Source organism: Achroia grisella, unplaced genomic scaffold (genome assembly GCF_030625045.1).
Source record: "Achroia grisella isolate CSIRO2021 unplaced genomic scaffold, CSIRO_AGI_Agris_v1 utg11170, whole genome shotgun sequence".
NCBI classification, from domain to species: domain Eukaryota; kingdom Metazoa; phylum Arthropoda; class Insecta; order Lepidoptera; family Pyralidae; genus Achroia; species Achroia grisella.
Window position 1 is genome coordinate 43,865 of NW_026712583.1, and position 144,179 is coordinate 188,043.

General features: G+C 34.2%; 9 protein-coding genes across 13 annotated transcripts; 7 read left to right on the top strand and 2 right to left on the bottom strand.

Moving 5' to 3' along the window:
* The first annotated feature begins 23,888 nt into the window (after positions 1-23,888).
* Positions 23,889-25,626, top strand: LOC131850136 (uncharacterized). Its single transcript, XM_059200311.1, has one exon. The coding sequence runs from the start codon at positions 23,954-23,956 to the stop codon at positions 25,583-25,585; it is 1,632 nt and encodes a 543-aa protein (XP_059056294.1). The 5' UTR covers positions 23,889-23,953; the 3' UTR covers positions 25,586-25,626.
* Positions 25,627-34,454: 8,828 nt separating this feature from the next.
* On the top strand, positions 34,455-37,628 carry LOC131850179 (uncharacterized). The gene has a single exon (XM_059200355.1). The coding sequence runs from the start codon at positions 34,455-34,457 to the stop codon at positions 37,626-37,628; it is 3,174 nt and encodes a 1,057-aa protein (XP_059056338.1).
* Positions 37,629-37,694: 66 nt separating this feature from the next.
* On the top strand, positions 37,695-39,638 carry LOC131850190 (uncharacterized). Its single transcript, XM_059200366.1, has one exon. It carries the CDS (start codon positions 37,695-37,697, stop codon positions 39,636-39,638), a length of 1,944 nt encoding a protein of 647 aa, XP_059056349.1.
* A 7,793-nt stretch (positions 39,639-47,431) lies between these two features.
* On the top strand, positions 47,432-82,218 carry LOC131850091 (proton-coupled zinc antiporter SLC30A2-like). 5 transcript variants are annotated; one of them, XM_059200266.1, is made up of 11 exons: positions 47,432-47,508; positions 51,075-51,281; positions 73,581-73,747; positions 74,848-74,952; positions 75,463-75,583; positions 76,224-76,403; positions 76,695-76,785; positions 77,539-77,703; positions 78,452-78,583; positions 79,794-79,902; positions 81,673-82,218. In XM_059200266.1, exons 2-11 carry the CDS (start codon positions 51,214-51,216, stop codon positions 81,816-81,818), a joined length of 1,284 nt encoding a protein of 427 aa, XP_059056249.1. In that variant the 5' UTR covers positions 47,432-47,508; positions 51,075-51,213; the 3' UTR covers positions 81,819-82,218. The 5 variants fall into 5 exon arrangements, with proteins under 5 accessions (XP_059056249.1, XP_059056241.1, XP_059056262.1 ...); XM_059200258.1 differs by having other exon boundaries at positions 47,439-47,551; XM_059200279.1 differs by having other exon boundaries at positions 47,440-47,508; positions 51,043-51,281.
* A 2,715-nt stretch (positions 82,219-84,933) lies between these two features.
* Positions 84,934-101,916, bottom strand: LOC131850071 (myrosinase 1-like). The gene is made up of 9 exons (XM_059200226.1): positions 101,824-101,916; positions 94,918-95,021; positions 93,907-94,099; positions 92,621-92,792; positions 91,242-91,449; positions 88,961-89,055; positions 87,226-87,528; positions 85,917-86,158; positions 84,934-85,121 (listed from the first exon to the last, which is right to left on the bottom strand). The coding sequence occupies exons 1-9, from the start codon at positions 101,868-101,870 to the stop codon at positions 84,971-84,973; spliced, it is 1,515 nt and encodes a 504-aa protein (XP_059056209.1). The 5' UTR covers positions 101,871-101,916; the 3' UTR covers positions 84,934-84,970.
* Positions 101,917-106,260: 4,344 nt separating this feature from the next.
* LOC131850082 (protein lethal(2)essential for life-like) lies at positions 106,261-106,990 on the top strand. The gene has a single exon (XM_059200237.1). It carries the CDS (start codon positions 106,303-106,305, stop codon positions 106,918-106,920), a length of 618 nt encoding a protein of 205 aa, XP_059056220.1. The 5' UTR covers positions 106,261-106,302; the 3' UTR covers positions 106,921-106,990.
* Positions 106,991-110,213: 3,223 nt separating this feature from the next.
* LOC131850167 (protein lethal(2)essential for life-like) lies at positions 110,214-110,880 on the top strand. Its single transcript, XM_059200344.1, has one exon. It carries the CDS (start codon positions 110,339-110,341, stop codon positions 110,843-110,845), a length of 507 nt encoding a protein of 168 aa, XP_059056327.1. The 5' UTR covers positions 110,214-110,338; the 3' UTR covers positions 110,846-110,880.
* An 8,616-nt stretch (positions 110,881-119,496) lies between these two features.
* Positions 119,497-120,288, top strand: LOC131850118 (uncharacterized). Its single transcript, XM_059200288.1, has one exon. It carries the CDS (start codon positions 119,531-119,533, stop codon positions 120,248-120,250), a length of 720 nt encoding a protein of 239 aa, XP_059056271.1. The 5' UTR covers positions 119,497-119,530; the 3' UTR covers positions 120,251-120,288.
* A 5,132-nt stretch (positions 120,289-125,420) lies between these two features.
* Positions 125,421-126,160, bottom strand: LOC131850145 (uncharacterized). The gene has a single exon (XM_059200322.1). The coding sequence runs from the start codon at positions 126,093-126,095 to the stop codon at positions 125,436-125,438; it is 660 nt and encodes a 219-aa protein (XP_059056305.1). The 5' UTR covers positions 126,096-126,160; the 3' UTR covers positions 125,421-125,435.
* Between the last annotated feature and the right edge of the window lie 18,019 nt (positions 126,161-144,179).

The following is a 144,179-nucleotide window of genomic DNA, read 5'->3' on the forward strand; positions in this document are numbered from 1 at the left end:
AACCCGAGGTAATCCGGCCCCTGTCTAATCCGGCCCCCCTTGTAATCCGACATTGTCTATTATTTGTTATTGAATATTACTTTGACAATATACTTCAGAGTGCATATACATATATAACATAGAATCTTATCACTGGATCTGTAATTTGTCGGATTACAAGATACTCTTTTGTAAAAAATTCCGGACTATAAGCAGAGGATCCTTAAGCAGCACTCTATAATCCGACAAATACGATGGTCCGACACTATCCTGCAAAACGTTTGTCGGATAACCGGGGGTCCACTGTATATGTATATAATATAAAGAATCATCATTGGATCTATAATTTGTCGGATTACAAGGTACTCTTTTGTAAAAAAATTCGGACTATAAGGGGTCTTAGGCAGTACTCTATAATCCGACAAATTCGATAGTCCGACACTGCCCTGCAAAATGATTGTCGGACTACCGGGGGTCCACTGTATATTAAAAGTTCTTAAATTTTTGTATTTATTTGAATAAATACTTTTTTCTAATTCTATTCCTATGGAGGGCATACGGCAACCAATTCATGAGTAATTATGTTAATTTAATATAATTCACACAAATTATGTTACATCATTTTTTTTTTTCAAAATACAAAAGAACTTTGACTTTAATGAGGATAAACACGTAATTATGTTTGCCTAAGGTTATATTACAGGTAGCTGAGTAACCTATACCCATCTAAGAGGCAAGGTCTAAAGAGGACTGTTGAGGTTACCATCACTTCATATAATGCACTAATGGCCAGACCCGGCTTCGCCCGAGTGACGTGAGAGACTTCTTAATCTTAATCTATACATATAAATAATATTGGAGTGTCTGTTTGTAATACTGAAATAACCGTTTTTTACTACATGCATATAGTATAAACTAAATAAAAGTAGCCTAAATTACTCCTTATTACATCAGCTACCTGCCAAAAATGTCAAAATCGTAAAAAAATAAAAATACGAAAATTGTAAAAAAAATATTTTGGTGTATGTACCGTATACACTAAAATATTTTTGTACAATTTTCGTCCGTCTGTCTATTTGTTCCGGTTAATCTCTGAAATGGATGGACCGATTTTGGCAGGTAGCTGATGTAATAAGGAGGAATTCAGGCTAGTTTTGTTTTAAAAAAATAAAATAAAATTCCACGCGAACGAAGTCGCGTGTACAGCTAGTATAATAATATTATAAACGTGAAAGTTTGTAAGTATAGATATTTGTTACTTTCTCACGCAAAAACTATTGAACGGATTTTGTTAAAACTTTACAGTAATATAGCTTATACATCAGAATAACACACAGGCTATATTTTTTATTGAAATTTAACGCGAGTGAAACCGCAAGTACAGCTAGTTGTATATAATAATTCTCCATGTATTTTTTTTCAATTGAGATACCTATTAACAAAATGTACAGATTATTTCTCACTGAAATAACGTTACAAAGAAACATTGAAATGTTTTTTAATTCGGTTTATATATTAATTAATTTTCAGTATTATCTATTACTATTACTACATTCCTAAAATAATACCTATTAATGAACATTCCTAATAAATATTTAAATTATACTAAAACGCAATAGACTGGATTATTTCTAATAAATAACCCAATTACTATTAGGTTATTGACAGACAGATAGCGGCTTGGTTTTATTCTATTTAGCGAGACATTATTATCATTTATTACTATAGAGAGATTAGAGAATAATTCAATATATAAAAAAATATCTGATGAAAGAACAGGGGCCAAAGGTCCAGACCTCAGTTATATGCGATTCGGCTATGTTATATTACATCATTCGATTATGTTATACGAGTACACTTCCCAGGAATTGGATGATGTAATGTTAATAATAATGAGATCAATCTGTAATGTAACATGAGGACTGCCGAAAATTTCTTTTGTTATCAAACCAGCTACACGCCCTGGCTTCCCAAGGGTGTACATGTATAATACATATAAACCTTTCTCTTGAATCATTTCACCTATTGCTAGAAACTGCATTAAAATCCGTTGCGTAGTTTTTTTTTATTCTACTATGGTGGCAAACAAGCATACGGCTCATCTGATGGTAAACGGATACCGTAGCCTATGGATGGCTGAAACACCAGGGGTGTCACGTGCGCGTTGCCGACCCTTAAGAAACCTTAATATACCCTTCTTGAAAAACCCCATGCTGCAGTCTCGTGAGAAAACCTTGGTAGGTAGTTCATTGCACAATCTTAAAGTTTATAATATCAAAGAGAACCGACAGCGAAATATAACAGTAATCGTCTGTCGTGGTATAGGCATGTAATGCGTAGAAATGAAGATCATATATAAGGAAGTTACATTTGAATGTGGATGGTTATAAGGGCAGAGGAAGACCGAAAAAGAGATGGATGGACTGTGTGAAAGATGATATGGTAAGAAAGGGAGTAAAAAATGAGATCACTGCGAACAGGGAATGGAAAAGATAAACATATTACGCCGACCCCAAATAAATGGGATAAGGAAGAAGTAGATGATGAATATTAATTCTTATGTAAGTTAATCTATAAGGTATTTATAATATGAGCCTAGTGGGGGGAAGTAAGAAAGATTAGTAATGTGGACTGATGATCTTATTGCTAGCAATGTACCATGTCAGGTTGACCACGCGGTCCCCTGGAAACCATCATGATAAATTCCTGGTGCATTTGTCATGATAAACTGTCCTGACCTCGTTTTATCCTCCACTGGTGCCCCGTCAACGTAAACCGTTAGCTCAAGAGGGTGCATTATTCCATCATCATCAATAAAAATATGGGCTTAGTGGAGGGGGGATTGTTAGTGATGGAAAACAGTAGCCCCATTGCTAACAATTTACCATCTCCACGCGGTTTCCCCTGGAAACCATCGTGATAAATTCATGGTGAATTTGTCACGATGGGCTAACTGACCTGACCTCATGCTCATCTTATCCTTCACTGGTGCCCCGCCAGCGTAAACCATTAGCGCAGGCGGGTGCATCATTTTATTATCCATAACAAATGGGCCTGAAATAAATAAATACAATATGTTTGAAGATTAAATACTCCGTGGTACTTGAGATACGGTATGTCCAGTGTTGAAGCACTAAATATTGATTGATAATAAAACTGTTTGCTCACTGTCTGGTAGTTTACAAACAGTTGACAATGTTAAAGATATATCAACCTTTATATAAGTACCTACTAATGCTACTATTATTAAGTGGACATATATATTTCTACTGGATTTTTATAGACGGCCCCGATGGTGTAGCGGTTAAGCACACCGGTTTACTTTAGATGGTCGCGGGTTCGATTCCTCGCACTATGCTAACATTTGTATTCATGAGTATGATTGTGTGTACCAGTCTGTGTATTTTCTATATATATTATGTATGTATTTAAGAAAAAATATATATCTATGTATTTGTATCAGTTGCCTATTACCCATAACACAAGCTTTGCTTACCGTATGACTAGATGGCGCTGTATAAATTAATTAGATTACTTATTTAGTTTTTAAATTTTATTTAAAGAACTAGCTGTAACTAGTGCATCGACCTACGATCGCGTATTACAATACAAAAGTTTTGTACCGTGCGAGGAATCGAACCCGCGATGATCGGAAGTAAAGCGGTGTGCTAAACCACTGGACCACCGAGGCCCTCTCTTTTATTTATACATCAATTAGTACCGACCCCATGTGGGTGACGGTCATCGCTTTCCATTAGGCGGACCGTAAGATTGTTTGCTTTTCTAATTAGATAAAAGTTAAAAAATTGCTAACATTGTGTAAATCTATACATATAAATAAAATTGGAGTGTCTGTTTGTAATATTGAAATAACCGCTTTTTACTACATATGAATATAAATACGATATACGATACACCAAAATTACATTTTTTATAATATTTGTCTGTCTGTCTGTTTGTTCCGACTAATCTCTGAAATGGCTGGACCGATTTTGACGGGACTTTTATTGGCAGGTAGCTGATGTAATTAGGAATAGCTTAGGCTACTTTAATTTTAGAAAATTAAAGTTAAATTCCACACGGACAAAGTCGCGAGTACCACTAGTAGACAAATATAACTGTCTGTCCCTGACACACATTTCATATAGCAGGTTAATGAATTTCTAAATACGTTTTCCTTAATATAATATAATTTTTCCTGTTTTTGATTACGCGCTTCAAATATTTGAATATCATATTCGTTGAAGTTTTCTTATTAAATGTCTATATATAGAGAAATAAGTATGATTCAGTGTTGCCTACGCGACATCGGTCAGTACACGAATTCTTACTAATAATATAGTCTGTCCCGCTTCCACGCCAAAACTACTGAACCTACTTTTCAATGCGAAAAAATAGTCATAAAGGTTTAAAAGGAGAGATGAAGGTTTGTATGGAAGAATTGTCCTGTTTAAAGATAGAAGTTTGAATTTTTAGGCTGTTGATTAAATATAAATAAATGTTACATTAAAAGTTTGTAAAAATTGGTTGTTAGTTACCCTTAAGATAAGATTTTATAATGGAATATATTCATTTTTGAAGCTAGCTAGAATGATAAACTTTGTTTTGGCTTATTAACGTTAGATTATTGTTTTTTTTATTTGGTCGAGGTTACTATGAAAGGTGGACGATGTCGCAGACACAGTTAGTTGTAAGTATTTGTTAGTTGTCTGTTTTTTTATATGTTACCCTGTAGACTTTTATAAAAATAACTTGATATTCCCGCAACTTCGTCCGCGTGGAATTTAACTTTATTTTTCTAAATAACCATAGACTAAAGAACTAAAAATTATTTTGTTCGTCTTAATTTATTCGTTCCATTAGGTACTGATAGGTTCAAACTAATACATTTACATCCTGCATCATCCCTTATTTTATCCCCATGGGGTTGGATTTGTCAATATCCTATTTAAACGAACGTCTTCATCATAGTAGCTACAATCTTTAATTTTAGTTCAAATTTTATCCCCTTAGGGGTGGAATTTATCAAAATCTTAGGGGATATCTACGTAATACTAGCTTTATTCATGAAAAGTCTCAGCCCGATCGGTATAAATAGACAAAGTTTCATACAATCCATGTAATTTTCTAATTTTGTCACGTCCATTCAATGTTGGTGCAATAAAGAGTTGTAAATAAATAAATCACTCACATTCACAATAAAACTTGAAGATAAATTGTATGACGAGGACGAACATATGTTTTATCTCAAAAAAGGCATATGAAGCCGCGGGCAATAGCTAGTATCTATATATAGCCAAATAACTATGATTCAGTATTGCCTACACGACTCCGGTCGGTGCACCCATTGCAAATACTAGCATAAGGTGTACTCGCAAAATTGCACAAAATACCCAATGATCTCATACTAAAATGAATCCTAACACATAATATCACAAAGTTAAAATTTGCATACAATAATACTGGACCCCTGTACATAAATGGACCTGGGTAAATGCAGCAATTTTAAATCATTTGAGTAACAGAATAAGGTGGATATTTGCTTGTCAATGATAACTTTTGTGGCTTCAACGTGATGCTGTAATTGGAATCTTCCCGCCTGGTCCCTGCCTCTCGTATGTCACTCAATATAAACAATACAGAGAAGTATTAGTACTGATATGAGGTAGGTAACAATAGCCATCCGTTCTGCATGACTTCCGTCCTCTGGTCGATCCCCTGTACCTTTCTAATGGGGATCGAAATTACGACAGCCTGAGCCCTTTCTCTCTTGGTGTGGAAAAATCTTCAACAGACCGTTCCCCCGCCAGTGAAGTTATGAGAGAAGAAAAAAAAAATTGAGAAAAAATAACAGAATAACAAATAAACAATAAAAAAACAAACAAAACAAAAAGAAGAGAAAAAACTTTCTTTCTATCGTAAATTGTATCTCAAACTATGGACATATCTTCACAAAAAAGAAACACACACGATATAGTATATTTACTAATAGGCACAGATTAGATAATATTTCATAGTTTTACATTATGTTATCTGTGGCTATACGTAGATTCAAATACCATCCTTCATATGTAGATACTTTATTTACATATGCATTATGGTTAATATCATCTGGCAATTATTTTGTGGACATCCGTGACACTGATTCTCTTAGTATGGTCTCAGCTATTTTATATTGATAAATACACGTTGAAATAATTTAATTAAATAAAAAAATCTCCTCATTACACCACAATTAATAAATCTTATGACAATACGTATAAATAACGTTTTATTATTTTAAATATTGACTCACAAAACGCAACAGATATCAGTTTATTGACAACTCAGATGATAATTGTGTGAGTAACACTGTAGTACAATCATTGATAAGTTTTAATGTTTATGACAGTTGGTGCATGACGGTAGGCGTTTGTGCAATAATTTTTTTAAGTATGACGATGGCATGTTGCATCCGCACGGACATGTAGAATAGGTGGTAAATTTCTTGTAATTAATCTCAGAGGTTTCTTGATCCCTAATGTGGCGACCTAGAATGGGAAACAGAAGCGTAGGCAGACCAACTGCCATATGGTCTGATGATATCAGGAAGACGGCAGGGCGACCTGAACAAGATACGCCACAGATTGAACAAAGTCGAAAACTATGCAAGAGGCATACGTCCAGCAGTGGACTAATGTATGCTGAAAGAGAGGAGAGAAGAGTTTCTAGAAGAAGAACCGATAGCGTAAACTGTTACAGCACTAATAATTTACGCTAGCAGGGCACCAGAAGGAACCAGAAGGAAGGATTGGATGACCTCGATCGAGGGAGCCTCGTGGATCCCTCGATGCGGCTCTTCCTTTGGAAACCATCGAGGTTAATTACAAGAAAATTCACCACGTGTCTTATATATGCGCACTGATATATCATACACCACGCTACAGTTTTTTCTATGATTTGCTAGCAATTTGAGAAAATGACATTGTTATACATGTTATGTGGCTGCTGCTCCTTAATCTCTCAGAACTGCAGTTGACTTTCATTAAGCTTTAAAACACAACCATTTTAGCCATCTTAGAAGTTTTGGACCGGAGAAAATCGATCACCTGGATAAGTTCCTAGCTCTCCTTTTTGTATTGAACGTACAATAGTTTTGGACCGGAAGAAATTGATCACCTCGATCGGTTCTTGGCTCCCCTTTTTGTATTGGATGTACAATAATTTTGGACCGGAAGTAATTGATCACCTCGATCAGTTCCTGGCTCGCCTTTTTATATAGGATGTAAAATTTAAGTAGATTAAAAAATCATAAGTTACATCACTGGCTTATTCACTTCGGGTAGGTACGTCACGTGTAAAATATTAAAAACAACAAATTTATCTTTAACGTCACACACGCTAATCATTATTTGTTTTATTATTTAGGTAATTGACGCATTTCTAATGCCTGCTTTTGAGTTTGCATTAAAAAATAGTAGGTACACGTGACGTGAGATTAACGTAGATACTGCGGTTTTGCTTTTTTTTCTTTACGTAACTGGATACAATAAATTCTCATTTATTTGTCGTATTGTTATACTTTGTGACTACAACTGTAACATTCTTTTATCACATTTGTTGTCACAATGTAAGTAATAGGTAAAATTTCGTGTTTTAATACTAAAATTGGTATCTGATGATTTAATAGGTCACAAAAACTAAGACCGCTTCTTGCCACGGCTTTCATGAATACATCATCATCATTTCTGCCTTTTTCCAATTGATTTTCCTTTCTCATGAAATGCGGCCGGCCTGAGCCGAGGTTCGAACCCCTAACGGTGCCCTCAGACTAAAGTCGTAACCGTCCCATATCAGGCAGGAGATAGCATTCAGACGTTTCGTAAGTCCTTAAGAGCCTGAATGCCAGCTCCTGCCTGACGGATAGGCAGGAGCTGGCATTCAGACGCTCCATAAGTCCTTCTGCGGGGTAGGAGTGCCATCTGCACACGCTGCCCATCGTTAGGTGAAGCTGTTAAGACCAGCTACGGCAACAACATTAGAATAGTTCGAAAAAAAAAATTGAAAAGATGTGAAGTTTAGAAGATATATGTTTTGAAATGATGACGAATGATCACGAAAGCAGAATGTGATTATTCTGGGTAACAATGAGTGTGATTGTATCGATAATCTGTTTATACACATAGCACTTGGTGTTGACACATGTCAATGACTTAATTAGTTTATAATTAGGTCCATTAGGTAATTAGGATTATCGTGCAATGTTCCGTGAACATTGATACTGACCGTACGCGTTGATGTTAGGTGTTTATAGGCGACTGTTTGTTTGTAATAGATGATAATGGAATGCACTCGCCTGAACTAGAAGTTTACGCTGCCGGGGCAAGTGGTCGATGATAAGATTAGCTCCTGAACTTTATGCTAATACTAGCTTTTGCCCGCGGATTCGCTCGCGTTAATTTATTCCCTTAGGGGTGGAATTTATCAAAATCCTTTCTTAAAGGATGCCTACGTCATAGTAGATTTATGCATGCAAGGTCTCAGCCCGATCGGTTTAAAATTGGCAAAGTTTCATACAAACTTTCATCCCTTATTTTATCCCCTTGGGGGTAGAATTAATCAAAATCCTTTCTTAGCGGATGCCTACATCATAACATATACCTGCATGCCAAATTTCAGCCCGATCCGTCCAGTGGTTTGGGTTGTGCGTTGATAGATCACTATATCAGTCACCTTTGAGTTATATATATATTAGCATAGTTCAGGAGTTAAAGTCAGGAGTAAAGTTGGCAATATCGCCAACTATTTCTTCTGACTTTCACTAGGCTTCATAATACAAAATTCACAAAAAAACAATTCAGTTTTCGACCGGGAGGAAATTGATCACCTTGATCTGTTGCTGATTTTTCTTAATGATTTACAAAATAATATTAGGAACATTAAATATGTCAATTCTCACAAAGAGCATTTTTCTAATTGTGTAATTCTAATTTAAACCTATAATTAAGGGCATCACTCGAATTACGGAATTTTATAAAATGACCCGCGCAACTTCGCCTACATCCCACTTATCATTACATATCGCCCAATTTACATAATATCTTTTTAAGTTATAGCCTATGTCTTACTCTGCTGTATAAGCTATGTTACTGTAAAGTTTCATCAAAATCGTTCAGTAGTTTTGCGTGAAAGAGTAACAAACTTCCATCCATACTCACAAACTTTCGCATTTTAATATTAGTAATATAGCAATGGAACAACTCCTATTACTAACTATCACATTCTCCGAGTACATACCATACATCTAATATCTAAATATGATTGCTCCAGTACATATACAGGTATGTTAAAGGTCAATTAATAATATATGTCTATTCAAATATTGACGCGTTGATATCTTTTCCACGTTGCACATATTTATCTATATTTAGTTGAGATGAACCGGCACTGAACCTGCGTGCGTCTGCGTGTGGGTCGCGCCGCCGACGAGACTGCGGTCGTAGAATAGCGGGTATTGCAAATCACGGGCAATCGACTCGGCCGGAACCGAGCTCGTTTCGCACACCGCGAGATAAATGCGCGTGCCCTTTGTTCGTTACGGCACGGTTATTTTTGCTTAGCGACAGACAAAGACGGATATATGTTATTTTAATAGTTTGGTTCATTTATCTACGTCTATACTATGCACAGAGAATTTATAAATCATTAAGGAAGTGGAAATTGAAGTTAATTATAATATTTTACAAATTTATTATTAATTTATTTTCAACACATATACTATTAATATTTGTCAATATATAATAATAACAATCATTTGATATGTCAAATAAAAAGCAAATGGTAAATATTATGGTAAACAATACTGGTAAGCTTACCATAATATTGGTAAGATTATTATTTGAACGCGGAAGTTAGTGAGAGTGTGTTGATCGATGTGTGTTACTCTTTCACGCAAAAACTACTGAATGAATTTTAATGAAACTTTACAATAATATAGCTTATACATCAGAATAACATATAGGCTATAAATTTCTCGCGGGTGAAAATCGCAGACATACATAATTTTGCTCATGATACATTGTAAATGTATGTATGTTAATTCTTTCATTGGCAGCAATAAATTATTCTTATTTTTATTGGTTTGAAATGGTGAATAACATGATATCCTTGGTGCTGTTCATGTATATAGGTGACGGTAACCGCTTACCATCAAGTCAGTTTGTCTACCATTCCAATTATATCAAACTTCACATCCGGTACAACAAATAGTGTGGTAAAACTTTGCACTAAGTGCCAATAAGGACCACTATCACAATAATCGAGACATGTAAAATAATTTCATTACGTCTAATCTGACCATCATTCGTGCATCAGTAATCAATCATTTAATCAAGCATGCATTACTTGTTAACACATAATTTTAGAATATTATCTGACAGGAATTGAATATCATTCATTGTGATCGGTAATATCGTGCCGTGCCGTCCATAATAGGACATGCGCTACAGTTAGTGGCGTACGTGCGCGCGCACACGTCTCTTATAGCGCCGGCTTGTATTGCAGCTGGGAATTACGGCGATGTCTTTAATTCCTTCCCATAATTAGACTTTTTTTAAACTAAACTAAACAACTAGCTGTTAATTTTTTTACGCACGGGTTCATCCATAAATGATAATGAATGTATGATGATAAAAATAAATGAGTAATTCTTCCCTTTCTACTTACACACTTCTATTGTAGCGTCAGCTGCTTTTTGCTTATTTTGTGGCTTCTCTTGCAGCTGGGAAGAATTATAGTGATGTTTTTAATTCCTTCCCATAATTAGGCTTAATATTTACTGAACTAAACAATTAACTTTTAGCACCGTTTACGCACGGGTTCATCGACAAATGTTGATAAATGTATGATAATAAAACAAATACAAAATTTCCCTTTTTCTTTACTCTCTCTCGTCTCTTGTAGAGCCGGCTTGTATTAAATGATCATGTGCACGATACACCTTTTTATTTACAATATTTATGTCTTGACAATAGTTATTGTCTATTATTTGCTACAAAAACATTGTACATTCTCTGTATCATGTAGCGGCGGCTTGTATTGCAGCTGGAAAGAATTAAGGCAATGTTTGTAATTCCTTTCCATAATTAGATTTAGTATTTTTTTAATCTAAAATAAACTAAACATCGATTCAACATCATTTACGAGTGAAGCCATGTTTATACATGTTGTATGAATGATGATAAAAATAAGTACAAAATCTTCTTTTTCTTTAATTCTGAAGAACTAACTCTTTTAAGTCTGAACAACTAACTGTAAATCTGTCAATTCTGTATATTATTTTGACGGTCACGGTGATCTAGTGGTTTAGCAAAACTTTGTGCTTTAGATTGCCGCAGTTTCTAATCGTTGCCAGCAGATCTATTTGAGATGGCGAGTAACGGTTGTTGTTCGTCTCCCTCCCAAGAGCTAGGGGCGGCGGCCGTGGGGACAGCATCCCCGTCGATATCGCTGAGAAGGGGGAGTCGAAAATTCCCCGCTGTGAGGATGCATGCGTGTATCTACGTTCTCCTGAAGAAGTGCACTCTACTCTTCCCATTCTGTCTATTGAGATGGGTCCCCGCCGTCGGAGCTGCAGAAGAAAGCACACCCGTGGCGTCAGCAATAGGCGGTAGAGCTACACCTTGGCGTTTTAACCGGTAGGGGTCTGGCAGGACCCGTTCGTTACCCTTGTAGCAGCACACATGATTAATGGAATACAGCTACGCGCTGTACAAGGCAACTATTATTTATCAGCGAGTTTACCAGCGACATTCGTCATATAAGCGGCAGGGACAACATCGTAGCTGATGCGCTCTCTCGCATCGAAGCTATCTCCTGTCCCTCTCCAATCGACTATAACGCAGTGGCAGACGCGCAAGAAAGAGATGGAGATATACATAGACTGTTACTTCAACCCAATACAAAATTAAAGAAAATATCTTTACCGACTTCAACAAAGAAAATTTACTGCGACGTCTCCGCCACAGCAATTCGACCTTATCTACCACAAGAGCACCGTCTTCAAGCGTTCAATGCTGTTCACGGACTCAGTCATCCTGGTATCAGAACATCACGGAAACTCATGCAGAAGAAATATTTCTGGCCATCCATGAATATCGATGTAAAAAAATGGACTAAAGCTTGTATTGCATGCCAGAAAACCAAGATACAAAGCTACTACGAGCTACTACACCCTCAAACAGGTGGGTCACCATGACGGATGTCCCCACGTAAAAAAATAATAAAAAAACTTGTGTTGTAGTTACTGATAAACAATACAAAAATAGGTAAATAAGTGCTGTCGTTCTGAAATGATAATTTCAGTACATTAGGTAATTGATATACATTTATTATATATTAGCTGTTCAGCACAATACTGTCTGCATCATACTTACTTGACATAAATGTCAAGTAAGTAGATTTCGGCCAATTTATATAATATCTTTTTAAATTATAGCCTATGTGTTATTTTGATATATAAGCTTTATTATTGTGAAGAATCATCAAAATCCGTTCTGTAGTTTTTGCGTGAAAGAGTAACGAACATCCATACTCACAAACTTTCGCGTTTATAATATTAATAGTAATATATATATGTTAAGATTTATATCTTTATATATAAAAATTACGTGTCACGATGTTTGTCCGCGATGGACTCCTAAACTACTGAACCAATTGCAAATTTGATTTGCACATTGTGTGCAATTTGCGTGTGAGTGTGATCCAACTTGACTTACTTAGTTTACATCTCAATTTATAGTCGCAATATTATTTAATTGCAAATTATTTGTCTATTGTTAGGTACTGCAACGTGTGGACGGGTCTGCTAGTATATATATATAAAACAAAAAAAAGTCAGCACGGCTATTTGATGTTACAGATAAACAGTCATTAATAAATAAGTGACTATTTGTTAGAATTCACATCATTATTGTAGAAAAAAATCCGATATTTTAAAAATATATTAAAAGAAGGTAGTTTGTTTTTAGTACTAATGAAGTACTCAATGTAAAGATTATTACGAATATTGTAAATAGCGCCATCTAGTATTTATAGACCAACCTACTACACTGACTTTGGTCTATAAATATGGAGGTCGGTAGTTGAATAATCCTCCTAACGTTTCGTCCTCACATCAAGCGTGTCCGCGACCGAGCCGCCTTTATACTAGGGCGACTCTATCCTTTTATTAACAAGCACAGTAAAATGTCGCTTCGCAACAAGCTGACATTATACAAATCCGTCCCATCATGACCTACGCTAGTCCCGTATTCGCCCACATACCCTACTGTTTAATCAACAGACTACAGGTCATACAGAATAGGTTTCTGCGTCGAGCCACCGGTGCGCCGTGGTTCGTTCGCAGCGTAGATCTCCACCGCGATCTTAATCTGCCCTCCATCAAGCAGTTTATGAAGGAAGCGTCTCGACGCTACTTCGACTCTGCCCAATCCCACCCTAATCCGCTTATAGTCAGTGCGGTCGACTACGCACCGAGGAGTAATATCCGACATACGCGACAACGTCGCCCGAGGCACGTTCTCATTGACCCCGACGACCCCATAACGGCAGGTAACCTCCCCACGGGCCCACCCATTCCACCCCGACCACACTTTTACACACACACACGACACCGTCCTCGCCGGCGAAGACGACGACCTCAAACACACAATATCGCGCATTCAACCGGGCGCCTGCGCGCGCCCGGGCGCTCTACACCGGCGCCCCCGGGCGCCCCTCCGATCGATCCCCCGTCCAATTCAAACGGGATCGAAATTACGACGGCCTGAGCCGAGGTTCGAACCCCTAGTAGTGCCCTCAGACTAAAGTCGTATCCGTCGGGCAGTAGTTGGCCTTCAGCCGCTCCATAAGTCCTTCCGCGGGTTTGGAGTGCCATCTGCACTCGCCCCATAACGTCCGGTGAAGCTGTAAAGGCCAGCTTCGGCCAACAGCATTAGAGTAGTCCGAAAAAAAAAAAAAAATTGAATAATCCTCTTTCGTTGCGTGAGCCGCGGCATTCAGTCGACGAGTGCAGAGCGTGCCGGTTGAGTTTTGGATACTAAAGTGAATTGTTTTAGGAATGTGTTCATCCCGGTGTTGGTTGGGCCTGGGGGAAGCTGCAAGTAGCGAAGGTGAGTGCTAATGCATTCTAAAAGAGCTCTTTAAACCTACACCCGTGTCTCAAGTCACGGGCGCTACTTGGGGTTTCCCTTGCGGTAGCCGGCTTCAAAGCCTCAGTCGTCCATCATAATTAGTGCATCTTACATATTGTACATAATCGTAAGTCAATTAATTTGACAAAGTCAGCCATGGTAATAAATATTTAGTACCTATTAAGAGATATCAGAGCAACTTATTGTTTAATTTGTATTATCACAGATTGTTATCGTTTTCCTGCACTTGTACAGTGCGTGTTTTCTTTTCTTTATCAGTAGTATAAAAAACATACCCCTGGATAATCTATACATATAAATAAAATTGGAGTGCCTGTTTGTAATATTGAAATAACCGTTTTTTACTACAAGCATATGAATATAAATACGGTAGATACACCAAAATAACATTGTTTAGAATTTTTGTCTATCTGTCTGTCGGTCTGTGTGTTCCGGCTAATCTCTGAAAGGGCTGGACCGATTTTGATGAGACTTTTTTTGGCAGGTAGCTGATGTAATAGGGAATAACTGAGATTACTTTTATTTAAAAAAAATATAGTTAAATTAGAAATAAAATCGAATAACTAGTACTCGTGAACATAGATAAACGGTACAACCATACGAGGAATCATACCTGCGACCATCGGAAGTAAAGCGGTGTGAAAAACCGCTGGACCACTAACACTTGGTATACATGTCATCGGTGCAGTTTTTTTTTCTCAATATTTATTGCATTCCATAATATTACAATGAAAGATGTTCATAATTCGTTTTAGATCATTATGGACCCTTTTAGGGCACGTAAACATAACATTATGTATATTATTATATATATATATTTTTTTTAGTAATTTATACTTATATTATTTTGCTTTATATAACTTTTTTTGACACTCCTCATTTATATTAGTGCACCGCCAACAATATTTCTCTGCACCACTCATGATTGCCTGGTTGATAAGGCGGCAAGGTGTTAAGTCCGCCATATGTACACGTTGTTTTTGAGTATTAAAGTTAAATAAATAAATAATTATTATTATTATAACTAACTGTAACATATGTAGGATCTTCCTTTACGATAATAGAGATCGACACAAGATACCTATTAGAAAGATTATTGATAACTCACCCGATATGAAATGTACCGCCTCGACTAAAAAGCAAATGCCAATAAAATTATGTTACTTGCTTTATTATTGTAAGTATACTTAGAATAAGTTGTACGAAAATATATCTTATGGATTATAACTTATGGTTGAAATTCTATTATAATCAACTGTATTTAAAATGCTACTTCAACAAGTTTTTTTTTTCAGACTACTCTAATGCTGTTGGCCGCAGTTGGCCTTTACAGCTTCACCGGACGATAGGGGGCGAGTGCAGATGGCACTACAAACCCGCGGAAGGACTTATGGAGCGGCTGAAGGCCAACTCCCGCCTGACGGATACGACTTTAGTCTGAGGGCACCACTAGGGGTTCGAACCTCTGCTCAGGCCGTCGTAATTTCGATCCCCGTTTGAATTTGACGGGGTATCGATCGGAGGGGACTTCAACAAGTGTGAATATTTTGCAACTATAACACATTATCTGTCTGTAGTTTATCATAGTAATTTAAAATATATATTATACAATCAAATATCGCACGGTTAATATACTAAAAATGTGTTAAAACCAAAATTTTTTTTACATAATTATGCGTTAAATTGAAGACTTTTGAAGTCGACAGTCGACGATTTTATATATATTTTAAATTTAATATAATACTTAAATTAAAAAAATTTTATCACTCTATTCCCTAATATGAATTTTAAAATATTCTAGTATTTTTTAAACATGTACAAGTTCAATTGAACAAAATAAGAGCTGAGTTTTCTGTCAGCTTTTCTTAGCCCAAAAGCACTCCGAACTGACGGGTAATTTCACATATCATAAGAGTCTGTAATAGACCTACATGAATAAGGATATTTTGATTTGATTTGTTTTGAATTCGATTGTATACCAAATGGTATACAATTAAACAATAGTCGACTATCTTGCGTGAGACGAATTATGAAATTGAATGAGGTAAGAGATATCTCTTGGAAAATGTGAATCAAAGTTCAAGTACCTTTTCACCGATAGAGAATTATTGCATGCAATAAATACTTTTATCGATTTACTCATTGATAAAAACTATATGGGTGCAGACAGCGTCTCATCCAAGTATATAGATGTCTACATAACAGATTAGTTATAGGTACCTACACATTAAGACAGACAGATATTATAGAATACCGACACTGACTAGGATGTGCCAAATGCGGCGCAGGTACCCGCAGGGGAGGTGGGGGTATTATTTGATGAGCATCCGAGTTTGATCTGGTGGGCATCGAATCCATACTTGACCCTAGAATGGAGGATGGTTAGGGCCATCCGAAGCTCACTGGAGAGGCATTAGGGTCTGTAGGTGAAAGGTCCCTTCGATGGGAATCAGCCGTCAAGCTAAATATATAGTCAGCAATACACTTGCATGAAATAAAGATTCTTGGAAAGTATTGGTTGCAAGAAGCATTCCTGGAAGTTACAACCTTCAGCCTTGAGGAGTCGACTAAGAAGAATAATATTTTAGAAGTACATAGAATGTCAGGAATCTTTAAAAGTAACTAAAAGTAAATGAAATGCACAAAATAAAGATGCTTGAAGAATATTGGTTGCAAGAAGCATTCCTGGTGGTCACAACCTTCAGCCTTGAGGAGTCGACTATGAAAAAGAATATTTTAGAAGAACATAGAATGTCAGAAATCTTTAAAAGTAACTAAAAGTAAATGAAATGCACAAAATAAAGATGCTTGAAGAGTATTGGTTGCAAGAAGCATTCCTGGTGGTCACAACCTTCAGCCTTGAGGATTCGACTATGAAGAAGAATATTTTAGAAGTACATAGAATGTCAGAAATCATTAAAAGTAATTAAAAGGTAAATGAAATGCACAAAATAAAGATGCTTGTAGAGTATTGGTTGCAAGCATTCCTGGTGGTCACAACCTTCAGCCTTGAGGATTCGACTATGAAGAAGAATATTTTAGAAGTACATAGAATGTCAGAAATCATTAAAAGTAATTAAAAGGTAAATGAAATGCACAAAATAAAGATGCTTGTAGAGTATTGGTTGCAAGCATTCCTGGTGGTCACAACCTTCAGCCTTGAGGATTCGACTATGAAGAAGAATATTTTAGAAGTACATAGAATGTCAGAAATCATTAAAAGTAATTAAAAGGTAAATGAAATGCACAAAATAAAGATGCTTGAAGAATATTGGTTGCGAGAAGCATTCCTGGTGGTCACAAACTTTAGCCTTAAGGAGTCGACTATGAAGAAGAATATTTAGAAGTACATAGAATGTCAGAAATGTTTATAAATAAGTAAAGGTAAATAAAATTAAGAATCATTACATAGTATAAAACATGTCTGCCCGTCTCTATGCTTAAATCTTTAAAATTACGCAACGGATTTTGAAGCGGTTTTCTTAATAGATAGAGTGCTTCAAGAGGAAGGTTTATATGTATATATGAACATCGTGCGAAGCCGGGGTCGGTGGCTAGTATAACATAAAAATAGGTAACGAGTATTACCTATTATGTTGGTTGGCACACATCCACTGTCGTAGTTTGTTGTGAAACGATTGCTATGATAGATTGCAGGTGTAATGAACTTTTATTATTATTATTTTTTTATAATAATGGAATGGTGGTGGTGATATTTCAAATTAACTGGTTTTCACTGAAGACTAGACTTTTAGTTTCGAGTAGAATAGAGTATATATAATATACAATACTTTGTCCGCCTGAAATTTGACATTATTTTTGTAAAATAAAAGTAGCCTAAGTTACTCTTATTACATCAGCTACCTGCCAAAATAAGTCCAGCCATTTCAGAAATTAGCCGGAACAAACCGACAGACAGACAGACAAAAATTGTAAAAATGTTACTTTGGTGTATGTACCGTATTTATATTCATATGCATGTAGTAAAAGCCGGTTATTTTAATATTACAAACAGACACTCCAATGTTATTTATATGTATAGATAACCGCGACACGAGAATATATGAAATTCACGTGTCGCTTTTACGATCAACCTTGGTTCTTTTATATCGATATTAGTATTGAAGTAGGTACCAATATCATTATGAAAAAACACAGAGTTATGTGGTAAAACAATGTTTGCTGGGTATCTAGTAAATAAATAAATAGTAACTGGTAGTAACAGCACAGATAGAGAACATTACATGTAATAAAATTGTATTTAGCGTACCTACCAACAATTCAAGAGTACAGAGATATGCTGTGAATTACAATGTCTGCGGTCACAACTGGTTACAAAGGTTGACCGACGGATTAGAGTTAGTGGTTTTATTATTTTGTACCTCCGATAAAACCCTCCGATAACACTGTCTGCGAACTCCACGAATTTCTGTACCAGATTGCATCATCGGAAACTCATTAATTTTCCACTGATCAGTAGTGCATTTGCACCTGAAACGGTAATAGCGGCGTCAGTGTTGCCAGCTAAATGAAAAAACTCTCTGCCTGGACTGTCTAAAATCAACTCATATTCAACGTTATTTATGAGTGATTTATATTATTAACCGGGTCTTAACACGAATACGTGGTCACGAGTTGACAGCTCGTGCTAGTGCAACGTAGTCGAAACGTCGAGAGAGGTAAATTTTATTTGCCATAAAATTATTCGTGTTAAGATCCGGTTGATAATATAAATAATGTATATTAAACACGAAAGTTTAAAAATAATTGTTATTTATGAGGTTTTTAAAATGAGCTACTTACAATTTTGTTATGTAAATATACTCAAATTAAATAATACATGAAAAATTGTCTTCATAACAATTCAATGATTTAAATTGATTTTTTTTATTAATCATTGGAAGATTTTACTACTAATATTAAAATTGTTAAAAAAACACATGTACACAATAGGTGCTAAAGAAGTCCCCTGTCGAGGCTACTTTGAAGTCGAAGAAACGGCTCACATAATCCTGGAGTATGTAGCAATGGCCACATAACGAACACAAATTCTTGAAACGCTGAGGTAGCTCTGTGAAGCCAGTGAGGAGGCTTCTGTACGGTAGGAGCTTGGCTGTCTACTTTTGTAGTCTGGGCTCTACACGCACAACGGCCCAGATAACAAGCTAAATGTGTAGAATATACAATTTAATTGAATAAATCTTGAAAAAAATTCTCAACAATAATTCAATGATTTTAAATTATTTTTTTATCAAACATTTCAAAATTTTAACAACAATATTGCAATTAATTTTTTATTATTTTAATTTAAGAATAAGTAATTAAATATTTACTTTGTATAGAATAATATAGTTAATTTCCTCAATATAAATGTGTGATTTTTTTTAAAATTTCTAATCAATAATTAATTTGTTATTAGCCCGTAAAAAACATTCTAATTCCCGTAAAAGGAGATTAAATTCCTCGGTTCTAGTAATAAACAACTAAAGTGGCAACACGGACATGTCTTAGAGAGAGATAAGATTACAATCACTAACGGCGCGGCCGTCGCGTGATCCTCAGTTTGTTTTTACCAATTTAATTTCAGGGATAAACTGTTTAATCTTTATTATAATTGTTTGTGAACCAATGAAATATGTTATATGATGTTTATCAGTAGGCACAATAAATGTTGATAATTGAAATGTGAATATTTTCCACTGTATTGACGTAATAAAATTAAACTTGTTTATTATTGGAAAATAGACAAAAGGTAGTAAATAGTACACATTCTTTTCTTATCTCTGGAAAATCTAAATTATAGTTTGTTTACGTGTAGAAAATAGCAAAAACATATTATTATACATTAATCTATTTTTATATCGCCTTTGGAAATATATAATACATATTTTCATAATTTTTGTAGGTTATTTATATATTATTATTTATATTTTTTATGGAGAAATTAAGTCGTGAATAAGACCATGTGATTCGTTTCAAAATGCAATTGAGATAAATATTTTATTAAGCTGTACTCGTGACTTCGTCCGCCTGGAATGTAACAATAAAGTTAATTAGAGAATTTTTCTAAAATAAAAGTAGCCTAAATTACAACTTATTACATCAGCTACCTGTCAATAAAAGTCCCGTCGAAAACTGTCCAGCCATTTTAGAGATTAGCCGGAACAAACAGACAGACAGGCAAAAATTGTAAAAAATGTTATTTTGGTGTATGTATCGTATTTATATTCATATGCATGTAGTAAAAAACTTATTATTTCAATATTACAAACAGACACTCCTATTTCATTTATATATATATATAATACTGAGGATAGAAATATTTTGTTCTTAATACATACCCCTATTACGAAAATTGAGAAATAATATTATTTTTGCTATTAATCTTATTAATATTACAAACGCGAAAGTGTGTGAGTATGTTGGTTGTTTGTTACTCTTTCACGCAAAAACTACTGAACGTATTTTTAGAAAACTTTACAGTAATATAATTTACAAAATTTTATGTGAATACAAACAGCCAAATAGCAAACTTGACGTCTTACCTTAATAATATTATAAACTTGAAAGTTTGTAGGTATGAATGTTTGTTACTCTATCACGCAAAAACTACTGAACGGATTAGATTTAAATCATATATTTTATTAAATAACATATATTTCATAGTATTAACATCGCGCATACTGCCATGATGCGCTCGTCATCCCACTGCGGCTGCGCGCGCCGTGCAATATTCTGCATCTGTGGCGCATTACGTTTGCGCGGGAAAATAAAAGAATACAAAATGGCTTCTTCTGCAGACACACTGATAAACTGTTGTACTCCTGATTCCTAATTGTTTTATACCGTTCTGCATAATTTTATATGTCTGTAACTTACTTTTAGTTGAATATACTACTTTTATACAACAAAACCTGTATATAAATACATACCTACGCTACACCCTACACCTATTTTTTTTTCCCTTTTTTTTGTTTCACAGTTTTTTTTAACGTATATATTTTGATTTATTTTAAATCTTAGACTCCCGCTGCGATTTGATACAGGGGAAGTTTTTAATAGAAGTTTTCACTGTAGGGATATATATTATATTATACATATTTTCATAATTACACATATATTATACATAAAATATTATAAAACGTACGCTAACAATAAAACTTTACAGTAATATCTAAATATATATAACTCAAAGGTGACTGACATAGTGATTTATCAACGCACAGCCCAAACCACTGGACGGATCGGGCTGAAATTTGTAATGCAGGTAGATGTTATGACGTAGGCATCCGCTAAGAAAGAATTTTGATTAATTCTACCCCCAAGGGGATAAAATAAGGGATGAAACTTTGTCAATTTTAAACCGATCGGGCTGAGACTTTGCATGCCCAAAGTTATATGTATACATAAAGTAATATTATGTTCTCTGTGCTATGACGTAGGCATCCCCTAAGAAAGGAGTTTGATAAATTCCACCCTTAAGGGGATAAACTAACGAGAGCGAATCCGCGGGCAAAACCTAGTAGTTTATAAGTCAGAATAACATAAAGACAATAAATTTCATGTGTATATAAATTATTTTGCCTTTAGTGACACAAGTTACACAGGCTTTTATGACTTACAACCGGTTAGCTGAGATTTCGCATGCATAAACTTGCGTATTCTTGAAATAGAACTCTTTAAGAAAATAAAATAAATACAAAATGTAATTAGTCTGAAGTTGTGATAAAGTTATAGTTAATTGTGAAAAATTGTAACTAATTAATGTACAGACAGACACATAAACTATTCACATTCGTAATATTACAATGATGACTAATTAAGCAATATCAAAAGGAACCAACTTTTTTAATAAAAGTATTTTTTTTTCAAAATTCAAAAATCATTTATTCATGTAGGATATGGGACACAGTTACCTAGATACATCAAAATAATAATTGCATTTAATAATATCTAGTAAGACAAATTCAATATTGTCTACTAAGCACTGCTGTATCTAAACTGTGTCACCCCACCTTACATTTTCCTATTGTTATTTATTATATAAGATCATTATTTCTATGTATTGACAATATGCAATTTCTTACCATCTGTAATATACATCCTCTCGACCAACAACATCGTATATTCACCCGCAACATAGGACATTTTAGCCGCTTATGAACGTCAGGTTTTTACATTATAATTTATTTTTCCCTACCGTCCAGTTCGGTATATAGATCCAATTGAGAACTGGCAAGAAACTCAATTGAATTACTTTTTTTATTATACAAACAACTATTTAATAAAATACAAAAACCATGTCAATACTTCTATATCACTTCCAGACGGTAAGCATTCTTTCACACATACATTTGTCTACGCACTCAACGCACCGCTCCGCGGGCTGCGTGGGCGGTGCTGCGCATCGGCAACTGCGGCCAGTGGCGGACACCGGCACTTCTTGTCCGACCGGCATCGACACTTACCGGCTTACAAATAATCCCTCCATTCTAAATTTTATCTGAATCTGTCCGTTGTTCATAACAGTTTTTATATTAAACCTATTAATACAGTCCACTAGTTTCATTGGCTATCCAGGACGTAACACATTACATTTCGACAGCCTCGATGGTCTAGTGGTTTAGCACACCGCTTTACTATCCGATGGTCGTGGGTTCGATTCATTTTGTATTCATGAGTATGATTGTTTGTATCGATCTGGTTATTTTATATGTATAATATGTATGTATTTACGAAAAATAAATATATCTATATATTTATATCAGTTGTCTAGTACTCATAACACAAGCTCTAGCTAGCTTAATTTGAGTCTAGATGGCGCTGTTTGCTTTGTCCTGAAAAAAAATATATAAATGCGAGTGTCGACCGTAAGCACTAACGCAAATTGAAATTAATCTTGCAGATTGCGTTTAGAAATAAAATAAAAAAAAAACAAAAACAGTGACGTCGAGTTCATGTGACGTAATGGAACTGACCTAGGTACGTTTAGAGGCGCGGCCATTATGCTACGTCACCTACTCGCATCTCTAAAAATGACGCTACTCTATGGTGACGCTTACCTGCATACCTACAAGGCTACAACACGTCACGTAACATTGTTGATTTTCTTTTTTATAGTTGCCATATAGCAGGCAAAGGTGTATAGATCATACAGCTAGTTCTTCACATGCATTTTTTTCCTTAATTATATACATGACACGACACATTTTATATCAGATAGTAGCTTCCGTTCGGGGTTTTACGCGTGACCATGATGAAGTGATAAAGTGATATTTATTATATTTGCATACATATAAGTGATCTTATATCTATATATGCACTGTATTGTACCAGATACAGAAAAAATATAACTAAGCAATTTCTTATAAATATAAGTCTTATAAATATTTGTCATTTTTACATCTTCCGCTGTCTGTTCGCTTAGATCTTTTAAACTGCGTAACGGATTTTAATGCATTTTTTAGCAATAGATAGAGTGACCCGTGCGAAGCCGGGGCGGATAGCTAGTTTTAAATAAAGTAAATTCTTTCAATAAAATCTGATTGATAAATAAAAGGAAATAATATTTGACGTCAAATCTCTCGAAGATTACTAGATACACATACATTTTATGATTCGTATTAAACAACAAATTTAAATAAAAACTATTTTATCACATATAAATCAAGTAAAAAGTTTGACAGTACTAACTGACTTTTGCAATTGCTATATAACTAATGTCTCTTTTATAAATCATATTATTATAGAAACCTTTAAATTCCTTATGGTAAGCAAATACGATGGGGTACCATAGACCGAGTAAGAATAACAAAAAGAGTATTAAAGCAGATGTTATTATACTTGGATGCAGCCTCCCAGGAATCGTCACAGCACACAAATTAAAAAGGAAATTCGGTGATACAATGGCAATCGTGGTACTTGACTTAGTTGGACCATCGAGAACACCTTCTAAATGTAATGTCGCCTTTCTAGAAGACTTCGATGATGACACTACAGAATTAGAAGAAGATAATACAGTTAAACAAGTAGCAGATAATGTTGCCCGACATTACATCACTATGTACTCTAAAGACTTCAATATACCACTGCCAGATGCTATATTAATGCCAGAAAATACTAAAACGAAACTGAGCAAGTTATTTCAACACCTAAATGGGAGTACAGTTGAGTGTCTGAGCGATTATCATGATTTCGATTATTTGAATATAATGGAGAGATTTGAACTTAATCAGTATCAAGCGCTTCTAGATCAATCTGTTATAGACGTTTTTCAGACTAATAGATCAGACACTAAAATTAATAGAAAGAGACTATTGTACTATGATAAGACTACTATGGAACGGCACATTTGTGATGCATTATTGTTTTCTACTTCAAGGGAAATTATGCGGACTATTGTCAGGTTGGTTTGTGGTGCACCACCAGATACTATCTCTGTCCTTTTCTACCTTCACCAGTGTTACAGAACCAGCAGTACAAGAAATCATTTAGATGGAGACAACACAAGGTTCCGTGAGAAACTTTTGGGGTATTGCAGGCAAAGATTATCTAGCAAATTACAGAAAAGTATAGCAGATATTACAATGCCAACTAAAAGTATTAAGGAAATTCGCACATACTCCGACGAACAAGTTATTTTAGAAACGATGAAAGGAGACACTAACTACGTTTGCAATCTATTAGCTATGGCATTACGACCTGATCAGCTCCTTAAAATTAAATTTGAAGACCAGTTGCTGACGAAAGAACAGGCTTCTATAACAAGTCAAATGAGTGAAGGTCGAGCTAAAAAGTTTTTGATTCAATATGAGCAGAATATTTGGAGACCTCAAGGTTACAGTGGCGATATTTTAAGTATACAAGGTCCTATAATATGGGCTATGGAAAAGCCAAAACTATCTACAACTGGAAGTACTGATAAATATGCAGCTATTGTTGGTTATTTGATGGTAAGAGATAGTGATGACGATGATGATTCAAAAGATGCTGTGATAGCTCAACTGGTTAAATTATTTGGCGAAGAGGCAGCGAATCCTGTAAACTACAAAGAGACGAATATAGCCGATGTTTTTGTTCCACGTTGTGGTGATTACGTTGCTCTGAGAAAATTCACTAGTGGAGGTCGTACTGGATTTCTAGAATGGGGTGCATTAGATATTTTTGCAGATGGAGATGTGGCAGCTTCTTTAGAAGCGGGTCACACTGCGTATCTACATTTATTAAGTTGTTTGCGACCTCAAGCCCAGACATATGAAGATGTTAGCACCGCGGAGTGGCCTACGTTATTGAGACATGGACCATTTGAAAGGTGGCTGGCTGAAATAAACTGCAAGTCTGGTATACATTTTTTTGTGTACACAGCTGCAATTTGCATCGGTTTACATTTGATACGAGCGTATATGAGAAAATGAAGTAAGAAAACAAGAATATTTTTTATTTATTAAAAGAATTTGTTATATAGTTTTATATTTTTGTTTTCTTTTTATATTTATTCTTATTATTGATTGAGAATCAATTTTGTATTGTTTTAGTTGAATAAAATGTTTATCACTTCTGTATTTAATGTTTATTATTTAAGTAGATATTTTCAATCGATTCAGGTTTCTTATTTCTTAAAGTTATTTTCGTAAACGGAAGACATCTTCTTATATATAAAATTCTCGTGTCACAGTTTTCGTTCCCATACTCCTCCGAAACGGCTTGACCGATTCTCATGAAATTTTGTGAGCGTATTGAATAGGTCTGAGAATCGGCCAATATCTATTTTTTATCCACCTAAATGTTAGGGGTAGTCCATCCCTAATTTTTTTTTTATTTTAAGACAAAACAACGTTTGCCGGAACAGCTAGTTGTAGATAAAAATGGAACACTATTAATGTATAATTTAACATTGAAATAGAGTTCCAGTTTTAACAGAGTCGATCTATAAATATCTAAAATATATATTTTTTTATCTATAAATGCCTTAATATATGCGCGCTATAAAAGGTCAGACTATCATAGGTATATCCATGTTTATTTATATGGAATATTTATTGCATCATTTAACTTATATATTAACCCTAACATAGATTTTTTTGGGCACTAATACATATTACTTTGTAATATATATTTTAGAGTTCTGATGCCATAAAAGTATTCGGCGGATATGAATATTGTTCTCGTGAGTAATGTACTAATATTTTCTTAACTTAAGTTGGTACAAGATTCTGCAATACATAATTTTGATGTATAATGCCTTTCTGTTTTTTTATTTATTTATTTATAATCACAAACAATTGTTACAATCAATTTACTTATTTATATAATGTATTTCTACCTGACTTTTGATTATTGATATTCCAGGAATAGAGTTAGGAGTGACTAATTTAAAAGAACGCCGTTTAAATTTATATTGGCAAATTTACAGATTAGCTACATTTGCTTTTACATAAACGCATATTTTTATAATGTGAGAGAATATAGTATTATTTATTTTACAACTAGTTTAAATTATTATTATAATAATTATATATGTACTGTATATAATAAACAGGAGTAGTAGTTGTATAGATAACTAGATTACTTTGTCTGTGTACAAAAATAATATAGATTTTACTTGATTCACATTTACATAGTATCATATATTACACGAAATAGATATTTGTTATGTGCAAACATTTGTATTCATGAGTATGATTATTGGTATCGGTTTGGATGTATTTTATTTATATTTTACTAGCTGTGCCCAGCGGTTTCACCCTTATGAAATTTATAGCCTATGTATTTATTCTATAGGTATAAGTAGAGTTTCGTAAAAAAACTTTTGAGTAGATTTTGCGTGAAATAGTAACAAACAATCATCCATACTTTCAAACTTTCTTGTTTATAATAATAATAATCTCAGGACAACTTACACAGCGCCATCTAGACCCAAGTTAAGCTAGCTAAAGTTTGTGTTATGGGTACTAGATAACTGATCCAAATACATAGATATATATTTTTCGTAAATACATAAATATTGTACATAGAAAATACCCAGACCGATACAAACAATCATCATATTCATAAATACAAATGTTTGTGCCGTGCGAGGAATCGAACCCGCGACCATCGGAAGTAAGGCGGTGTGCTAAACCACTAGACCATCGAGTGTCAGTTATATCAGTTGTCTAGTACCCATAACACAAGCTCTGCTTACCGTAGGACTAGATGGCACTGTCAATTGTTTAGTGTTATTTATTTATTAATATTACTGTTCCTTATCATGGATAGTTTTCCAGAAACTTTCTCTTGATATCAATAGATGATTAAAAGGCGGATAACCATGATGACAAGGCACGAAATGGACATAAATTAGAATTACCAAGATTACGACTTGCAAAAACAATAAAACAAGGAATCGTCTTTGGAATGCTCTGCCAACGGAGGTCAGATTGTCTTCATGGGTTTACACTTTTAAGGCTCGCCTTAAAAAACTTTGGAGTCACACTGCAGATGCGCTGCTTTAGTATTCTTCATATTTTTTTTTATATAGTAGTATTGTTTTTTATATATTTCTGCTGTTACTATTTATACATTTGTTACTTTCTGCTGCTGCTGTCCCCAAGTATCGTTTAGAAAAAGTCAATAGGTCTTTTATGGGAATAGGTATAAAATTTTACAATACCAAAGGACCCTTAAATAAATTCAAAACATCTGTTAAATCATATTTACTGAGCAAGGCATATTACTCACTAAACGATTACTTGAATGACGAGCGTGCATGGCAATAGTTTTCATGTTCGGGATTTTCATTTAATGTTAGACATAGACACCTATATAAATACCTATGCATTGTAAATAAACTGGATTAAAAAAAGAAAAGTAATTCAATTGAGTTTCTTGCCAGTTCTTCTCAATTGGATCTATATACCGAACTGGACGGTAGGGGAAAAAAAATATAATGTAAAAATTTGACGTTCATAAGCAGCTAAAATGTCCTACATAAATAAATGATTTTTGAATTTGAATTTTAAAGTTATATATTATTTAATTAATTATTTTGAATATTTAAAATTGTAATTGTGACATAATTATCTTAAAAATGTTTATTTGATAATTACTATTGACGTGCTATTGTGTAACGAGATTTGTTACATTTTTGAATAAAATAATATGAAAATATGATATGATTTCATATCTCACGTATTACTACTTCAGCATAGAAACAGATAAGAAGGATCATTACGTATTGAGTAACAGTATTGTTAGACTTACAATGAGAATCATAGGCAGTTTTACATTTTTTTTATCCATATTTAAAATATGAGTGTTCATTATTTACAATTTATTTTATATCACTTCTGACTGTAATAAACGTCTATACATTACTCTTTTCATCATTTATTAGCTGTTCCCGCGACTACGTCCGCGTAGAATTTAACGTTATTTATTTAATTTTTTTTTTCTAAATATTTTTTAAAATAAAAGTAGCCTAAGGTACTCCTTATTACATCGGCTACCTGCCAAAAGCCATTTCAGAGATTAGCCGGAACAAACAGACAGACAGACAAAAATTGTAAAAAATGTTATTTTGGTGTATGTACTAACTGAACTAAAATATCGCCAAATTATTCCAAGTTTCAATAAAAAAATATCTACAGTTATAATCATGTCTTTTTGTAATAACAGGGTATCTAATTCTAGTTTATAAAAAAATTAAGTAATTTTTTTTTTTAATAAATTAAGATTAGAACATTTAAACTTTAAAATTTAAATAAAATATATTCATTGTTAACTAAAACAAATATTTTAAAATCTAAATATTCTTTATTGCACTTAAATACATTTGTAAGTATATTAATTACATCTAATGTTAACAACGACCTATCTCTAATAATAATAATAATAATAATAATAATAATTTTTATTTCAGACAACATGATCCATTGTGTTAGTAACAGCTTAATGACATAATGACATAACTTATCCTATGTTAGTAATAAAATATATAATAAAATAAAAATGTAACTTTTAACATATTACCTGTCCCACCCAGTGTTTTAGAATGGGACAGTCTACTTTACAAGCAATTGTCTTCAGGACAGTGTCTAAAAGAGATCTCTTCCAGTCAACCCAATAGAGCGTGGCATAGGAAGTGTTGAGTGGGTTAAAATGTGCAATTAATATTTTTTATGAAAATGTCAAAAATAATTAAAACTAAACATTAAATTTGTCTCAATTTATAACATGGTAGACGCAGAGTTGAATGACCACCCACCACCAGACACTGATGTGATTGACTTGAATAATGTCTTAAAGATAATTCGATTATTCAAAAATAGAATAGAGAAATAGCAAATTTAAGAATAATTTGCTATTAGAATATATTTTTTGTCGTATTAACACACCATACTGTGATGTCGATTAAGAAATAGAAATAGAAATAATACAAGTACTATTGAATAGTCATATATTTTTTTTCTACCACTTAATTGGAACGCAGACTTTTCACAAGAGCTGGAAGTTTCCAGCGTGTTGTTCCTGTTGTTCAGAATTACATTTTTAAGAATACAAACTGCCAAATATCAAGAGTTTTATTTTTGTTATGGATGATAATGGAATGGTGCTCCCGCCTGCGCTAACGGTTTACGCTGGCGGGGCACCAGTGGAGAATGATAAGATGAACATGAAGTCAGGTCAGTTAGCCCATCATGACAAATTCACCAAGAATTTTTCACGAAGGTTTCCAGGGGGAACCGCGTGGAGGTCAACCTGATATGGTACATTGCTACTCGTAGTAATGGGGTCATGAGTCCACATTACTAACAATCCCATCCCCCCAATATCAAGGGTAAACATAAATAAAAAATGAAATGAAGAATTTACATGTATTGTGTTGTTAAAAAAACATTAATTTTACATTATTACTTGTAGTAGTGATTTATCGCTAATTACTTTTCTTCCATATAAATATTTATTATATGGTTTATTTTGATATAACCATTTTAATATTTATTTGCTGGAACGATTTGTTTGATTTGTTACGCGATTGTTTTAATGAAGTTGAAATAACCAATTATAATTATAATAACAGTTTCGTCCAAATATGCTATAACCATGTCGAATATATATTTTTTTAAATTTAAAGGTATTCAGCTCATTGGTGGCCTTGGTGACCTAGCGGTACTCATCTTACTAACGCGCCACAGCATGATGGTCGTGAGTTCAATTATTCGAACGATAAATGGTTTATTCATTATAAAAAAAACAATTACAATTAACAATGAAATTATCGGGCTACTCAAACAAATACTTCAATAGACTACTGCTATTGAGTAAAAACAACATATGCATGATGACTAGGGCCCTCACAGGACATTGCAAATTAAACAAGCATATGGCTATACTAGGCCTATGCACGACAAAAATCTGCAGATTCTGCCAAACTGAAGAGGAAACGCCACTACACATCCTATATTGTTGTAGCCCACTCATGCATAAACAAAATATCTCCTTTGGAAAGTTTACACTCTTTCCCGAGGAGATAAAAACCATCGCTCCTAAGAATATCCTTCAATTCTTGTCCCTGACGGCTCTAGGTAGCGAACTTTGAAAAAGGGCGAGCACAATAGATCTATGTAGGTCGCAGTGCTACAGGTGCTACAAACATCTGACAATAGCCCAAACAACCCAATAAAAAAATAGCAGTGAAGGATTCAGGCGTTCCTTTATAAATGGATACTGCTCACGCCATCCTTTGTTACCTTATCATTATTTTTTAATTTTGGTTTTCATAAATACATAATTTTCCTAATAAACTTGTTTAATAGAAAGGAGCAGATCAATCTAGACCCGGCTGTATACTTCACTGGTTTATTAATTAGGTTTTCATAGATACATAACTTTAAAACACTTGGTTTACAGAAAGGACCAGATCAATGTAGATAGATGTAGATATACCTCTTAGAGAATATTGAATCTGTGACTGTATAGAAATGATGTAGTGCTAAAACGCTAACCGCTAAATTCTGCCAGTGGTCTAGCCAAATTGTCAATAAACATAGTTTGTCTAGTTAAATCTAAATTATCTTTTCTATCGGAACAGACAAGCACACAACTTCCGTTGACGTCACCGCGTCTGCGGTTTTTAGGATAGGAAGTTGTCCATGCTCTGTTAGTTTAAAGAAAAAGCGCAATATTCATCAATAAATTAACTTCCTTGAGTACTTTTTAAGATCTGAATTACCTAATCATTAATCGAAATAATAGAAGGAAGAGAACTTACACTATATCGTGGATAAAATATCCACATCTCTTTTGGACTGTAACCAAAGTGAATAAATTCAAATTCAAATACAAAAATCATTTATTCATGTAGGATATTTTAGTCGCTTATGAACGTCGATTTTTGTAGACTATATTTTTTTCCCTACCGCCCAGTTCAGTATATAGATCCAATTGAGAAGAATTGGCAAGAAATTAAATTGTATTACTTATTTTCTTTTTAAATGCTATTTTATTTACAATGTATATTTATATAGATGTCTATGTCTAATATTAAATGAAATTTGTGAATCATAAATAACTATCCTTGCACGCTCGTCATTCAAGTAATCATTTAGAGAGTAATAGGTTTTGCTCAGTAAATATGATTTAACAGTTAGTTTGAATTTATTACCCTTAAATCCAATATATCTTTTGGTAGCTTATTGTAATTTTTTGTACCTATTCCAATAAAAGACCTATTGCATTTTACTAAACGATACTTGGGGACAGCAAGTTTGTCTTTAAATCTAGTATTAATATTAGGTAACAATAATAATAAATTATATTATTAATTAATTTTCATACTAGCTACTAGCCCCAGCTTCGGACGGGTGTACATGTATCATATATAAACCTTCCTCTTGAGTCATTCCATCTATTTAAAAAAAACCGCTTCAAAATCCGTTGCGTAGTTTTAAAGATTTAAGCATACATAGGGACGGACAGATAGCGACAGCTACTTTGTTTTATACTATTAATACTATGTAATAATGATCATATTTTTTTTATGGATGATAAAGGAATGGTGCACCCGCCTGCGCCAACGGTTTACGCTGGCGGGGCACCAGTGGAGGATGATAAGATGAACATGAAGTCAGGTCAGTTAGCCCATCGTGACAAATTCACCAGGAATTTATCATGAAGGTTTCCAGAGGGACCGCATGGAGGTCATAAGTCCACATTACTAACAATCCCCCTTAAATTCCTGGTGAATTTATCACGATGGGCTAACTGACCTGACTTCATGTTCATCTTATCATCCTCCACTGGTGTCCCGCCAGCGTAAAACGTTAGAGCAGGGGGGTGCATCATTCCATTATCATACATATAAAAAAAAATCCCCCATAATAATCATATTGTATGTACGTTGTTGTATTCAAAATCATATTAAACAATGACACTCATGACACACACAAATAAAGTATAATAATAATGATTACATAACAATGCACATTACTTAGTAGCGAAGGCAGTGGAAAGTGAATTTCACAAGAATCGAACCCGTGCGATAGCCACATTTAAATGTTATGCACCATTCATTGCAGAGTTGCGTGCGTGATAGTGACCTACAAACACACTGCCATTATTTCTAGTGCGCACCAGCATAATCGGACATGTGACAATTAACTGCTACAGTTAGTAGGTATTTATGTTAAACTATAATTTAACAAATTATATGACACCAGCTACCCGCTCCGGCTACATACATTAGGGTTCATTCTTCTCGACTCGAGAATTCCCGGGAAATCAAGCTCGAGAAAAGTCGAGAACTCGAGAAATCATGTACCTATATAGAAATTAAATTGCCGTTTGCTTTGTTGCGTGGCGGCGCAATAATTTAAGATATTAAGGTTTTCTTTCATGTAATTTTTTTTTATTTTATGGACACTATTTTTGATTAGAATTTTTTTCTAAATAACTAGTCAAAGATGGTGCTGTCATTATAAATATAAGTCTGAATAATATTAGGTCCTAACATATGAAGTTGGCGTTTTGTAAGGGAGTAACCTGAAGTTTTTTTTTTCAAAATATAATAATGTAAAGTATGTACCATTGCTATTTACGTACTTTTGCCATCTCATAGGAATTTCATTAATCCCTTTACTAAAAAAACCTTTTGGACGGAAATCAATAAAATCTTTGAAGACAGTTTGAACTGCCCCATCGGAGTTGAATTTTTCCCAATCAGTCATCCAAATTTCGAAATAAATGGTAATCTGTTGGAGCAAGGTCCGGGGAGCCGTACCGTACGGTAGACATTACAATTGAAGCTCTTCTAATTTGGTAACTGTCTGTTGTGCAGTGTGTGATCTAGCGTTGTCCTGAAGCAGCAGTGGCCTACGGCAATTGACCAGCCTCGGTTGTTGAGCACCTAACTTTTCCTATGGTTTCTCAATTGCTGACAATACACATCTGCCGTAATCGTCTGGGCAGATTTAAGAAAGCTGAAGTGAACAACAACGGAACTAGTCTACCAAACGCTCGCTAAAAAATTTTAATTTACATTTTGCCTCTTTTCCCTTATATTTCCTTATCATCTATTCCTATTTCTATTCTATTTGCTATTCTTACTTTACACTTGTTCTATTGTAACCGACTGTATCGTCACTATACATCGTAATCTGTTGATATGTTAGATATTAAGTTGTTAACCATTACACTTATCACAAGAATATATGTAATAATAATAATAATCTCAGGACAATTCACACAGCGCCATCTAGACCCAAGTTAAGCTAGCTAAAGCTTGTGTTATGGGTACCAGATAACTGATACAAATACATAGATATATCTTTTTGTTGATCCTTAAAATTATATCAAATTATACTCTGAACTATTTACATTATTTTTATTATACACACACCGCACAGACAATCACTAATAATATTGCTCCTTTTTATTTTATATTTATTTTAATTATTATTTTCACGTACCCTCAAATGGGTTGAAGCTGAAAATCAGTGTTTTGTTCCCTGAACAATGTTCCACGCTGAGCTTCGACCTTTTTGTATTGCTACAGATCACACATAAAACACAATTTTATAAATCTTATTGTTATGAAACCTCTTTTTAGTTTAATTTTTATATTTAAAAAGTAATGTATTAAAAAATTATTATTGCAAAAAAGTGACATTATATTTTTCTTTCGGAATTTCCTAAAATATTTTATTTCTATATATAAATCCATTCGTCCTATGTACCTGCTGTCCCAGAACCTATTATCATATATTATATATCACAACATCATCGAATTATCCAATCCATCACATTATGGCGACCGTGAGCGAAATGGACCAGGTACAACTACTAAGGAAAGTGGTACGTCGTCGTTTTACTATGTGCGCTAAAAAAATAGAAGAATATCTAGACAAAAAAGATAAAGTTGGTATGTCTTCGGAGATAATAAATATTACTAAGATTTTCGACGAGCTAACGTTACTACAAAATAGATTGATGGATCTATGGTTGAATATGGAACAGCGAGACGAGAATTTTTTTGATAAGGATCTAGAATCTTCAGAAGCTTACAATAGTCAATTCTATTTATTGAAGCACAAGGTCAGTGAATATTGTAGTCATACCGTATCCCGCTCTTCGGCATCTGACACTGTAGTAAAAGCGGATAGTGAGGGTGGAGAGACTTCTCAAAGACATCGTCGCCACTTTCGCCTTCCCAAACTCCAGCTGGCAGGATTTAACGGAGAGATAAAAAGCTGGATACCCTTCTGGACTCAGTTTAAGAAGATTGACGCTGATAGTGACATAGACGACGAAGATAAATTTCAATATCTCTTGCAAAGTATTGAGACAGGTTGTAGTGCCAGAGATCTAGTGGAAAGTTTTCCTCCGTCGGCCGAAAACTACCCTAAGGTGATACAGCAGCTCAAACAAAGGTATGCAAAAGACGAACTTATAATTGAACATTATGTTAGAGAGTTATTAAAATTAACTATTGTTCAAAGGAAAGATAACTGTAAGATGTCCACTCGTACTCTATATGATAAGTTAATGACACAAATTCTAGCTTTAGAGTCTCTTGGTGTTACGCAAGACAAATATGCCGCCTTTTTATTTCCAATGGTGGAGTCAGCGCTGCCAGAAGACATATTGCGAGCATGGAATAGGTATCAAATAAACGTCACTACTGATGATAAAGGTAAAAGTCAGTTGACACAATTGTTACATTTTGTTCGTAATGAAGTAGAATCTGAAGAAAAAATTAATTTATCACGAGGAGGCTTTGCAAACGTGGATCCAAATCCAGTAATTCCTTCTGCCAGTTTTTTAACTACATCTATAAGGAATAAAGAAAAAACTATTGTACATACTAATAATGAAATAAGAGAATGTGTGTGGTGTGCAAAATCAACGCATAATAGTTCGGAATGCAAGACACCGATCAAATGGAATTTAGAGGAGCGAAAAGATTTTCTAAAAAAGAAGAATTCCTGTCTGATATGTCTTATAACTGGACATCATGCGAAGAAATGTAGGAAATATCCTAAATGCGTCATCTGTGAGAAGAGACATTACCCAATTATGTGCGTAGAATTACAAAAGTCAACAAAAAAGAGTGAAGATGAAAAGTCAATGCTCAAACAGTCGACAAAACAGAGTACTGTTCTATTGCAAACCGTCAAGTTACATTTATTTCACGAAGATCAAGTTGTTACAGTAAGAGCTCTACTAGATTCAGGTGCTCAACGCTCTTTTATTAGATCTGATGTAATTGACAAACTAAAGATTGTACCTACAGGCAATGAACACCTAAGGCACAATTTATTCGGAGGGGTAGTGACTAAATTAGAGAACCACAGATTATTTACGCTAAACTGTAAAAGTCTTGATAACAAATATAAACTACAAATAGAGGCACTCGAGCAAAAGAAAATATGCGATAATTTGCCAAAGGTGAAACCAGGTATACTTTTGTCACAACTACAAGCAAAAGGTATAAATATTACTGATTGTGTTGATGAAGTGACTGAGATTTCTTTACTAATTGGTTCTGATGTTTTAGGTTCGCTGTACACTGGGCGATCAGAACATGTGAGTGATAATTTAGTGGCAATCGAGACGAAATTTGGTTGGGTAATTCAGGGACCTACTTCCGGTATGTATTCTATTTTTACTTCAGTACACGCTTGTTCATTTGATATTGATGACTTGTGGAAACTAGAATCCATAGGTATTAAAGATGAGGCGCAAGTAAAAAGTATTAGGAAACGCGAGGAAGAAGTCGAGAATTTCTTTCGAGAAACTATAGTCAGAAATGATGAGGATAGGTACGAAATTAAATTACCATGGAATGATACAGCTGATTTATTATCTCCTAATTATAATTTAGCTTTAAAACGTCTTCATTCAACTACCAATAAACTCAATAAACTAGGCTTATTGACAGCTTATGATGAAGTGTTTGGAGAATGGTTAGATAGTAATATAATTGAAGAAGTTGTAGATGATAATCCGCAAATTGGCCATTATTTACCTCATCAGGTCGTTGTTAAAGACTCTAGCCTTACCACGAGAATTCGTCCGGTATTCGATGCGTCTGCAATTACTAAAGAAGGTGTTTGTCTTAATGCTTGTCTCAAAAAAGGAAGTAATCTTATAGAATTAATACCCAAATTACTTATTCAATTTAGGAAGGGCGCTATAGGTATTACTGCCGATATAAAGAAGGCTTTCCTACAAATATCTATTCATCCAGATGACCGTAAATTTCTCAAATTTTTGTGGTGGAATAATCCCAGTAGCGCAGATAGAAAACTAAAAGTTTTTAGGCATCGTCGCGTAGTATTTGGTGTTACGACAAGCCCTTACCTCCTGTCAGCTACAATACTGTACCATCTTGAGAAATACGAATGTGAAACGGCCAGTTTATTGAAGAATAGTTTTTATGTTGATAACTGCATTGTTAGTGTGAATAATGAAGTCGAAATGGAGAAATTTATCAACGAAGCTTTAAATATTATGAATGAAGGTAAGTTTGAGTTACGTTGCTGGGTGACTGGTCCTACTCTAGATATAAATCAAACAGACACTTCTGTGTTAGGAGTAACTTGGAATTCACAAACAGACGAATTGTATTGTAAAGTTCCATTTTTAAAACAAATTGATACAAAACTTACTAAACGAGTACTATTATCGATGGCTCAGAGCATTTTTGATCCAATCGGGTTTCTTTGTCCTACTACACTGATACCAAAATTGTTAATACAAAAGTGTTGGGAAAGGACAATGGACTGGGATAAGGAACTTACTCTCGAATTAGAAAAGTCTGCAAAAGAATGGCTCCAACAAGTATCATCAATTGAGAAATGTCGCATTCCACGAAGATTGAGCAAGTGTAACCTGTCTGATTGTAACAATACCATTCATACCTTCAGTGACGCAAGTCAATATGCTTATTCTGGTTGTGTCTTCTTGAGGTCAGAATAGGCTGGTATAGTAACAGTGCAACTTGTGCTTGCTAAAGCGAGGGTTACACCAGTAAAGCCCATCACTATGCCAAGACTGGAACTTATTGCAGCCTTATTAGCTACTCGATTATGTACAGAAGCAAAATATGCATTGCAATTAAACTGTAAAGAGTACTATTGGACTGATTCCAGCATTGTGTTAGCATGGATTAGACGGGGAATTGGTCTTAATGTTTTTGTGCACAATAGAGTTAAAGAGATTACAGATAGGAGTCACGTAGATGATTGGCATCATGTGCCTGGTGAACTCAATCCAGCTGATCTTCCATCAAGGGGTTGTAATGCTGAAAATCTTTTTAAAAGTCGTTGGTGGGAAGGTCCAGATTGGCTTAAGAAATCCCAAGAACTTTGGCCTTATTGTGAAGTACCTCCTGATGAAAGTGAAGTTAATAAAGAAATAAAGAAAACATGTTTAACTATCCAGGAAGTTTATAGATTTACTGACAGATTTCTTTATTTTGGAAAATACTCAAAAATTGTTAGAACTGTAGCATGGTGTTTAAGATTTAATAAATACGATTGTAATAGACAGAATAAGAAGGATATTACTGCAGAAGAGTATGAAAAAGCAGAAAATCGGTTATTATGTTTAATACAAAGAGAGACATATGGAGATATCGATGAAGTGAAAACAAGACTTAAGTTGGATATATTTAAAGACAGTAAGAATATTATTCGTGTAAAAACAAGATTAACACTAAGTGGTGATACAGAAAACTTCGTAACTCCGATGTTATTGCCTGGAACAAATTCAATAGTGAAGCGACTTGTTCATCAGAGCCATGTTCTTGGTCTTCATACTGGAACTCAAACTCTAATTAATATATTAAGGGAAGAATATTGGATAGTTGGTATTAGAAAATTAGCAAAAACTGTCGTACGTGAATGCATTATATGTAAACGGCATAACGTTAAAGCTTGTACTGTACCTTTAGCCCCGTTACCTGCTGACCGCGTAACATGTGGAGTACCCTTTGAAGTAACAGGAGTTGATCTAGCAGGACCGCTATATCTTAAATCAGGTGATAAGTGCTGGATAGTAGTATTTACTTGTGCTACTTACCGAGCCTTACATCTGGAATTATGTTCTTCACTTAGTACAGAAGAGTTCCTTTTATCCTTAAGGCGCTTCATTGCTAGAAGAGGTAGGCCCAGAATCATATATAGTGACAATGGCACTAATTTTCGAGGGACGAACAATATCTTATCGACCGTTAATTGGGATGACGTTTCTTCCAAAATATCAATCCAAAAAATATCATGGCACTTTATTCCACCTCAAGCGCCATGGTGGGGTGGATGGTGGGAGCGTATGGTTCGTACTATAAAAGAAATTTTGAGGAGAGTTTTAGGCAAAGCTGCTCTGTTAGAAAAGGAATTGTTTACTGTACTTTGCGAAACAGAAGCTGTCATTAATTCACGTCCTCTGACTTATATAGTAGATAGTACTGAAAATTTTAAAGCTCTCACTCCAGCTATGTTTCTTAAGGTAGGCAATACTTCTACGTTTGATTTAAACCAAGTTAAATCACCTAACCTTACTACTCGTTATAGTTATATCGAAAAAATTAATACAGATCTACAACAAAGATTTCGGTCAGAATATTTATCTTTACTAGTACAAAAGAACACTAAAAACGAGAACAATCTTCAACCTGGGGATATCGTGCTTATAGGTTCAGATGATTTGAAGCGCGTTAACTGGCCTTTAGGTCTCATTTTAGAGATATGTTTAGGTGTTGATAATGTCGGTAGGGTAGCACGTGTTAAAACAGCAAAGGGTGAACGTGTTCGTGCACTGCAACGTTTATTTCCTTTAGAGTTATCGAGGTTAGAGAGTATTCAGTTTCCACAGTCATCAGGGTCAAATGATAAAGTCGCAGATCCCACTCTTGAGCCCGACAATCTTTTAACAAAGACAACACGTTCTGGTCGTCCTGTGAAACTGCCTCGACGTCTAAACCTGTGATTTATTTTTATTTTATTGTTGTTCTTTAGCATTGCGCACACGCAAGGTGGGGTGTATGTTATGAAACCTCTTTTTAGTTTAATTTTTATATTTAAAAAGTAATGTATTAAAAAATTATTATTGCAAAAAAGTGACATTATATTTTTCTTTCGGAATTTCCTAAAATATTTTATTTCTATATATAAATCCATTCGTCCTATGTACCTGCTGTCCCAGAACCTATTATCATATATTATATATCACAACATCATCGAATTATCCAATCCATCACATTTATGTTGTATTATGTATTTTTATATTCTTATGAACATGTTATGTGTGTGACTAGTAACAAACAAATAAACGATATATCTATCTATCTATCTATATATATTTTTTCGTAAACACATATACATAATATATTTAGAAAATACCCAGATCGATACGCACAATCATACTCATGAATACAAATGTTTGTGCCGTGAGAGGAATCGAACGCGCGACCAGGGAATGTAAGGCAGAGTGCTAAACCGCTAGACCATCGAGTCCAATAGGTACTTGATATGAATTTAATAAATTGATAAATCGTTGAATGACGTGCACGTACCTGTCAAGAACCCTGATCATTAGCATCTTGATTTTATCATCATGTGTTGGCTTATCATAAGTAGTTGTCTCTACATGATTCTATAATATAATACTATCTGTTGAATAACACTATTAAATAGTGATATGTAAAAAAACTCGTGTCAGTTTGTATGTTATCGAACTCCTCAGAAACGGTGTTAGATATCCCACGATTTATAAATTGACTACCTGCATCCGCTACTTCGTACGCCTGGAATTTAACTTTATTTGTGTAAAATAAAAGATTTTTTCTAAAATAAAAGTAGCCGAAGTTATTCGGTGACGGCCTCGATGGTCTAGCGGTTTAGCACATCGACTTCCAAAAGTCACGGGTTCGATTCCTTGAACTGTACAAACATTTGTATTCATGAGTATGATTGTTTGTATCGGTCTGGATGTTTTCTTTCTATTATATCTGTATATTATGTACGTATTTAAAAAAATCTAAATATTTATATCAGTTGTCTAATACCCATAACACAAGCTCTGCTTACCGTGTGATTAGATGGCGTGTTAATTGTTCAGGGTTATTTATAATTTATATCTTGTTATCAGTAACTGTATTAAGCTTTATAATACCAACATAGCTGTTATATGATTTTCCTTAAAATGCATAAGTCCATATTAAAAAGTAAACATATTTTGGCGCCAAAAAGTGACAAGTAATTTTTAAAAAATAAATTTATTCATAAATTTAAGAGAAGGATAGAGACAATAGAACAATATATTAACAATATACAATATATATGTTATATTGTCTTATTATTGAAATATATAATTATACTGTTAAGTAAATAAATGTTATAAATTTACCTGATTAAATAAATAAATCTTGAAGAAATTAAAAATAATAAAAACATTTTATTACTACAGTTATATATTTCATACTTCTAAAAGAAGATATTCTATTAAATAAAATTTTAGCTGTATATTTAGTAGGTCTGAGATTATTATTATTGTTTTAATTGTATGTTTTATTTTCCCAACTTTATTATTATTATTATTATTATTATACTCGCTTAGATTTTTATTGGTGGTTTTATTTTAATTTGGTCATATTTATTACTAAACCAGCTGCCTCTCCTCGCTGGTGACATGTTGCTGCTACCAATTGTCGTCATGAAGATGTTCTTGAAGGTCGGCCACTCGGATATCTTGCTTTCGAAGGTGGGTAAGGAGAGCTTGGGAAGAAGTACGTCATTACTGATATGGCGGTCGTATGATGGGGCACTTGAAGAGCTTGATCCGCTTGTAGGCAGTCGGTGGGCATCAATAACTTCTTGTAGCGCCGCTCTAGTTGTATAATAACTAGTCTCAACTGCGCTCCGGTCCTCTTCATCTGCAGCTGACTGGTCTCCATGTTTTATATAAATCAATCAATCCAAATAGAACAAATACTCTCGATCATTTATACCTGTATTTTTTTTATTTCTACCCCATCGTCCAGTTCGACTACTATTCGAATTGAGTTCTAATCTTAGTTTAAAACAACTGGCAAGAAATAACAAGAAATAATATTTATTGTTGTTATTTTTTTATCTCGACGTGCACGCTATATCATTATCTACAGCTTCTGATGCAATATGTGACATAGCATCACATCTACGAAGTCAGACAGTGCTATTTCAGAGTAGCTTCCACCCGCTCACTTAGACTGGAATGAACTGAAATGCCTAGATTTTCTCGAGATACTGCAATAGGGGGTTTTACAAGTGTATACTGATGTTTTTTTAAGGATCGACAACGCGCACGTGTCACATTTTATATCCGTTTACCAGATTGGCCATGTGCTTGTATTGTAGTAGTAAAGTATTGTGTTCCATCTAATATGGTTGAGTGCAATGATGGCTGGCTCATCCGTCATACTCGTGAACGGGTGCTGTTTGTGTGAACTGCTCTGTTCGTGTTACGAACACTAATTAGACTGTTTGCCTTTGATAAAATTGCTATAGCATATGCTGGGGGTCACTCTTTCAAATTTGAATTTAAAAATGAATCTGTATTATTGTAAATATGTACAAACATACTTGAAAAGAATACGAGCTGAGTTTCTTGTCTGTTCTTCTCATCTCGTATTGTAAACATGTACAATTGTATTTGAGAAGAATACGAGCCGAGTTTCTTGCCAGTTTTTCGTAGCTCTAAAACACTCCGAACTGATGGTAGATTGGACATATCATAAGAGTCTGTAATAGACCTACATGATTAAACATATTTTGATTTGCTTTGATTTGAAAAAGGAAAAATCTTATGAATGGACGTAGGAGCATAGTACCACAGATAACATAATAGTACCAAATAGGGAGGTATATATAAACCTTACATCTCTATACATTGACCTGCTTCCAATATTCGTCCTTATACAAATGTCCTCGTTTCCTTGTATGTGGGTTATATATTATTTATTTAATGAATATCTACTACAATAATAATTGATGTGAATAATTCCGCGTAGTACGTACCTATAACCTATATTTTGGATAGATAAATATAAGATCTAAATATTTTTTTACATTTATACAAATGTATAGATATATTTTTATAAATATAAAAAAATATTGATGTTTATCTATAAAAAAAAATAGCAGTTTATATCAATCTACTGCCCATAACACAATTTCTGCTTAGCTTGGATCTAGAACGCGCTGTGTGAGTTGTACTGAGTACTTATTATTTTATTATGATGTTATTTCCCTGGAATTGTGCGCGTTAGTTGATCATAAAACATACTATTATCATAGTTTGTTTATTCTAGTTTGCCTGTATGGAGCAGGGTTGTCAACATTAAAAATAATGGCCTTGTAGAAAAAAGGTCAAAAATCTATACTACTTTCATATAAAAAAATTACAATAATACAAGGCATGGCGTGAATATTTTAACAAAAGACCATATGGTATAGAACTACGTGAAGGCAACCCCATCTTTTCCCATGGTTTTTAAACATCAACCTTAATCCTAAATATGAAGTTATAGCACTTAGATTGCGTTCAAGAAATATTAAATTAAACAAATTCGTATATCTGATTAATAGAGTAAACTTCACAAATGTCATATTTGTGAATGGAATTGTTGATGGAATGCATCAAGAATGAGACTGAAAGACAAGTATTGGTTAAATAAACTGAATTTAAGCATGTATCAAAGTATATTATCAGGAAACTCAATCAAAATAATCTATCTAAATTCATAAATTTGCGGATATAAGTTTAAATCAGTAATATTTGTCTTTGGAATGGTATATGAGTATGTAATATGAATGTATATGTAATAAATTTAGAAGCTAAAACGGAGCTAACATACTGACTATTGTAATCATTAGCTCCTTAATAAATAATAATAATAATAATAATATGAAAGCTGATACTGAGAAAAAGAGAAAATATCTCGACCTGGCTCACGAGGTGACCGAAATGTGGGGGGTGGTGTCCACCAAAATCATTCCGATCGTTATATCGGTGAACGGTCTTATCCCAACCAGTCTGGAACAACATCTCAGACGGTTGGGATTCTGAGGCGGCTCACTCCCGGGAAAGATTTCCTAAAACATGTTGTGTTCATCCCCCCTCCAATCGATCCTCCCTCCAATTCAAACGGGGATCGAAATTTCAACGGCCTGAGTGGAGGTTCGAATCCCTAGCGGTGCCCTCAGATTAAATCATTTCCGTCAGGCGGGAGTTGGCCCTTAGTCGCTCCATAAGTCCTTCCGCGGGTTTGGAGTGCCATCTGCACTCGTCCCCTATCGTCTGGTGAAGTTGTAAGGCCAGCTGCGGCCAACAGCATTAGAATAGTCCGAAAAAAAATATTCTGCGACACCGGCGGCGTTGGCCCGCCCTATAGATGGTGTAGTGCCCGTCTCGCGTTTGGCAGCCCTGTTGTGGAGGGACAGTTGTTAGGTTATGGTCAAATTACGGTCACGCACCAACAAAAACCACGGTCGATATCAAGGGAACTTTTTGTATCATCTTTTTGTCTTATCTTCATTATAAACTGATGTTTATAATACGCTACAAAGAAAATCAATAGTGAGGAATAAGTTGGACTAAAATTTTAGTTGTTTATAGTACTGTAGCTGTTACCCGCAACTTCGTCAGAATGGAATTAAAATAAATGAAATTTCTAAAATAAAAGTAGCCTAAGTTACTCTTTATAATGTTAGCTATTGCAATTGAAAGTCCCATCAAAATTGGTACGGCCGTTTCAGAGATTAGTAAGAAAAAATAGTCAGTTAGATAAGTACCGTATATGTTTTCATTACCATTCAGTGAATAGTTATTAATTTGAAATTACAAACAGACACTTTTATTTTATTTAGAAAATCGGCTTTACTAATCCTGAGGCGCCATACATTTCGCTGGTAAGCATCGTCATTTGATAGTCCCAACTCATTCATGTCCCTATGGACAACAGCCAGGTGGTTGGTAACCTGCTTCGTCCTCTTTTTATTGTACTCATGGAAAGGCACTTTTCACAGAGTGGTTTTCAGGTTTACACAGAACATGTCCAGTAGTAAAATTTAAAAAAATCTAAATTCAAAATATATTTATTCAAAATCTACCGTCAGTTCGGAAGGATTTTTCGAGATGAGAAGAACTGAACTGAACTCTTTTTCCGTTCTCTCTTTTTTATACAATATTAATTGATGGTATTCTGAGACTTTTTTTATACTACGATGGTGGCAAACAAGCATATGACCCATCTGATGGTAAACAGTTCCCGTAGCCTATGGACGCCCGAAACACCAGGGGTATCACGTGCGCGTTGCCGACCCTTAAGAAACCTTAATGGGTCTTGAAAATAGGCTTTACTTATATTATATGATAGTATCACAGCAATATGAATAAAGATAAAACCGTGTGATTCACACCAAACCAAGTGCGTGGGAACTAGTATGGTGGTTGATACATCTGACCACGAGCTTATCAGTACGTTGATGACCTTTTATAGTTTTAATTTGGGTACGAAGACACCGTCATGGTCGTGTCTTTTGTTTATAACAAGAGAATTCCTAGTCTGATCAGTTTCCCGCTCAGTAACTACGTTGAGACCTGGTTAATTGTGACCAAGAATTATGTACCAATTGTTAGGGGTTTTCAATAATTCAGTTTTCTCATTGTTTTTAATAATTCTACACAGGTTTGACTTTGGTATGTTATTCTGCTTACAAAGTTCGTCACGCGACTTTCCATAATCATAATTTGATAGAAGTTGTAATTTTTTAGATGCTGATAACGTTTTATATTTACGTTTGGACATTTTGTATACTTTTATTCTATTGTTTTTAGGTCAAAATCTGAAGTCTCACAAACAAAGCATGTGCGAAAGACATTCAAATGTTTTATATATCTATGTATTTGTATCACTTATCTAGTACCCATAACACAAGCTTTAGCTTAACTTGGGACTAGATGGCGCTGTGTGAATTGTCCTGAGATTATTATTGTTATTGTAGCTGAAGGTTCAGGGAAGTTTGTTGCACAGTCGCGCTTAAATTGTTGGACAGATTCACATGAAACTTTGTACATAGATAGGTCATATATTAGACTGACCTATACGATACCTAATAATTATTACCTCTGTATCTTATTGTGATTATATTATTTATATATTAGTTGAGATAATTGTTTTTTTTTTCGGAGAGGAACAATGAAGAGTTTTTTATTAATTCATGAATTATTATCTGAATTAACCCAGGTGGATACTTTTTGTTTTTTCGGACTACTCTAATGCTGTTGGCCGCAGCTGGCCTTTACAGCTTCACCGAACGTTAGGGGGCGAGTGCAGATGGCACTCCAAACCCGCGGAAGGACTTATGGAGCGGCTGGAGGCCAACTCCTGCCTGACGGTACAGGTGGATACGCGGGACGCTAGTTACAAATACAAATATTAAAGTAGCTATTCTGTAGCCGACAAATTTCTTGAAAATAACAACTTCATAATTGTCTAACCTGTTCTTATACATTTATCTTATTGTAATATATTATAGGAGATAAGAGACATCTGCATGGCGTAATGGTGTATTTGCTCACATCTTATACAGATTAGGTAAATAAAATATTAGATACAACATCTGTTTGTGACGTGCGCCCTGAATGACAGATGATAACATCCATATCGGAAACGGAACCCTGAAACTATGCAAAAAATATAATAAAACAAATGGAAGCTGAATATGATAAACCAGTTTTTCCCAATCTGTTTTTTTAATTGCCCTACCCCTATGTGATATAGATACATTATATATTATATTTATAGGGTATATTTATATACATTTTATATATAAAATTCTCGTGTCACAGTTTTCGTTCCCATACTCTCCGAAACAGCTTGACCGATTCTCATGAAATTTTGTGAGCGTATTGAGTACGTCTGAGAATCGGCCAACATCTATTTTTCATCCCCCTAAATGTTAGGGGTAGTCCACCCCTAATTTTTTTTTTTACTTTAAGGCAAAACAACGTTTGCCGGGACAGCTAGTAATATATATTGTAAGAAATGAATGTGTAAAGAAGTAGTTTTTCTTTGCATTTTGGTTGTAATCTAGGAAAATGGCTACTATGGGAAAGTGAGGTATCAGGCTACAGCTTTTTTGTGAATTACATAAAAGAAATATTTCTTTCCCATCAGATGGAAAGAAAGCCTCGGTAGTCTAGCGATTTAACACACCGCCTTACTTCCGATGGTCGCGGGTTCTATTCCTCGCACGGCACGAACATTTTGTATTCATGAGTATGATTGTTTGTGTCGGTCTGGATGTATTCTTTGTATAATATAATATGTACGAGAACGTATTTACAAAAAAAGAAAATATATGTATTTGTATCAGTTATCTAGTACTCATAACAGAAGCTTTAGCTAGCATAACTTGGGTCTAGATGGCGCTGTGTGAATTGTCCTGAGTTTATTGTTACTTTCTCTTTAACTCAGCTTTTACTGATTTTTTACACTTTATAGCGTATACCACAATATTAATTATTATTATCAAAGGTTTCATGAATCAATTATACTCGAATAGTGCATTAATACTATTGTCTTCTCTAGTTGATATTCTCGAGGCTTCAAATTACAATCTATTTACAAACGTCATTATAAAGTCATTGATACATTATCGAGTGTTAGCCTCTTCATTGAAGTGCTACAAGTCTTTAAAACACGAAGTACAACCGATTCGACACCTAGTCATATGAGACCAACGAAGCCCGCGTCAAACAAAGTGAATTTTCCAACGAATTGTCAACAATACCGGCTATAATATTATATTTACAAGTGTGTAACGAATCAGTAATGAAGACGATACCTCATCTGCAAAGTTATATAGAACCTTATTATATTTATTATAAATCTTAACGATAAAGTAATAAGAGTTATAGTTAAAAATGTAGTTGACATCTCACATTTGTAAAGTGCGTTGCAAATTAAGTATTAGCTATGTACAGCGTAGTTTTGGGTTGTTACAGTTCATCTCTATGGTATATTAGTGTGTTAATATTCTATAGAGCAGCACTTTCGTGTGTCATGCGTTTTTTTATCGTCTATTCAGTGAATAGCAAGTTTTACGTCATTTTGAAATTGTTAATTAAAAATCAGAGATGAAAATATGGCTCGGTATAGTGAAGGTAACATAACACTTATAGGGTGTGAGTTAAATGAGATTGATAGTGCTAGTGATGGCAGACATATTCCTAGGTGAGTCATAGTAAATATGTAATAACTATAGCGTACTAACACTTACCAAACACTAGGTTACAGATATTTTAGTAGATGAGATGTAGTAAAACTGTAATAGTAATGATGCTGGATAATTAATACAGCGCCTAGTTCCAAGTTATTAAACCATTGAGGGTACTAAACAGCTGATAGAAATACATATATAATATTTTATTTATAAATAACATAAAAATACCCAGATTAATACAAACAATCATGCTGATGGATACAAATGTTTTCATACGAAGAATAATACTCGTAATCTTCGGAAGTAAATGCTAGTTCGAAGTGATGCAGAATAGATTAAATGTGAGAGACCTTTGCCCAGCAGTGGGATTCTATAGGTTAATAAGAAATTACACGAATTTGGACTTATATTAATGTCCTCGTAATCTTTATATTTTTACGTGAAGCCAAAGCTTTGTACCCCTTATTACGAAAATTGTGCGGATGGAAGAATATAAAATTTCGCACACTTATAGTTTATATAGAGAAGAAGTGCTGAATGTTATTATTCTTTTTAATTCTGCATATAAATACACGAAATCAATTACACACACCACCATACTTTGACACACACTCATAGAAGTTATAGTCTTTGACAATAGCCCCTTCATAATATTCAAACTTATAATTTAAATTAACTCTGGTCGAACTTCGACTATTGAGCGACCAGTAGTATTAATGTAAATGACATTTAGTCATACCACAACAAGAAATAGGGCAAGGATTAGGTATAAACACACAGAATATACAGTCACTGGTAGTGTTAGTAGATGATTAGTTGTCATTAAATTAATATATCAACGCTGATCACGTCCTTTTGAGGTCAAGACTCCAGCCTCGGAAGCAGCGCTGCAGCATTTTAATATTCACGGCAAATGCTACGTGGAAATGATCAGGTGTTAGTAATACGAAACCATTCTAATGGTCATGGATTCACGGGTAGAGATTCCTCTTATGGGTACAGAACCATAAGAAGAAAACATTTTGGTCAGTAGGGTTTTTGTTGGTATAATTTTCCTTATTCTTGTTTTCCGTATGGTGATAGTAAGAATTGACGACCTCGGTGGTCCAAGTAGTAATAGACGTAACGTTTTACTTCCGATGATCACCGGGGTTCATTTCTTGCGAAATATAACACAATAAAATTTGAAATGAAGAATGTATGCCTAAAACTACAGTAGCAGTCTCTTATCAGATTTGTTCAGGCAGAGAAACACGAGCAGTAAAGGTGAAGGTGTGTCAAAGAGCCACTTAAACCTACACTCAGGTCGCAAGTCCCCGGAACGGAATTTCCCTCTCTGACACACGATGGAGCATGGTGCATCGATATAATGCTATGAAGTTTGTAACTCACTATTCAAAATGTTATTTTGATGGAAATCATAGACTACTTTCACTAGTTCCCATTACTTTCAAGCCCTTTCAAGTATTGCCCTATACTTAGGCTTTGATTTCCTGCGTCATGTCATAAGTTGTAACCGGAAGAATTCATGGGCTAAAGACTTTTTGCCATGAAGTAACTTGAATCCTAACTTAGGTTACATTATAGTCAGGATTCGTGTTATGTGTTTCCTTAACTGATCTAGAATCACTTAATCTTAACTGAATACGTGTATAGTTGTTGTTATTGTTGACGTAACTCTGTACATGCTATCTGACCTGTCCTAGTTTCAAGTCTTTGTCATCTTTCATCGTTTCTTGTTCGTTGCTAAATTAGTCTTGACATCTTTAGTTGCTAAAGTAGTCTTGTTATCTATCGTTGCTTCTTTTTCATTGCTAATATGATCTTTGTCTTCTCACGTTGCTTCTTTTCCGATGCTAACTACACTGGGATAGAAAAGCCTATTAACATTGAATTTTTCTAAGAAACTTTAATGGCGTACAAGCTTACGGTCTGCCTCATCTTGTTACCTCACGTTACCATTAACTGTAATGGTAATTGAAATTGAAATGCAGTGATACCACTCTATTGTGGTATATACTAAGATATCTTTTGTCACAGATAAACAATTGGAAGTAGGTACGTCTGCCCTTGCCTAGATTTTATAACTGAGGAAGTAAAGAAAGTCGCATACCAGATGACTATTAGTAATTTCATTACCATATCTCACCATACAACCGAAACATTTCTTTTAAACTAAGATGTTTAGAGGCTGAAATAGGCGAGACAGAGGTACAAACTCAAAAAGACTTCGTGCAATGTCCACCTCGGTACTAAAACTACTAGTAGATATTCAACTCATTGTCTAATTTTAATGTTTGAAGACCTCGGTGGTCTAGTAATTTAGCACACCACCTTTCTTCCGTTGGTCGCGGGATCGATTCCACGTACGACTCAAACATTTGTACTCGTAAGTATGATTGTTTGTATCGATCTGTATTTTGTATGTATGTGTAAATTATGCAATATTATTATTATTGTATGATTTTATTATATTCAAACGTGTGTTTGATTGACATAGTCTTCAGCAAAATCTGTTCATTGTGTTGGAGCGTATGTTTTTTTTTGTATTGCAAAAGGTGACAAATTATCACGTTATGGTCATATAATCTATTTGTCATTAAGGAAGTGAGTATTAACCTAATTCCTTTTGTACGGTTCTATATTCCTTTATTTGACCAGTGGCACAAAACCCACGAAGATAATTTCCGGCCACTTTTTTCTTTACTTCCTCATCTATAAAATCTAGGCAAAGGCAGACGTACCTACTTCCAATTGTTTATCCATCACAAAAGATCTTAGTATATACCACAATGATTGTAGTTATCATTAAATTGTAAAAAGCTATTTTTTCAATGTTTCAACGCGTTTGCGATACTAACCGCCTATTTAAAATATCTAGTAGGTAGATCGGAATACAATAGGCGTCAATGTCGTAGTGAAATCGGTCGAGTGGAATTGTTTTGTTAGCGGTTGGCATAACATTCGGATTCTCTCTAAGATCGTCAGTTTATTACGATCGGTGTTCCGCCGCAGTCGAGAGAGCGCGACTGCCTTCTACGATCGAGTGTTGTTCTATTATACTCATACTTTATTTGCATAAGTATTGCGAGATGTCAACTAATATAATATGTGATAAATATCAGAACGATACGAAACTAAACGGTCTCACTATTAGTGCATTCGCTGATAAGAGTTTAGCTCCAATTAACGCAAGGTACCGATCTAAGAGTTTGTCGAGTGATAAGTTAAATAATAGTAATGAGGACCGTGCCGCTATCTTAGAGGATGTTGAAGCTCATCATATAACCGCGAAAATGGAGACGCCCAGTTGTTTAGTGCAAAATAGGATAATGGATCAAGGTGCACAGCTGACAGTGAACGGGTAAGTAAATAATTGTAACACAACTGTTTTTTTTTTCCACCTGCATGACCTTTTGACAGGCGTAAGAATGCGTTCGAGAACGCGTCGAATTATATTTGAATAAATAATTTACACGTTCATAGTATATTTTGAATTTGGATTTTTATTTTAAATATTCAATTCTTTTGACAATAGACAATTTTATTTTTTATCTGTGTTGTTCTTATTTTGAGTAACCTAATCATAAACTTGACATAATCTCATTTTGTTAAACAGAATGTATTTATCCGACGATAAAAATGCAATAATATATATATATATATATATATACAAACTGCTGATTTATGCGTAATTTGTTTATTGAATAAATGAATACTTTAGTTAACTATTAAACATTGAATAATAATTCTGATTTAATTAAAATCTATATTGTATAAATCTATAATAATAACCCTAGGCAATTGACACAGCACTATCTAGTCCTAAGCAAAGATGACCTTGTGTTATGGATAAATAGACAACTGTTACAAATAATGAAATATACATTTCTTTATACTATATATATATATATATGACGTATAGTCTATTTACCTATATGATTATGATTTATGATTTACGGTACGTAAGATATATACGAAAGCGGATGAGGAGCAATCGCGTAGTAATAAAATATTTACTTACAATTAGTCATAGATATGTTTTCTTGAAAGTTCTATACTTTCAAGATAACATATATACATAGATATCCATAAATTAATTTAAAAAAGTCTGTATTTTGGTAATGTCTATCTCTGGATGAATTTTGAAATGCTAACGTAATATGAAGTAACTTAGATTTTAATTTTAGTTCCTTTATAATTAAAAAAGTTAAATCCACGCGGACGTAGTCAGGTACAGTTAGTTACAAATAAGGACAACATTCAGACTCCAAATAACAAGTACAACATATAACAGGTCAAAAACACAAAATGTCAAGGTAACTGTAAATCTAAAATAGATGATTAAAACACGTCTTTACTATTTTTAACACAATCGTTATAATTCCATAAATAAACAAGATGGATATATAGATATATGAATAGATTGACTTTGTTTACACAAAAACTTAACCTAAGGTCCAAAAACGCGCAAAAATTTCGCCAAAAAAAATTTATCTATGGTAGGTTGAAGAACGTGTTACCGTTTTCTTTATGGATGTTAAGGCGACGCCGTGATAAACTATTACTTCAAAATCGGGCCCCGCGCTCTGCGCACCTCATGCACCCCGATAGTTTTACGTATCGCCGATCGACCGCCAGCGCTCGCTCGCTCTCCCCGTACCACGATATCACGAACACGCGTCCGTGTCGCAATGTAACGCGTGAATCAAGTAGACGAAGCTTCGGTCCCCAATTGAACAAAACTATTACGGAGTCTTCCTGTTTGTTTATATAATTTATATTTATGAAGGCACATTGATATTTTAGAATTTACAATACAGTGGAACTAACTACGATACGAATTAATTATAAAGATTCTTAAAGTAAAGAATTAAATAGAAATATTGAGGTAGAGTTACATATTCCCGTAACGTAAACTAGTGCTTTTATTACTATCTTTGAAAGAAACACCAAAAAAATAATCTTTGTGTTTTTCGTATATATTGTAATTGGTAATTACGACGTTTATTTATTTGCCCTAGATATTTTAATGTATACTACATTAACGTACTTACGTTAAATGAAATGTGAAAATATACGAAGGTTAGTTACTTTATAAAAGAGACAGTAAGTCTGCGTTTCTGTGAATGATAGGTATATCAATTAAAAAATCTATATATATTATATATTTGATACAATAAACCTAAATTTAGTAATAATGTATGTGACTTTATTTATTTGATACGCGTAGTGGACATTATTTCTTTATGTTTTAGAAAGTATACTTTTAAAAATGCGTAAGTAATTTAACATTATATGTAAGTAAAGTACGTAAAGATATACACTTTATGACAAAATAGTAAAACTTTTACAGTAATTTATAAATTATTATAATAAATATTAAGTTTTAATTATATGTAAAAAGGACGTGAACAATTACAACCTAATCATAAAAGATCTATTAACTTCATACAAATGAAATTATTGAATAATTATAGGTTTGAACATGATTATTTATATTATTATGCATAATTTAAATAAAAAAAATATGACTATTCTGCAAACCTTCTCTATATAAACTATAAGTACGCGAAATTTCATATTCATCCGTCCGCGCTGTTTTTCGTAAACCGGATACAAAGTTATTACTTCACGTATTAATACATACGTTTTAATAAATTTATATAATACTTTTCATTATTTCACTTTTTTATTTATTTATTTCCTTGGACCTACCAAGGAATCTTAATTTTACGGCAAAACAATAAGGGAGATGGATAGTGGACATGTTTGCCATGAGTGAGCGAGACAGATATGACGCCACTTTTATCAAAGTCAACAAAAGTAAGTAAAATAATTAAAATAAAGAAAAATCTTAACCTAGTTTAGGTTTATTTAAATAAGGATAATATTGAGGACGAAAAGTTTGAACTCGTTGTACGTGAAACGGATGCATTTCGGGTCTTTGTAAAATACGATGTGCTGTGCTATTACAATAAGAAAGAACGGGAAAAAGAAAAAAAAAAAGAAAAAAGAAGAAAAGTATTTTCGTTTGTGTACAAACGAAAATATTTTGGTCATCTGCGACCTTTTGCAACACTTCTTCCTAATAAGGAAAGCGAGTTCTACCTCCAGCCCGTATTTGATTCGGGAAATGGCCGCCCTCCGTGAGTGCGGCCGGTACATATTAGCAGTGATCTGGATAGCGCTCTAAATTTGGATATCTTTCACGATAAAGCCTAGCGGCAGCAATTGCATTGCATCTGCATTCCTCATAAATGAGGTGCTTGTTCGCAATTTTTTGTGAAGTAAATAACAAGGATACCAACACAAAAGTCCAATTCCAAAAGAGACAACCCAAAGTTGTCGGTATGGAATCAACAAGTTCAATTCACAAAAATCCAAGTCCAAAAAGAGAAGCCAACAACAGCGAATACGGAAAGACGCGCAGTAGGCTGAGCTGAAGCTGAAACAGAATGAGCAAAATGTACTAACTGGTGTCAGACTGGTAGCGTAGCCATTTGCTTGGTATGGCGACTGTATCTGTTTCATTCGCGCGCGTTTAAATGACGCATCTCCGTCTCACTGGGTGGCACATCTGTCTCGCTCGCTCACGACAACATGTCCACTACCCATTTCTCTTATCATTTTGCCGTAAAATTAAGAACCTACTACTATAAGCTTGTGTGAATAAGAAACATTTGAACGGAGTAAAATAGGTTAGCAAAAATCGGGTTACTAGAGGTTTTTTTCTCGTTTTTTTTTAGTATGAAACTAACAAGTATTGTACATTTACAATCCTGATTAAATGTCCGAACTTTTAATGGCACTTGCCAAGGAACTTTAGTACATTTTTTTAAAAGAGGGCCTTTCAAACTCTACAATTTTTGAAAATTTTAAATGTAGTTTAACAAATAGTCTTAATTCTAGAAAACTTGGGGCAATTGTGTCATTATTTTTTACTGTGATTCTAGAAATGTTATTTGGCTTTATGGTTCCAAAGTTTAAATGAATAAAAATAATAAAAATTAAGCACAATGACCGAATAATGGTTATAGTTTGACCAAATTTCTAAGTTTTTCTTTAATGCTCCTAATTTTCAAACTGCATGGGATAGATTTTTTTCTGATTTTTCTCATGATGGTTACAATCAATTCTCTCACTGCTTGAAATTGAGTTCTGGGAAAGCCTGTATAGTATAATCGAAGCCAAATATTTCACCATTACTTTGTTTTGCTTTCCATAGCTACAAAGACAAGTGCTTACCTAGACTTACTACAGATAAAAAGTACTTATCGGAGAAAATAAAGTTGAAAATATGTCACAATTATTTATGTGATACTCCAACATATAGTCGGACAGACAACAATGATTAATTAAATAATATTTTTGTGAAATTATTGACAATCAATAAGTTTTTTGATTACACTAAATATGTAGTAACATTGAGAAAAAAATACTTTATTTTGGATTCAATATTATATATTATTAGTATTAGTACGTATAACATTTATTCGTATAAGTAAATAAAATAGTGTAAAAAATGTAAAAAGGGTAACTAAATGATTACATTACTTGAAATAGTAAAAGAATTAAGTTACAGCAATATTTAATTTTTGTATAAATTCATAGACGACTCCACGATTTTACTTTGTTATAATGAGTCAGTCGATTTTTTCTTTGGGTGTAGGGTTGTCACTTCGCCAATCCTAATAGCCGGACAGACCATCCAGTTTGGCGGGACATATTGGTAAAAAGGCCGGATACCCTACATTATTGAGGGTTTTGTGTCTCAATATCATGTAAATATTTATTACAAATAAATTACATTACATTACAAATAATTTTGTTAATTATTATTAATAAGTGTTACTTTAGGTGCGATCCGTCAAAATATTTAAAATTTAAATTGGCCCGTTGATAAAAAAGGTTGCTCACCCCTGTTCTAGATAAACAGTTATCAACATTTTAAAATTCTTCTTAACGTCTAATGAAAGGTAATTGCATAAATAAGTATTATTTACCTGTACCTGTTACTTCAGTAACTAACGAAATAAAAAAACATCTAAGCAAAACAAAACTTCTTGAGTTAAGAAATAAAAAATAAAATTAGTTTTACAATAAAATAATGTAAAAGCCTACCAAACGGCGTACAAGACTATTTATTTTAGCCAGATGCCAAAAAAAGTCCCGTCAAAATCAGTGCAACCATTTCAGAGATTAGCCGGAACAAACAGACAGACAGACAAAATTGATAAAAAATGTTATTTTGGTGTATGTAACGTATTTATATTTGTATGCATGTAGTAAATAACTGTTATTTCAATATTACCAACAAACACTCCAATTTTATTTATATGTATAGATAATGGGAGTGCCCCATTTTTATTTATAAATAACTACGAAATCAAAATAATGTAAAATTTGTTTATATTTTCTTAACCATTTCTATACATTAATACTAAAAGTTTTTTATCATTTTTAACAATTAATTGTCACTACTTTACAAATTATGACTTAGTATTACATTCGTAATATGTACGATAAATCATTACTAACTGTATTAACTTAAATACAGTAATTGTTAAATGTAAAATAAGTAACTGTCACCCGCACCATATTATAGCGTACGCTATAATATGGTGCGGGTGTATGACGAAATAATTTACGATTTGATAGCGCGCGTTCTCAGGCGAGCTATCCGCGCTAAGCACAGGTCCGACGTTGGCAGGGGCCGGGGACTGACTGACTTGCTCTAACTCTCATACAAAACAACTTGTGAGCAAGAGATTTTTATGCGGAAAAACAGTTTATCTTGTTTAAAATAAAAACTATTGGTTATTATATACATCTGAATTGTACTATTTATGTGGGTATTTAGTATAGTGTATATTGGAAAATTCGAGTCTTAAATCAGTCCCGTTTTCTTATACGAATCAAACATATATTTTATAAGACCAATCTTTGAGATTTTTTTCTCTGCTACAAAAGTTAATCAATCATGTAACGAGAACTGTCAATATGATGTCAAAGATCTGAAAAATGAAATACCTAAATATCAGCCCGGAATGATTTGTAATTGCTGAGAAAAGTTAAGGTATCTGAGGTCAATATTTGCAATGCGTCGCCTTAATAGAAAGTTTTTTCTTTCGGGCAACTCTAATGCTGTTGGCCACAGCTGGCCTTTACAGCTTCACCGGATGATAGGGGGCGAGCGCTAGTGCACTCCAAACCCGCGGAAGGACTTATGGAGCGGCTGAAGGCCAACTCCCGCCTGACGGAACAATGTGAATCAAGAAGATTTATATGTATGACTAGCCTTTCCCGCGACTACGTCCGCGAGGAATGCACCTTTATTTTTCTAAAATAAAAGTAGCCTAAGATACTCCTTATTACATCAGCTACCTGCCAAAAAAAGTCCCGTCAAAATCGGCCTAACCCTTTCAGAGATTAGCCGGAACAAACACCGAGAGACAGACAGACAAAAATTATAAAAAATGTTATTTAGGTATATGTACCGTATACATATTCATATGCATGTAGTAAAAAACGATTATTTCAATATTACAAACAGACACTCCAATTTTATTTATATGTATAGATACTTGTACACCCCGTGTGAAGTCAGGGTAGCTAGTGTAATATAATGTAATGTAATATAATATAAACATTAATCACGTTTGGACCGATTTCGATACTTCATTTTTTGTTGTGTTTGTTATGTAAGGAAAAGATTCTAATATGAAACAAAATTGACGAAGAAAGATGGGCGGAATTTTGTTTTCATTAATTATACCAATGCGAATTATTTTAATAGGCTAAAAATAGCAGATAATGAAAAAATGAAAAGAACCGTTTTGTGCAGAATTTTTTTCTCTACAACTTTAATTTAAAACATTTTTTCATATTTCTTAATGTTATCGATTTATTTTGAAAAAGGATTATCAACTCTTTTTTAATTCTTTCATCCCTTTCCCATAAACTTAAATAAAATTTTCTTTCTAAATATTATTATTCACGTATTTGCGGATTTATTTTTATATATTCGCCACAACTGGTTACATCATGTTTAATTTAAAATTTTATTGGACTAATAGATAAACAAAGAACAATAGCAGTAAGTATAATAAATATAATATATATATATATATATATATATATATATATATATATATATATATATATATATATATATATATATATATATATATCTATGACCCTAAACTAGAAAAAATAATAAAATAAAATAATGTTTTCTACGAGGAAGAGACGGTATCAATGTGTTTTACAATATTACGTTATCATTACATATTTGATGCTTATTTATTGATAAAACGATGTATGATAATGACAGAAATTCCAGATTGCGTGAGTGTCGGTTCTCATTCATAAATAATAGAATAGAACAGAAATAATAATAAATAATAATAATCTTAGGACAATTCACACAGTGCCATCTAGACCCAAGTTAAGCTAGCTAAAGCTTGTGTTATGGGTACTAGATAACTGATACAAATACATAGATATTTTTTTTTTGTAATTACATACATATTATACATAGAAAACACCCAGACCAATACAAACAATCATACTCATGAATACAAATGTTTGTGCCGTGCGAGGAATCGAACCCGCGACCATCGGTCGTAAAGCGGTGTACTAGACCGCTGGACCACCGAGGTCGTCATAGAAATAATCTTTATTGATACTTATTACTTACAGTAGTACTTACTCATCATTGCCGTGCCTTTATCCCATTATTTGTGGTCGGCGCAGTATGTCATTCTCTTCCACTGCTCTCTATCGGTCGTCATATCTGAGCGTACTCTTCTTTTATTCATATCATCTTTCACACAATCCATCCATCTTTTCTTAGGGCGTCCTCTCCCTTTACATCCATCCCCATTCATATTACACTTTCCATAAGACATGGTCTTCGTTCCTCCACATAACATGCCCATACCAGCTTAATCTATTACATCGCAACTTTTCTATAACCGGCGCAACTTTTAAACTTCCTCGTACTTACTTAGTGCTGTTGTATATATTTTTGGAATAGAATAGAATAGAATAGGAATAATCTTTATTCAAATAAACTTAACATAAGTACTTTTGAATAGTATTTTTTTTTATTCTACCGCTCATTCGGAACGCAGACTCATCACAAGAAGAATGAGCAAGAAACTTGTGTGTTGCTCTTTTAAATAGATATTGGTAATGGGATTGCCGGTTCTCATTCATAAATAATAGAATAGAATAGAAATTATCTTTATTGATAAGTAGTTTTGAATATATTTCTGGTATTTCCAATAATATTAATATCTTAGAATAATTTATACAGCGCCAAAGCTAAGCAGAGTTTATGTTATATCTAAACTGCTAGACTACCGAGTTCGTATATCGTATTATTATTACTGATTCGTAATGCTTAATAAATAGTTTTATGAAAATTATTATATTATCATTATTTTAATATATATGTAAATAAATAATAATAAATAAATAACCCTCGACAATTTACACAGCGCCATCTAGTCCCACAGTAAGCAGATCTTGTGTTTGGGTACTAAACAACTGATATAAGAACTTAGATATTTTTTTTGTAAATACATACATAATATTTGTATGTCCGTCCGTCCCTATGTATGCTTAAATGTTTAAAACTACGCAATCAAGAGGAAGGTTTATATGTATAACAACATGTACACCCGGGCGAAGCCGGGACGTAAGTACATATATATATAAATCAAATACATATAAAACAAAAATTGTTTTTATCTTTCAAAATACGTACAACAAACATTGTAAATATCGAGTCTGCGCCTTAAAAATAAAAAAAAAAATTACACACATTTTATAAATAGATAAGTAGTTATGATACCGAGGTGAGAAAATAGTTTTTAGAATGTTTCACAGACAAACAACTGTGCGTTTGGACACGCCAATGTCATAGACCCAGAGCCGGTGCTTAATTTCGTCAATCATTTCCTCTCGGTCGAAAACTTCTATGTAGTTCTTATTTTTTTTTAATGAGCTTGTATATGTTTACAAAAAGAATTTTAACAAAACTTTGAATTTAAAAATGATTCTGCATTTTTAAATTTAAAGTAGGGTGAATAGATTGACCTGCACCATATGCTATAGCAATTTTGGCAAAAGGAAATATGTCTAATATGTGGCCGTAACCGGATCATCCCAAGAAGGGGAATATGACCAATTTCCTCCCGGTTGAAACTTCTGTAATGGTTAAGATGTATTATGAAGCCTAGTGGAAGACAGTTGCAATTCCGAGGGCGGGTTGAAGGGTAGGTAACTTATAGAGCATGACATATGTATTTATAAAAATCAAATAAAACGTTTGAGAGGATTCCGTGTGACCAATTTCCTCCCGGTTCAAACTTCTGTAATGGTTAAGATGTATTATGAAGCCTAGTGGAAGACAGTTGGAATTCCGAGGGCGGGTTGAAGGATAGGTAACTTATAGAGCATGACATATGTATTTATAAAAATCAAATAAAACGTTTGAGAGGATTCCGTGTGACCAATTTCCTCCCGGTTGAAACTTCTGTAATGGTTAAGATGTATTATGAAGCCTAGTGGCATCTTTATTTATAAAATTCAAATTTGTTTGAGAGGATTCCGTGCCTTCGCCCACCCTTAGAACTGCAGCTGACGTTTACTAGGCGTCACACCATTCATCCGGGAGGAAATCGGTGATATTGGGACGGTCGGATGACGGCCATTGATTTGACTATTTCCATTTGACTGAAAATATACTGCAAAGCATATACTGGTTGGACACTCCATTCTCCCTAATTGGAATTTAACAATTTAAAGTAGAACAGCTGAGTTTCTTGTCAGTTCTTCTTAGCTCGAAAGCACTCTGAACTGACGGTAGATTTGACATATCATAAGAGTATGTAATAGACCTATATAAATAGAGATGTTTTGATTTGATTTTGCTGGCTCGTGGACTATTAGGAACAAGTTAACAGTTTTCAATGTCGATTTCACTAAAGTATTGTAGCGAAATTCCCTTATCACGTAATGTACGTTTCAATCCAATCAGTTTGCAAATAAAAAGATATAACCTATTCTATATCTATGCATATAGAATAGCATATATATTACTATGAATTATTATATATACTAGCTTTTGCCCGCGGCTTCGCTCGCATTTATTTATCCCCTTAGGGATGGAATTTATCAAAATCCTTTCTATGGGGATGCCTATGTTATATAGCTTCATGCTTGCAAAATCTCAGCCCGATCGGTTTAAAACTGACAAAGTTTCATACAAAGTTTCATCCCCTATTTTATCCCCTTAGGGGTAGAATTATTCAAAATCCTTTCTTAACAGATGCCGACGTCATAACATCAACCTGCATGCCAAATTTCAGCCCGATCCGTCCAGTGGTTTGGGCTGTGCGTTGATAGATCACTATGTCAGTCAGCTTTGAGTTATATATATTTAGATATATCATAACTGACTTAACTGACCCGGAAACTGTGTATTGCCTTATAAAGTGATGTACTAATATCGGTTTAAAAAAATAGTTGGTAAATAAATGGTAGAAGGGTGAAAACTGTGTGTTTTTAATACCGAATCACAATTAAAATAATTAGTGCAAAAACAAAAATTATTGAAAGTCTGAAAAATAGGTCACGTCCTATATATATAGACCTATGTACGAGTATATACATATATACAAAATTTCATAAGATTCGATAAAGTCGTTTCGGAAGAGGTTCGTTACAAATACTGTGACATGAGAATTTTATATATTACATCATTACATACTCGTATTACTCGTAGTATAAAACAAAGTGGCTGTCGCTATGTATGCTAAAATCTTTAAAACTACGCAACGGATTTTGAAGCGGTTTTTTTTAATAGACAGAGTGATTCAAGAGGAAGGTTTATATGTATAATACATATGTATCAGGGCGAAGCCAGGACGAGTAGTTAATTAGTAATATATGTTCTAATTTTCTTTATCATAATATATTTTAAGTCCTTTATTGCGTGTGGGTCGCATTTGTCCAAAGTACAAACATTTGTATTTACATGTATGATTGTTTGTACCAGTCTGGGTGATTTCTACGTGTAATATACATGTATTAAAAAAAAAACTATGTATTTATATCAGTTGTCTAGTACCCATAACACAAGCTCTGCTTAGCTCGGGACTAGATGGCGCTGTATGAATTCTCCTGAGATATTATTAACACTATTTATCATACATACGAGGTTGCGGGCCCAGCTTATATAAATAATTCCGTTGAATGTTGTATATCACCGTATTTGCAGACGTACTTACATTAATGTATATTAATTTTATCGTCTGTTTGAACACCGTTGTTATCTTACGGTAATGTAAAGTTAAGGAGCTCGTATGTACTACCAGTGTTGCCATCTTAATAGTTTTCCCACTAAATCCGGTGAATTTGAATCCCCCTTTAGTAGCCAAAATTTGCTTTCCTTTTTAACTTGTGGATTTTATTATGCGCAGATACTTTTTCTATTATCTGTGAAGAATTAAAAATATATAAAACACGGTTTTGTAAACACGTATAAAATTATATTACTTATTTGACTAAACTTTATTACATCGTCACAATATTGTAAAATTCGTTAAAATTTATTTAGTACCGATCACAAAATTAAAATAAATTATTTTAACTGGAACTGGTTTATGGTATCCGTTATAATAATTATGATACGATTTGTAAAATCACTCGATTTTTTTATGTAGGTAAGCAATAATATCTATATTCATGAAAAAAGATACAAAACTTAAAAAAAAACGTCGCTTTAAAAAATCTTATTACAAAAATGACTGACAATATCATCTGATTGCTCTAAGAATGAGTGGTTTCTATGTTGATTATCGCATGCCTCTTACTCGTTACTGTTTATTTATTTATTTAAAATAACATTTATTCAAAAGAACACACAATTTTCTTGTTCATTCTTCTTATGATAAGATTGCGGTCCGAATGAGTGTTGAAATTTAAAAATATGACTATTCATAAGTGCTTATATTGAGTTTATGTGAATAAAGATTATTTCTATCGAGATAACCTTATTATCAAATACCTGTGAGCACTCATGTGTTGCCATTCCAGTAGATTAAGATGTCATGCCTCTTATCCTGTAATTTCACTGCGTAATCTCACTATACATCCGATACACACCCGCTCACGTAATCCTGGAGTGGCCACACGACGAACGCAAATTCTCGGAACAGTGAGGTCGCTCCTTAAAGCCTGCGAAGACGTTAGTGACAATACAAAATTATTTTGCATTAAAACATATGTTTAATAAATCAATCATACTTTAGCTTAATGGAATGATGATGAAGTGAACCTCCCAGAAGCACAGAACCTTCCTTACTAGGAAGGTTCTGTGCTTCTGGGAGGAGCTTGGCTGGCTACTTTAGTAGTCTGAATGCGGAGCATAGAGTCCATATTACTTTACATTACACACCTCACAAAGCAAGCTGCTTGGCGACTGAAATGGCGAGACTTACTGCTTGGGTACAGCAGCCGACTTTTTAGGAAGTTTACATTGGTAAAAAATATTTAAAAATTGTTACTTTATTTTATCATCTCATCAATCATCAAGCATCATTCCATTAAGCTAAAGTATGATTGATTTATTAAACATATGTTTTAATGCAAAATAATTTTGTATTGTCACTAACGTACTTTTTAAAACTTTGTGGTTTTTATTGGACTTTAGCGGGCAACACTACGTACGCCTCCAGTAACTCAACAAGTATTGATAAGGGTAGTCGGAGTATACAGTAACCGTGCATGTCTGAAGAACTATTGCTGAGTGCAATTCGCGTCGATTTACGTCCATTTAGGAAACCTTGTCGCGATCGTATTCGATTAATGTGATATTGTGATAGTTTTTCATCATTTCTATTAATTTGTGATCGACATGAGTGATAAAGAGGATACTAAACCTCTGCTTTTGTAAGTTACACTGATATTTATATATACTAACTAGCTGTGCCCTCGGTTTCATCCACGTGAAACTTATAGCCTATACTAGCAGACGGCCACGCGTTACTGTGGTTAAGACAATAAAATAACACTGCGACTATAAATTGAGATGTAAGCTATCCTATCTTTCAAGTTGGATCAAATTGCACAAAATATGCAATTCAAATTTGCAATCGGTTCAGTAGTTTAGGATTTCATCGCGGACAAACAACACGACACGTAATTTTTGTATATATAAATTTAAATCGGATCAGTAATACCAGAGATTACCCTGTAAATCAAAACTCAAATTTACCTCTTTATGATATCTTATTCATATTATAAAAGCGAAAGTTAAGCGTGAAAGAGAAAACATCCAATCATACGAGTATTAGTATTCTTTCAGAAGCTACTGAACAGATTTTGTTGAAACTTTACAGTGATATAGCTTATGCATCAGAATAACATGTTTATATATAAAAATTACGTAGGTATATAGATCTAATTGACTCTGGTCATTCACATCTCTTTTGCCCCGGCATCAATTCTGGGGGAACAAACCCCGGGTAGCTAGAACGAGATACTTAAAATAATAATAATAAAGTAACATTTAACATCGTAAATTAGAATAACTTAACTTAAGAAGCCTTAGTAATAATTTTTTTGTTTGTGGTTTTATTTATATATAATCTCAATGTCATCTCAATTGGTCATCTGCATCCCCTAGAGAGGTAAAGGTTGGGGCCTCGGGGTCCCTTTGCCCCGACATCGACAACGAGGACAACAACCCTCGAGTGGCTGGACCTGGTTACTAAAAAGATAAATCTTGTATACAAAATTCTCGTGTTACAATGTTAGTTACTCCTTCGAAACGGCTTGACCGATTTTTATGATTTTTTATATGCAATTTAAGTAAGCTTGAGAATCAACTACGATCTATTTTCATACCCCCTAAGTTATAAGAGTGGTCTACCCCTAATATTTTTTTATCTTTTTTGGATTTTTTTATGATGTGGCATTAAAAATATATACAACCCTAAATTTAAACCGTTCTACCATCAACCCCTACTTTTTAATAGCGAGGTTAATTTATATGGCAAAGAAAGGATGAGGGATCAGCTGGTAAAGTAATAAAATTAAAATAACTTAATCTAACTTAAGAATTACCTACTGCCATACTTAAGAATTTTTTTGTTTCGTTTTTGATTTTTTTTTTGAGATTATAATCTCTATGCAACAACTTACGTTGGTAAGTACCGTGGTCGGGGGCGAAAGGGATTGTTAGTAATGTGGATTGATAACCCCATTGCTAGCAATGTAACATGTCAGGTCGACCTCCACGCGGTTCCCCCTGGAAACCATCGTGTTAAATTCCTGGTGAATTTGTCACGATGGGCTAACTGACCTGACCTCATGCTCATCTTATCATCCTCCACTGGTGCCCCGCCAGCGTAAACCGTCAGCGCAAGCGAGTGCACCATTCCATTATCATCCACAAAAAAAAAAGTACCGTGGTCGTGACCTTATCAGTGACAGTAGTGACATCGTGACATACAATATGACAGTTGCTGTGTCTATATGTCACTGTACATCGACAATGACGAGTGAGTCAGTGAATTGAATGGAATACGACAGAACAATTCAATCTTCGCAATTGTTGTAACGGTAATATGGTTTAGATGTTACAGATACAATCTTTTGTAGTACTAAACACATTTTCTAGATTATGTATTATGAACTAGCTGTGCCCGCCATTTCGTTCGCATGGACTAGACAACGAGAGACGAATTTCCATACAAACTTTCATCTCCTATTTTATTTTACTAATTTTTTTACAAACATTGGATGACATATCTATTTATATTTACAACTTAGAAAATAAGTTTCAAGCTACTAGCTTTAAAAATGACGATACTTCCATACAACCTTTCATCTTCTCTTTCAACGCTTACAACGTTGTTTAATAAAAATAGGAAAGGTCTAAAAACCAAGTCTCTTATATTTGGTAATCACATGCAAATCAGGGTAAGATATGTCCCGCGCTAATTTTTGAAAATAGAATTGAAACTACAGATCCCACTTTTAATTCTATTATCAAAAATTGGCGCCGAAAGTATCTTGTACTGCTCTTGACTTTGATTCCCTAATATTAACAAAATTTTAATATTCTGTTTTCAAAATTGGCGCGTAATCTATCTTACACTGATTTTGAATTGATTCTAAAAAATTCAACGTGGAATTTTAAAAATTAATATAATATTTTCATTTTAAATTTGAAATTGGAACAAGTATTTTTCTTTTAACAACGACGGAAACGACTTAAAATGGCTGTATAGTTTAGAACCTGTGCCACTCCCAACAAAGTATAATACGAAAAAAAGCGAAAGCAAATAAATGTACGTAAATCGATAAACATTTTATAGATTAGACCGCTCTTTTTTCATAAATTCGAAACCAGGAAGAATCATTTTTATCTTGTATTCAGCGCCACGTGTAAAAGGTATGCAATGCTTACAAATACAGGAGTATATCTAATTCCAATAGTTATTAAATTATATGGCACTCTGCTGGGTATCACAAACTTTAATACCTTATTGCCATCAAACTAAATAATCCTTATCAAGACTGATAAGTTGATAAGTCTAATACTGAGTTACAGGTTCCAAGGTTTATTGACCTAATTTCAACATAATTGTTAAAGTTATGTCTTCTATTCGATGAACATTATTTAAAATCAATTTCATTATTGTCATTTTTTTTAATATTTACTTTTTACTTAAGCATTGAAAATGATGTCGTGCGTATAAAGTTGCGCGGGAAAAATTGCAGTTCCAATCGACCACAGACTAAAATAATATGTGAGATCTGTGGAACAAGCCTGTTCACAACATCAAGCCAAGCATCTTCTGTGCATTACACATGCATGTAGTCAAATTAATAAACGAAATAGTAAAATAAATATTGTATAAATAATAATAACTTATTTATATAAGTATAGAAATTATAACCCAGTTATAGTGTTCAATAATTGTTAACAATATTATTATTTATAATTTTGATATATAGTTGAGCAAAGCCTATTACTCACTAAACGATTACTTAAATAACAAATGTGCATGGTAATAGTTGTTCATGCATGGGATTTTCATTTAATGTTTGACATAGGTACCTATATAAGTATAGAATTAAAAAAAAATGGGTTCTGAAAAATTGTTTAGTTTCTTGACAGTTCTTCTCAATTGAATCTGTATTGTTTTGTTCAATTGAATTGTGATTGTTCGAGCGCTATCGAACATGAGCTATTGACAGCCCATTTATATAAATCGGGACACATTTAAAAATATTCATTTTTATATGCCTTGCGCAAAACGACGTCACCGCACGCGTACCTTATTAATTAGATAATGTTCCTTGTAATATTATAACTCTTCGTATTAAATATAATAACTTACAGTCCACTACTTATTTTATTTACGAGTCATCAACAAACTGTTTTTTTTTTTTATCTCATGTTCGATAGCGCTCGAACAGTGACAGTAGGGAAAAAATATGAATGCAAAAAACTTGACGTTCACAAACGTCTAAAATGTCTTACATGAATAAATTATTTTTCCTTAATTTAGTTAAAATTAAAAAATTATCTGTATTTTGTAAACATGTACACGCTCATTTGATAACAATAACAGCTGAGTTTCTTGACAGTTCTTCTTAGCTCGAATATTTTTACGGACTACTCTAATGCTGTTGGCCGCAGCTGGACGACAGGGGGCATGCAGATGGCACTCCAAACCCGCGGAATGACTTATGGAGCGGCTGAAGGCCAGCTCTCGCCTGGCGTATACGACTTTATCCGCTGGAATGCGACCGAACTGACGGTAGATTTGACATATTATAAGAGTCCGTAACACGTAGAGATATTTTGATTTGATTTATATAAGTTTACATATGTGTATATATACATATAGTATGTAGCTCTGATTGATAGTTACTTTGTTGTGTGAACCATGGGTTATTTCTATGTACTAGATAGGAGATAGGTATTATCTATTGCCAAGGTAATTGTAATAATGACTACCAAGCTGCCTTATCACTGTTATCAATTATGTAATAATAAAATGTACTATAATTACTAACTATGTAGTTATGTGTTCAGATACAGAAACACAAGAGAAATAAGTAGTTTAAAATATTGTAAAAAAAATCGGTAGATATTGCAATATAAATGCACAACATTCAGCTAAATGAAGCATTTAAGTTTTTTTTTTTTTTTTCTCTTCTTTGGCAAGAGGCTAGTGTTGCCTATTATGCCACTAAAAACAGGAAACGAGACGGGATAATGGAAAGGAACGGGTTAAATTTTGAATATACTCGGAATTAGTGATCATGGGTTTTAAAGTTTAATGTTATTATGGGAAATAAAAGACGCAAGAGATTTATAAATTATAGGATTAGGATGAGCTAATAGGCATACAATGGATGAAGGAAAAGGAATTTCTAATGAGATGAGTGTCTCTATAAATGAAGAACGATCGTAAGAGGAGCAGGAAAACACAATATGATTTAGATCACCCACATCTTCTCATTTAAGTTTACGATATCACTCAAATATATGTTCAGAATTTTTTTAATACACTTAAATATTTATTTAGTATAATAGATTTTATTTATGTGCCCTAATTCATATTTTGATTGATTTCAACTTTCTTATATTTTAATTTAATTTTTATTAACACTTATAGTGTAAATCTCACAAGTGTTTAGGTACTATTTCATCTTATAATCTAATAACGCAAAATTACAATTCTTGTTAATGACTTTGAAATTTATTAACAGATTAAATGTTAGAGTATCCGATTTCTACGAGTCTTTGGTTTTGTTGTATTTTCATTTTGTATGACCCACGTAGAAATGTAAAATTAAAACAGAAATACGCGTTTTACATTTTTTTAATATTAAAAAAGTAAATATTTATAAAAAAAATATTTTTTTATATATAACACCAAAATTTATATATATAAAAACTTTGTTGTGTCACAATGTCAGTTTATATATCCGAAACGGCTTGACAGATTTTTTATGATATTTTATATGCATATATAGTAGGTCCGAGACAATCTATTTTTTATATCCCTAAGTGATATAAAAAATAGATTGTCTCCGATGTGTGGTGGTCCACCCCTACATTTATTTCTTGTTTTTGGACAATTTTATTTTTTATTTCTTTTTAAATGTGGCATTATATCGGTTTATATGTCTATACCGCTTTACGACCGAAGGTCGCGGGTTCGATTCCTCGCACTGCACAAACATTTGTATTCATGAGTATGATTGTTTGTATCGGTCTATTTGATTTATATGTATAATATGTATGTATTTATCAAAAAAAAATATCTATGTATTTGTATCAGTCTCTATCTAGTACCCATAACACAATTTTTTAGCTTTTTTATTCTATTTTTGTGTGAATTGTCCTGAGATTATTATTATTATTATTAAAAATACATACAAACCCAAATTTTCACCCTTCTATCATCAACCCCTATTTTCTAATAGCGAAATATTGCTTTTAAATAACAAACCCTATTTAAAAAATATATATACTAGCTGACCCACGCGATTTCGTCTGCATCACACTTACTTGACATTTGTTATTATATTTCGTCCAATTTACATAATATCTTTTTAAATTATAGCCTATATGTTATTTTGATGTATAAGCTATGTTACTATAAAGTTTCATCAAAATCCGTTCAGTAGTTTTTGCGTGAAAGATTAATATAATATTATGTAATGTATGTATGTATGTCTTACATGATATTTATTTACATATTATGTATTCACAATAGTAAATAACCATTGCTGTGACAGAAACACTGTCACATACTCAATTAGCGGCTTACCATTAAATCTGCATATTGGATACAAATATATGGAAAATAGATATTGATTTGAATACATACAAATGCATACTATATATTCATAAAATAAACATATTGCATTGCATTTCGCATACAATACAGATATGTTGTAAATACTCTTGTTACTGACCACAGATTAACAATAATGTTGATCCTTACTTCTACTTATATATATATACTAGCTTTTGGCCGCGGCTTCGCTCGTGTCAATTTATCCCTTAGGGGCAGAATTAATCAAAATCCTTTCTTAGCGGATGCCTACGTCATAACATCTACCTGCATGCCAAACTTCAGCCCGATCCGTCCAGTGGTTTACAGTTGGTTTACCGTACAGCTAGTTTCGTATACAATAGAATAGAATAGAATAGAAATAGTCTTTATTCAAATACACTTAATATAAACACTTGAATAGTCAATTTTTTTAGATTCTACTGCTCATTCGGGACGCACACTCATCACAAGAAGAATGGTTTTTTTCATTCGTTTCAGGCGTCCATGGGCTGCGGTAACCATTTACCATCAGATGGGCCGTATGCTTGATTTCCACCATCATAGTATAAAAAAATTTAAAAAGTAATTGTTTTAAAACAAAATTTTAATATTTTTTGTGAATACAAGCTGCCAATAAATAAATAAATAGTTATAGAAATAGACATAATCTTTATTCAAATAAACTTAATATAAGCACTTTTGAATAGTCAAGTTTTTTTATTTTACCGCTTATTCGGAACGCAGATTCATCACAAGAAGAATAAACTAGAAACTTGTGTGTTGCTCTTTTAAATAAATATTGATTTACTTATATTTAATTTACAACAAGGATTAGGCATGCGACAATCAACATAGAAACCGCTACGCACTTAATCTCTGTCTACTACTACCTACGCACTTAATCTTCTCAATACATCTACGAAAATATTGTGTATGCCAGGAAAGACATTAACAGTTTTAAAAAAGTAGGTGATTACACTAATGAAAGCTTACGTTATGTCAACAAACTAGTTTTACCTAAGTGCCGTTTGATGAAAGTCAGTAATTAGTTTTATGGAAATTGCGTAAGGTTTTGAATAAAGATTATTTCTATTTCTATTTCTGTTCAATCAGATAACATAGTTACTTGATTAACAAAATCAGCCATAGTTATCTGAGCAGACCGGTCCCTACTGCTTGCACCTGTTCACGAGTATAAAGACTGAGCCAGCCTTCATTGCGCTCGACCATATTCAATGTCCCGTCCTAAGAAAAAATTGTCATCATCATCATCGCAGCCCGGAAGACGTCCACTGTTGGACATAGGCCTCCCCCAAAGATTTCCACGACGATCGGTCCTGCGCTGCTCGCATCCAATGCCTTTCAGCGATCTTGACCAGATTGTCGGTATATCTTGCTGGAAGCCTTCCCACGTTGCGACTTCCGGTCCATGGTCGCCACTCGAGGACTTTATTGCCCCAACGGCCATCTGTCCTACGAGCTATGTGCCCTGCCAATTCCACTTCAGTGTCGCAATTCTTCGGGCTATGTCGGTCACTCTATTTCTTCTGCGGATTTCCTCATTTCTGATTTGATCACGCAGAGAAACTCCGAGCATAGCCCTCTCTATTGCCCTCTGAGTGACTCTGAGTTTGTTCAAGAGGCCCATAGTTAGCAACCACGTCTCTGTGCCGTAAGTCATCACTGGCAACACAAAAAGAAAAAAATATATTAAGAAAAAAATGAATACTACCGTATGTCGTAATTTGGTACATATCTGATCTTGTTTACGACTTCACGCAGACAGCGCCGTAGTATATAACTAGTTGACATAACCGGACCGGATCGAACTATTGACGTCAAGGAATTAACCATTAGAATCTTAAATATGTATATAAACAAATTATTTTATTATATATTCGTCTAATCTGTTAGTAATGTGAATATATACAATCATTTATAGCCTCTGTGGTGTAGTGGTTTAGCACACCACCTTACTTTCAATGCCCACATGGGTTCGATTCCTCCCGCGATGCAAACATTTGTATTCATGAGTGTCATGGTTTATATAAGTCTGGGTGTTATCTATGTATATTATGTACTACTTGTACCCGTGACTTCATCCGCGTGGAATTTAACTTTATTTTTCTTAAATAAAAGTAGCCTAAGTTACTCCTTATTACATCAGCTACCTGCTAAAAAAAGTCCCGTCAAAATCGGTCCAGTCATTTCAGAGATTAGCCGGAACAAACAGACAGACCGACAGACAATAATTGTAAAAAATGTTATTTTGGTATATGTACCGTATTTATATTCATATGCATGTAGTAAAAGCCGGTTATTTCAATATTACAAACAGACACTCCAATTTTATTTATATGTATAGATGTATAAAAAAATCTATCTATATATATAATAGATTGTATGTATGACGTGTATGACGTGTGTCGCGGGTTCGATTCCTCTCATGTTACAAATATTTGTATTCATAAGTATGTTTGTATCGGTCTATGTATTCTCATAACACAAGCTCTGCTTAGCTTGGGACTAGATAGGACTGTAATTGTCCAGAGTTGTTATTATTATTGTAAACTCTTCATATTACATTAATAACAAAGTACGTACAACTTTGTTATTAGAGTAAACTGCATGTATAATACAGTAAACGTAGTTAAAGCGTTACAAATCACCTTATTATTGTGTAAATTATGTAATTTTGTACTATTTGCTCGAATGATGTCATTTGCCATAGAACAACTACAAAGTAACGACCGATAATTGCGATTTAAGGAAACCTTTTTACTGTATTCATAGCTCACAGCAAAAACATATTTTATTGTGGCAGTGCACTCGTATTATCGCTAATTATTTATATATTAAGTTAATCAGTTCTTAACACCAACTATTTTATAATAAACTAGCTGACCCCGCAAATGTTTTGCCATATAAATTAAATCGCTATTAATAAATAGGGGTTGATGGTAGAAGGGTGAAAATTTAGGGTTATTTTTTAATCCCACATTATAAAAAGTAAAAAAATAATTGTGCAAAAAATAAAAAAGAAAACGTTAGGGAGTGAACCCTTATCAATTAGGGGTACGAAAAATAAATAGTTGTATGGTTGTATGTATCTTCAGTGCGACATCATAAAAAAAGAATAATTTCCAAAAAAACATAAACAATTGTTAGGGGTGGACAACTCTTATAACTTATGACATACTCCTAAATTAGATAGTAGTTGATTCTCAAATTTACTGAATATGCATATAAAATTTCATAAAAATCGGTCCAGCCGTTTCGGAGAAGTATGGTAACTAAAAAAGTAAATAGATAAGTAATAACAGATGGATCCTCGGCTTGTTATCCATTTTGTTAGCCTTCCTTGATAAATGGGCTATATTGGAAAAGTAATAACAGAAAGCTTGTTATCAATTTTGTTAGCCAATCGCCTTCCTTGATAAATGAGCAATCTAACGATGGAAGAATTTTCAAAATTGGATTAATTGTATCTGAGATTATCTCTTTCGTTGAAACTCACAAACTTTACCTCTTTATAATATTAGTATCGATAGGTAAAAGTTGCTTGGAAATTTCTTAATTATAATAATATAAAAGTTGCTTGGAAATTTCTTAATTATAATAATAATAATTGAGGAATCGAACTCACAACCATCGGTCGTAAAGCGGTGTGCTAGACCGCTAGACCACCGAGGTCGTCAAAATAATTATGCGGTAGTCTTCATTCATTATAAACTCACTTCAAAGTTCAATTCTTACACGTGAAATGTTTTTCTTTACAGTTTCAAAGATGGTAAAGCGTCATATGGTACAGAAAGTCCGGCCAGGGGTCGCCGGGTCATATTCTGCGTTCACGGCAACCCATCTACAGGCTGCTGTGCAGTAATAGAGACAACTACAGATGGAGATGATCCTGAGAGGAGGAATGCCAGCATTACTGAGATTGAAAGTGAGTTCGCAAAAGCACCGTTATTTTATGAGTCAGGTTTTGTTGATGATTCTGAAAATGTAGTAATAGTATACACTGGCATCAGTGAAGGATATAATAATATAAATGATAATGAATTTAGGTTACTTGACCTAATGACGCAAATTCATCAGAAATTTGTTACGATGATTTCAATATGGGCTAACAATGTACCTTAGTCTCCATTAAAAATTTTTGTTAATCTATTTGTACTCACAAAAGTAACTTCGGAGATCTGTTACGCATACGATTATGTGTATAGACTACGATATAAATTCATATCTTCGTTGTATGAGTAATTGTTGTTCAAAATTCGTGGTTGTATAAAAAATATCTTGCAAATATGGGAATGTTTGATGTTGTTACAAAAAACAGTGCTGGAATCGAATTATCTAAAGTAAACGACCACACAGGATATAGCAGACCAAATGTTTATTCAATGAAATGTTTTTTATACTACTAATCTACTGATAAACAAATTTTGGTGGTAACTGGCATTTGTGTAGTTGGAAAAGATCAGGTGCAATAGTAGCTGGTGGGTTGTTTTTACCTTGATTCAATTTTGATGAATGTGTCATCTTTTTAGGTGAATTAGTTTTTATAAAATTGTCAGATGCTAAATTGAAGTTAGGTGAATAGTTAGACGTAAAATTATGTGTCTGGAATAAATGTTGGATTTTAATCTGATAAATGGACTCAAGTGGTTAGGTGCCTAATCTTGTCTTTTGTAGATATTTTATTAAATACACATAATGATTCTTTATGGGATTAGTACACAGTTAATGAAATTACGAATATCATTAATTAATGAATATTATTATGAGAGTTTGTCTATGGTTTAGAAGAGGTATCTGATGCTCATCCTACTTCTCTATGTTTTTGGCCCAGAAAAATTAATGGCCCCGTTTTTAACAGCTTATCGAATTGTAACTTTTGCTTTATGGAGCACTAATGCCCTAGCTAATATTGATTGTCATAGAAATACCCTATTATTTGCATTATTCCCTGAAATTATTGATTTTGTAGTTTTTGTGAATAATAAATGTGTAATAGAATGTTTATTATTTTTCTTACATTTCCAGGGCATTGTCACAGATCAAGAAATGAAGAGATAGACAAGAAAGCCAGAAGAAAACTCATTATAGCTAGTATATTGTGTGTAATATTTATGATTGGTGAAATAGTAGGTGAGTTTAATTTAAATAGCCTTTTTTTAGCTATTACATAGTAAGGGAAAGAAAATTATAATGTTTGAATAATGACTCAAAATTTATTTAAGAAAAGGATCAAACCTTTAACGCTAGTGAGGAAATTCATTAAGACTCAATAACGGTCGAAATTTGATCGCCAATAGAGAAGGTCGTAAACGCGAATGCTTCCAATAGCGGTGGTCAGGTTCCGCACAAAATATTTATGGTCTCACACATGCTAATGATGGTGGAATTAAACAAAATAATGTAATTATAAGCAGAGCTTTCTTAAAATAGATACTAAGACATTTTTTAAGAAATTCATACACAATACACATAGGAAATAACCAGACATAACAAACAATCATACTCATAAATACAAATATCTGTACTGTGAGGGGAATCGAACCCGAGATCATCGGAGTTAAGACGGTGTGCAAAATCGGTAGATTACTGAGATCGACAAATTAAGTCCACGTGCATTAAATATATATTACTATTTTACAGGTGGTTACTTATCAAATAGTTTGGCGATCGCGACAGACGCGGCGCACTTGCTCACAGATTTTGCTAGTTTTATGATATCTTTATTTTCGTTATGGGTGGCCAGCAGGCCAGCAACGAGAAGGTAAATATACACAAGACAAATCCATTTCTCAGTTCATTTATTGTTTGCCTTTATCCCATCCTGTTAATTGGGATCAGCTCAGCATGTTTTCTCCCAAAGATTCCTATTAGTAGTAGTAGTAGTATATATGATTCTTAAAGCAGTCATCTGTTCTTTTTTCGCTCGTCCTCTCTTTTTACGTACTTTTTTAGTTCCTTCGCATGATATAAGATTAGTGTCAGTTCTCATCTTTAAATAAATGATAACTCAATTTTCTTTTTCGCCAAATAATGGAGTATACGAGACAGTGAGAGAGAGAAGAAAATCTTAAAAAATGATTATGGAAAACACTTCGAGACAAAAGTAGCCACCAAGAATATTTGTTTCGAATTAGAGCATTCTAACATTCAAATAATACACTCTACCACGTCTTGTATTGTATGTGAGTAGTTCTAATACTGAGGTTCAAAATAGATTTTCATTAATTTTTCATTAAATATCTCGCAAGCATCGGACGTAAGTCAGTGTTAAACTGCTACATTACCGACGTCGTCAAATAGATTTTTCATGTCTTTCCGACTAACCTTGTATAAATTGATATGGTAAAACGTTCCGTGAGACTAATATGATTGCATTAAATGATCTAATGCCTCTTTTACAGAATGCCCTTCGGCTGGTACAGAGCTGAGGTGATAGGCGCCTTGACGTCTGTCTTGCTCATATGGGTAGTCACCGGCATCCTGGTGTACATGGCTGTACAGCGTGTTATATACAAGTCCTTTGAGATCGATGCCACTGTCATGCTGATCACGTCCGCTGTCGGAGTAGCCGTGAACCTTGTGTATGTATTTTTTATGTAATTTGATTTATTTTTCATATATAATCAACATTATCCACTGCAATTCATTGCTGGATATAGGTTTCGCCCTTGGCGTACCACTGGGCATGATCTTGAGCCCTTCTCGTACAGTTATTATCCCTACTTATGTCGTCGCTCTTGATTATTTTAAGCAATTTAAATGGCATACAAGCTGATACAGTATCTGCATACAGTTATCACTTACAATCAGGTGGGCCACCTGATGGTAAGCGATGGAAGCTATTTGTAACTCTGGAATGTATTATTTTACAGCATGGGGCTGACGTTACATCAACACGGACATAGTCATGGAGGCGGACATGGCCACTCGCATTCCAGCTCCAATCCAGTCCTCAATAACAAGGTGAGGTTCTGTTTTCTTATGAAATTTGAATGGGAAATAGGCTGACAGATTTCCTAGTCGAAAGTGTGGAAGCTGCCTTCCTCAAGGCGATCACCTTGGCCCCACAAACACTGCAATAATCATGGTACCTCTAATGCGTTACTGCGGATTACGCCAGCATCCGTATCATGTAATTTCACTGCATTATTACTTACAGCCTTAGTACTTATTGCCTTACAGTTAGCACCAGGTTATCAGCTTACCAGCCATTCTAGTTACATAAAAAACGTATTTTGTCTTATATTATGGTAGCAATCCATAGATTTGGTGAGCTTGTCTAATAATGTATATAAGTATGTATAAATAACACTTAGTGTATTCGTAACTCTTTTAGTGACATTATAAAAGGCAATGAACATTATGTAGACAGCGATTTCTTTTTAATAATAAAAAACAAACTGATGGCCCACCTGATGATAACTACCGCCTATATACATCATCAGAACTACGGAACTCACGTTAATATGTGATACCGGTAACACCACGCATTGCCATTCCAGATGACTAAGTCATTATTATCAAAGGATGGGATTGTTGGGTACAGATTAGGTAGAGAAACTACAATGTCATTACCCAACAACCAAAACATAGCTTTCAATGGGGCTGATGAGATAGGTGATACAGAGGTATATTGTAAAAAGTCGTTTGCATGACAAACGACTTTTTACAATATACCTCTGGTAATATGGTTTACATTCCAAATGGTTATTATAGAAGGACCGTTCAAGCGAGTCAGACCTGGAAAGTTCGGCGTCGCATCAGCACGAGCACGAACATCACGCGCAGAACATCAACGTGCGCGCAGCCTTCATACACGTGCTCGGCGACTTCCTGCAAAGCTTCGGTGTGCTCGTAGCAGCCATCGTCATATACTACAAGGTATTTTCAATTCTAATGTATTACAATTAGGGTCTAATGTTGATTGATATTAATTTGTAGACATATTAGCTGTACCGGCTAAATTCGTACCGCATGACAGTCAGTTCTGTTCAGTCTGGAATAATCTGGAACGATCAAGATGAATTTTTGATCAAACTTTTTTGAATGTTTAAATATGTTCCTTTCCGTGTATCGTTTCGATATTTTAATATTTATTTTACTATTCGGAGCGGAGATGAATCCAACAAATTAGAAATAATTAAAATCGGTGCAGGCGCTCTTGACTTACGTATGGTGTAACTAACCCAGCTTTGGTTTATATAAATTTGATTTGATGATTTGATTTGATTATTGATGATAATGATTTGATGATAGGATGATTGATTTGATTTGGTGATGATTTAATTGGGAAGTTTAGTTACTACACATAAGAGATTATTCTGTACAAGCATTTAATCAATTTCGACGCTTCGATGGTCTAGTGGTGTAATAGCACACCGCATTCCTTTCGATAGTCGTGGGTTCAATTACTCGTACGGTACAAACATTTGTATTCATGAGTGTGTTTGTTTGTATCAGTCTGGGTGTTAACTATGTAAAATCTGTGTGCAAAAAAAATGTATTTCAGTATATTATATCAGTTATCTAGTATCCAAAATACAAGCTCTGATTAGCTTGGGACTAGATGGCGCTGTGTGAATTGTCCTGGTCATAATTGTCATAATTATTATCACATTGTTTGCTCTAGCCGGATTGGAACTTAGTGGACCCCATCTGTACGTTCCTGTTCTCAATCCTGGTGCTGATCACCACCTTCAACATCATTAAAGACACACTTCTTGTGCTGATGGAGGGGTCACCGAGGGGCGTCGACTTCCAGGTATATCTGATTTATGTTTATTTAATGTTCCTGCGTTGGGTAATTTTTGATAATAATGTAGTAGAGGGCGCTACCAAATTTTACAGAATAATTTCGATTGTCATTGGTATTTCTATGTTGAGATAGGCAGAATTTATTTGTGTTCCAAGTAGCTGACTTTGTGTAAGAAGCACTAAAAATTATGACGACTTAGACTTTGAAGCCGTGACTTGTGACACGGGTGTAGGTTTAAAAGACCTTTGTTAATAATTGACGACCTCGGTGGTCTAGCGGTCTAGCACACCGCTTTACGTCCGATGGTCGCGGGTTCGGTTCCTCGCACGGCACAAACATTTGTATTCATGAGTATCATTTTCCTGAGATTATTATTATTATAATGCATTATATGCATTAATACTCACCTTCACTACTTGCAGCTTCCCCCCAGGCCCAACTAATACCGGGATAATCCTATTTCTTATACAATTTCAAAGGTCTTTTAGTTGAGGACTAAGGCACTATCCGTGTTTATATGGAAGAGTCACAAATGTGTATGTGTGTATGTATGACAAGGCTCTACATGCCGTGTCAGTGTCCGGCCCTTTAGGGTCTTTGAGTTGAGGACATTACTTGTGTCTATATAGAAGTGTCAATTTAACAAATGTGTGTGTGCATAATACAAGGCTCTACATGCTATGTCGGTGTGGTGTTTTATGATTTTTTTTTTTTTTTTTTTTTTCGGACTACTCTAATGCTGTTGGCCGTAGCTGGCCTTTACAGCTTCACCGGACGTTATGGGGCGAGTGCAGATGGCACTCCAAACCCGCGGAAGGACTTATGGAGCGGCTGAAGGCCAACTCCTGCCCGACGGATACGACTTTAGTCTGAGGGCACCACTAGGGGTTCGAACCTCGGCTCAGGCCGTCGTAATTTCGATCCCCGTTTGAATTGGACGGGGGATCGATCTGATGGGCGCCCGGGGGCGCCGGTGTGGAGCGCCCGGGCGCGCGCAGGCGCCCGGTTGAATGCGCGATAGTGTGTGTTTGAGGTCGTCGTCTTCGCCGGCGAGGACGGTGTCGTGTGTGTGTGTAAAAGTGTGGTCGGGGTGGAACGGGTGGGCCCGTGGGGAGGTTACCTGCCGTTATGGGGTCGTCGGGGTGTTTTATGAGTTGAGCTCTAAGTCTATATAGAAGTTTGACTTCAACAAATGTGTGTGTGTATGTGTCTGCAGGAGGTAGCGAACACGTTCCTGTCTCTGCCGGGCGTGGTGCGCGTACACAACCTGCGCATGTGGGCGCTCTCACTTGACAAGACTGCGCTCGCGGCTCATCTCGCCATACGTACGTATATAACCTACATATACGACACAATACAACAAAACACGACACGACACGATACACGGCATAATACCTGTGCACCCTGCATAATAAAGAATATAATACAACACTCACAATAATACAATACATTACAACACAACACAACAATACAACATATTTTTTATGTATGATAATGGAATAGCACACCGCCTGTGCTTACGGTTTTCGCTGTCGGATCACCAGTGGAGGATGATAAAATGAGCATGAGGTCAGGTCAGTTGGCCTCTCATGACAAATTTACCAAGAATTTTCTACGATAGTTTTCAGGGGGAACTGCGTGGAGGTCAACTTGAAATGGTAAATTTCTAGCAATAAGATCATCAGTCCACATTACTGACAATCACCTTTCCCCCCAGGCGACGGTTATTAATAATAATCTGAAAATACCAGTAATAATAAAATACCAGTTGAGTTTCTTGCCAGTTCTCTTCAACTGAAGTACATAGCTATCCGACAGTAGATATATAAAAAAAATACGCACTTTTGTGTCGAAAGGTTTTATGTTAATAATTGGGTATGTAAATAAATATTATTATTAATAATAATAGAACCTATTATAAAAATAAAGTAAGCATTATAAAAATGCATCACAAGTAGGGAGACGACAGATATTTCTGTCTCGTTTCATCTCATGCTCATGTCATGTTCTAAGTGTGTATGTATGTATGTATATATGTATATGAGTGTGGGTCTGCATATGTGTGTGTAAAGTGTATAATTGTCAAATGTATATGTAAAAATGGTTGACAATAAATGTTTTTCTTTCTTTCTTTCTTTCATGCGTGAACTTGCTAGTTAGCATAAATTAAAATTCAACAAAATATTACAATAATGTAATTTAATTAATACCATAATGTATCTGTATTATTACTTAATATAAATTAAATATAAATGTTAAATTTATAGAACAATATTATTTATTTAAAAATATAATTTTATTTGTAGCTCTAATTGGAGACAAATGAAGGTACTTATATCATAATATATTAAAATATATAAGTGTAAATGTAGGTAATAATATTTTGATATTAATTAATATATCTTTATGTGCATAAGATACAAGTGTTCGTTTATGATTTCAAATTAACAGCACTAAATGCATTAGAAATTATAAACGATTTTTACATAAAAAAAAATGTAATTGAAAAAGTTGTCTGTCTGTCCGTTTTTGCTAATCGTTTGGCACACCCAAATACATGATACAATAATTTTAATATCTTGTATAAATTTGGTTCTATTTGTATAAAATAATCCTTCACACTATTACTGTGATATGTCCGTAATGAAATACATTTTAATTATATTAAAAGTATTCTAATGAATACTTTTAACATAATTAAATTTAATTAAAATGTATTTCATATTAAATGTACTTACATTTAATATTTTATTAAGTATGTAATTTATTTATATTGTTAACCGTCTTAACACGAATAGTTTTATTGTAGGTAGATACAGGTGGAGAGGTAAATACCTATATTTACCATAATTTCAGTCATGTTAAGACCCGCTTAACAATATAAATAATAAATATAATAAATAATAAATAATAAACATAATAATAAATAATAAATATAATAATAAAGTTTATAAATTAATAGAAATCTTATTTATTTCACTTATTGTTAACTTTTGCGTTTAATAAACTATTATTTTAGTTAAACACGAATAATTTTATGGTACAGAAATTATTAATTCTATTGCTGTTTCAAATACCCATATTTAATTTCACAGGTACCGGTGTCAGTCCGCAGAAGGTTCTAGAACAAGCCACCAGGCTGGTCCACGACAAGTATAACTTCTTCGAAATGACACTGCAGATAGAGGAATTCAACGACGGCATGGAAGAGTGTAGCCAATGCAAAATGCCGCAATCGTGATCGTATTTATATGAACAGAAGGCTGATTATGATGGATACTATAATAAATAAAGTAAGATATGCAATATCTTCTAGGCTACAGATTTATCTAGCTGTATCTCGGGGTTTTGCCCGAAATAATAGTCCTACATTCGGTGATATTACCGATAAATATCTAGAGGTAATATTTTTAAAATCGGTCAAGTATTTTTGGTGTTTATTCCCAAAAAACTACATACAAATGATCAAATTTTTATTTCACGGTAAATATCCCGCTTATGTACTTTTGCCCGTATATAATACTATTCGGGGTTTTGCCCGAAATAAAATTAATACACACGGTGATATTATCGATAAATATTTTTAATATCAGTCAATATTTCGTGTTTATTCCTAAAAACCCACTTACAAATAATGATATTTTTATTTCACGGTAAACATCCCGCTTATGTAATTATGCCTCGTATAGGACACTACTATACTCGATGATATTATCGATAAATATTGTTAATATCGGTCAAGTATTTTTCGAATTTATTCCTAAACATACATACAAATAATCAAATTTTTATTTCACGGTAAATATCCCGCTTATTTAATGTTTAGTATTTTTCAAGTTTATTCCTAAAGAATACAGACAAATATTATTATTATTGTTATTTCTCGGTAGATATCCCGATTATGCAATATGTACAATTGGTATTTTAATTAATTATTATTATTAAAATTCATAGTAAATATTACAGTGGTTAATTTATTAAAATATATATATGTATTAATGAAAAAAAATATTTATTAATTCTGCATATTGATTCCTATGTTGATAAATATAGCAGTTGTTAGATGTATATAAATATAAATGCGTGTTGCATTTTTATAATGGAATTATATAAACTTATATTGTTTGGAAATTATATTTTTTATACATTTTACTGTGTTACAAGTGTAAATAATACTGAAGTGTGTTATTTTGTATGTGTAAACATTATGTTATATTTTTATGCATGATATTCTTTATTATTATATTGCAATATATAAACATGATATGCCAAATGTATAATTACGTATATTTGGAACTGCAAAATGTATAAATATAATTTTATACAATTTTCCGAGTCATGCGTATTTTGATTAAATATAAGATTTTCATCAAAAATTGATGAAAAGGGTATAAATTCCCTACAACTTCCATACAGAATAACCTAATTATGATATAAATATATATTTATATCGCTGTTTTATTATACAAAGAGAATATTGAAATGTTTAACGCACCGGCTTACTTCCGAGGGTCGCGGGTTCGATTCTTTGCACGATACAAGCATTTGTATTCATTAGTATGAGTATTTGTATCGGTCTGGAGATTTTCTATGTATAATATGTACGTCTGACTAAAAAAAATCTATGTATTTATATCAGTTGTCTAGTAACCATAACACAAGATCTGCCTAGTTTGGAACTAGATGGCGCTGAGTAAATTGTTCAGGGTTATTATTCATTATTTATATTGTAAACCGGTTCTTAACACGAATAATTTTATGGTAAATAAAGGTATTTACCTCTCTCGACGTTTCGACTAGGTTGCACTAGCCGTGGTCACGAGCTGACTGGAGTAACAGCGATGTCAATGTAGATAGGTGCCAGCAGTTTTTTCATCTACCGTCACTAGATTGTTCGTGTTAAGATCCGGTTAATAATTTTAATAGGGTTATTATTATTTTATTATTAAATATTGATAGGTGAAGTATATAAGTTTATATGTGAATGTAATATACATGTGAGTATACTCATCAGTCTGGTAGTCTAAAATGTAGAATTATTGTATGATTATAAAAGAACGCATTAGAATTTATGCAATATATATATGTAATAACATAGTTTTATATTGTATTCTACAATATGGATTTGATATAACAACGAGTTGTAATTAATTTTTTAAATCCTATTACAAATCACCAAAAGTAATCATTTTAGACATTCACCTATCAGATATTTATTTTCGCAATGCAATTTGTAAGTATATAATTCGTGATTTCTATTTAAAATGTTTAATATTACAGTTGATTTGAATTATGTATACAATATATACATAGTTGTGTTTAAAAGTGTTGATAATCCGAATTTATCACAAGTATTCTAGTGTAATTGTTATACTATTAATTTAAGATTGCAATGTAAAAAATACATTATTGTTCATAACAAAGAGTTTATTATTCAACGCCTTTTCTTAAAGCTGGTACCTTGAAATCTTTTGTGAAATTATTTAAATTAAATCAAAAATCATTTATTCATGTAGGACATTTTAGCCGCTTATGAACGTAAAAATTTTTCGCTACTATCGAGTTCAATATACAGATTCAATTGAGAAGAACTAGTAAGAGACTCAACTAAATTTCCTTTTTTTTTTAATTAATTAATTTAACTTAATTTTTTTTGTAATATGTGACAAAAGTTACAGTACCTACATTTGGGGGAATGAACACTATGCGGCATTTTCTACTAGTCTGATAGGTGAAGGTGAAAATTATGGTTGTCGAATATTTGGGTACTCATTATAAAGCAATTTGCATGACGGCTGAAAGAACTTAAATAGGTGAGTCTACAGCAGAGAGAGGGTCCCCGAGGTCCCTACATATTATACCTTACAAATAATAAACAGAACGTTACGAGGGTCGTCAGTGCCGATTATATTGCCAAAGCAGCCTACCACCGTCACGAGATCTATCTTTGGAAATTTTTAAATATAATGTAATAGTAACATCGTGAGTAGGCGTAAACTTTATGTTCGTGACTTTATGTTAATGTTCCATGTAAAATGGACTAAATGAATAAAATACAATTTTAACAGAATATTTTGTTCACATGTAGACTGCCCCCCCCCCCCCCCATCCCTCATTAAGGCGGATAAATTATTAATACACCCCTACAATTGTACTAATTCTTTATTTAAATAACAGATGGCGTTGTCGTGATACTGCCATTTGCTCATCGTTAGTTCAATCATTCCACAGTTCCTCTCAGTCACTCTAAGCTTGACTCTCTTTTGGGTTAAGTCCGCCACTGTACGCATTTATTCTTTAAGTCGTATAATTTCTATTGTACAATAAAGTATTACAAACAAAAACAAACTCTATAATTTAAATGTATTAGTATACATATATATATTTATATATTTAATCTGTAAGAGTATATTCAACATAGTTGATGTAATCGTTAGGCAGGCACCCGGTGGTAGCTATAGCCCTGAAGTATGAAGCTGAGAGGCGCGGCGTACGGGTGCGGCTTGGGGATTCATAATCCACTTCGTATAGTCCAAATCTTTCCCTGAAACATAGGGTACAAAACCCTAGTGATACCAATAAAAAATGACGATACTTCCATACAACCTATCATCTCCCCTTTCAACCCCTTTACCGCATTAAAAAGTAGCCAGTAGCCTACCTCAGGATCTGTACCAAATGTGTGTATGTACCAAATTAAATTTGAATCGGTTTAGTAGTTTTAGCGTGAAACAGACAGAGTTACCTTCGCCTTTATAATGTTAGTAAAGAGGTATGTTATGTTTACATTATTAGAATACGCTGACTGGCCACCTAGAACATCATAATCATCATAAACAAAGGTGGCATGAAATTCACAAAACACAATATGTTGCGTGTGCTATTTCATTAAACATGTTGTGTCCATCTGTGTGTTCATATATATCGTTAGAACCTTCTGTTATAGTCAAATTCCGACCGTTATTTGAGTCTTTATCGAACATTAGGTAGAGTTCATAGCTTGGAAGCCTAGTGTTGATTGCCCCCCCCCCCCCCCTCCAATCGATCCTCCTTCCAATTCAAAATTACGACGGCCTGAGTCGAGGTTCGAACCCCTAGCGGTGCCCTCAGACTAAAATCGTATCCGTCAGGCGGGAGTTGGCCTTCAGCCGCTCCATAAGTCCTTCCGCGGGTTTAAAGCGCCAGCTGCACTCGCCCCCTATGAAGGTGAAGCTGTAAAGGCCAGCTGTGACCAATAGCATAAGAGCAGTCCGAAAAAAAAAATTTGTCCATTGCAAGAGTTACGTGCTGTTATTCTCTTCTCTTCTGTTCTGTTCTGTGTATATACAAAAATACTTACGAGTATCCTCGCATCCATTCAAAGTTATCCAACAGACTCCAGTAGGTATACCCTATAACCCTGCACTTGTCCTTGTAAATAGCATCATGAAGGGCCCTCAAGTACCCGTCGATGTAGTTCACCCGCTTTGGGTCATGCAGCCCGGGATGAAGGGAGATCCCATTCTCTGTGACCAATATGTTTGGGTTGTTGTAAGTATTTTTCACCCAATTCAACGCTTTCCTAAAACCCCATGGAACAACCTGGGAATTATATAAATACCTAAGTAAATAATTTTGGAAAATTTAAACAACATCACCTGGGAATGGGGATTGTTATTAATGTGGATTCTTGACCCCGAAGCTAACAATGTATGGTACATTACCCCGAAGCTAACAAAGTATGGTACATTACCCCGAAGCTAACAATGTATGGTACATTACCCCGAAGCTAACAAAGTATGGTACATTACCCCGAAGCTAACAATGTATGGTACATTACCCCGAAGCTAACAATGTACCATGTCAGGTTGTAGGTTAACCTCATATGGTACATTGTTAGCAAAGGTATATAACGCGGTATATATAAACGCTGGGGAAAAGGGATTGTTAGTAATGTGGAATGATGATCTCATTGCTAGCAATACCATGTCAGGTTGACCTCGAAACCATCGTGATAAATTCTTCGTGAATTTGTCACGATGGGCTAACTGATCTGACCTCATACTCATCTTATCATCTTCCACTGGTGCCCCGCCAGCATAAACCGTTAGCGCAGACGGGTGCACCATTCCATAATCACACATAAAAAAAATGTATATAAACGTACATTGTACATAATATATAACGCATTAAGCGGTTCCCTCTGTACACAGAAACACACACTGAAACACGTAATTTTTATATATAAAGACTAGCTGTTCAGGCAAACGTGGTTTTGCATTAAAATAAAAAAAAAATTTAGGGTGGACTACCCCTAACACTGTGACAAGAGAATCTTATATATAAAATCATGTCACAGTCGTGGCACAGTTTTCGTTCCCATACTCCTCCGAAACGACTTGACCGATTCTCGTGAAATTTTGTGAGCGTATTGAGTAGGTCTGAGAATCGGCCAACATATATTTTTCATCCCCCTAAATGTTAGGGGTAGTCCACCCTTACATTATTTTTTTTTTTAAGGCAAAACAACGTTTACCGGGACAGCTAGTTTTATATATAAGATATAATTCATCAAGTATTTTTTAAGTTCACCAATTTTAAAAGATAAATATAAAAATATTCAAGTTTTTCTATTAATAAAATTAGTATATAAGTATGTAGGTATTTACCTTCAGCCAAGTCGAATTTGATTTAGGCCATTCAGCTTTCTGACTCGTTTTTACACCCATATCGTTCTGAAACGATGGTACCGTACTGGTTTTATTGTCGCCTGGGCTGACCATAAACGTGGTATAATGATTCAATCCAAGGAAATCGAAAGAGCCTTTGATTTCTTGTATTTCTTCACTAGTGAATTGTGGGAGACGAGATCGAGCGAAATTCTGACGTTTGGAGTTCTCATCTATTCGTTTTCGCATGATCGGAGGATAGTCACCCTCGTCTGTGAGTATGGGGTGAGCGAACCAGCCGTACTGAAAATAAAGTGATAAGTATTGGGAGATATTCCGAGTGATATAAATTAGATTTTAAAGGAGTAAGAAATGGTACAACGTAAACGTAACGTAAGTATATATATGAACCTCTATGTTCATTCAAGATACAGTTCTTTTGTTATACAACTGGATCTTATATTACTGCCCTCTGCTCCATTAAATCGAGATAGATTTAATGGAGCAGAGGTAATGAATGATTAAATTTTGACTCATTCATTAGCGATAATTTAAGGAAATAAGCTATTTAAACCAGACTATAATGGACTAACGCCTGCTATTCTGGAGGGGATATCGCCGCTGAATAATTTCCGAGTCTCTTGAGCCCTGTATCGTATGCGGAGCCGTTTGTTCAGTAGTCATAATGGTGCAGTGTGAACGCGCGGAGTTTGAACCTGTTACCCATCCTGCTGTTGTGTTCTAATGGTATTACCATTACAATAAATATTTTCTAGGCTCCAAATATGATTTTGTCCCATTTGGTGTCGAGACCCTTGGTCCGTGGGGTCCTAGCGCTATAAGACTTTTTAAGGAAATAGCAAAAAGGTTAGTCGACATCACAGAAGACCGAAGAGCTGGCATATACCTCGGACAAAGAATTAGTCTAGCCAGTATCTTTGAAACCTTGCCTAAAGGGACAATATATTTTAGTTATTATATTATATTTTTTAAGGTTTTTAATTTAGGTTTTTTGTTATGTAATTAAGTTATGTATGTATAGTATGACAATGTAAATAAATTTAATAAATTGTGTAACATTACTGTTATGTATCGACGGGTCTGGCGTGTATTGCAAACTGATACCCACAATTCGCAGGGGATGTAAAGCACGTCATTATCTTGTATTTTTATTAAAAAAATAAAAAAGTAATTCAATTAGTTTCTTGCTAATTCTTCTCAATTGGATCTATATACTGAACTGGATGGTAGGGAAAAAATTATAATATAAAAAGTTTGATGTTTATAAGCGGTTAAAATGAATAAATTATTTTTGAATTTGTATTTATAATATTATTATGAAACTTATTATTAGCTATACTATTGGGCTTGTATCATATATATATATATACTAGCTTTTGCCAGCGGCTTCGCTCACGTTAATTTATCCCCTTAGTGGTGGAATTCTTTCTTAGGGCATGCCTACGTCGTAGTAGATTTATGCATGCAAAGTCTCAGCCCGATCGGTTTAAAATTGACAAAGTTTCATACAAAGTTTCATCCCCTATTTTATCCCTTTGGGAGTAGAATTAATCAAAATCCTTTTTAGCGGATGCCTACGTCATAACATCTACCTGCATGCCAAATTTCAGCCCGATCCGTCCAGTGGTTTGGGCTCTGCGTTGATAGATCACTGTGTCAGTCACCTTTGAATTAATTATATGTAGATATGGTTTCTACCATGAAAATTACTTACGGTAAACTGCCTTGCTGTTTCTGCGGCGTCTTGATCCTCCTGAGACGTAGTTATAGGTTCCATCCACGCTATGTCCAGCGTGATCCCAACAGAACCTAGTATTTCATAATTATTTAATAAATATTATACAATTTAACTTAACATTTCTGTCATAGATACCGAAGGTACTCCATCGTTAGTCTATGCCAAAGTATAGTAATCAATAATATATCTCTGTGGCCGACTCTCTTCACTTACTCTATGTTTATTAATATGTTATGTTCTAAATTAATTAATATGCGTGTTTATAAATATATATGTAAGTATTAGTGAAAAACAACATTAAAGAATATAAATATAGTCTATGGGGACGCCGTACCCATAGAGTATTGGATTGTGTGTACTAAAAATAGATTTAAGACAAATTACTTAATAAATTGATTTCTAGAGATAACTGAAGAGTTTTTAGCGTCTATATTGTTACCGCTATTATTTATGTTTATGTTGTGTTCTTATAGCAGCAGCGGGAAAGAAGGAGGTGAAATGAGGAGTCCAGATTGTTGTTATGTACATATTTATAATTACGAAATATTTACAATGAATATATAGGTATGTACAAGAAAGTGATTCGGTCTCGAAATGACAGGCCTGTTATTTTTTTGCTCTGTCGTAACTAGGCAACGGTGTTGGCGCGCGAGTATAATTAATTCGCCACAAGTTTAAATTAAAATTAATACAAAACTTGTGTAGTTTTGTATTAATTGTAATTTTAACTCTAATAGAAATCTATAACAGGTTGTTATCAATCAAGAAATCAATCAAAATCAATTTATTATTTTGTATTTGTATTATTTACAATTACAAAATAATCAATTGAATCATACAATAAATAATTATAACTGTCATGATAAGCAGTCCCGTATCGTACCCGGCCCAAAAGCCGAACCGTTCCTGTCCCGTTGGGCTTGCAGCGATTCCGTGCTGATTTGTCAGAGAGATCCTTCGAGCGAGATAAAATCCGGAACGAGGATCATAGCCTATATCCACGCTACGATAATTTCATAATTAATTAATTATTTATTTACTAGTAATCTCTACTCTAAAATAATGGGTATTTATAATACCAATTATCTATACACATAAATAAAATTGGAGTGTCTGTTTGTAATATTGAAATAACCGTTTTTTACTACATGCATATTAATATAAATACGGTACATACAACAAAATAATATTTTTTACAATTTTTGTCTGTCTGTCTATCTGTTTGTTCCGGCTAATCTCTGAAATGGCTGGACCGATTTTGACGGGACTGTTTTTGGTAGGTAGCTGATGTAATAAGGAGTAACTTAGGCTACTTTTATTTTAGAAAAATAAAGTTAAATTCCACGCGGACGAAGTCGCGGGGACAGCTAGTTTTAGTATATAATATGGTAATGCACTTGCAACTTCCCTGGTGTTTTTTTTTTTTGTGGATGATAATGGAATGGTACACCCGCCTGCGCTAACGGTTTACGCTGGCGGGGCACCAGTGGAGGATGATAAGATGAGCATGAGGTCAGGTCAGTTAGCCCAACGTGACAAATTCACCAGGAATTTAACACGATGGTTTCCAGGGGGAACCGCGTGGAGGTCGACCTGATATGTTACATTGCTAGCAATGGGGTTATCAATCCACATTACTAACAATCCCTTTCCCCCCACTCCCCTGGTGTTGGGCGACGGTAATCACTTACCATCGTATTAGCCTTAAGCTCGCTTATCCCCTATGCCATAAAAAAGCAGTTTTTATGAAGGGATGCCCTTCCAATCGATACCCCATCCGCCCCACTGATCGATCCCCCATCCAATTCAAACGGGGATCGAAATTACGACGGCCTGAGTCAAACGCTCAGCGGTGCCCTCAGACTAAAGTCGTATCCGTCAGGCGGGAGTTTGCCTGCAGCTGCTCCATAAGTCCTTCCGCGGGTATGTAGTGTCATCTGCACTCGTCCCCCTATCTTCCGGTGAAGCTGTAAAGGCCTACTGCGCCCAACAGTATTGGAGTAATCCGAAAAAAAAAATGAAAGAATGCGGACGGATACTGTGGGATACCCACTGAAGTATACAGATTTTTCGCAAAAAAAAAGTTCGCACTCAAAATCGCTGTAGTGCCAAATTGGATTCAAATATGCATACAGTTCATAGAGGGCTTGTTAAATTGTAATATATTCACCCTGCTGTCTACATTTAACGATGCATCTGGCTACCCCGCTTCAGATACAAGTCGTGAAGGTAATATACTGTTATTATGATCACTCACCCTGCTGTTGATCTCTGTACTCCTTATTGTACAGAGTGTAAACCTTCCCATGAGCTCTGAGGACGTTGTGACCACACATGTAATCTTCGAAGCCGCTGGCCTGACCTCCTGGAGCGTCATTTCCACCGTAACCGTCTTGACAGAAGGAAAGCGGCTCGTTGAATGTCAACCAGAATTGGACTCTGTCGCCAAACTCATTGAACAGCACCTGAATGACAGAAAATAAATAAATAATCCACTGTATCTTTACTAAGCGACTGTGGTGAAATTGCGGGGAATCGGAAGAGGACCTCCACCACGTTGTGTGGGACATATTCCGAAAAGCTGCTGGAGGGGATACGTCGTGGTGAAGACGAAGGAGAGGGTCCAGTGTACTACCCGGACTTGGTGTCTACTGAGGAGAATAATCAGTTCGCGCATCATAACGAGAGGACTGCTGGTGGTACGCGTTCAAGAAGGAAGGACACCGCTGAAGACGGAGAGCTGCCGGCACCGAAGCCGTCCATGTTTCTCCGCTGCCCCAGAAGGGGAGAGTGCGAGGGGACAGAGTAGAAATAATTTGTAGGGGTCAAGAGAAGCTTTTCAGCGCCCAGATTCGGCTAGTATAACCGAGAGGTTGGAATGGCCATGGGTTGGTGGAGGGTTGTATCTTTACTAACATTATAATTTTGAAAAAATAACAAATTAGATTAATTTTCCTATAATTATGAAAGTCAATGAAATTTGAGAGACGAATAATCTAACTTATATATAAAAAAGAAGATGAAACCTCAATTAACAGGTAATAAATTATATAAAGTAATGTTATTTCTCTTGACGATCTCGGTTGTCTAGCGGTCTAGTACACCGCTTTAAGACCGATGGTCGCGGGTTCGATTCCTCGCGAGGCACAAACAATTTTATTCATGAGTATGATTGTTTGTATCGGTCTGGGTGTTTTCTATGCATAATATTAATGTATTTACAAAAAAAAAATTCTATGTATATATGTATCAGTTGTCTAGTACCCATAACACAAGCTTTAGCTAGCTTAAATTGGGTCTAGATGGCACTATGTGAATTGTCCTGAGATTATTATTATTCTATAACATTTAAAAAATTACAGTTACCTATACAAAGACATCTCATTAAAGGAGACTCATAGGGTAGTCTTAAAATTAAAAAAAAAGTACCAGTAATAAAATAAAAATAACAACCTAACTTAAGAAGTAGTGGTGCCATACTGGGGACAATTTTATTTAGCTTTTTTTTATTATTTTTTTCTCCGGTTAAAAGACTGTCAAGTGTCACATGATAACATTTTCAGTGCTATTCATGCATATAAGTGACAGTTGTAGATGTACTGACTGTGGTGAAATTTCAGTTACATAAAAAATTACCTTTGCATAGTCCGCAAAATAATCAGCCATAACGGGGTTCGTCCAGCCGCCGAGCTCTTGCAGTATTTGTGGTAAGTCCCAGTGGTACATGGTCACTAATGGTTCTATATCATTGCGGCGTAACTCATCGATCAGGTCGTTGTAATATCTTATTCCATCTTTGTTGACGTCACTATAAATTAAATAAAAACTAAGAATAGACTCACTGAGCAAATACCAAGTTTAGAATATTACTTAGTTGCGTATGAAGATGGCCTTTACTTAAGTGACGAGCGTGCATGGCAATAGTTTTTCATGCACGGGATTTTCATTTAATGTTAGACATAGACACCTATATAAATATAGATTATAAAAAAAAGTAATTCAATTGAATTTCTTGCCAGTTCTTCTCAATTGGATCTATATACTAAACTGCACGGTAGGGAAATATTAAAACTATAAACATTTGACATTCATAAACGGCTAAGATGTCCTATGATTTTTGTAATTTTTATTTTGGAACCTATATTGAGCAAATTATTAAACGGGATACCGTAACAATATAATTTATATTTGGATGCAGTGACTGGTATTCTTGATCCTTAGGTTACGTATCGAATATCCCGCGACTCCGGCTATAGGCGCTTCGTCAGGATACCATGGAGTTTTTAGTGAGTAGGAGTCTCACAGTACTCGCGGCCTTCCCCCGGCGGCGAGTCTCCATGAGGGATTTTCTCCAAGTAAAAAAAAAAAGTTACGTATCGAATACACCAAATTTAAATCATGCTACCTTTAAAACCTTTTCCTTTCTAAAGTTTAAAAAACTTCTTTTATCTAACTAAAACTTCCTTTTTCCTTTTTAAAGTCAAGGATGGAAACTTCTTTCCATCCTTGACTTACACCAAAAAGGTTGAGAGTTCCAACGTGAAAGTCACCAGAACAAAATTCTTTGTGTGATGAATCGGTGAAGGAAATACCGAATTTAAAACCAAAAAAGGGCTGTAGGCTTGTCCCGTTGTACGTGATATTGAAATACCAACAAATTTTGGGGTTTTAGGTGTTGGTTTCGCCACGACGTTGAGATTGTAACAGAAAATAAAACTCTGACTCCCCATCTTGTATAACAACCGCGACGGCATGTTCTTATCACTTAGCAAATAAGCAGTTACGAGACGTGGGTCAATTATAGGAAATCTGATACCTAACACACCATATAGAGTTAGTGAACATGGTTCAGATTTGTACACGGTTAGTCCATATATTAAACCTAGTAAAACGACTACAACTAAACGTATATAAAAATGTACTTGATAAATCCAGTGGGCAGAATCCTTGGCCAGGATATGGAGAAGCGGTAGAAGTTCACCCCCAACTCCTTCAGTAACTTCACGTCTTCTTTGTACCGCTGGTAGGAGTCATCTGCCACATCCCCGTTATTGTGATCAAACACCCTTTCTGGGTGCTCATGAGTGTAGCGATCCCAGATGCTTTCGCCTTTTCCTACAGCAGAGAAGAGAGTAGAACAGAAAACGTTTATTGGATACAAAACAAAAGAGTATGTAAAACTGGCTCTCTTCTGCTACGTCGTATTGAAATATACAGCGAAATATGGGCATGTTAAGTGTTGCGTTCACTGTGACCTTGACAATTGATAATACATCTGACTAACCCATTCAGGGTAGCAGTCGTAATGGTACTTATGTAGAAATGTACTCGAAAGAAAAAAATTAAACGAATAATTAATATGGACCATATTAGAATTGATAGAAAGAACACTTGAAATCGGGAATTTCAATCTATTAGTATCATGAATATATTGATTTTTTTTTATTTTTGTTCCGAAATCATATATTTAGTCAAATCAAATTAAATTAAATCAAAGCATTTTATTCTTGCAGATCTATCACAGACTCTTATGATATGGTAATTCTACCATCAGTTCACAGTGCTTTTGAGTCAAAAAGAAACTCAGCTCTTATTCTTCTCGAACGAGCTTGTACAATTCCAAAAATATAGATTAAATTTTAATTTTAATTAGAGATAATGTAGGGACCCTCAGCATACGCTATAGCATTTCTGTTACAAGGAAATAATTTAATCGGTAACCGTAACCCGAACAGACCAGTTCCAATATTTCATCAAAAATGCAATATTCGAGCTGCTAGTAGCTCGGATATTGCATTTCATACTACAGATCATCGTGTATTGTATATTGCGTATCTTGAACTCTATTTCCGCATTTAGCGTCTCGTTTGGCCCGTTGTTCAAACAAATCACTGTAGCATAGACCAATCAATCAAAAGAGATAAGATATGTACCTGATACATTCCATCCCCCTTCAATCTGGTACGATGCAGTTGCAACACCAAACCTAAAATTCTCGCCGAAGCATAACTTCGTGTTCGTTATTGAAGCGTTCGTTCTGTAAATAGAAAAGAAAACTGAGAGTTGATAAAAAGCATCTATCAAAGCGCTATCATATTGTCGTATCATGTTTATGGCTTTATTAGTCATTTGTACATCTGTTGATGATAATCAATTGATAAGAATATATAAAGTACATAAATTAATCATCATACGTGAATCAAAAACTTTTTACTTGAGAGGAGTATGAAATTTCGGACGTTTATAGTTTATATTCAATAATTTCGCTTCCTGTTGTCTATCTTTACCTATGTATGTTTTGATCTTAAAAAACTACGCGGATTTTACGTTTCTTTTAATAGATAGAGTGACTCAAGAGGAAGGTTTAAGCTATATAACATCCCACTACTAGGGGGAAAGGGATTGTTAGTAATGTGGACTCATGACCCCGTTACTAGCAATGTACCATGTCAGGTTGACCTCCACGCGGTTCCCCCTGGAAACCATCGTGATAAATTTCTGCTAAATATGTCACGATGGGCTAACTAACCTGACCTCATGTTTATCTTATCATCCTCCACTGGTGCCGCGCCAGCGTAAACCGTTAGCGCAGGCGGGTGCACCATACCATTATCATCCATAAAAAAAAACATCCCACTACTGAGCACGTATCTTTAATCGAGCGATAACCTATAGTCCACACAGCAAAGCCGCGAGTGGAAAGCTAGTATTCACGGGATTGTTAGTAATGTGATCTTATGACACCATAGCTTGCAGTGTATCATGTCAGGATAACTTATACGCAGTTCTCCTTCAAAACGGTAAAGTCCTGGTGAATTTGCGACTATGTAGTAACTGACCTGAACTCATTTTATCATCCTCTACTGGTGATATGACCTCATACTCATTTTATCAACCTCTACTGGTGCCCAGCCAGCGCAAACCGTTAGTGCAGGTGGGTTCATCAGTCCATTATCATCCATAAAAAATACAAGTTGCTATTAAAGATGTTATGATCTCTTATTCTGCAATTTCAATAACGAAACTGCATCAAAATCTGTTGCATGGTTCAAAAGAAATAAGTAGAGAAAAAGACAGACAAAAACAGATTCTGCTCTATACCATTTAAATTCGATAAAAAGAGAGTCAAAAATATTCTTTACAATGTATTTTATTTAATCAGAGATAAATAAATTTATAGACAGATTTGGACTCTAAACATGTCTTTCCATATAGTTCTTTTGTGTACATTTGTTTGAAACTGTTTTATAAAACAAAATCGCTGTCGCTGTCTGTCCCTATGTATGCTTAAATCTTTAAACTACGCAACGGATGTTGAAGCGGTTTCTTTAAATTCAACATTGTTATTGTGATTGTTTGCTTCATTCAAGAGTGATTCAAGAGGAAGGTTTATATATATAATACATCTACAACCGTACGAAGCCGGGGCGAGTAGCTTGTTTTTTATAAACACTATATTGTTTTGTGACATAGGTCAATACACTATTTTACGACTACACCAGTACCGTTTTCTTCGCTCGTCGTCTTGATCTCCATCCTTCACAACATTAAATATGTAAATACATAAATTTAATGAATGTACACATCTGATAATAAGAACAAAGGATATGGTAAGAGGCGGGGTACTTCTTTTTTATTATATAAACTTATTAAGCCAATTATCAAAATAAGTCTCTGCTGAGTAATTTTCTGCTGTACAGTGGTCACAATTTGAAGATCTCAATTTTATTCTATGCAAATGAGCCGGAAACTGCCCATGTCCCATACGAATTCTATTAATCGTTGTAATGTATCTTCTAGTACTATAAGAACGCTATAGATGTAATTAATAGTTGATTTGTATTTGTAGAATGTAATTGTTTGGCTGAAAAGAGATTTCCAGGGCCGTAAAATACTTAATAAAAAAAAAATAAGAACAAAGGTATATTCCTACTAAATGAATCATATGATAAGCATACTGTTAATTACTATACAACTGTAAGCCGCAGTTTTACTTGGCGTTTAATTTGAAAGGAGTGACAGTCGATTCATTCCTATTAACCGACTTCAAATAAAGAAGGTTTTTAATTAGACAGTATTTTATTTATGCAAATGCTACCTCATAAATATTTTCTACGTGAATCAAATTTCATAATTATACTTTTTTATTTCTGAATTTTCCTTGAAAAACAAATATAATTATGAAATTTGAAAAACTCTATTGCTGAAAATTGTTATAAAATCCGTTGCGATGATTTTGTAAAACAAAACAAAACTATGTAAAGATCTTTTAAATAGCTCATTAATTTATATAACAGTTTTACTGACTAGCAACATACATACAAACAATTAAATTATTCACATATTAAAGATAGCAAAGATATGTACTGTATACTAATTCCATATAATTCAATACATAATGTAATAAAAAATTAGATAACGTATAAGAATTCATTACAAACTAAAATTTCTATTTGAGTAAAAGCTGATTAAAATGAATCATCAAAATTTATTGGTGAAGTACGTATTGCACAAACTTATGCCAGAGCAGATACAATCGTATTCATGAATACAAATGTTTGCACTGTGCGAGGAATCGAACCCGCGACCATCGGAAGTGAAGCGTGTACTAAATCGCTAGAGCAACGAGTCTGTCATATATATTAACATTTTTTTTTATGGATGATAATGGAATGGTACACCCGCCGGCGCTAACGGTTTACGCTGGCGGGGCACCAGTGGAGCATGATAAGATGAGCATGAGGTCACTCTTCTTAGTCCATCGTTATTACATTAAACAATATATGTCATCATCTGCTTCTTCCTTATCCCATTTATTTGTGGTCGTAATATGTTTTTCTCTTCCATTCATCCCTGTTCGCAGTCATCGCGTTATTTACTTCCTTTCTTACCATATCATCTTTCACACAGTCCATCCATCTCTTTTTCGGCCTAAACATTAAACAATATATGTATGTTACATTAAAAAATCACCAAGAATTCGTCACGATAGTTTCCAAGAGGAGAATAGTTTCCAACCGCGTGGAGGTCAACCTGATTTGGAAATTTGCTAGCAAGATCGTCAGTCCACATTACTAACAATCCCCTTTTCCCCCTATATTTACATACTATAAAATGAAATCGCTTCGGCTGTCCGTTTACTTAGATCTTTTAACTACTCGACAGATTTTAATGTAGTTTACTGCAATAGATAGAGCAATTCAAAAGGAAGGTTTATGTGTATACATGAGTGTTATAGTATAGAGATTCAAAGATTTGTAAGGCATCCGTGCGAAACCGGTAGGGTACCTAGTTTTTTTTTAACCTGGACATTTAACACAGTGCCACTTAGTCCCATGGTAAGCAGAGCTTGTGTTAAGGGTACTACACAACTGATATAAATACTTAGATATGTAAACACATAATATATATAGAAAACATCCGACACAAAGAATCATACTTTTCAATAACATATATTTACACTGTGCGAGGAATCGTACCCGTGACCATCGGAAGTAAAGCAGTATCTTAAACTGCTAGACCACCGAGAGCGTCCAAATATATATATTACATAACAATATATATTATGTGTATCAATTATATTATTTAAACCAAAAATCAATTCAATTCCGACTGTCCGAATGATAAGCATATTAAAAATAACTGCATTCCATATCTATACCGGATTTATATGTACCGTAATTAGTATACTGTACGCTAATTCACATTCATATTTGTTACAATATTTTTAAGATAGTCTCGGTGATCTAGCCGTTTAGCACACCGCTTTATTTCCGATGGTCGTTGGTTCGATTTCTCACACTTTACAAACTTTTGTATTCATGAATACGATTGTATCTGTTCTGGCATAAGTTTGTGCAATACATACTTCACTAATAAATTTTGATGTTACATTTTAATCAGTTTTTACTCGAATAGAAATTTAGATTGTACTTCGTTATCAATTTTTTTATTACGTTATGTATTGTATTAGTATTCAGTACATATTTTTACTATCTGAAGAATTTAATTGTATTATCGTTGGTTTGATTTCTCACACTTTACAAACTTTTGTATTCATGAATACGATTGTATCTGCTCTGGCATAATTTTGTGCAATTACTTTACTAATAAATTTTGATGTTACATTTTAATCAGTTTTTACTCGAATAGAAATTTAGATTGTACTTCGTTATCAAATTTTTTATTACGTTATGTATTGTATTAGTATTCAGTACATATTTTTACTATCTGAAGAATTTAATTGTATTATCGTTGGTTTGATTTCTCACACTTTTACAAACTTTTGTATTCATGAATACGATTGTATCTGTTCTGGCATAAATTTGTGCAATACATACTTCACTAATAAATTTTCATGATACATTTTAATCAGCTTTTCCTCAAATAGAAATTTAGATTGTACTTCGTTATGAATTTTTTTATTACGTGATGTATTGTATTTGTTTCCTGTACATATCTTTACTATCCTTAATATCTGAAGAATTTAATTGCATTATCGTTGGTTTGATTTCTCACACTTTTACAAACTTTTGTATTCATGAATACGATTCTATCTGTTCTGGAGTAAACTTGTGCAATACATACTTCACCAATAAATTTTTATGATACATTTTAATCAGTTTTTACTCGAATAGAAATTTCGATTGTACTTCGTTATCAAGTTTTTTATTACGTTATGTATTGTATTAGTACACAGTACGTATCTTTACTAACTTTAATATCTGAAAATTTTAATTGTATTGTTGCTGGTTCGACTTCTCACACGTTGCAAACATTTGTATTCATGAATATGATTATTTGTATCGGTTTGGCAGTTTTCTATGTATATTATGTATGTATTTACAAAAAGAAAATGTGTTATTATATAATACTGTTTAATAATTTGTCGGATAAATAGAAAAATGGCAGTATTCAAAATATAATATTTTTACAAGCATTTAATGTTTTTAATTTAATTAATTTTTCAATTATTTTTATTTTTAAAGTTATAAATTTACACAGAAGTATTATATATAATTTTAAAAGTATTCAGATAATGATTAAAACAGCGTGGTCAATTTAATTGACTTATATAAAAGGAGGTAATTCTAACTTCTAATTTTGAAAAATGACATTTTTCTATTTCATCGATGAATTCTTTTTGATCTACGTAAAATTATATTATAATCGGGAATTAGTCTAATTCTCAATTTTCAATTTTGATTTATGGAACATACCAGGATGTAGTCTTTTTACTACTACTAAATGCAAATAACTTATTGAGAGTCTGTTGAAATTCTTTTTTTTATAGCATTGAGGAAAAACGAGTTAAGGCTCACCTTTTTTTTGTAAATACATAAATATAAGTTAAGTTACATAGGTATATACATATTATACATAGAAAACACCCAGACCGATACAAACAATCATACTTATGAATACAAAATTATTGCACCGTGCGAGCAATCGAACCCCCGACCATCGGAAGTGAAGCGGTTTTTTTTCGGACTACTCTAATGCTGTTGGCCGCAGCTGGCCTTTACAGCTTCACCGGACGTTAGGGGGCGAGTGCAAATGGCACTTCAAACCTTACTTATGGAGCGGCTGAAGGCCATCTCCCACCTGATGGGTACGACTTTAGTCTGAGAGCACCACTAGGGGTTCGAATCTCAGCTCGTATTTCGGCCATCGTAATTTCGATCCCCGTTTGCATTGGATTGGGGAATCGATCGGAGGGGGTATGATGAGGTGTCGCTACATAGAGTATACCGGTGAAATAATTGTAGGAGTTATTGTAGTATGGAGGATTATTATACAGTGTTTCATCATCATTACATAGTACAAAACAAAGTCGCTGTCGCTGTCTGTCCGTCTCTATGTATGAATCTTTAAAACTACGCAATGGATTTTGATGCGATTTTTTTAATAGATAGAGTGATTTAAAAGGAAGGTTTATATGTATAATACATCTACACCCGAGCGAAGCCGGGGCAAGTAGCTAGTTATAGTATAAAAAAAGGGACGCTGTTCGCTATTTTGAAATTCCAGTTTAGAGTAAAAAATTTTACTTTTGTTATGAGGCATATAATGTTGCCATTGACATAATTATCAATGTACCAAATATTAGAGAAACTCTAGAAAATCTTATTATACATTTAGTAATGATATGTTGTAATTAAAATAATGTAAATTAAATATTGTAATAGGTAAACTTGCAACAGTCATGCTCGCTATAAGTTCGAACTTGTGGTGGCGTGGTGGACCCGCTCAATGTGCTATCTAATATGGTTGAGTGCAATGATGGCTGGCTCATCCGTCATACTCGTGAACGGGTCCTTCTTGTGGGGACTGGTTTGTTCAGGTTACGAACACTGATTAGACTATTTGCTTTTGCAATAACAATTGCTGGTGGTCACTCTATTCTCCCAAATTTGAATTTATAAATGTTGTATTATTGTAAACATGTACAACATTTATTTGAAAAGAATACGAGTTGAGTTTCTTGTCAGTTCTTCTCATCTCGATATCATTCCGAACTGACGGTAGATTTGACATATCATAAGAGTTTGTAATAGACCTACATGAATAAAGATATTTTGAATTTGAATTTGACTAGTGGATTGTTAGTACTGTGGACTCATGACCCCATTACTAGCAATGTACCATGTCAGGTTGACCTCCACGCGGTTCCCCCTGGAAACCATCGTGATAAATACCTGGTGAATTTGTCACGATGGACTAACTGATCTGACCTCATGTTCTTCTTATCATCCTCCACTAGTGCCCCGCCAGCGTAAACCGTTAACGCAGACGGGTGCACGATTCCATTATCATCAATAAAAAAAACTTTGACTTACCTGCTCCAGATGACAGTTAAAATGGTGACAATAATTTGTAACTTCATAATTCGATGGCACAGTGACCGTCGGCGAACAGCAATTGGCAGCTAGTGAGACACTATCGCGCCGTATATTGATATCGAATATAATAATAACAAATTATCCATATACAGGATGTACCTAGTTGTGTTGTGAGTCACTCTGTATTATTGTATGGTTGCTTAAAAAGGATGTTTTTAGATTTTTGTCGAGAACGGTGCACTCGACTGCTCCAACGGTTTTTCGAATTATTGTAATCTTGGACTTTACAGTTTCCTGGAAGAAAAAGCGTAAGGCAAGCGTAGGGTAAGAGCAGAGGACAGTCCAAACCTGCGAAAGGAATTATGACTGAGCAACTCCTGTGTGAATTCGAATCCCTAGCGACTTTTTTTTATTGATGATAATCGAAAAGTTCATTTGCATACGCTAACGGTTTACGCTGGTCGGGCACCAGTGGAGGATGATAAGATGAACATGAGGTCAGGTCAGTTAGCACATCGTGATAAATTCACCAGGTATTTATCACGATGGTTTCCAGGGGGAACCATGTGCAGGTCAGCTTTTTTATGGATGATAATGAATTGGTGCATCCGCCTGCGCTAACGGTTTACGCTGGCGACGTATCAGTAGAGGATGATAAGATGAGCGTGAGGTCAGGTCAGTTAGCCCATCGTGACAAATTCACCAAGAATTTATCACGATGGTTTCCAGGGGGAACCGCGTGGAGGTCAACGTGACATGGTACATTGCTAGCAGTAAGATCATCAGTCCACATCACTAACAATTTGTAGGTCAGTTTGACATGGTACATTGCTAGCAATGGGGGATCGAATCTGCGACTATTATACGTAAAGCCGCGTGCAAAACCGCTAGACCACTAGACTTATAAAATACTAGCTACCCACCCCGGCTTCGCACGGGTGTACATGTATTATACATATAAATGTTCCTCTTGAATCACTCTATCTATTAAAAAAAACACTTCAAAATCCGTTGCGTAGTTTTAAAGAGCATACATAGGGACGGACAGACAGCGACAGCGACTATGTTTTATACTATGTAATGATGATAATAGAGTATGTAATATGTAAATAGTATATTTATTCGTTTACATATAAGTTATTGTTTATATATGTAAACATATAAATATATTATATTGTTATATTTTTAATTACGGACTGTATAAAGCCTGCAGTTATCAGAAGCTACGAAAAGGGTCGTTGCACTTTTCATTTATTTATTAAGTATATAATCAATAATAATTTTAATTAGTAGGTAGGTCATTAGGTATGCTAATAATCTACCTACCAATTAATATTATCTCCACATATATAAAAGGAGTTCAAGTTGAGAGAACAATATGATGTAAGCGTTAACTTAAGTTTATATTTCTATTCTTGTATTACATATGTTAGGGTTCACATCGATATTGTCGAAAAATCTGATATTTTATATTAAAAGAAGGTAGTTTCATTATTACTCGGTATCGTTAAACTAGTTGCATATAACCCCCACTCATATCTTCTCTGTATAAACGGGAGGGTTTTTGTAGGCCGCGGCATTCGGTCTTTGAGCACAGGATGTGCTGGTTGTATTTTAATTGCTAAAGTGAATTGTGTTAGAGACATAGTTAAATTAATGTTATATAGTTGTTATTTTATTATAATACATACTTTTACTAGTACATAGAGTTGATATATCTAACACATAGTACAAAACAAAGTCGCTGTCGCTGTCTGTCCGTCCCCCTACGATCGATCCCCCGTCCAATTCAAACGGGGATCGATATTACCACGGCCTGAGCCGAAATTCGAACCCCTAGTTGCCCTAAACTAAAGGCGTATCCGTCAGGCGGGAGTTGGTCTTTAGCCGCTCCATAAGTTCCGCGGGTTTGGAGTACCATCGGCACTCCCCCCTGTCGTCCGGTGAAGCTGTAAAGGCCGGCCGCGGCCAACAGCATTAGAGTAGTCCAAAAAAAACTGTCTGTCCGTCCCTATGTATGCTTAAATTTTTAAAACTACGCATCGGATTTTGAAGTTTTTTTTTAATAGATAGAGTGATTCAAGAGGAAGGTTTATATATATAATACATGTACACCCGTGCAAAGCCGGGGCGAGTAGCTAATAGCAAATAAAACTTTAACATAAATCGCCGTTCTCCGAGTATTCTTATTTTATTATCTTATATATGTATAAAATTCTCGTGTCACAGTTTTCGTTCCCATACTCCTGCGAAACGGCTTGACCGATTCTCATGAAATTTTGTGAGCGTATTGAGTAGGTCTGAGAATTTGCCAACATCTATTTTTCATCCCCCTAAATGTTAGGGGTAGTCCACCCCTAGATTAGTTTTTCTAATTTTAAGGCAAAACAACATTTGCCGGGACAGCTAGTTATTTATATATATTTGAGAAGGCCTCGGTGGTCTAGCGGTTTAGCACACCGCTTTACTTCCGATGGTCGCGGGTTCGATTCCTTGCGCAAAGATTTGTATTCATGAGTATGATTGTTTGTATCGGTCTGGGTGTTTTCTATGTATATTTTATTAATAGCTGTTCCCGCGACTTCGTCCGCGTGGAATTTAACTTTATTTTGTAAAATAAAAGTCGCCTAAAGAACTAAAAATTGTTTTGTTCGTTTCAATTTATTCGTTCCATTAGGTACTGATAGGTTCTAAAACTATAAACTAATACATTTACATCCTGCAGCATCCCTTATTTTATCCCCATGGGGGTTGAATTTATCAATATCTTATTTAAGCGAACGTCCCAATCTTTAATTTCAGTTCAATCAGTCGAAAATCTAAGAACATTTATAGAAACTTTCATCCCCTATTTTATCCCCTTAGGGGTGGAATTTAATCAAAATCCTTTCTTAGCGGATGCCTACGTCATAACATCTACTTGCATGCCAAATTTCAGCCCGATCCGTCCAGTGGTTTGGGCTGTGCGTTGATAGATCACTATGTCAGTCAGTCACCTTTGAGTTATATATTTAGAAGTATTTACAAACAAAATATATCTAAGTATTTATAACAGTTGTACAGTACTCATAACACAAGCTCTACTTACCGTGGGACTAGATAGCGCTGTGTGAATTGTCCAGGGGTTCTTTATTGTTTATATATATATATATATATATATATATATATATATATATATTAAATTAGAAATGTAAATAATCTTTATGCAAATAAAATTAACATAAGCTTTGTTTTGCTTTGTGTTATCTGTGGTAATACTATGTTGTAGGTAGAGACAAGAATGGATAAAATCAAATTAAAAATCCTTTATTCATGTATGTAGAACATTTTAGCCGCTTATGAACGTATTTTTTTTTTTGTAGATAAGTATTAATGTTTTTTCCCTACCGTCCAATTCAGTATATGGATGAAAAAGATCTGGCCAAATGTACATTTTCAATGATGTAGATCATTGTGAACTTATAGCGAAATAACCACGTTGATTTCCTGATTGTAGGAAGATGGAGGTTTTTATACTATTTTTAAGTTTTATAATAATATTCTTGACATATTACTGACGATCTCATTCTGCACCCTCCTCATCACATACATATATTATCAATGATACTCATGTGTAATGTAATGTATTAGTGATAAACGACTTAAAAGAATATATAGATATAGTCTATGGCGACTCCGGAAGTCCGGACCCATAGAGCATTGAGTGTGTACTAAAGATAGATTTAAGACAAGTTACAAAATAAACAGTTTTTCTAGAGATAACTGAGGAGTTTAAATTAAATTAATTAATACAAAACTACACAACTCAGACATTTCAAGTGTTATATTTACCACGACGTGGACTGTTGTTAATATCTTTGATTACTCTATTTAGGATCACAGTCGTGGATACAATTAAATAAAATCATAAACCTATTATACGTTTTTACTCATATCTATCGTCTTAATAATATAAATATATCCAAGTCATATAAATTTCGGGACTGTTCTAGAATATTTCTTATTCTATTACTTATCACTTATAGATATCAATAGGAATATGTGCAAGTAATGTTTACTATTTGACGCTAGATGTCGCTATTTCATAAAAATTTAGATGACTAATTTAACTGTAGTGTAAATATTGATGGAAGTTTGTTAAAATAATATATTAAGATAGCACTAAGTAATTAATAGAGATTTATTACTATAGACAAATATTGTATTTATATTTAATTGTAGTTTCAGGTATTAAGTGTCAACAAATTACTATTGACTACCAGATGGCGCAATTTCAGAAAATTATTCTCATACATATTGCGACTATTCTGGAATAGCTTCTCTGGCATTCTGCCTTGTTCTTGAAAATTCCTGTAGGTGGCGCAGTTGACGTTCCGTTTATATATAAAGCGGGTTCGTATCCGGAACGCTGACAGTACAATTTCAAGCATCACACGAGATATTGGGAAGAGCGAAGATTGTAAATCCAGGCAAACAATGTCGATTCTACCATATTTATACGACTTGGAAAGACCGCTACGGTTAGTGCAGCGCAACAATTACCTACACGATTTCGGGATCACACCGTTTCATTTGGCGCGCGAATTTTTCGCGCCACACCAGCTGAGGCATTCCGACAACGCTTACCTACCATGGGTAAACATAATCCGACCAATTGAACAACTTTCTGCTGCTATGAACCAGTTGGCTTTGAATGAGGTTGACACTAAAATTAGTACCGACGACGAGAAATTCCAAGTCAATATTGACGTACAGCATTTCGCTCCGGATGAAGTTAGCGTGAAAGTTTTGGAAAATCAAATCGTAGTCGAGGGGAGGCATGACGAGAAGCGAGACGAGCATGGTTACATTTCTAGGCAGTTCGTACGGAAGTATGCGCTGCCGAAAGGATGCTTACCTGATACTGTGGAATCAAAACTATCATCTGACGGGATCCTGACGGTAACTGCTCCGAAAGTCCTAGCATTACCTTCTACAGGGGAACGTATTGTACCAATAACTCATACAGGTCCTGTTAACAGAAAAATTCGGTCTCAAGATTGCCAGGAAACTGAGAACAGCGTGCAGGAAACCGATAACAAGATATCCAAGTGAATGTATCATCGGGTGTCAATGTAATTTTCAAGACTGATTCCATTTATTTTGCTACACGTGCTATTTTCTAGTTGCTACTGTATTACCAATTATTTGCAAGTATTTCTTGATATAAATAAATGATTTTATAATAATATATTGTTTAATTTTAATAAGAATTTAAAGGTCAATGTTATACATTTCCAGACTGATTCAAATATTTATGTGATATTTTTTTATATTAGTTACTACTGTATTACCTTTAATACATTGTTTAATTTTAATAGTTATTTCTGTTGAGTATTGTATAGTTATACCTATGTTATAAATTTACAGAGTAATTCAAATAATTATGTGATAATTTTTTAATTTTAATTCAGTTCCCATCAAATTACTTGAATGTAAATTTGTTCGTATTCTAAATAAATAATTTTATTATAATTACCTTCTTTTTTTTAATAATAATATAATTATAGTAACATACTGAAACCGAGAATCAATATAATAACATAACAGATATAGGTTATATGTGAAGTAGAATTAATATCTCGAAAAATAAACTATAATTAAAACAAAAACGTTATATAATCTGGGAGGAAAATAATAAAAAAATAACCCTGGACAATTAACACAGCGCCATCTAGTCCCACGGTAAGCAGAGCTTGTGTTATGGGTGCTAGACAACTGATATAAACACATAGATGGTTTATTTTGTAAATACATACATAATATACATACAAACCATCCAGACTGATACAAACAATCATACACAAAATATATATTAAACGTTATACTGAGGTAAGTTGATCAAATTAAAAATATCTTTGTCGAAGTCGATTGTTTAGCACTTTCTATATTGCACAAAATATACAGATTAGTCAACATGTATATTTTGTGCAATATGGAAATAAACATCCAATGTAAATATTATATTTTAAAACATTGGTAGTTTTAAAATCACTAGTGACGACTTAGGCGTAATGCCGGTTGGTCAGTGAGAGAAACACCTCAATGCCTGCAATATTCACAATTACCTATCTCTTATTTGTTATTATAATAATATAAACACTTTCGCTCCAAAACTCCCGCTGCCTACGTTCAATCATCCGTCATCCACTTGTCAATGTCACATAGATTACTTTGGCTCTGGCCTCTGACGTTCCGTTTCAGGTTACATGATTATTGACTTTACCATTTTTAATTAATGGTGCGTCACACCATAGGTAACAGTAGGTATATAAATTTATTTTCCAATGTTATAGTGGATTATAAATACGTCCCCTTGTTTAATGATTGTTAATCTATACATATAAATAAAATTGCAGTGTCTGTTTGTAATATTGAAATAACCATTTTTACTACATGCATATGAATATAAATACGTACATACAACAAAATAACATTTTTTACAATTTTTGTATGTCTGTCTGTTTGTTCCGTCTAATCTCTGAAATGGCTGGACCGATTTTGAAGCGACTTTTTTGACAGGTAGCTGTGTAATGAGTAATTTAGGCTACTTTTATTTTAGAAAAATAAAATAAAATTCCACGCGGATGAAGTCGCGGGAACAGGTAGTTTTATATATAAATAAACAGTTAATATCTTATGATTTAATCCAGGTATAGAAATGACGGTCACATCTAGAAAAAATCTAGTAAGGTTGTTAATTTTCTATGTCAAAAGTTAGTCAATACAAGTACTAACATTACTTATGACTGTGTGGGGAAATCATAAACAAAATTTATTAAATTAATACCTATTTCTCGAACAATGAAATTGATTTAATGCAAATAAATGTGACTGAATTCTAAATTCAAAATTTCATATAATTATTTACATAACCTAATTGTACAACTAAGAACCTAAAATTAAAAACCTTAAAAAAATATCATTATTACATGCTACATAGTAACTGGCGCCATCTGTTGTCTAGTAGAATTATTGCGAGACTTTAATTCATAAAAATTCAACATTTTATCCTTTTTGAAAATATTAGTTAAGCTATTAATGATTAAAATAGCAAGAAATAAAAAATAGAAAAAAAAATTTATATAATGCACAATATTTACGAAAATTGCACATGAAAGATTATTCGAGAATCTTGAGAGTGATTTCATCATAATACGTCAGATGACAAATAATGCGCAGAGGTTCTAAACAGTTTCGTTGTATAGATAAATGTTATTATTATGTATACTTTATAGTATCTTTACCTAAATTAAAGACTATCTATCTATGATGTTTAAAAATCTTTATTTATATCAATGTTTAAAAAAAATCCCAATTATCTATTGACTAGTATTCTTAATTTATTACTTGATAATGTGTATATTTTTATATTGTATATTATTATTATATAAAACAAAGTTTTCGCTGTCTGTTTTTTACAAATCTATATGTGTGTGTAAATAAAGTACATTTTTTTAACATTTAATATTCTGATTAAAAAGAATACGAGCTGAGTTTCTTGTCAGTTCTTCTCATATCGAAATCATTCTGAACTGACTTTTATATAGTCTATATATATATATATATCTTATATATAAAAGTCTGTCAAGTTTTCGTTAGACTTACATGAATAAAGATATTTTGAATTTTGATATTTTTGATTAAATAAAGATAATTGCTTTATTTTATAATAATGAAATAAATTTGTTTATTTTAGATATGTACTTGTATTTTTTTGTTTCATCAAATGTTTTAGTTTTTTAACTTAGTATTATATAAGAACAGTAAATATTATTAAATGTTTTTATTCTATTTTATTAGGGAAATGTAGTAATTAACGAAAACATATGTTTTTCATTCAAACGACTGCATAATAATAAATAATATTATTATTAAATTAATTTAATGACATAAATATATAAATATTAAAAAATTAAATAAGATCTATTATTATTTGACGACAAATTTATATAAACTACCTAATTAATATATTGTTCATTTTTTTATACTTGCAATGTCAGAGACATGAAAATAAATATAATAGAGGTGGGACTGGAGCGGGAACACAACGAGTATTAATAAAAATCTTTAATAAATGTGTATATTTTCCCAAAAGGACTCACTGGGAAGAAATCTAGTCAAAATTGACATATCAAAAAACAGATATCAAAAATAGTACAAAAATAATAAAAAGAATGGTGTACAAGCTGTCAGTAACAAGAAGGTTTACAATCTCTGACGTCAGCGTGAGCATGCGATAGCGCTGAGACCGTTCTAGAGTAACGTTCTAGACTATTCTACCGGTGACTAGATGGCGCCGGTGTAGCATAAATAGCAATGTTTGAAACATGGACGCCATTCTTGTTGACACAAGCGAATTGTAAAGTGCATTCGATTAATTCACGTGTTACTTGTTGAATTAATTTTCGTTGAGAATAATAAAATAAGAATATTGTTTGTAATTAATTAGTGATCTACATATATAATAGAAATGTATGTGTGTCCATATTACATCAGAAATGAACAGCCGCAACCGAGGCTGTTCAATCAATTGGGTTTAGGACTGAGGCCTAAGGATTACGTGACCATAGTGATTCCTCAAGGCAACCAGGATTACTACAGGAACTGGAGGAACCTACGAGCAGCTCGGCACACAGGGTCCACAATTAAAGCGGAGAAAGGGAAATTTCAAATAAATTTGGACGTCCAACACTTCGCACCTGAAGAAATAGCCGTGAAGACTGTTGATGGGTTTCTAGTTGTAGAAGCTAATCATGAAGAGAGAGAGGACGAACATGGTTTTATTTCGAGGAGATTTTCAAGAAGGTATCCACTGCCAGAGGACGTTGACACCGAGAATATAACCTCGAAATTATCTTCAGACGGTGTTTTGACTATCATTGCGCCTCCAAAACCGCCGAAAGGAGAAGTCGAGAGACTTGTACCTATAGTTCAAACCGGACCAATTAAGAAACAATCGGAAAGTAATGGAGAATAGAGTTTTAAGCTATTGGAATGACTGTTAATATTTATTTATGTACGTAAACATTCCGTTTTTTATATTTAAGTGTTATATGATGTTTGTGTCTTAATAAATTGCATTTCTAGTCAAATTTCATTTGTATTATTATGTATTAATATATATATCTTATTAATAAACAAAAGAGTAGGTATATATGTGTGTAGTTTTTTTTATATGGATTTAATGTATTTTTATGCATAATTTACATTATTTTGTTCAATAAATAGTATCCTATCAATGTTGTTAAAAATAGTAGCATTTTGCTCTCCCTCACCTCTAGAAACAAGTGTGGGAAAAGTTTTTACCTCATGTATTAATATTATTCCCATTCCCAATGCTAGCAATATACCATGTCGAGTTTATTTTCACACGGTTCTCCCTGGAAACCATGATAAATTTCTGGTGAATTTGTCACGATGGACTACCGCAACAGTTTATGCCTCGCCGGCGTAATCTGTTTGCGCAGGGGATAAAACATTTCATAAGCATCTATAAAAAAAATTAGCATGTCAGGTTAATCTTCACGAGGTCCCCATGGGAACCATCGTAATTAATTTCTAAAAAACTTGTCACGATGGGCAAACGACCTAACTTCAGGCTCATCCCATTTTCCCGCCAATGTAAACCGTTAACGTAGGCGGGTGCACCATTGCACCATCATCATTGAAAGCAGTTGAAATGCATCAGAAAGTAATAGCGCCATCTAGCGACACTAGCAGCACTGATTGTTTTCTCTTACATAACTTTTAAAATCTGGCACCCCATGGCGCGAACGGCCTAGGAAAAGTAAGTAAAGAAAATATTAAATATTAAGTATCACTAAATATATTAGGAGGAGTTATAAATTAACACTTCCCATAATTGATTATGGGAAGTGTTAATTTATAACTCCTTCACCAATGTAAATGAATGCACCGCCATCTATTGGTATTAACTTAAACTTTTAATAGAGGAAAAAGCATGCAATAAATACTTCTTCTTGTAGATTTTAGATGTCGCTATTACATTGTTTCTCTTATTACAAACAATTTATTGTAACTGATGAATCGTGGTCTGAATGGATGGATATCATTGTGATTATTATGGAAAATATAAATAAAAAATCCTTATCTACATTCAAAGTTTGTTCTTAAGAACTCCTGAAATAGTTATTATTTATTTTTGTGCAATTATCAATAATTCCCCATAAAAACTTAATTAGTAGATATGAGGTTAACTAAGATTTTAGAACCAAATTTTGTTAATAAAATTTATGTTTTGTTTTTTTATGTAGTTATTTTTTTATTCTTTATTGAAGGATTTTGGGCTATTGTCCGGTGCTTGGACCTATAGCACTGCCACCTACATAGATCTAAATGCTCGCCGTTTTTCAGAGTTCGCTACCTAGACCCGTCAGGGACAAGAATTGAAGGATATTCTTAGGAGCGATGGTTTTTAATCAATCATATTTTTATTTTATTTAATGTATATCGCTAATATTAATAAATATATATTTTGTAATATATAATAAAAAAATATATTTATTTATTTATATTGCACAATCCTTAGTAAAATTATTATCATTTATTTGAAGAAAACATACCTACATGTGTTTACATTATTTTATTCAGAAGTGTGACTCACTGTCTGTTTTTTTGTTACTCATTACTTATGTATTACGCCTATTATTGTTATGTTACTGGGTCCAGGTTATCACTTCAAATTATTTTCTAACGTATTGACAAATGTTATAAAAACCAAATGAGTCACAGTAGAAGATACGGCTTCAAATTTTTACATAGTAAAAAATAATTGCGCTTTCGCTGTCTGTTCGTTTAGATCCAGGGGCGGATAATGAATTTGTGGGACCTTGGGCTGAATTTACTTAGGAGCCCTACCTAATTACATATATTACTAAACTAAAAATATACACCGACCAAAAACAAGCGACCAGAAATTCTCCGTTCTTTTCGATAGACGCGCATTTGCATGGGTTGCCAATTTTATGATAGGTTTTTTCACAATCCTAATTATCGTTTCAGTGGGGACTAGGGGCTCTTTGTATCCTCGAGCCCTGGACTGCAGCCCAAAAAGCCCTTAGATAGATCCGCCCCTGCTTAGATCTCTTTAACTAAGTATGCAACGGATTTTAATGCAGTTTTTAGCAATAGTGATTCAAGAGGAAGGTTTATGTGTATAATTCTTCTTTGTCGGTTCCTCAAGACTGAGGGTCGTGACTTAAATAGGAATGCTCCTTCCAAAAATGTACTCTCCAGGCATTTCTATCCTGTGCTAAATGGACCGCCGACTGTATATTTTGTTTGACTGCTTCTCGTACAGGATCAGTCCAACATGCAGGTGCCCTACCTCTGCCCCTTCTACCGTCCGCGTGGCCCAACATTATATTTTTTTCAAAATTATCTGGTTTTCGGCGGGCCACCTAGCCGAAAAAAGTTAGCAGACGCTGGAAGCACACAGTAGAGAGACGGGTTCTGATATCCAGTTGTTCCAAAACAGATGCATTAGTGCGACGCTCTGTCCATGATATTCCTAACATTTTGCGCCAACACCACATCTCGAAAGCAATGTGTATAATACATGTGTATAAAAAGATGTGATAAAATCTTCGAGACCCTGAAGCCCAAGAAATCCGCAGAACCATACAGGTACGTGACTGACGCTTCCACCTATTTTTACCTATATATATACATAGTATTTTCCCCAACATTTTGGTAGCAGAGAGTATTTTCCCTAACAGTTTTTATTCATGATTAAGATTGTATCGGTCTGTATATTTAAATATGTATGTATTTACAAAAAAAATGTATCTATGTATTTGTATCAGTTGTCTAGCACCCATAACAGAAGCTCTGCTTATCTTGAGACTACATGCTGCTGTGTGATTTTTCCAGGGTATTATAATTATTCATCATCTCCCAAGAAGAAGGCAAAGGTACATAAATATATGAAGAGTATTCTTTTATGGATGATAATGGAATTATGCACCCGCCTGCGCCAACGGTTTACGCTGGCGGGGCACCAGTGGAGGATGATAAGATAAGCACGAAGTCAGGTCAGCCCATCGTGACAAATTCACTAGGAATTTATCACGATGGTTGTCTAGGAGGAACCACGTGGAGGCCAACCTAACATGGTACATTGCTAGCAATAAGATCATCAGTCCACATTACTAACAATCTCCTTTCCTCCTGTGAAGGGTATTGTAGGTGACTTAAATATTATTCATACGGGGCCGTTCAATTATTACGTAAGCAGATTTATTACAATTATTTACCCCCATCCCCCTTGTCAGCAAAAGTAAGCACAGCTCTTGTCCCCCAATGATTACGTAAACATTTTTCAATTAATGTATTGTTTTTTGGTAAAGACATTCGTGTAAATGTGATGACTAGTGATGACGTAATCATCATCTAGACTCCCCCACCCCCCCATGTCACCCAAAATAAGCAATCTAAAGATCCCCCGCCCCCCATAGTACATAATACTTGAACGGCCCAAATGGCTATCTTAAAAAACCAAAGAAGACAAATATACATAAATATCTGAAGCGTAACCTTTGGCAGAATGCTATACGGATCAAATCAAAATGGCGCCGACTAGTTGACACGTATCAATGGTATTTGCCTTTTTTATGGCATTATACAAGGTTTATTTCGCTATAAGATAGGACTATATTTATAGTTTTTTTATTTATTTACATTTATGAGTTTTTTTATTTACATTTCCGTATGAATTGCGTTTGAATATCGCAATCAAGAATATAGTTTGATATTTTTTCTTTTAGAATTGTATAGTAAGTTAAAAAGGAAATGATGGCAAAGCACCTCAGTCACAGATGTGTTTGAGTGACTGAGTTGCTTTCCCATAATTTCCCTCTATAGTTGAATTATTGTGCTTAAGTTATCTATACACATATATAAAATTGGAGTGTCTGTTTGTAATATTGAAATAACCGTTTTTTACTACATGCATATGAATATAAATTCGGTACATACACCAAAATAACATTTTTTACAATTTTTGTCTCCAAAATATTTTTTTTACAATTTTTGTCTGTCTGTCTGTCTGTCTGTTTGTTCCGGCTAATCTATGAAATGTCTGGACCGATTTTGACGGGACTTTTTTGGCAGGTAGCTGTTGTAATATGGAGTAACTTATGCTACTTTTATTTTAGAAAAATAAAGTTTAATTCCACGCGGACGAAGTCGCGGGAACAGCTAGTTTTAAATATTGGTATGTGGGTAAGTGTGGGTTTATGTGTCTGTGTGTGTTATTTATATAGTAATATATACAAAGATATATACAATGATTGTTAGTTTTAATTAGAACTGGTGAAAAGTGCCTTATTTTTTAAAAAGTATTTTTCACTTTATTAAAGGATAAATTTGTAATTTTTCCAAAGTTAATTTTGTAACAAAGTTTAATAAATATATACTGACTTTCAATTTACTGTTTCTAATATTTTCTTATATAAGTTTGAACCCAGACTTACCAACTACTGGTGCCAGTACCCTAAAATGTGTCTGTGTGTGTTATTTATATAATGTATATAGTAATATATACAATGATTGTTAGTTTTAATTAGAACTGGAAAGGAGTTTTTTTACAACCTCCGGCTGTAGAATCCGTAATTCATGTACATATATACTGTATAAATTAATAAAAAGATAATATAAAAAAAGAAGATTATAAAAAAAATGCGGACCACAACTAGCGTTGCCAGACGTCCCGTATTTCCCGGGACGTCCCGCATTTTAGGCTTAGTTTAAAATGTCCCGGCGCGGCGGCGTGGCGTGACTGACTCTGTCCCGTATTCGAATCGTGCTCCGTTTTTTGTTATTAAATCGATCGATTCGTTAGACAAAGATACTCACGCACGCAAGATTCGTATCTTTAATTTAATAAAAAGCGAATTGATGACCGTTTTTAATTACTATTATAATTGTATTGGTTTTTATAAATATGCTAAAACCAATAAAAAATATGTTAAAGCTGACTTGCTCCTCAGAAAATATATAAAAAATAAAGAATGTGACTATATAATTTTGTTTTTTATTTGTCCTGGGTAAAAAACTAAATATCTGTATTTTTTTGCCTATTTAAGATTTTGGCCCTTATTAAAAATATCTGGCAACTCTAACCATAATTCAACATAATGATAGAAATTAGAGATGTGCTAACTCATAATAAACATGACTCGAGTTAACTCGAGTTGAAATTCATATAACTCGAGTTGACTCGAGTTACCTGGAATAAGAAGTTTTTTTTTATTATTTCGAATAATTCTATTGTTTTTGGGCGCAGCTAGCCTTGAAAGCTTCACCGAACTATAGGACGCGTATAGAAATGGCACTTTAAAGCCGCGGAAAGACTTATAGAACGCATAATAATTTTAATGATAACATAATCGGATGAATATGCGAAAAAAATGATAACAACCTCAAATCAATACTGAAATATTTGTGACGAGTGAAAATTGTATGATATGAAATGATGGGATAATTTCATGTCATTGTCGGTTCGATGACAGAATCATGCTCTCGCTTTTTCACTTGATTCATTCATTTACCAGTTGAATTGTTCCAACTCGAGTTGGCTATTCAACTCGAGATAGTAACTCGAGTTGACACATCTCTACTAGATATACAGTTTGTTGGAATTATGATGTATCACCAAAGATATCTCTCGTTCATTGTGGATCCTTGTTACACGCAGATTGACTCATAGTATACTAAGTAATTTCCATAATAGGTACAATAATAAATTAGTTCATATAATTGATAATATTAACATGAATGCAATATTAGATTACTCAACTAACCATATTATTTATTTGATACTTCTTAGTAATGTTTGTTTGTGATATTTTGTGTTTTTGTTCAGTTTTATATTAAGTTGATTGTAATTGTCGTGTTGCATATATATGTATATTATATATATTATATCCAATTCAGTTTTATTTAATCATAACGATTGCAAAATGAATAATTAAGTTTCATTTAGTTTTAATGATTTAATCATATTTTTTTTCAATATAATTCACACAGCGCCATCTAGGCGCATTCTAAGCCGAGCTTGTGTTATGGGTACTAGAGAAATGATATTAATACATACATAATATACATAGACAACCAGTTCCGATTTTTTTAAGAATTAACATTTAAATATTTAAAATATAATCATAGTCATGAATAGAAATGTTTGTATCGTGCGAAGAATCGGACCCGCGACCAAGTGCTAAGCTAAACCTGTTAGGTCACATCACATCACATCTATCATAACATTTGAAGTTCATAACTTGTTTCTTAAGAATAATCGGGAACCGATTGGAAATAAACCTAAATTTTAAGTACTGTTTATTACAAGTAATTTTTTAAAATCACATTCAAATCGATCCAGCCGTACAGAGTACTCGAAAATAGTGCGCAAAGCTACAAAATGAAACTTCTCAATATCAGTGTCCTGGTTTCTATTGTGATCATAAAGTCTCCCAGTAATATAATAGTAGGTTTTCTCATATATCTCTCATGTACAGACAGCGACCATTTATCTTTTTATTATATGTATAGACTAGCTGTTACCCGTGACTTCGTTAGCGTGGAATTAAAATGAATAAAAATAGCCTAAGTTACTTATTTTTTTTACATCCGATTAATTTGGTAAATACCATACGTCTAAAGTATAATAAGGAGAAAAAAAAAATGCTTCAAATATTTAAAAACAAATTAGTAGTACTAAATTGAATATTTATAAGTGAACAAATGAATACAATCGTTTTCAATCGGAAATTATAAAATCGTTTTAAATTATATTTTATGTCTACTACAATAGTAGACATAAAATATAATTTTTGCACGCCAGTTTTGAAAGGGTTATGCTAGCTATTAGCTATGTACGAATGAAAGTCCCGCCAAAATTAGCCGTCTCACAGTTTAATAACAATATACAAATGAAAGAATTTTTTTTTTATATATGAAAGTATTTTCATATGCACTTAGTTATTTGAAATTACAAACAGACACTTTCATTTTATTCATTTGTATAGATAAAAATCGGTTCACAATTGACGATGGCATACAATAAAATAAATACACAGGCATCAAATATAGAATCTCCATATTTTAAGTCGGTAAAAAGGACGCGGTAACAAAACGTTTTTGTCATCCGCGAAACTTGTTAAAAAATTGTTATTCACAAGTGTTACACAAATTGTTGATTATTTGTTTAAAAATATTTAATTTGCGTTTCGTTCTTATTTGCAACTAGCTACTCGCCCGGCTTCGCACGGGTGTACATGTATTATACATATAAACCTACTCCTCCTTCTATTCTCTCTAATATATGTAGTATTGTTAATGTGTATATGTTACGGCTGCCACCTTCTATTCAGCGGTCACGATTCCAGTTATATAAAAAAATATTTTATACAATAGCTTAGAATAACTTAAACTAATATATAAAACTAGCTACCCACCCGGCTTCGCACGGGTGTACATGTATTATATATATAAACCTACCTCTTGAATCACTCTATCTATTAAAAAAACCGCTTCAAAATCCGTTGCGTAATTTTAAAGATTTAAGCATACATAGGGACGGACAGACAGCGAGTGCGACTTTGTTTTATACTATGTAATTTTACAATTGCAAGTAAGTGTAGATCTCAATTTTCACCAAAAAATGATCTATCATTAGCTCATTCGTATGAACAATTCAAGACAATATAGAAATTAAAACAAATTGGAAGGCATTAGACAGAATGAAATAGCTGATTAATAAAAAAATTATAATGAAATAGCTGATGATATATAATAAAAAAAAACATAATATTTATTAATAAAGTAGACGAGAATAGCGGAAACAAACTGCCCATATGAGTCGCAGTTTGTTCACCGAATAGTCAACTAGGCTTCCAAGCTATATCCGAACTCGTCTATAGCCTGATGATGCCTTGTTCAAAGGCGAAACACGTGTCGCAATATGGTGTAGATTCAATAGTGGTCGGAATTTAAGCAACAATAGAGAAGGTCGTAACGCTTCCAGCGGTGGTTAGGTTTCTGTACTGAGTATTTGTGACCTCACACATGGCAATGGTAGCGTAAATAAATAAAATTATATAAATTCATTACGTACTGAAGTCAACTTCCGCAAAATACCACCTAATTCAATAACATATACATATACACTACTATGTACAAGTAATACGATATTAAAAAACAATGTCAATTAAAAAAAAATATAAACAAATTCAACAGTTTTGTTTATTACGATAACATTTTTTAACAGTAATAAAACAAGGAATTCATGCATCCATATAAATAATTATACGAAAATGATAATGAACTGATAACAAATATGTGAAAACAGTAAATGTAATCCAAGTAAATTAGAGCGGTACTCTCCCAATTTATGTAAGATTAGCCGTATTTTTCCTCAACAAATGAATTAATTACTTGTATAAATATACATAAGGTCTATTGACGCATCAACGTCTTATCGCAGTACCGAGAAAAGACGACCCCAGTGTGAATGCGATCACTCCAGAATGTACTAAATGAATAGACAATGATAACCTTTAGACCCTCCTTGTCGAGACAAACGTCGAGCTATAAATGGCGTGGAACTATTTGTCGATGACAGTTATAAAGTTGAAGCACGACAATGAACGCTGCCGTGATACTGAGTGTGCTGGCTGTGGCTACAGCAGCTCCCCATTACCACCATCATCATCACCATGGATTCAATCATGGCCAAACATCGCCACTCGAACGTTACCCCGGTTTTGGAGAAAATATTTTCGACACAAGATCTTTTTGGGCTGAACTGGAAAACGAGATGAAGCAGCTTGATATAATGCTAAAAGATTTCTATTTGAAATTCCCGAGCAGCGTATCCAGTGAGGGAGTGGTTGATAATACTTACAAAATCACAATACCATTGGTTGGTTATCAGGAGCGAGATATAGCAGTGAAGGCACGCGAAGGAGTTCTGATGGTGCAAGCTGTGCATAAGTATGGAGAAGTTAGTCAGCGAAGCTACCTCGATGTCCGAACATTACCAGAGGCTATTGTCTTAAACGGAACGTGGACTTATGGCAAAGATATCCTCACCATTGAATTCCCTCTTAAAGAAGGAGCGATTACCACAGAAAATCCTATAACTGTCGAACCATCTCAAGCTGCTAATGAAGAACATAGTCGAGAGGTGATGGGCAACGACAATGACGACAATCAGGACGCAGACGTCGGTGTCGGTCCCAGAGGTGATAATGACGCAGAAATTTTGACCAACGAAATCCCTGATAGGCAAGAACCAGTGGAAGCTACCACTTATGCGGTAGACTTAAACAACGAGGTGGAATTCGTACCCGTTAATTATTAATATGTAAATATTTTTTTATTAAATTATTTTATAAGATATATATGGTGTTTTATATATTTGTGTAGTATTTTCTCGACGAGTAGCTTTAAGGCGAGATATTGCATCTCTGTGCATTTTCTACCGCATATATCACGGGGAGTGTTCTGAGGAATTGTTCGGATTAATACCAGCTGCTGAGTTTCACCACCGTACCATCCGCCAGTAACTCCTGATCATCTGGATGAATGGCGGTCCTCCACAGTGCGGATTCCTAGAAACTTTTTGCCACGCACAACCACATTGTGGAATCACCTTCCAACAATGGTATTTCCGATACGATATGGAAACCTTCCAGAAAAGAGCTTATTCCTTTTTAAAAGGCCAAAAAAAAACAACGTACTTCCAATTCCCCAGGTGTTGCGGGTGCTCATGGGCGGCGGTAATCACTTACCATCACGTGAGCCGGATGCTCGTTAGTCTCCTACGTTATAAAAAAAAATTGTGTAGTATTTTTTGGATTAACAGATGCATGAAAAGTGGAACCTCAATAATATTATAAACGCGAAAGTTTGTGAGTATTTTTGGACAGATGGATGGATGTGTGTTTCTTTTGATTTTGATGAAACTACACTAATATAGCTTCTACATCAAAATAACACATAGGCTACAAATTTCATGCGGACAAAACCGCGGGTACTTCTAGTGAAATATGAGGGAAATTAAAAAAAATATTATTTCACAAGATACAATCGATGTTATTATTTAAACCTAAAATTAATTACATTAATAATTACATTAATACAGATAATAAAAAAAAAAAACATAAAAAAAAAACACCTAAAAGTTGAGGGAAATTAAATTATTTCAATATTAATTTAAAGTCCATTTTTGATATTTATTTTTTTCCAATCAGAAGTAGAACTCAATATATTCACAATCGAACGGAAACAAAGTATATACATATAAGCGTATCTGTGCAAGTTTTATGCAGTTAATTAAAGTTAGCCTTTTGTCCCTTATACCACATCCTGATACGATAACAGGAGAACACGCATTTTGCATTATGCATTTTTATTTTGTTATTGTATATTTTTCTTATTATTTTGGTATCGGTCGTAGCGTAATATTATATAGCTTACTAGCTACTCGCTCTGGCTTCGCACGGGTGTACATGTATTATATATATAAACGTTCCTCTTGAATCACTCTATCTACTAAAAAAACCGCTTCAAAATCCGTTTCGTAGTTTTAAAGATTTAATCATACATAGGGACGGACAGACAGTGACAGCGACTTTGTTTTATACTATGTAATGATAATATTCTTCCATAAATGGGCGTAAATATAAATTAATTTTTTGTAGTTTTACGTAAAACTAAAAAAAATTAATTTACAAAATCGGTATAGTAGATCCAGAGATGCATGCATGCACCCGGGCAAGTGGAAAAAGATATGATCGAATCACTCAAAGACAGTCTCGGTGGTCTAACGGTTTAGCATACCGCCTTACTTTCCGATGGTCGCGGGTTCGATTCCTCGCACAGAAAAATATTTGTATTCATGAGTGATTGTTTGTATTAGTCTGGGTATTTCCCATGTATAAGTATGTAATTGTAGAAAAAATGTATTAAGGTATTTGTATCAGTTACCTACTATCCATAACGCGGGCTATGTTTAACTTGGGACTAGATGGCGCTGTGTGAATTGTTTAGGGATATAATTATTATTAGAAATTCAGTAGGTATTATTAACCACGATGATTTTCAAAAGGGACCGGGTGGAGGTCGACCATTGTTACAGCAATAGTCCCCGTAACTACCCCTGTCATCCTGCTATGTACAATTAGGTTTGACATCACAAAGGAATACAGAGGTCGAATTCGATAAAGGCTGTTAAACAAACAAACGATGCAGTAATGCCACGTTGGGGAGTTTTTACCCAATTTTAAGGAAATTTATGACGATGAAAAGAAATTTATGAAGTTGTAGCGTTATTGTTAAAAAACAATAACCTTAAACATAGGAGAACTGTACAATAGAAAGGATAGTAGAGATTTTTTTTTTATTCAAATATACTTAAATTGAAGCCCTTTTCATTAGTCGTTACTTATTTTTTTTAATCTACAGCTCAAACGGAGAGTCTAATCACAAGAAGAACGAGGAAGAAACTTGCGTTTTGCTCTTTCAAACAATTTGGTTGTAACTTAACAACACTGTAAAAAAGAGGTTTAAAAAATCCTCACCCGGGTTTCAATCTCCATCGAAGTATGACTTAAAACCAAAAACAAAAATGCAGACTAGAAATAGAAAAGTTGACATCACATATAAACTTCGTTTATTGGAAGGATTTATCTTCGATACTTGAATTTTGCGGGTAAAATTTTGGGGAAAATCTCCGGTTATCTGGCAATACTGTGATAATGTTACAAACACATTAATTGTTTGTGTTCCTCGCCTGAGTGGACAGATTAACGATAACGTCTCTGTAGGGACAGCCACTGTCAACTGTGGTCCTACCGTTGGTAATAATCCACTGCAACTCACCAAATAACAATTTTTTAAACAATTCCAATGGAAAATCTAATGGCCTACCTGATGGAAAATGATAACCCTTGCATATAGGAGGGAAGGGGATTGTAGAACTGATGACGCAATTGCTAGCAATGTACCATGACAAGTTGATGTCCAAAATGAGACAACTCATGTTTCAAACCCGCGGAAGGACTTTCATGGCTGACTGGGTCGTCCGCTGGTCCTTACGGACTGCCGAGTGCGGGCCCCGAGCATAAGCTCGTTACCCGGGCGTACTGCTGGGGTGTGCCACACCAGCGTCGTTCGGTTACCGGTAAACGAACTGCTTCCCAGCAGCCGGCTGAGGAAGTCGTGTGTGGGGGACTCTATAAGCAGCTCGCCGAGCCGGCTTAACGCCGCCACGTCACGTAAATGACGTGATCACTCTGTGGAGAGTAGGTCGCGCGGGAGCGCAAGTCTGAGCCGAGGTTCGAAACCCTAGCGGTGCACTCAGGTGCGGTCAGGCGGGAGTTGGCCTTCAGCCGCTCCATAAGTTCTTCCGCGAGTTTGGAGTGTCTTCTGCACTCGCCCTCTATCGTACGCCGAAGTGAACGAAGTGGTTGGTACTCGGAAAAATATATCCTTGAACATTACCGAAGTTTTGTTTTGATGATTTTTAATACTAACACTTATATTATACTAGCTACTCGCCCCGGCCTCGCACGGGTGTACATGTATTATATATATAAACCTTCCTCTAGAATCGCTCTATCTATGTTTAAAAGATTTAAGCATACATAGGGACAGATAGCGACAGCGACTTTGTTTTATACTATGTAATGAAGCAGATACAATGGTAGAGGTTAGCTGATTACTGATAACTAATATTTGCAAATAGGTATCAAGAGACTTTACCTACTATTGTCCAGTTGACTGTTATACGATAACTACGTAGTTATTGTGCGACTTGATGTTATTATCGAAGCGTTTCTGCTCTATTGAACTCTTTTGTCTTAATAATTTATCAACATTACTAGTTATGGTTCTCAGTATTCACTCTCTTTAATTTTAAAGAAATGGCGGCTATCTTCGCACTCAGAGACGTCGTGTCTCGTCTTTTTTCAATAATATTACTACATTTTTTATGTAATTACCAAGCAAAATTGTCAGCTCACCGGATGGTAGGTGGTAACAGTAGCAAGTGTAATAAATTCATTCATTCATTCATAATTTAAGAGCTATGCTCTTGTCGGTGGAGATCTTGCATAGTGTAATAAATATCAGGACAATTTTATAAAGCGCCATCTAGTTCCAAGCTGCACAGAGCTTGTGATATAGGTACTAGACAACTATTACAAATACATAGGTATACTTTATTTCTAATACCTACATAATATGGAAGAACAGAAAGGAGGGAAGTAGAGTGTTAGTAACGTGGACTGTTGACTATTGCTAGCATTGTATCATATCAGACCTTTCCGCGGTTCACCCTGGAAACCATCGTGATAAATTCCTGGTAAATATCTCATGATGGGCTGACCTCATGCTTATCCTATCATCTTCCACTAGTGCCCTGCCAGTATATACCGTTAGTGCAGGCAGTTGAACCATACCATTACCACCCATTAAAAATATATATAGAAAACACGTAGACAAGCAGTCATACTCATGAATACAAGAGTTTGTACTGTGCGAGAAATCGAACCTGCGACAATCGGAAGAAAAGCGGTGTGCTTAACCCACTAAACACCGTATATCATGTTAACAGCCGCGTTACCACTTATTCCTTAACATTCTGGAGTACCTTCGAACCCTGAAATTTCTTTTTCCTTTAACGTTATTTCTTTCTTTTTTTTTTTGCTCGACTACAGAAGGTCTTATTAAACTGTGTTTAATATTTGACCCTAATAAATTAGTGCTAGTCGGTAGTTTGTATTCACACGTTTAGACATAAAAGTGTAAAGTTACAATGTTTATTTAAAAGAGCAACACGCAAGTTTCTTGCTAGTTCTTCTTGTAATGAGACAGCTTTCCAAATGAGCGGTAGATTAAAAGAAGGTTGACTATTCAAACGTGCTTAAATTAAGTTGATTTGAATAAAGGATTTTCTATTCTATTGAAGTTTAATTATAATATTATACATATATCACTAAGCATTGTGAGTATGTTCTACTATGTTCACTACCGTTGCCAGTGATATTAAACTATATAAAATATATATACTTAATCCCCATACAAAAGCCATAAATGCGAAAATATATCTGTTTGCACATATTATAACGAAATTACATATGTTATATGTAGGTTTTATCTCGAGGATAATTACATAATATATAGCCTATATCTATTATGTACATAAAACAAACTCGTGAAAATTGGTTCATAGTATTTAATAAATACATATTTTTTAACGTCAGTTCAAGGGTAGCAATTAAATATATTATATATGTATTAACAGTTCAAATGACATAATAAATTTAAGGCACTGAAATTATATATAAATAATTCACATCAATTTTTGTTGATAACAACACAGTTCTGCCATTTAAATGTTCAATTTTTTTATAATGGAATCTCTGACACAAACATTTGATCTAGTAGATACGAATGAATAAACAAAGTAGCATATTATTGAAATATATTTGTATATTGTTGTATGTTTAAATATTGTTGTTTGCGTATTCCTAATTAATTTGTCAATAAATTTTCGTGCTGACAGAATTTTTTGAAGGTTGCTGATTCCTAATTGTTTTACTCGGTTCTGTCAGTTGTGCTGTACTATCAGTCGTGACCGCTACATTCCCCTCATTACTCAAAATTCTTAAATCGAAATCCACTGAATTATCTTTTGGAACTTGAAATTCTGTATCGTCAATTTCATCATCACAATTCCTTACGTAGTTATCATTATTAGTTGCTTTATATGGAATATCTATTTCTAGTACACCATTATTGAAAGTCCATGTAGCTTGACGAATATTGACTATATCCGGCAATATTCTGAGCTCAAAATAATTTGTCATAGATTCATCAGTTTTTTCTGCGTATATATATAAAACGCGATACTTAGTTTTAAGAAAAATACCTTCTTCTGGAAAATCATCTAGTGAAACTTGTATTGTATAGACATCGGATTTAAAGAGCTCAACGCTTCTATTATTATTGTATTCAGAGCACAGTTGCTTTAGATTCTCATCGATGGATATGACGTCTCTTGCTAAGTGGTCGAAGGTTCTCTCTCGGCTTCTGATACGGTACTCGTGATGTCTTCTATGACATGGTGATGAATGTCTCCAGCAATGGCGGTGGCATTCCACGGCGATAATCAAAGTTATAAGAATTATGGCGCGGTACATTGTTATTGGCGTGTATATTTCACTGTGCGCTCCAACGACTGACTCCAGTTTCACTAAACGGAACGTTATATGGTGATAAGATTATTTATAAACTACACCAATGCGAATAGATTGAAAATGTCTGTTTGTTCATTCGTTGTGGTCAGTAAAATAATCAATAGGTTTGGAATATAAAACATATTTGGTTAATGGTTTTCCTCATTCGCTCGCGTTAGCAGCTCAAGTGTCGGTTGGAGAACGATGCGATTCTGCTTTAAATGGTGTTGCTAGATGAATGTATCACTGTCCGCCCGAATCTTATCTAAATTACGTAGGGGTATTAAAATTTTGATGAATCTCCCCAATAAATTAAATCTTTAATATTGTTGGCGACCGACCGCCGAACTCTTTTGATATTATTATTTTTAAATTTATATATTTGAAACGTTCTTTCTTATATGTCGTGTTATTTGATATGATATATTATATAATATTTGACCTCACTTTATTGTATTATTCTCTCATTGTGTTTGGATAGATCGCAACTGTATTTAAATATATTTTACTATCATATTCTATACGTGTTTTCATCATTTAGACATCCCATACAGTACATCGATCCATTACAATTATATTTGTAGTGATTGTTTCTAAATAAGCAAATATTTCTTTTGTAGTTTGCCTTGTTTTTTTTTAAGTACTGCTAGGGGTTTACTACTCTGGCGTTCTCGTTTTTGATTTTAATAAAACAGCGTCGCTAAGTCTTTTGTGTTCTTCTTTATTTCTATTCCATCACCGAATTACCACTATCCCGTACTTCATTGTGCCCAGAAAAGAGTTCTTGCCACATAATCTTCTCAAAATTATAGGGGAACTGCCAACTCTGGTAACATTGGCTATTTGTCATAAAAAATTGTGATTAGACTATCATCTTAGCCAACAAAAAATATAGACGGGAAATGTATAATTACAAACTGTAGCCATTCTTTTGAGAGTATAGTTATTGTTTTTATGTAGGTAGGTACATTGGTATTTTTTTTTATATTTATCCGTTTCTCTTCTGTTCTGTTTAATTTATTATATTTATATATATGTATATTGATAGATTTGTTTTTAATAGCCGCGATTTAATAACTAAGTTACACCTATATACATATTCTATTATATTTTAAACTAACTGTTCCCGCGACTTCATCCGCGTAGAATTAAACTTTATTTTTCTAAAATTAAAAGAAATCTAAAACAAAAGTAGCCTAAGTTACTCCTTATTACAACAGCTACCTGTCAAAAAAGTTACGTCCAAATAGGTTCAGCCATTTCAGAGTTTAGCCGGAACAAACAGACAGACAGACAAAAATTGTTAAAAAAAATATTTTGGTGTATGTACCGTATTTCTATTCATATGCATGTAGTAAAAAATGGTTATTTCAATATTACAAAAAGACAGACCCTATTTTATTTATATGTATAGATTATATTTTGAATATATAGGTATATTTATTTATTTTTATATAATTTGGTGGGTGGGTAAGATTATAGAATTCCATACAATTACACTTAGAATTCCATACGAGATATATACAATTCCATAACTATTATATTGTATTAAATAATGATAATAACTATTATATACTAATGACTATTATATTCTACTTAAAATATAATTATCTTGTATTTGATAAGTAATGTTTTTAACCCAGTAACACGTAACTTAACTATAAACAAAATGTATTCTCGTGAGATTATAATTCATATTATCGTGAATTGATACAAACCGGTCTGCTCTAGTAACTAATTACAATTTGATGACTGGGGTGATTTAAGTCTCAATTACAACCATCGAGAATCTGGATGATTGAGTGGTTTGACACTACCTTACTTCTTACGGTCACAGGTTCTGTTCCCATACAATAAAAATTGAGGTTGTACTTATAATTTGATTGTGAGATCATAAAGTATTTATTCACATGCAGTATGTTTATATATGTATCATTACATAGTATAAAACAAAGTCGCTGTCTACGCGTCTCTATGTATGCTTAAATCTTTAAAACTACGCAACGGATTTTGAAGCGGTTTTTTTAATAGATAGAGTGATTCAAGAGGATGGTTTATTTAATACATGTACACCCGTGCGAAGCCCGGGCGAGTAGCTAGTAAGCTATATGACATTACGCTACGACCAATAGCAGCCGATATCTAAATAATAAGAAAAATATACAATAACAAAATTAAAATGCATAATGCAAAATGCATCATCACCCGTTATCGTATCAGGATGTGGTAGAAGGATACTGGGACAAAAGGCTAACAAAAGGCTAACTTTAATTAAATGTATAATACATGTACATCCATGCCAAGCCGGGGTGGGTAGCTAGTGAATATATAAAAATAATATTTATTTTACAACTCACAAGGAAGATTACAATCTACATTCATTTATGTTTAAACTCTCAAGTTGTTCCTTGTGTGAGTCTGGAATCTGAACTAGGTCGAGTATCCAGTATCACTTTTATAGAAATTTATATATATTGTGCCTTATTTTTATTTACATGTCTCATTTATATTAGTGTACCGCCAACAACCTTTCTCTGCGCCGCAACGCCGCAAGGTGTTAAGTCTGCTATATGTACACATTATTTTTGTGCATTTAAGTTAAATAAATAAAACATTTGTATTCATAAAAAAATTAAAATAAAAAAAGTATTCATAACATAAAAATCGGCTTTTACTAATACTGACTAACATTATAACTGCCTGTGTCTCTCTCTGTCTGATTGTATGGATTAATCGGTTGAATTGACGTGCATGATCGTATAAAGAGAATTTATATCTTATATTCTTTTATCTCAAATGAAGTCGCAGGAAACAGTTGGTTCTTTTTTACTATTTGATAACACAGGTTGACTGATAGGCAGCACAGGAGACGAGACTGTCATCTTAGATTGTTTAACATAGTAACCTAAATGCCGTTTAACTAAAGTTAATAATTTATTTTGGGGCAATTGCGTAAGGTTTTACAACAAGCTACCAGAGCCTGTTATAAATCTGCCTGAAAAAAAGATTCAAATGTCGTATAAACACACACACACACACACTTGCTGTGAATCTCAACGAGGTGCACGGATGTAATCGTTGTAAATAATTATAAAACACCAAATTGTAAATGAAATCGTAATTATATATATCTATTAAAATGTCGATCTATTTAGCGGTGTAACAAAATATTGAAAAATAGAAAAACAAATGACAATCGTAATGTAGAGAACAGTTTCTATATCTGAATATTATGAAAGAAATAATTGAGGGGGCTTTAATACTTATGAATTACATTGACAAGAAAGTGCCACTTACTGATATAAGCACACACTATACACACATCTTTGATATGAGCGTGCATTTGATTTCTTATCGCATAATATACTATTGGAAAAATGTGAAAAAATGGATTAAGAGGTTTAGCCCTGAAATAGCTATCTAAATAACAGAACCCAGTATGTATATATTAAAAAAAAATGTAGAAGAAATTTAAAATTAAAAAAAGATTATGTGATTGCACTAAGAACTTATGTGCGTAGAGGTTTCTATGTTGATTATCCCATGCTTCTTAAATGTTAATATGTAATTATTTATTTAATAAAAAAACACCTAATCAAAAGAGCAACACATAAGTTTTTTGCTCATTCATCTTGAATCTGCGTACCAAATGAGTGGTAGAATAAATAAATATGACTAGGTGTTCGAAAGTGCTTGTATTGAGTTTATTTGTATAAAGATTATTTCTATTTCTGTTTCAGTGGAAACTACACTTAAATTTTCAAATAAAAAAAAAAAATATCTACTTATTAATCATGTAATTGCTTGCATTTTTAGATAGATAAATAAATGATGGAGCAAACAGCATAGAAGAATAGATTAGAATAGAAAATGATTTAGTCAAATAAACTTAATTTAAGCACTTTCGAATAGTCAATTTTTTTTAATCTACCACTTATTCGGAAAGCTGTCTCATCACAAGAAGAATAACCAAGAAACTTGTGTGTTGCTCTTTTAAACAATCCTTGTTAGTTCACATTTTACAAGTCGAAACGTGTGAATACAAACTACCAACCAGACCTAATTTATTTAGGCTCAAATATATAAATACAATAAAATTAAATCAGTCGTAGTGATAAGAGCAGATCAGTCCCTACAAGCATCACATTCACGAGTATGACGGATGAGCCAGCAATCATTGAAATAGAAATAGAAATAGAAATAGAAATAATCTTTATTCAAATAAACTCATTACAAGCACTTTTGTATAGTCATATTTTGATTCTACCGCTCATTCGGAATGCAGATTCATCACAAGAAGAATGAGCAAGAAACTTGTGTGTTGCTCTTTTTAATAGATGCGCTCGACGATTGAGATTTTAGGGAGTCCAATGAAGTTAGATAACTAAAGAGTAGATAGTACACAAGAGCAGATAATGGCTTGGCCTGTTTGACTTAGTCGAAAACAAAACTAATCATTCGACCTAAATACTACTTACCATTAAATTATAGGTGTAAGACACTTAACGAACATACTCGTTTTTTACGAATAACGTCATCTACCTGAGTGCTCGGTGAAGCCCCGAGGGCAATATACATACATGTACTATGTTGTAATAACATTCAAAGTTAAATATTTTACAACATTAAAAAAAAATACGAGCTGAGTTTCTTGTCAGTTCTTCTCATCTCGAAATCATTCCGAACTGACGGTAGATTTGACATATCATAAGAGTCTGTAATAGACCTACATGAATAAAGATATTTTGAATTTGAATTTGAATTTGAAATAATGTGTACCTATACATTATTGATAAAAAAAAATTATGACTAAACTAAAAAAATAAGTATATTAAAAAAAACAATGACGGAATCAGACTTTGACCAATATATAATATACTAGCTGTCCCGGCACGTTATTTAGCCTTAAAATAAAAAATAAAAATTAGGGGTGGACTACCCCTAACATTTAGGGGGATGAAAAATAAATGTTGGCCGATTCTCAGACTACTCAATACGCTCACAAAATTTCATGAGAATCGGTCCAGCCGTTTCGGAGGAGTATGGGAACGAGAACTGTGACACGAGAATTTTATATATAAGATAATAAAATAAGAATACTCGGAGTACGGCGATTTATTTTAAAGTTTTATTTGCTACTAGCTACTCGCCCCGGCGTCGCACGGGTGTACATGTAGTATATATATAAACCTTCCCCTTGAATCACTCTATCTATTAAAAAACGCTTCAAAATCCGATGCGTAGTTTTAAAAATTTAAGCATACATAGGGACGGACAGACAGTTTTATTCGGACTACTCTAATGCTGTTGGCCGCGGCCGGCCTTTACAGCTTCACCGGACGATAGTGGGGAGTTCCGATGGTACTCCAAACCCGCGGAACTTATGGAGCGGCTAAAGACCAACTCCTGCCTGATGGATACTCCTTTAGTTTGAGGGCACCACTAGGGGTTCGGAGGAGTATGGGAACGAAAACTGTGACACGAGAATTTTATATATAAGATACATATTTTATTTTATTTATTTATTTATTCATTTATTTCAGGCAACTAGGCCCATATTATAAATACCTTATAGACTAACATACATATAATATAATATTTAAAAACTAATACAATAATATTGTCTGTGTGATCACGGCACTGAAGACGGCAATCTGCCACGGTAGCGCCGATACACCACACCTTTCGGCCAGTAGTCCTCTTTCATGAAGGTGGGCAGCAAGTCGGTGGGGACCAGGGCCACAAACGCTTTGAAACTCGCGTTGTGACTCGACTTCAGCTGCGTTACCCTCAATGTCAGGTTACTCTTGGTACGAATATAATCGACAATGTCCTGCTCCTTAGTGGCGTAATGTAGACGGGACAGGTACATTGTCGTGGTCGGTGTAGCAGCACGCATTTTATATATATATACCATATTTATTGGTATGTCTGCAGATTTTGCAAGGAAAGAAACATGTGACAAAATATATTCATAGCAATAATTAAGACTAACACATAGATGATGTTATTTTCATAATTTTATTTCTAATTTTGTATAGATTTGGATCCGTGTGAAGTAGGGATGGGTTGCATAATAAAGTAAAGAATTCGTCAGTCCAGTACGGCGTTCGATGTCTGCTCAATTGGATGTAACAAGGGATAGAAGTTTATTCGAACTGTTTGACAAACTTATCTCTTCTTATTATATGCTTTTGTAAATATGATACATATGATGTAATATGATTACATATTATAAAACAAAGTCGCTGTCGCTGTCTGTCCGTCCCTATGTATGCTTAAATCTTTAAAACTACGCAACGGATTTTGAAGCGGTTTTTTAATAGATAGAGTAATTCTAGAGGAAGGTTTATATATATAATACATGTACACCCGGGAAAAGCCGGGGCGAGTAGCCAGTGATATATAAAGGAATCTACTAGTATGAATTCATATTGTTGTTTTTTTATTATGACCGCATATGTAAGAAAACTATATGTTTTTTTATATCTGAAATATTGTAATGCTGCTGGCCACAGATGGTCTTTACAGCTTTACCTAACGATAGGGGGCGAGTGCAGAGGGCACTCCAAATCCGAGGAAGGATTTATGGAGCAGCTGAAGGCCAACTCCCGCCTGACGGATACGACTTTAGTCTGAGGGCACGCTACGGGTTCGAACCTCGGCTAATGCCATCGTTTTCGATCTCCTTTAGCATTGAAAGGGAGGTCGATCGGAGAGGCAAAAAAAAATGTTAAATACTAGGTAATGTGATTTTTAGGCACTATGAATGCAAGAATGCCTTTTGTAATTCATTACGAACTAGGGGCTCTATTCGGCTTTGCCATGATTGATGTTGTTCTGCGCATTATACATAGTAGGCAAACGTTAAAGAAACATAACGACTGTATTAACTTTTCTAATACTCTGTGCAACTTTCTCAGGAACCTACTCCTGACAAATGAATGGAATAAAAATCTCCACTAAAAAAGTTCTTTAGTGGAGATATTTTACTCCATTCATTTGTCTGTTTGGCTGTGCGGTCTAGAAACCTGTGCCTGGAAATATGGAAAACAACATCTGAATCCCCATTTTTAGAATTTATGGGAGAGAAATAATGCCATATTACTTCAATAAAATTATTGTATGTAGGTAATTGTGGCTTGAAAATAATTTAATACTTTAATAGAATAGAATAGAATAGAAAATCATTTATTCAAATAAACTTAATTTAAGCACTTTTGAATAATCAACATTTTTTTAAATCTACCGCTTATTCGGAAAGCTGTCTCATCACAAGAAGAATAAGCAAGAAACTTGTGTGTATAATACTGGCATTATACAGATTCTTATCTATATTTTTTTTAATCATTTGAGAAATACAAACACATTTTCTAATTGACCAAAACTATTTCACCAAAGTTTGAAGTCGATGTTTTTACAAATGTTTTATTTAATTGAACATTGATTGATATGTATAATTAGGTAAATAGTTTACCCGTGTGTTCCCATATAAAAATAAATAAAACGTAAGATCCTGTGATTTTTACTAATTATACGTATAAATAACCGCGTCAAATTCAAAGTACTTAGAGGTTTTAATTTTAATTTTATTTTTATTTATTTAATAAAGATTTTATTTTATACAATGACAAAGACATTTATTTTTATACAATGATGGATCCTGTGATTTTTACTAATTATACGTATAAATAACCGCGTCAAATTCAAAGTATATACTTGGAGGTTTTAATTTTATTTATTTAATAAAGAGTTTATTTTATATAATGACAAAGACATTTATTTTTTTACAATGACTCGCCAAACTGCCAAACAGTTTTGTGGGCAAGATATAGTAATTAGTTTTCTTAATACTTACCTACATAGATATTTATACATAAATACACATTTTTATAGAAATTTCCATCTACAGGTAGCACAGAGTAGATTTATATATAAAATTACTTTAGATGGAAATTTCTGTAAAAATGTGTATTTATATAATAATAAATTATATATTGTTGTTAATTATAACTAAGTTTGCAAGAAAATTAAATGTACAGTTTAAGTGTGATTTTAATGTATGCTAAGAAACTTTATTTATTAGGAACAAATAGTAAATAACAGATTCTTATCGATAATTTATTTAACCATACGAAGAATACAAACACATTTATTGGTCAAAATAATTTCACCAACTTTTGATGTCGACGTTTTTACGTAATTTTAATTTATTTTCACGCGTTCATAATATTTCCTTCTACACGTAGTTCAGTGTAGATTTATATACAAAACTAGAGGGTGCGTGTGTGCGCGGGCCTCAAGAGGCCCGCGAGGCGTTGTCGCTGATTTTTTTTGTGAAGACGGTTTTCTTTTCGAATAGACTTGGTTGGCAAGTAGAGTTGTCTGTTTTGATACGAAATCATTCATGTGACTTCAAATTGTAACAGTGTGGCAAAACTTTATGTTGTAATGTTCACAATACAAAACCTAACCTAACCTACCTTTCTGTATACTATATTAGTCTAGGGTCAAGTTTTTAATGTAGAGATTAACCTACCTTTTTGTTTACTATATTATTCTGAGGGCATAATTTCTACTGTAAGAGTCGCAATAGAAATCCTAACCAAACGTAACTTTCAGTATACCATTTCGACCTGTGGCTTTAATTTTTATTGCAATAGGCACAATACAAAACCTCACATTACCTACCTTTCTGTATACTATATTAATTTGGGTTCACAGTTTATAATGTAGAAATCATAATACAAAACCTAACCTAACCTACTTTTTTGTTTACTATATTATTCTGAGGCCATAATTTCTACTGTAAGAGTCGCAATACAAAACCTAACCTAACCTACCTTTCTATATACCATTTCGACTTTTTATTTTTTTTTATTTTGGCTTAGCTACCCGGGTGACAAAAACATTTCGTCCATACATTGTCAACTCCTTCTAATAGTTTACTATGAAAACCGATGTATCAAACTTACATCGGTTTTCATAGTAAAGTTTTCCAAATAATTTTGATAAAAGCCTTAGGGTTATTATTTATCGTAGGTAAAGGACCTATGATAAATAATAACCACTCAACACTCTTTTAATTAAAATATCATAAATATTAAAATCGGAGAAAGTTTTTAGCGCTGGCAATACTAAGATTCAATGCCATCCCATAAAAGCGGACTCGCTGCATGGTTACAATGTACCAAAATAAAAAAATCTTCCAAATTTTGTTCAAAGCCAACCTCGGCGACCATCTTGGATTTTTCCATTTTGATACTTCTGACGTATATATTACATGACGACAGATATATTTCGTCCATATAATGTACAGAGACACGGTCCTTTTAAAATATTCGGTCGGTTCCTTAGTAAATATTACTTTCTACGAAAATCTATGCATGGTGTTGCCCCCTAATTTTACAAAAAATTGCATAAAACTATTAAGATGAGATTTATTATAGATACCCGTCACTTTTATGTTTAAATGTCGAAAAAAAATTCCCACATTTAAGGTTTGCAAAATTACCCAAAAATCGGGGAAAATTTGTAGCCTATATAATACTTCACGTCTTTGCTCCATAGAAGTAACTTGCTGTAAGAAATAAAATACTACCCCAAAAATGAGTTTTAAAACGTCCCTAAACTTGTCATCGGGAATAAAGTACCCTAACTCGGCCGCCATCTTGAATGATTCCATTTTAAATAGTTGTTTTAACATATACACCTTGGTGAGAAACATTTCGTCCATACATTGTACAGAGCCAAGGTAACTCCTTCTAGTAGTTCCTAAGTACTGTTTACAATGGAAATCTATATATGGTGTTGCCAGCTCATTTTAACAAAAAACACCTAAGACCCCTTGGGGATTATTTTTGACAGATCGTCATCATTGTTTGGTCTAAAATGATGAAACAAAAAATTCCACGTTTTTTTTTACTTCTCTCCGATATTACCCTAAAATCGGGGAAAATTTTTAGACCAGATAGTGCTTCGTACCCAGAGTTTCCACTGTTCCATAAAAGTCAACTCGCTGCAGTGACGATGGGTACCTGAAAATTGAATTTAAAAAAGTACCCTAACTCGGCCGCCATCTTAGATTTTTACTTCTTAATACTTTTGACGTATTCACCCTAATAACAGAAACATTTCGTCCATACATTATGTAGAGTCTCGGTGACTTCTTCTTGTACTATTCCCTAAGAAAACTGATCTAAGATGTTGCCAAATAATTGTGACAAAAACCAATAAGGGGATGATTTTTGACAGATATCCATCATTATTTTGTTTGAAATATCGAAAAAAAAATCCCACATTTTGGACTTGTCTTCTAAATTACCCAAAATCGGGGAAAATTTTCATACCATTTTTCCTTTTTCGTCCATATATTGTACAGAGACACGATCCTTCTAGTGGGTCCTTAGTAAATATTACTTTTTACGAAAATCGATGCATGGTGTTGCCACCTAATTTTACAAAAAATCGCATATAACTATTAAAGTGATATTTATTATAGATCTCCGTTGCTCTTATATATAGTTTGTCGAAAAAAAAATCCCACATTTTGGGTTTGCAAAATTACCCAAAAAACGGGGAACATTTGTAACCTAGGTAATATTTCGAACCGAAATCTACCACGGCTCAATAAAGGTCGACTCGCTGCAGGGAAGCCAGGTAAATTTATCATCAGAGAAAAAATACTCAAACTCGGCCGCCACCTTGGATTTTTCCTTTTTTAAATACTTTTAACTTATCCACTTTGGTGACAGAAACATTTTGTCCATACATTGTACAGATGTAAGGTGACTCCTTCTAGTACTTCCTTAGTACTGTTTACTATGAAAATTAGTTAATACTTCGCACCGAGAGTTTCCATTCCTCAATAGAAGTCAGTTCGCTGCAGGGTTGATAGGTGCCACAAAACTGAATTTACTAAAAAGACCTTAAAATTGTCATAATAAATAAAGTATCCTAATTCGGCCGCCATCTTGGATTTTTCCTTTTTAAATACTTTTAACACATACATTTTGGTGACAGAAACACTTCATATATACATTGTACAGAGCCCAGGTTACACCTCTAGTTCCTTAGTACGGTTTACTATGAAAATCGATGTATGGTGCTGCCAGATGATTTTGACAAAAACCACCTAGGATCCTTTGGGGGATGATTTTGAACCAATGCTCATCACTGTTTTGTTCAAATTAACGAAAAAAAAAATTCCCACGTTTTTTTACTTTTCTCCGAAATTACCCCAAAATCGGGGAAAATTTTTAGACCAGGTAAAATTTTCCACCGAGAGTTTCCATTGCTCTATAGAAGTCAACTCGCGTCAGGGATTAATTGTACCCCAAAATTGAATTTTAAAAAGTCCCTAAAATTGTCAACATAAATTAAGTACCCTAACTCGGCCGCCATCTTAGATTTTTACTTTTTAATACTTTTGACATATTCACCCTAGTGACAGAAACATTTCGTTCATACATTGTATAGAGCCTCAGCGACTCCTTCTAGTTCTATTCTCTAAGAAAACTGATGTAAGGTGTTGCCAGATAATTCTGACAAAAAACACCTAAACTCAATAGGGGGATTGTTTTTGACAGATTTTCATCATTCTTTTGTTTGAAATGTCCAAAAAAAAATTTTCCCACTTTTTAGGACCTATCTCAAAAATTACCCTAAAATCGGGGAAAATTTTTATACCAGGTAATACTTTGTGTTGAGACACATCATCTCTCCATAGTAGTCGACTGGCTGTGGGGTTGCCAAGTGTCCTAAAACTACATTTAAAAATATCCCAATTTTTCTCCGAAAAGCAAAACTCCCCTATCTCTGCCGCCATCTTGGATTTCTAAAATTTCATAATTTTCCCTAGAGGCCGAGTCCTTCGGCTATCCGACGCCGTACAGTGCGTTGAGCTAGCATACTCGTAGGTACCCTATCAATTTCAGTTTTTGAAGCTAGACCTCAATTTCAAAATTTGTCCGATGATGTATGGGTGTTGCCAGCAAATTCTGAAGAAATCCACCTAAAACCCTTCAGGGGACGATTTGTAGTAGACCAAAACGAGTTCTTCATTTAAAATGTCAAAAAAAAAATTTCCCACTTTATGGGACTTTTTTCCAAAATTAACCCAAAATCGGGGAAAAATTTTAGACCTGGCAAATCTTCTTACTCAGACTTACCCATGTCAGTAGGTGGCGTTTAGCTGCAGGGTTGCCATGTGCAGCAAAAACTCGATTGAAAATATCCCAAATTTTTTCCAAAAACTAAATCTCCCATAGCTTGATCGCCATCTTGGATTTTTGAAATTTCATAATTTTCCCTAGAGGCCGGGTCTTTCAGCCTCCCAATGCCCTATAATAGGGATCGGTAGCTCCCCCGCAAGTACCCTAGGAATTTCAGTTTTTGGAGAGACACCCCAATTTCTATTTTGGTCAAACCATGTATGGGTGTTGCCAGCAAATTCCAACAAAACCCACCTAAAACCCTTTAGGGGATGTTTCTCGATAGGCCTTGATGCCTCTTTTGTCAAAAATGCCGAAAAATTTTTTCCCACTTTTTGGGACATTTCTCCCAAATTACCCTAAATTCGGAAATTCTTTTTATCGCTGGCAATACTTCTTACCGAGACCCATCATCGCCCCATAGAAGCCGACTCGCTGCGGGGTTGCCCTGTACCTAAAAAATGATTTTGAAAATAATCCGGATTTTTAGGACCAAATTCACACGCCCCCAACTCGTCGGCCATCTTGGATTTTCGAAATTTCATAATTTTCCCTAGAGGTCGGGTCCTTCGAGTTTCCTATGCCCTACAACCGGTGTCGCCAGCACCCCCGCAACTACCCTGGGAATTTCGGTTTTTGAAACCCTAGAAAATTTTCAACCAGTTTTTGGCAATTTTTTCGCCGCCATCTTGGATTTTAATTTTTTGTTTTTACGCCATATTCTGGGTCCCGCCGAGACGTGCCAAATCACTCTTTGAACGGAATCGATCCGAGCGAAACTGTAAAAGTTAGCCGCCATCTTTGTCCGCCATCTTGGATTTTCCCAAATTTCGGAATTTTCTCGTGGTCACCCTAGCCAAAGGAACATTTCCCCCATACATCGTCTCGACCCCCGGACGCTCCTTCTGGGAGAACAACTATGTCAATCAGTGAGTGAGTCACCGTAATGCAGCTTTATATATTATAGACTAGAGGGTGCGTGTGTGCGCGGGCCTCAAGAGGCCCGCGAGGCGTTGTCGCTGATTTTTTTTGTGAAGACGGTTTTCTTTTCGAATAGACTTGGTTGGCAAGTAGAGTTGTCTGTTTTGATACGAAATCATTCATGTGACTTCAAATTGTAACAGTGTGGCAAAACTTTATGTTGTAATGTTCACAATACAAAACCTAACCTAACCTACCTTTCTGTATACTATATTAGTCTAGGGTCAAGTTTTTAATGTAGAGATTAACCTACCTTTTTGTTTACTATATTATTCTGAGGGCATAATTTCTACTGTAAGAGTCGCAATAGAAATCCTAACCAAACGTAACTTTCAGTATACCATTTCGACCTGTGGCTTTAATTTTTATTGCAATAGGCACAATACAAAACCTCACATTACCTACCTTTCTGTATACTATATTAATTTGGGTTCACAGTTTATAATGTAGAAATCATAATACAAAACCTAACCTAACCTACTTTTTTGTTTACTATATTATTCTGAGGCCATAATTTCTACTGTAAGAGTCGCAATACAAAACCTAACCTAACCTACCTTTCTATATACCATTTCGACTTTTTATCTTTTTTTATTTTGGCTTAGCTACCCGGGTGACAAAAACATTTCGTCCATACATTGTCAACTCCTTCTAATAGTTTACTATGAAAACCGATGTATCAAACTTACATCGGTTTTCATAGTAAAGTTTTCCAAATAATTTTGATAAAAGCCTTAGGGTTATTATTTATCGTAGGTAAAGGACCTATGATAAATAATAACCACTCAACACTCTTTTAATTAAAATATCATAAATATTAAAATCGGAGAAAGTTTTTAGCGCTGGCAATACTAAGATTCAATGCCATCCCATAAAAGCGGACTCGCTGCATGGTTACAATGTACCAAAATAAAAAAATCTTCCAAATTTTGTTCAAAGCCAACCTCGGCGACCATCTTGGATTTTTCCATTTTGATACTTCTGACGTATATATTACATGACGACAGATATATTTCGTCCATATAATGTACAGAGACACGGTCCTTTTAAAATATTCGGTCGGTTCCTTAGTAAATATTACTTTCTACGAAAATCTATGCATGGTGTTGCCCCCTAATTTTACAAAAAATTGCATAAAACTATTAAGATGAGATTTATTATAGATACCCGTCACTTTTATGTTTAAATGTCGAAAAAAAATTCCCACATTTAAGGTTTGCAAAATTACCCAAAAATCGGGGAAAATTTGTAGCCTATATAATACTTCACGTCTTTGCTCCATAGAAGTAACTTGCTGTAAGAAATAAAATACTACCCCAAAAATGAGTTTTAAAACGTCCCTAAACTTGTCATCGGGAATAAAGTACCCTAACTCGGCCGCCATCTTGAATGATTCCATTTTAAATAGTTGTTTTAACATATACACCTTGGTGAGAAACATTTCGTCCATACATTGTACAGAGCCAAGGTAACTCCTTCTAGTAGTTCCTAAGTACTGTTTACAATGGAAATCTATATATGGTGTTGCCAGCTCATTTTAACAAAAAACACCTAAGACCCCTTGGGGATTATTTTTGACAGATCGTCATCATTGTTTGGTCTAAAATGATGAAACAAAAAATTCCACGTTTTTTTTTACTTCTCTCCGATATTACCCTAAAATCGGGGAAAATTTTTAGACCAGATAGTGCTTCGTACCCAGAGTTTCCACTGTTCCATAAAAGTCAACTCGCTGCAGTGACGATGGGTACCTGAAAATTGAATTTAAAAAAGTACCCTAACTCGGCCGCCATCTTAGATTTTTACTTCTTAATACTTTTGACGTATTCACCCTAATAACAGAAACATTTCGTCCATACATTATGTAGAGTCTCGGTGACTTCTTCTTGTACTATTCCCTAAGAAAACTGATCTAAGATGTTGCCAAATAATTGTGACAAAAACCAATAAGGGGATGATTTTTGACAGATATCCATCATTATTTTGTTTGAAATATCGAAAAAAAAATCCCACATTTTGGACTTGTCTTCTAAATTACCCAAAATCGGGGAAAATTTTCATACCATTTTTCCTTTTTCGTCCATATATTGTACAGAGACACGATCCTTCTAGTGGGTCCTTAGTAAATATTACTTTTTACGAAAATCGATGCATGGTGTTGCCACCTAATTTTACAAAAAATCGCATATAACTATTAAAGTGATATTTATTATAGATCTCCGTTGCTCTTATATATAGTTTGTCGAAAAAAAAATCCCACATTTTGGGTTTGCAAAATTACCCAAAAAACGGGGAACATTTGTAACCTAGGTAATATTTCGAACCGAAATCTACCACGGCTCAATAAAGGTCGACTCGCTGCAGGGAAGCCAGGTAAATTTATCATCAGAGAAAAAATACTCAAACTCGGCCGCCACCTTGGATTTTTCCTTTTTTAAATACTTTTAACTTATCCACTTTGGTGACAGAAACATTTTGTCCATACATTGTACAGATGTAAGGTGACTCCTTCTAGTACTTCCTTAGTACTGTTTACTATGAAAATTAGTTAATACTTCGCACCGAGAGTTTCCATTCCTCAATAGAAGTCAGTTCGCTGCAGGGTTGATAGGTGCCACAAAACTGAATTTACTAAAAAGACCTTAAAATTGTCATAATAAATAAAGTATCCTAATTCGGCCGCCATCTTGGATTTTTCCTTTTTAAATACTTTTAACACATACATTTTGGTGACAGAAACACTTCATATATACATTGTACAGAGCCCAGGTTACACCTCTAGTTCCTTAGTACGGTTTACTATGAAAATCGATGTATGGTGCTGCCAGATGATTTTGACAAAAACCACCTAGGATCCTTTGGGGGATGATTTTGAACCAATGCTCATCACTGTTTTGTTCAAATTAACGAAAAAAAAATTCCCACGTTTTTTTACTTTTCTCCGAAATTACCCCAAAATCGGGGAAAATTTTTAGACCAGGTAAAATTTTCCACCGAGAGTTTCCATTGCTCTATAGAAGTCAACTCGCGTCAGGGATTAATTGTACCCCAAAATTGAATTTTAAAAAGTCCCTAAAATTGTCAACATAAATTAAGTACCCTAACTCGGCCGCCATCTTAGATTTTTACTTTTTAATACTTTTGACATATTCACCCTAGTGACAGAAACATTTCGTTCATACATTGTATAGAGCCTCAGCGACTCCTTCTAGTTCTATTCTCTAAGAAAACTGATGTAAGGTGTTGCCAGATAATTCTGACAAAAAACACCTAAACTCAATAGGGGGATTGTTTTTGACAGATTTTCATCATTCTTTTGTTTGAAATGTCCAAAAAAATTTTCCCACTTTTTAGGACCTATCTCAAAAATTACCCTAAAATCGGGGAAAATTTTTATACCAGGTAATACTTTGTGTTGAGACACATCATCTCTCCATAGTAGTCGACTGGCTGTGGGGTTGCCAAGTGTCCTAAAACTACATTTAAAAATATCCCAATTTTTCTCCGAAAAGCAAAACTCCCCTATCTCTGCCGCCATCTTGGATTTCTAAAATTTCATAATTTTCCCTAGAGGCCGAGTCCTTCGGCTATCCGACGCCGTACAGTGCGTTGAGCTAGCATACTCGTAGGTACCCTATCAATTTCAGTTTTTGAAGCTAGACCTCAATTTCAAAATTTGTCCGATGATGTATGGGTGTTGCCAGCAAATTCTGAAGAAATCCACCTAAAACCCTTCAGGGGACGATTTGTAGTAGACCAAAACGAGTTCTTCATTTAAAATGTCAAAAAAAAAATTTCCCACTTTATGGGACTTTTTTCCAAAATTAACCCAAAATCGGGGAAAAATTTTAGACCTGGCAAATCTTCTTACTCAGACTTACCCATGTCAGTAGGTGGCGTTTAGCTGCAGGGTTGCCATGTGCAGCAAAAACTCGATTGAAAATATCCCAAATTTTTTCCAAAAACTAAATCTCCCATAGCTTGATCGCCATCTTGGATTTTTGAAATTTCATAATTTTCCCTAGAGGCCGGGTCTTTCAGCCTCCCAATGCCCTATAATAGGGATCGGTAGCTCCCCCGCAAGTACCCTAGGAATTTCAGTTTTTGGAGAGACACCCCAATTTCTATTTTGGTCAAACCATGTATGGGTGTTGCCAGCAAATTCCAACAAAACCCACCTAAAACCCTTTAGGGGATGTTTCTCGATAGGCCTTGATGCCTCTTTTGTCAAAAATGCCGAAAAAATTTTTTCCCACTTTTTGGGACATTTCTCCCAAATTACCCTAAATTCGGAAATTCTTTTTATCGCTGGCAATACTTCTTACCGAGACCCATCATCGCCCCATAGAAGCCGACTCGCTGCGGGGTTGCCCTGTACCTAAAAAATGATTTTGAAAATAATCCGGATTTTTAGGACCAAATTCACACGCCCCCAACTCGTCGGCCATCTTGGATTTTCGAAATTTCATAATTTTCCCTAGAGGTCGGGTCCTTCGAGTTTCCTATGCCCTACAACCGGTGTCGCCAGCACCCCCGCAACTACCCTGGGAATTTCGGTTTTTGAAACCCTAGAAAATTTTCAACCAGTTTTTGGCAATTTTTTCGCCGCCATCTTGGATTTTAATTTTTTGTTTTTACGCCATATTCTGGGTCCCGCCGAGACGTGCCAAATCACTCTTTGAACGGAATCGATCCGAGCGAAACTGTAAAAGTTAGCCGCCATCTTTGTCCGCCATCTTGGATTTTCCCAAATTTCGGAATTTTCTCGTGGTCACCCTAGCCAAAGGAACATTTCCCCCATACATCGTCTCGACCCCCGGACGCTCCTTCTGGGAGAACAACTATGTCAATCAGT

Bases quoted from the DNA above. Each gene is read 5' to 3' on its own strand.
- LOC131850136 (XM_059200311.1), top strand. From the start codon at position 23,954: ATGGGGTACCATAGACCGAGTAAGAATAACAAAAAGAGTATTAAAGCA.
- LOC131850179 (XM_059200355.1), top strand. From the start codon at position 34,455: ATGGCGACCGTGAGCGAAATGGACCAGGTACAACTACTAAGGAAAGTG.
- LOC131850190 (XM_059200366.1), top strand. From the start codon at position 37,695: ATGCCAAGACTGGAACTTATTGCAGCCTTATTAGCTACTCGATTATGT.
- LOC131850091 (XM_059200249.1), top strand. From the start codon at position 51,010: ATGTCAACTAATATAATATGTGATAAATATCAGAACGATACGAAACTA. The intron at 75,584-76,223 runs GTAAATATACAC...CCTCTTTTACAG, and splicing joins AGCAGGCCAGCAACGAGAAG to AATGCCCTTCGGCTGGTACA. The intron at 77,704-78,451 runs GTATTTTCAATT...TGTTTGCTCTAG, and splicing joins CCATCGTCATATACTACAAG to CCGGATTGGAACTTAGTGGA.
- LOC131850071 (XM_059200226.1), bottom strand. From the start codon at position 101,870: ATGAAGTTACAAATTATTGTCACCATTTTAACTGTCATCTGGAGCAG. The intron at 95,022-101,823 runs GTAAGTCAAAGT...TTCTATTTACAG, and splicing joins TTAACTGTCATCTGGAGCAG to AACGAACGCTTCAATAACGA. The intron at 86,159-87,225 runs GTAAATACCTAC...TATAATTCCCAG, and splicing joins CAAATTCGACTTGGCTGAAG to GTTGTTCCATGGGGTTTTAG.
- LOC131850082 (XM_059200237.1), top strand. From the start codon at position 106,303: ATGTCGATTCTACCATATTTATACGACTTGGAAAGACCGCTACGGTTA.
- LOC131850167 (XM_059200344.1), top strand. From the start codon at position 110,339: ATGTATGTGTGTCCATATTACATCAGAAATGAACAGCCGCAACCGAGG.
- LOC131850118 (XM_059200288.1), top strand. From the start codon at position 119,531: ATGAACGCTGCCGTGATACTGAGTGTGCTGGCTGTGGCTACAGCAGCT.
- LOC131850145 (XM_059200322.1), bottom strand. From the start codon at position 126,095: ATGTACCGCGCCATAATTCTTATAACTTTGATTATCGCCGTGGAATGC.